This window comes from Natrix helvetica, assembly GCF_964273705.1.
Source record: "Natrix helvetica genome assembly, chromosome: W".
NCBI lineage: Eukaryota > Metazoa > Chordata > Lepidosauria > Squamata > Natricidae > Natrix > Natrix helvetica.
Window position 1 is genome coordinate 76,529,137 of NC_138555.1, and position 101,675 is coordinate 76,630,811.

Here is a 101,675-nt window from a genome sequence, read left to right on the forward strand (position 1 = left end):
GACACAAAGAGAACGTCCAACTCTGTTTTATTCACAAGAAGCAGTGTCAAGTAATACAGGAGAGAATCACCCGTTCCTTAGCCTGACAGCTATTTAAGGGAAAGCTGTCAGGCCGAGGAACCAATCAAGAGATCAGATCAGCCCGCCTTCAGCCATGCCGCGCCTGATTGGCTAAGGCGCAGCATGGCTGTTGCTGGCTGACAACAGGGGGAATTCCCCGGTCGTAAGTCGGGGAGGAAAGAATACAATAGAGCAAGGTACCACCTATACTGTACCTGTGCATTTCGTTTTTAATCCTGCGAGAATTTTACAGTACAATAATCTTGCACGCAGGATGCCCTCTTCAAAGTGATATTGTTGATGCGACTGATTGATTGATTGATTGAGGAAAGCATCAACTATGCAGAACCAACCTTGCCCATTTTTCAATGTCAAAGATTAGCCTTCAAGTAACCAGCATGTATTCCCATCGCCCAGCACAGCTGGTTAATTCATAAACGAATGGGGATGAGCTGCAGTTTCTGTTGCCATGGAAACCCCCTTTCTAAGAAGGAAGCAGTTGGTACCCGCCAAGCTATTGCAGGAAGTATTGAGACACATGAGGAAAAAGCAGATTATATATATATGTAGGGTAGTCGTGGCCGAGTGGTTAAGGCGATGGACTAGAAATCCATTGGGGTCTCCCCGCGCAGGTTCGAATCCTGCCGACTACGAAAGAGAGTGCAAATTACTTTATCTGGGGTTTTTTCCCCCCTCCATTGGGTTAATTCAATTTTTAAATCTTGTTTGGAAAAAAAAAGGAAAAGCATAGGAGAGGATCACCCTTCCGCTTAGAAGGTTGTTTTTGAATGTTTCAGCCACGCCTCCCCCCCCCCAAACTGAACCTAGATTAAATTGACCCCCATGCAAAATATAAGGGACCCAAATCTTTACGCTTTTCCCCCCTCGTAGTCGGCAGGATTTGAACCTGTGCGGGGAGACCCCAATGGATTTCTAGTCCATCGCCTTAACCACTCGGCCACGACCACCAGGTGCTTGCTTCTTATTTAGTCTATGTCAATCAATAGACTAAATGTATTTATTCTGCAGTCCACCCGCCCCCCGCCCCCCAGCCCCCCCAACTCTGGCCAATATTTTTCTGTGCCAAGCTCAGAGCAACTGAAGTCACCATTTCTGTGCAGCTTTTAAAATTGGAATCTTTGGTGGTCTCTGGGCTTGCTTGTTTTCCTGCAGACGTTTCATTACCCATGATAGTAACATCATCAGTGCTGGTAGGAGACTTAAAGTTAATAAAATAGCAAATTGATAATAGAATCGAATAGAAAGAATATATTTTTATTCTTGATGAATGTATTTTTATTCTCCTTATGTACACTGAGAGCCTCTGCAACAAAGACAAATTCCTTGTATGCCCAATCACACTTGGCCAATAAAGAATTCTATTCTATTCCATTCCATTCCATTCCATATTCTATTCTATTCTATTCTATTCTATTCTATTCTATTCTAGGTTCCATTGGCCAAAAAAAACATATTTTTGGAGATTCATTTGAGGTGGTTCTATAAACATCGCTTTCTGAGATACATTATTTGCTTAGTTGCCTCTGCTGTCCGTTGGAGACTTTCTCCAATGCGTTTATGTGACATTTCCAAGCAACGTTTTTTAACAGATTTACAGAGAGTTGGAAGGGACCTTGTAGGTCATCTAGTCCAACCCTCCCTCCCAGCAGAATATATTGGCCAAGTGTGATCGGGACACACAAGGCATTTGTCTTTGGTTCATATGCTCTCAGTCTACGTAAAAAGAAAAGATACACTCATCACGAATCATAAGGTACAACGCTTAATGATAGTCATGTTCTTTCTGCGCCAACTCAGGAAGCTCAAACTGCCCAAGGAGCTGCTGATTCAGTTCTACAGAGGAATGATTGATTCTCTATAACTGCCTTTTTGGTTCCGCAATCCAACAGGACAAACACAGACTTCAGAGGAGAATCAGAACTGCAGAAAAAACAATTACTGCCAACCTGCCTTCCACTGAGGATCTGTACGCTGCACGAGTCAAAAAGAGGGCTGTGAAAATATCTACAGACCCTTTGCATCCTGGACATCAATTGTTTCAACTTCTACCCTCAAAACGACCCTGTGGAGCCCTGCACACCAAGACAATTAGACACAAGAACAGTTTTCCCCCAAATGTCATCACTCTGCTAAACAAATAATTCCCTCACCACTGTCCAACTATTCACTAAGGCTACATTACTATTAGTCTTCTCATCGTTCCTATCACCCATCTCCTCCCACTTATGACTGCAGGACTGTAACTTTGTTGCTTATATCCTTACAAATTATATTGATATTGTTTCCTGATTTGTACCCTAGGACTACCATTAAGTGCTCTACCTTATGATTCCTGACGAATGTATCTTGTCTTTTTACTTACAGAGAGCATCTGCACCAAAGGCAAATTCCTTGTGTTTCCAATCACACTTGGCCAATAAAGGAGTCTAGTCTATGCGTAGGGTACAAATAAGCAACCCCCATCATACTAGGAAACAATATCAATCTAAATCGTAAGGATGCAAGCAACAACATTATAGGCCTGCAGTCGTAAGTGGGAGGAGATGGGTGATAGGAACGATGAGAAGATCAGTAGTAATAGCAATGCAGCCTTAGTAAATAGTTTGACAGTGTTGAGGGAATTATTTGCACAGCTACAGTATAGGTGGTACCTTGCTCAACAGTAATAACTGTGAAAGGGATCTTGGAGTCCTAGTGGACAACCATTTAAATATGAGCCAGCAATGTGCAGCAGCTGCCAAAAAAGCCAACACAGTTCTAGGCTGCATCAACAGAGGGATAGAATCAAGATCACCTGAAGTGTTAATACCACTTTGTAATGCCTTGGTAAGGCCACACTTGGAATACTGCATTCAGTTCTGGTCGCCACAATGTAGAAAAGATGTGGAGACTCTAGAAAGAGTGCAGAGAAGAACAACAAAGATGATTAGGTGACTGGAGACTAAAACATATGAAGAACGGTTGCCGGAACTGGATATGTCTATTTTAATAGAAAGAAGGACTAGGGGAGACATGATAGCATTGTTCCAATATCTCAGGGGTTGCCACAAAGAAGAGGGAGTCAAACTATTCTCCAAGGCACCTGAGGGTAGAACAAGAAGCAATGGGTGGAAACTAATCATGGAGAGAAGCAACTTAGAACTGAGGAGAAACTTCCTGACAGTGAGAACAATTAATCAGTGGAACAGAAGTTGCCTCCAGAAGTTGTGAATGCCCCAACACTGGAAGTCTTTAAGAACATGTTGGAGAGCCATTTGTCTGAAACGGTACAGGGTTTCCTGCCTAGGCAGGGGGTTGGACTAGAAGACCTCCAAGGTCCCTCCCAACTCTGCTATTGTATTGTATTGTATTTCTTTAGCAGAGTGATGTAGAGACCCCACTGCACCACTACGCGTTATAGCCAACGAAACACAACGGGTGCGTCTGCAGGATCTCGTCATCATCCGACTAAGACTAAAAGGAGCGCGCGTTTGTGCGCAAGCCAGGATCGCTTTTGCACGCGCCCTTTCTTTCCCTCGCCCCCCTTTTTTTTCAAGGCTTAAAAAGAGGAGGAAGCGAGGCAGCCAATGGGAGATGAGGGCGGGGCCCTGGACACCTCCCACCCACCCGCCCACTCCTCTCTCCTCTTGCCCGGGAAGTTCCCCTCCCAGGAAAGGGGTCAGTGCGCGCCGCAACCTCGCCAAGTGTCCCGTGATCGTAGCGATCGCGCGCGGGGATTCAGAGAGAGAGTGAGAGACGATCCAAGCCAAGCCCCGGGCAGGTAAGCCTTGCAGCCCTGAGACTGGCGGGGGAAAAGCGGTGGGTGGGCTTTTCTCACGACCCTCTTCTGCCTCCCAAGTTGGGATCGTGGGGAAAGTCGCGCACTTTCTTGGAAGGAAGCGGGCCGGGGTCTTCCTTCCCCCCCTTTTTGGGGAGGGTGGGCAAACTTTCCTTTGGGCTCTGCAGAAGAAGAAGCACGTGCATCCGTGGGAGGCGTCCTGGACGCGTGGGATTACAACTCCCATCACTCTGGGCCGGCTGAAGGGGAAGATATTTGGGGAGGGGGGCGTACGGTTTTGCTGGGGGCGCCGGTTCAAGCAGGAAATGTTTTAGGTGTTTATTTTTTTTTAAAAAGAAATATGGAGAGATTGGATGGTGAGAAAGATTTGGCTGAAGTTTTAGGTTTCTGTTTGATTTGAGATAATTTTGGATTTATTGTCATTTTTTTACTGAGAGCACACCGCCTTAAAAGCAGAACTCTGTGGCCTGCTCTCAAGAGAAAGTGTATAGCGAACATAGGTGAACAAAGTTGGAAGGGACCTTGTAGGTCATCTAGTCCAACCCCCCTGCCCAAGCAGGGGACTGTACCATCCCCAAGAAATGACAGTCCAATCTTGAAAGCCTCCAGTGCTGAAGCTCCCACAACTTCTGAAGCTGTTCCAAGGGTTGATTGCGCTCAGTGTCAGAAAAATTCTCCTTTTTGCACCCCTTCCTGGATCGGGATGCTCTGTGCACAGTCACTCATGCCCTCGTCCTTTCTCACCTGGACTACTGCAATGTTCTCTACACGGGGCTGCCCTTGAAGAGCACCCGGAGGCTTCAGTTGGTCCAGAATGCGGCCACGCGGGTTATCATGGGGGTACCTAGGTGCTCCCATATTACACCCCTTTTTGGCGGCCTGCACTGATTGCCGGTTGTTTTCCGGGTGCGATTGAAGGTATTAATTATGACCTTTAAAGCGCTCCATGGCTTAGGCCCAGGGTACCTGCGAGACCACCTACTGCCACCAGTAGCCTCCCACCGTCCAGTACGATCCCACAGAGTTGGCCTCCTCAGGGTGCCGTCGGCCAGACAGTGTCGGCTGGTGACCCCCAGGGGGAGAGCCTTCTCTGTGGGAGCACCTTCCCTCTGGAATGAGCTGCCCCCGGAGCTTCGCATAATCCCCGACCTCCAGTCCTTCCAACGCACCCTAAAAAGTTGGCTTTTCCAGCAAGCCGGCCTGGCCTGTTAATTTTAACTCATTTTTAAATGGATTGTCTTTTAAATTTGGTTTGTTTTTTTGGATATGTATTTAATTGTTTTTTAACTTTTGGGATGTCTGTTTTTTTAATGTTGTACGCCGCCCTGAGTCCTTTTGGAGAAGGGCGGCATATAAATACAAACAAACAAACAAACAAACAAACTTCTTTCTAGGTTGAATCTTTCCTTGTCCAGTTTCCGTCCATTGTTTCTTGTTTGGCCTTCAGGTTCCTTGGAAAATAGTTGACCCCCTCCTCTCTGTGGCAGCCCCTCAAATATTAGAAGACTGCTTTCATGTCTCCCCTGGACCTTCTCTTCACTATGGTAGCCATGCCCAGTTCCTGCAACCGTTCTTGTCCACCCAAATACATACATAACACACATATACACATGTTACATGCATACATAAATATATACATGCCTTCAGTGTGTAGTCATGCTGGCCATATGACCCCGGAATTGTCATCAGACAGCACTGGCTCTTCGGTTTACAAACGGAGATGAGCACCACCCCCTAGAGTCGGGAACGACTAGCACGTATGTGCAAGGGGGATTTTTACCTTTACCATACATATATATGCATTTGAATAGAATAGGATAGAATTCCCTTCTTTACTTTTACACCTCCAACCGAATAGAATTAGAATTTAGAATAGAATAAAATAAATTAGAATAGGAAATAAAATAGAATAAAATAGAGAATAAGAATAGAATAGGAGATAGAATAGAATAGAGAATTAGAATAGAGTAGAATAGAATAGAGAATTAGAATAGAGTAGAATAGAATAGAATAGGAAATAGAATAGAATAGGAAATAGAATAGAATAGGAAATAGAATAGAATAGAATAGAATAGAATTCTTTATTGGCCAAGTGTGATTCGACACCCAAGGAATTTGTCCTGGATGCATTGTTCATTGTATATAAAGCTACAAGGGGTAAAATCATGATCATAGTCATCATAAAAATACATTCATCATAATGGGACACTGTTTAGACTTCCTGCCTGGGGCGCCCCTAACTTGATTTTTTGAATTTTGACTCTTAGTGTGTAAATTTGCACCTTAGTAGCATTTAATCTGTTTTTGTTGGTTGTTTTATACATTAGAGAGGCGGTTACGGTGAAGGACATCAAGCTAGTAACTGGGCGACGGTGAGTTCTAGTCTTGCCTTCAGTTGGGTGACCTTGGGCCGGTCACTTTCTCTCAGGCCTAGGAAGGAGGCAATGACGAACCACTTTTGAAAGAAAAAAACCCCTTGCCAAGTGCAAGATGGACCCTTGCCCTGCGATACGCAATTGTTGTCATTTTTGTGCAATTGGTAGGCTAAGTAATGAAGGCTGTTGCTCTGCGGCTTTGAGTGAAGCAAGAATTGCGAGCAGTTTGTAGGCCAACGACCTCTTTGGCTCGTGTCCGTTGGGTATTTGCTCCGAGGACTTTGAGATCAGTCAGCGGCTCTCTGGAGTAAGACCTACGTCTGCTAGTACCACACAGCAGTTGCTAGATGTACTTAGGTGACTTCTGAAATAAAATGCAGTATCTGCTCCCTTATCGCTCCAGTCTTTTCCATGTATTGACGACTAGGCCTAGAAAATTCTTTAAAAAATTAAAAATTGCATCCTCGACTTATGACCACAGTTGGGAGTTCTTTTCTTTAATCAAAGTAGTCAATTTTGCCATTTCAGGCAACTCCATCAACTTCTGCAGCCATTCGTCCATAGCAGGAATCGAAGTGTCCTTCCATTTATTTTGTGCATATGCTAGCCTTGTTCAGTCAACGTATATAATAACAAAGTTCCAAATTTTTTCTCCAGTTCTTTTTCCAGCAGGCCCAAAAGGGAAAAAAAAATCTGGTTTCTTTTTTATCTCCACTTTCAAATTATTTTTTTTTGCTTTATCACATGTCTAGCATAAATGATAAAAAGTCCCTTCTTTACTTTTATGCTTCCAAAAGAATAGAACAGAACAGAACAGAATTCTTTATTAGCCAAGTGTGATTCGATGCACAAGGAATTTGTCTTCAGTGCATAAGCTCTCAGTACATTAAAAAATACATTTGCCAAGAATCATAAGATACAACACTTAGCGATAGTCATAGGATACTAAATAAGCAATCAAATCATATTAGGAAACTAAATAAAGCAATATAAACCACAAAGATACAAGCAACAAGGTTATAGTCATAAGTAGGAGGAGATAAGTAAGATGGATAAGAAGCATAATAGTAATGCAGTCTTAATAAATAGTTTGACACCGTTGTGGGAATTAATTGTTTAGCAGAGTGATGGCATTCGGGAAAAAACTATTCTTGTGTCTAGTTGTTTTGGTGTGCAGTGCCCTATATAGCGTCGTTTTGAGGGTAGGAGTTGAAACAACTTATGTCCAGGATATGAGGGGTCTGTAGATATTTTCACAGCCCTCTTTTGACTCGTGCAGTATACAGGCCTTCAATGGTAGCAATTTTTTTCTGCAGTTCTAATTATCCCTTGTCGTCTTGCTTGGTTGCAGAGCAAAACCAGACATTCATCTGACATACTTTTATACATTCATCTATAAATGTATATTCCTTTATACATATATTGTACGTTCATAACATTTATTTGACCTACCTTTATACCTCTTGGATAATTTATCTGGTGTTTAATGCCAGATGATATTAAAAATTCTATTTTGTATGTATATTGTTACGTTTCCTCATTGCCTTACCTATTCTGTTCCCTCAGGACAGCTATGGTGGTTCTACATTATTACCAACGGCCCAGCGAGGCCGACAGGGGCCTCAACAACCTTCTACTGTCTGCCCAAACTATCTTAGGCAATGGCGCCCAAGCGGTCCAGAAGGAACTGTGCTTCAACGTTAACTGGACGGGTATGAGAATTGAATCAACTTTGAGCTAGATCCATGTTGCTCAGCCTTGCCAGCTTGAGGATGTATGGCAGGGATGTCAAATTTGATTTCATGGAGGGCTGCCTAAGGGTTGTGTTTGATCTTGGGGGGATGGAGTGGATGTGGCCAGCTCGACGTCACTTGTTGAGATTCAGTTTTCGGCCACGATGACCTCCTCCAGCCATCTTCCAGCGAAAATTGAGCTCTTGGGAGCCATGCTTAGTGGGCCCACTCCGTTTTCGGCCACAAAAGCCTCCTGCAGCCCACTGCCAGTGAAAACAGAGCCCAGGGAGGCTGCGTGCAGCCTGCCCAAACTCCATTTTCGGCTGCAACAGCTTCCTGCAGCCCTCTGCCAGCGAAAATGGAGCTCCTGGGAGCCACGCTTAGTAGTGCTCCATTTTCCCTGGCAGAGGGCTGCAGGAGGGTGTTGCGGCTGAAAACAGAGCCTGGGCGGCAGGAGGCCGTAGTTTTCGCTGCCAGAGGAACCCCTGGCCAGTCCTTCACTGTTCCAGGGTGGCTCTGCGGGCCACATCTAAGCACCAGATACGGCCCACAGGCCTTGAGTTTGATAACCCTGATGTATGGACTTCGACTCCCAGAATTCCCCAACCAGCACGGCTGGCTAAGGAATTCTGGGGATTGAAGTCCACCTATCTCCAACCTGCCGAAGCGTAGATTCTGATGGGTGGTTTGGAATGAAGAACCGAGGGAAGCATGCCGGCATGGTGGTTTTCTTCCTATTTAAGGGATAACGGTTTGGTTCAGAGCTTGTCCATCCCTCTCTTACAAATAAAATGGCTTGCTGGGTTGTAGCCCTGTTGGATTATGGCAAGGGTGTCAAACTCAATTTCATTGAGGGCCGCATCAGGGCTGTGGTTGACCTTGGGGGGGGGGCTGTGTGTGTGTGTGTGTGGCTGACCGGGTGAGTGTGGCTGACTGGGTGGGTATGGCCAGCTTGACGCTACTCCCCAAACTGCTGGCATGTTTCCTCTTCGCACTGGGTAGACCAGGCCGAAGCCACGCTGGCCAGATCTGATCACATCACGGGTTTGAGTTTCACACCCCTGGATTTTGGGGAAAGTGGCTACTTTTTTTTCCATCCCTGTGTCGTCACCAGGAAAGGCTCTCCCAAGCGCCCGGGAGATGGAGATGTTGCAGTGGGTTTTTGGCTGTCCGTTCGAAGAAGGCGACATCGCACCCACATCGTTCCTCAGTCCACGCCCGTCTGAACTGCTGGTAGAGATCGGTCCACGGTAAGTCTTCTGCCGAAGGCAAAGCTGCACGAAAGGAAGGAAGGATATTATCTTATTTTTCGGATTATAAGATGCACCAGAGTATAAGACGCACCGTGATTTTGAAGAGGTAAATTTAAAAAAAAAGTTTTTGTATTCTGCAGGCCTCCCAAACCATCTGCACACCTCATTTTTTGCAAAAGAAAAGGGGGGCATGAAAAGCTTTGGGAGGCTCCTGGGGTCTGGGCTGGGGAGGGCAAAAACGAGCAAAAAATGGGTCATTCTTTGCAAAAGAAAAGGGCATGCAAAGCTTTGGGAGGCTTGTAGAGTGCTCCTGGGTGTTGGAGGGTGCAAAAACGGCCCCCTTTTTTTGCTTGTTTTTGCCCTCCCCAGCCCTCAGGAGCACTTTGCAAGCCTCCCAAACCCTCTGCACGTCCCTTTTTGCAAAGGGGGCGGGGTTTCGGTAGGCCAAAAATGCTGTATTGAGTGTATAAGACGCACCCAGATTTTCACCCTCTTTTTTGAGCGAAAAAGGTGCATCTAATACTCTGAAAAATACTGTACTTATTTCCAATGACGTAAATTCCCTTTTTCAGGCGTCCCGAGGCTTGCTTTTTTTCAGTTCATTCCGCTAGTTAACAATAATAACAAGTGGAAGGCAAAAAAGATAGACAGGCACATTGCCTAAAGCCATTGTTTGTTTAATTGCTGCTTGTTCAAGGAAGTCACAATTAGATGGCTTCGTTCATTATACTAAACCAGGGATGGCGATCCTATGGCACGCGTGTCACAGGTGGCACGCGGAGCCATTTGTCAGGGCGCGCGAGGCACTGCCCTGTCAGCAGGCCAGCGCGCATGCGCCCGCTGGCCAGCTGAGCTCACCTTTTTTAAAAGCCATTTTTCGCCCTCCCCAGGCTCCAGGGGCTTTATAGGAGCCTGGGGAGGGTGAAAAGAGCCTCCCCCACCCCCCCCTGAGGTCTGGAGGCTTCACGAGCTTCCGTGAGGCCTCCGGAGCGCAAAAAACTGGCCCTATGGGCAAACCGGAAGTTCGGGAACAGACCTCCGGTTTGCTCAGAGGGTGGTTTTGAGCATTCGGAAGGCTTCAGGGAAGCCTCCTGATGGTCTCTGAAGCCTTCGGAGCGCTTAAAACGACCCTCTGAGCAAACCGGAAGTCCAGTTTGCTCGGAGGGTCGTTTTGAGCGCTCTGAAGGTGTCAGGGAAGCCTCCTGACAGTTCCTGAAGCCTCCGGGGGGGGCGGGGGAGGCTGTTTTCGCCCTCCCCATGCTCCTATAAAGCCTCTGGAGCCTGGGGAGGGCGAAAAAAAGCATGTAAAAATGGGGGGTGCACCTGTGGTGCGTGCATGTGCACTGGGGGCGTTGTGCATTGCATTATGGGTGTGGCACGCCCCACACGACCCCCCTGCGCTTCCCCCCTTATGGCACGCGAGCCAAAAAAGGTTCGCCATCGCTGTACTAAACAATCAATAGTTCTGGCCTGCCAGCAGCCAGCAGAGTTGGGCAGTGAGGAGGTTGGGGTGGAACATGGGCCAGTCCTGGAGGGTGGGGAAGGCAGAGGGGGCCAAGGCCATCTGGCAGTTCTCAGCTGCCTTTGGAGCTAGCCGGCAGTGAGGCAGAGGAACAGCTGGAGCCTGTTCCCATTCTGTGCATGGGCAGAGCTGCCAGAAGAAAAGAACAGCTCAGAAATCAGGGAAGACTTGGGAGTAAAGCCACAGGTGGACGGTGAATGGTCCCTCCCATAGGAAATAAAAGAGGAGCGAAAGGGGAGTGGGCTTTTGCAGGAAACAATTAGTTTGTTCGTCCATTCGTTTCAGGAGTGTGAAGATCTGTCCGTGAATCTCAGAGACTCTGTGCCAAGGCTTTCCTTTCCGTGAATGAGAGGAATTCACATTCGTTTAATAAAAGGGGTTTTGTCAGGACCAGGATTCTGCTTCATGCTTTTTGGGGAAGCCTAAATCAGAACAATAAGAGTTGTGCAAACTAGAGCCGTTGTGGCTGTGTTTGCATAACCGAACAAACTACAATGTGTGAATGCCAATGTGTGAGTAACCACGTTCAGACATGATAAGAGCAGGACTTGCAATGAACTTCATTTACTGCTCTGCCTTCATTTGCTCCTTTGTAATTTAACTCTCTTTTGCTGTGATGTGCGATTTGGGCAAGCTGTGTTCCTCAGGGAAGCACCAAGGAAAGAGTATTCTGTACAGGTGAAACTCGAAAAATTAGAATATCGTGCAAAAGTTCATTTTTTTCAGTAATGCAACTTAAAAGGGGAAACTAATATATGAGATAAGACTCATTACATGCAAAGCAAGATAGTTCAAGCTGTGATTTGTCATCATTGTGATGATTATGGCTTACAGCTCATGAAAACCCCAAATCCACCATCTCAAGAAAATTAGAATATTACATGCAATCAATAAAACAAGGATTGTGCATAGAACAATATCGGACCTCTGAAAAGTATAAGTGCTTGGTTTGAGCCCCTTTTGCAGCAATTACTGCCTCAATGCGGCGTGGCATGGAAGCTATCAGCCTGTGGCACTTAAATAATAATAATAATAATAATAATAATAATAATAATAACAACAACAACAACAACAACAACAACAACAACAACAACTTTTATTTCTAGACCGCACCCTTTCCTAGGCAGGACTCGGGGCGGTGTACAGTCATGTTAAAACCATATACAAATACATAGACATGAACATAGACATAGACATAGACGTGGACGCAGACGGAGGAGGTAAAAAATATACTGTACAATTCTTAGTTAAAATACAAATATTAAAATACCCTTAAAAATTCCCCAATAAAATGTTTGCCAGGAGGTGGAAGATGGAACTGTCAATCAGCTAAGCCAGCTAGTCGGAACAGGTGAGTCTTGAGCTTCTGTCGGAAGGAGCGGAGGTCATTGGTAATTCTAATATCGGGAGGGAGGTCATTCCAGAGGGTTGGGCCCATCACAGAGAAGGCTCTACTCCTAGGCGTCACCCGCTGGCACTGCTTGGCGGATGGCACCTGGAGGAGTCCCTCCCTGTGAGAGCGGATAGGTCGTAGGGATGTATGAGGTGAGATGCGGTCCCGCAGGTAACTAGGTCCCATGCCATGGAGCGCTTTGAAGATAGTAACCAACACCTTTTCACTAAAATGAACTTTTGCACGATATTCTAATTTTTCGAGTTTCACCTGTATGCTCGCCAGCTTGAGGGACTTGTAAAGTAATCCAGCTGGAATAAAAATCTAATAAACGAATAAAATAAGTAATTATAAATCGTGTGCCTAGAGTTGATCGGTTTGTTTTAAATCAGTTCTGACGGGGGAGATGTACTGTGACTTTCTAGACTTTTGTCATCTATGGTTGCTGCTTCAGCGTTGTTGTTCAATCGTTCAGTTGTGTCCAACTCTTTGTGATCCCATGGCCCAGACCATGCCATGTTCTCCACTGCCTTCCAGAGTTTGGCCAAATTCATGTTTATTGTGTCAATGACATATCTAACCATCTGTGAGTCACAGTGGCGCAGTGGTTAGAGTGCAGTACTGCAGGCTAGTTCTGCTGACTGTCAGCTGCAGGCAATTTGGCAGTTCAAATCTCACCAGGCTCAAGGTGGACTCAGCCTTCCATCCTTCCGAGGTGGGTAAAATGAGGACCCAGATTGTTGGGGGCAATTGGCTGACTCTGTAAACTGCTTAGAGAGGGCTGTAAAAGCACTATAAAGCGGTATATAAGTCTAAGTGCTACTGCTATTTCATCCTCTGCCATCACCGTCTCCCTTTTCCTTCCATCTTTCCCCAAAATCAGGGTCTTTTCTAATGAATCTTCTCTCTTCTGATTAGGTGGCCAAAGTATCTGAGCTTCGGTATCTGTCCTTCCAAAGAACAGTCAGGGTTGATGTCCTTTAGGATCGACTGAGTTGGATCTCCTTCCATTAGGCATTCTTAAAGGACATATGGCAAGAGTGGATCCAAGCCTCAAATCTATTTGGATTTAATTTCAAAACAACAACAACAACAACAACAACTACTACTACTACTACTACTACTACTACTACTACTTCTTCTTCTTCTTCTTCTTCTTCTTCTTCTTCTTCTTCTTCTTCTTCTTCTTCTTCTTCTTCTTCTTCTTCTTCTTCTTCTTCTTCTCCTCCTCCTCCTCCTCCTCCTCCTCCTCCTGCTTCTTTTCTTCTTCTTCTTCTTCTTCTTCTTCTTCTTCTTCTTCTTCTTCTTCTTCTTCTTCTTCTTCTTCTTCTTCTCCTTCTCCTTCTCCTTCTCCTTCTCCTTCTTCTCCTCCTCCTGCTCCTGCTTCTTCTTTTCTTCTTCTTCTTCTCCTTCTCCTTCTCCTTCTCCTTCTCCTTCTCCTCCTCCTCCTCCTGCTTCTTCTTTTCTTCTTCTCCTTCTCCTCCTCCTCCTCCTCCTCCTGCTCCTGCTTCTTTTCTTCTTCTCCTTCTTCTCCTCCTCCTCCTCCTCCTCCTCCTCCTCCTCCTCCTCCTCCTCCTCTTCTTCTTCCTCCTCTTCCTCTGCTACTGCACTGATGATGTTACCTAGTTGGGTGATGAAATGTTTGCAAGAAAACCAACAAGCTCAGAAAGCACCAAGAAGCAAACAGTCTTCCTCCTCCATCATCCTATTTATCTTCACCTTCTTCATGCTTGCAGGTTGAATTTTTCTACAGCCTATTCCACCAATGCTGTCTCCGTGTGCAAGGCCGCTGGGTTGGAAACCATTGACCGAGTTGAGTGTTCCCGACGCTACCTTTTCAAAGTATGTGCATATTTTTCTATTTTCTTCTTGTCCCCCCCCCCCCCCCCCCCGTTTCCCACACGCACATCTAAGAGTTATTTTATGCAGAGGGAACTGTTCTGCACCTTTCTCCTGCGGGGATGAAAATTCTTGAAGGATAGCTGAATAAATCTTTCGTACGCTGCCTCGACATAGGACCACAATTGAGTCCAAAATTTACGCACCGTATTTTTGGGAGTATAAGATGCACCAAGGTTTTGAAGAGGCAAATTTAAAAAAAAAAGTTTGTGCACTCTGCAAACCTCCCAAAAACGGCCCGTTGTTCATGAAAACGGGCCTGTAATTTTTTTTCAAAAAAGCATGAACAGTCCTTAGGAGGCTTGTAGAGTGCTCCTGGGGGGTGGGGGTGGGGCAAAAAGAAGCAAAAAATGGCTTGTTTTTTGTCAAAAAAAAAAAGGGCAGCCCAATTTTTGCTCATTTCTGCCCTCCCCAGCCCCCAGGAGCACTCCGAAAGCCTCCTAAAAGCTATGCATGGCCATTTTGGTGAAGGGAACGGGGTTTCGGGAGGCCAAAAACGCTGTATTGAGTGTATAAGACGCACCCAGATTTTCAGCCTCTTTTTTGAGGGAAAAAGGTCCGTCTTATACTCCGAAAAATTCAGTAGCTAAGCAAGACAATTGGAACGATTAGAAGTCAGGAAGAAAAGAAAGGAAAAGTCCTTTCATAAAAGGTGATATGATTAAAAGCCAAAATAGGTGATAGAAATAAGAGAAGGGGGAATATCAACGTATACATTTTTATATAATAAAATGAAAGCAATAATAAGAGAAAACGTGAAATAACTGAACAACGATAGATTGCAACCTAAGACCAATGTGCATCATTTACTAGAAAAATATAAGTTGATGGACTATAATAATTATGAATAGCTTCGTTAGTTTTGTTTGCGTCAGAATGCATGATGCCCAGATGTCACACTGTTCACGCATCAATTCGATACATTTACAAACAATTAAAAAAACCTTGGAAACAGCAAGATGCTTGTTAAGTGAATTTTGCTCCGTTGCACGCCTTTTTTTTGCCACCGTTGTTAAGTGAATCACTGCAGGTGTTAAGTGAGTCACACGGCTGTTAAGCGAACCTTGGCTTCCCCGTTTGACTTTGCCAAGGGGGAATCCTAAATAGATGCCAGTTGCTAAGCATCCAAAGTTTGATCGTGTGACCGCAGGGATGCTGCAATAGTTTCTAAGTGTGAAAAATGCTCACAGTTAATTTTTTTTTTTTATAATGCCGTTGTAACTGCAGACTGTCACTGAACAAAAGGTTTCCAAGCCAAAGATGACCTGCAGTTACTTTTTTTGACTCTGGATCAACTTCCATAACACTTCCAGCAAAGGGAGGGGTGGAAACTCTACAATTCTTTGTTGGAATTATATTCACCAAGAATGACAAATCCTGAGAATTATAGATTTTGTTTTAAGAACTAGATGGGCAGTTTCCAAAATGTCTGGAAATCGAATTCATCGTCACAGATTTGCTATGCCGGGGGTTGGCAACCTGCAGCTCTGGAGCCGCAAGTGGGTCTTTCATCCCTTTACTGGGGCTCTCTCTTGCCGGTCGGCTCCACAATTGATAGGGCTATCGGTTAGGACAGTGATGGCGAACCTTTTTGGGCTCCCGTGTCAAAAGAGGGAGGGGGGAAACGCAGGCGGGTCGTATGCAGGTGTGCCACACCCATAATACTATGCGTGCGACCCAGCGCCGCCCCCCTCGCTTTTGGCGCAGTTTTTTCGCCCTCCCTGGGCTCCGGAGGCTTTCTAGAAGCCTGGGGAGGGCAAAAACAGCCCCGGAGGCACTCCTGAAGCCTCTGGAGCAGTGTTTCTCAACCTTGGCGACTTTTAAGTCCTGTGGACTTCAACTCCCAGAATTCCCCAGGACTTAAAGTCGCCAAGGTTGAGAAACACTGCTCTGGAGGGCGAAAAACGGTGCTGCAAGGAACCCGGACGTTTGGGAATGTTGACTTCTGGTTTGTCCGTAGGGCTGTTTTTCAGCCTCGGGAGCCTTCAGGAGGCTTCCCTGAAGAGTCCAGAGGATGAAAAACAGCTGTACGGACAAACCGGAAGTCCATTCTCAAACTTCTGGTTTGCCCGTAGGGCCGGCTTTTCGTCTTCCGGAGGCTTTAAGGAAGACTCCAGAGGGCAAAAAATAGCCTCAAAAGAAGGCTGAAGTCAGCTGGCCAGCACACGCATGCACGCTGGAGCTGACTGGGCAACGCCTCGCGTGCCCTAACAAATGGCTCCGCGTGCCACCTGTGGCATGCGTGCCATAGGTTCGCCATCATGGGGAGAAAGGATGCGCCCTAGGAGGAGACTATGATGGGGGAACTGGGCTTCTGGTTGGTTCCAGAATTGAACAGGGGGCTTCCGGTTAGAACCTTTGTGGGTCTTTGAGTGTTTAAGGTTGCCGACCCCTGTGCTACATCAATTTCTCTCCCAAAGATACTTTTTCAGGAGGCAATTGAACGTTCTCATTTTTTTCTATGAAGACGCTTCGCTTCTCATCCAAGAAGCTTCTTCAGCTCCGACTGGATGGTGGGGAATGGAAGGATTTATCCTCCTTGCAGACAGCTGGTCATTTGCATCCTTTTAGAGAGTCACTGAGGCCACTTGGAGTCCCAGAGTTGCTTTTTCAAGAGGCAACTGGACTTTGGTTTTTTTTCTCGGAAGACGTTTCGCTTCTCACCCAAGAAGCTTCTTCAACTCTGACTGGATGGTGGGGAAGGGAAGGCTTGATACTCCTTACAGACAATTGGTCATTTGCATCCTTTTAGAGAGTCACTGAGGCCACTTGGAGTCCCAGAGTTGCTTTTTCAAGAGGCAACTGGACTTTCCTGTTTTTCTTTGAAGATGTTTCGCTTCTCCTCCAAGAAGCTTCTTCAGCTCTGTCTGGATGGTGGGGAACGGAAGGATTTATACTCCTTGCAGACAGCTGGTCATTTGCATCCTTTTAGAGAGTCACTGAGGCCCCTTGGAGGTTTATCTGCATCCTCTGGGTCACTCTGAGTAGTGCTGGCGGTTCCTGTAGTCTGCCATTGTTTCTGGAAATCTGTTCGTACTCCCACACCTTTGAAGCGTGTTGCGCAGCTAAAACAAGCATCCCGTCAGAGCTGAAGAAGCTTCTGGGAGGAGAAGCAACACTCCTGGAAGGAAAAAAAAAGAAAGAAGCACCTTTGGGACAACCATGGGCTGGATGACTGAGAATCACCATAGACTTTCAGCCCTGCACTTTGGGATAGATTCCCTTCGAATGGCGTTGGGAGTAAGAACAGATTTCCAGGAAAAAAATGGCAGCCTACAGAAACCATTTGCACTACTCAGGTGAGCCTAAGGTTACAGATAATCTCCAGATGACCTAAACGACACTCTAAAACAGGGATGGCTCACCTTTTTGCCCTCCTGTGCTGAAAATGTATATGTACGTGCGATAGCGATTGTGTGTGCCACACCTATAATGCAATGTTCCCGCCCTGCTCATGCACGTAAACCCCGTGTGCATGCGCAATCCCGCCCCCCCATGTCCCATTTTGAGCTTAGCAGGCCTCCCTAAAGCCTCCTGGGATGAAAAATGGGGCGGGGCAGGGCACACCTTCCCCACAACCTGCTTTGGGCCTAGCTGGCTTCCCTGAAGCCTCCTGGGATGAAAAACGGGGCGCCAGGGGGGCGTTCCCCCTACTCACCCCACCCTGTGCATGCACACGCGTCTTCCAAATGTGTGGTATAGACCCGAAAATCAGCTGGCCAGCAGGAGGCGTGTGTGCATGCACGGTGGAGCTGGGCAGCGGCTCGCGTGCCCACAGAGAGGGCTCTGCGTGCCATAGGTTCGCCATCACGGCTCTAAAAGGATGCTAATGACCAGCTGTCTACAAGGAATATAAATCCTTCCATTCCCCCACCATCCAGTCAGAGCTGAAGAAGCTTCTTAGAGGAGAAGCGAAACATCTTCAAAGAAAAAACGAGAAAGTCCAGTTGCCTCCTGAAAAAGCAACTTTGGGACTCCAAGCACCCTTGCCACAACCATGATTGAAAATCTCCATGGACCAGTTACTATTTCAGAGGGTGCTCTTGAATCTTTGATATCCCAAATGTTCCTTATCGGGTACCTAAAACCCCTCTTGATTTTCGAATCCTAAGGTTGATTTTGTTTTTCAGTGTGACCAACTGCCTACCTCATCCCAGGAGACCCAACTAGTAGCTTCACTCTACGACCGGATGACGGAACAGACCTATCCCGAACCCATCAAGAGTTTTGCGGTAGCAACTCGCCCCGAAGCAGTGTTCCACGTTGATATTCTCGGCGAAGGAAGAGCGGCTCTCGTGAAGGCCAACAACCAGCTTGGTATGAGCTGGGGAGGGTAAAGAGAATGGGGGAATATTTAACGAGGAGACAGCATGCTGAGTTTGTAGTAGCTTGTTGTCCAGTTTTGGTCACCACAATGTAGAAAAGATGTGGAGACTCTAGAAAGAGTGCAGAGAAGAGCAACAAAGATGATTAGGGGACTGGAGACTAAAACATATGAAGAACGGTTGCAGGAACTGGGTATGTCTAGTTTAAGAGAAAGAAGGAGTAGGGGAGACATGATAGCAGTGTTCCAATATCTCAGGGGTTGCCACAAAGAAGAGGGAGTCAAGCTATTCTCCAAAGCCCCCGAAGGCAGGACAAGAAGCAACAGATGGAAACGAATCAAGGAGAGAAGCAACATAGAAGTTAGGAGACATTTGTGGCTGGGGAATTTTGCCAGTTGAAGTCCACGAGTCTTAACGTTGCCAAGTTTGGAGACTCCTGCAAAAGGATACCGTCGTCATCCCTTCAAACGAAAAGCGATTCCTTCTCACGTCCTCTTCCATTTGCTTATTCCTTGGTTTTAATGTAGGAAGCGATGGGGTAGAAATGAAGCAACACCGGTGTGTCCCCCTCTGTGTTTCTCTGTTTCCCCAGGTCTGGCTTTTGATTCCTGGGACCTCGATTTCTATACCGCTCTCTTCCAAAAATTGGGCAGAAACCCCACCAGCGTAGAATGCTTTGACCTTGCTCAATCCAACAGGTACTGCTTTTACTAGTTACTTGGCTTAAAGTTGTGATGGTGAACCTATGGCCATATTTGCTGGCATGCCAGCCATTAGCCAGCTGATTTTCGGCCTTCCAGAGGACCAGGCGATGCTCCGGTGGACTAAAAACGGCCCTATGAGCAAACCGGAAGTGACTTCTGGTTTGCCCGTACGGCTGTTTTTTTGTGCTCCGGAGGCTTCCGGGAAGCTTCTGAAGCCTCTGGGAGGCGGGGGAGGCTGTTTTTGCACTGCCCCGGCTCCTATAAAGCCTCTGGAGCCTGGGGAGGGTGAACAAAGCATGTAAAAAATGGGGGGGAGCGCCTCACATGCGCGCATGCACGCTGGGTGTGTGTGTCGTGTATTGCATTATGGGTGCGGCATGCCCGCGCACGACCCCCCTGCGCTCCTCCCGCTTATGGCACGCGAGCCAAAAAAGGTTCGCCATCACTGGGATAGGGTGTAAGGCAAGGCAAGGCAAGGCAAGGCAAGGCAAGGCAAGACAGGAGAATAAGATGAGCTGATAGGATATGATAAGGTGAGATAAGATGGGAAGATAAAAAAATCTTTGTTGTTACTTTTTTCGGTGAACGCACCGGCACGCATTAAAAAATGAAATTCTGATGCTTTCTCGCAAAGAATATTTGTGTGTGAATCAGTTGGGATTCCCTTCCCTACCGGATTGCAAATGTGAGTGCGTGCATGCGCGTGCCACCTTCTGTGCGTGCATGCGCGCATGCGCAGAAGGTCGCACATTACCTTGAGGTGGGTTGGCGGAGCTACCCACAGCCACTGCTACCGGTTCGTGCCATAGATTCGCCACCACTGATCTAGTGGTCATAATGCAGTACTATAGGCTACTTCGGCTGCCTGCCGGCTGCCTGCCATTTGGCAGTTCGAATCCCACCAGGCTCAAGGTTGTGACTCAGCCTTCCATCCTTCCCAGGTGGGTAAAAATGAGGAACCAGATTATTTGGGGGCAATAGGCTGACTCTGTAAATTGCTTAGAGAGGGCTGTAAAAGCACTCTGAAGCGGTATAGAAGTCTAAGTGCTATTGCTACACACACACACAAACACTAATCCCAGACCATTTAGAATACACAGCAGGGAAAAAAAGAGTCTTGAGAATTAGCAAAGTTGATACTATATGGCAGTGATGGCGAACCTTTTTTGGCTCGCGTGCCACAAGTGGGGGGAGCGCAGAGGGGTCGAGTGCGGGTGTGCCGCACCCATAATGCAATGCGCGACTTCCTCAGTGCGCATGCGTGCACAACGCACGAAACCCCCCCCCCCCCCATTTTTACATGTTTTTTTCGCCCTCCCCAGGCTCCAGAGGCTTTATAGGAGCCTGGGGAGGGCGAAAAGAGCCTCCCCCGACCCCCCGGAGGCCCTCCGGAGGCTTCAGGGACTGTCCGGAGGCTTCCCTGAAGCCTTTGGAGCGCTTAAAACCACCCTCCGAGCAACCCGGGAGTCACTTCCGGTTTGCTCGGAGGGTGGTTTTAAGCGTTCCGAAGGCTTCAGGGACGGTCCCTGAAGCCTCCGGGGGGGAGGGGGAGGCTCTTTTCGTCCTCCCCAGGCTCCTATAAAGCCTCTGGAGCCTGGGGAAGGCGAAAAATAGCTTTTAAAAAGGTGAACTCAGCTGACAGGGCAGCACCTCGCGTGCCCTGACAAATGGCTCGTGCCATAGGTTCGCCATCACGGCTATATGATATAAAGCTATTACCGGATGCCTGCTTTCTTTTCTTCTTTGTTTTGGTGGGATCCTATTGGGGCTTAGTCAGAGAGAAGTCTTACCTTTTCTTTCTTTCTTTCTTTCTTTCTTCCTTTCTTTCTTTCTCTCTCTTTCTTTCTCTCTTTCTCTCTCTCTTTCTCTTTCTTTCTTTCTTTCTCTTTTTTTCTTTCTTTTTCTTTCTCTTTCTCTCTTTCTTTCTTTCTCTTTCTTTCTTTCTTTCTCATTCTTTCTTTCTCTCACTCTCTTTCTCTTTCTTTTATTTTCTTTCTCTTTCTTTCTTTCTCTTTCTTTCTTTCTCTCTCTTTCTTTCTTTCTCTCTCTCTCTCACTTTCTCTCTTTCTGTCTCTTTCTTTCTTTCTCTCGTCTTCCTTCCTTCCTTCCTTCCTTCCTTCCTTCCTTCCTTCCTTCTTCTACATGGTTTTTCTCTGCAGTGAACACAGCCGGCATTGGTTCTTCAGAGGGCGCCTCCTAGTGGACGGGAAAGAAAGGGAGGAATCGCTCTTCGAGTCCATCATGAAAACTCAAGAACGCAGTAATCCCAACAACGTCATCAAATTCTGCGACAACAGCAGGTGGGGGTATTCCCCATTCTCTCTCTGTGTGTGTCTCTCCCCGACCCCTCCCCCTGAAAAATGGAATTGCTAGATTGGCAAGACAGACAGTCCTTGACTTATGACCATTCATTTAATGACCATTTGGAGTTACTGGAAAAAGTGACTTATGACCATCCCAGCATCCTTATGGTCAACATTCGGGTGCTTGGCCCAGGCAGGGATTTACAACAGCTGGGGTGTCCCCGGGAGTGATGTGAACACCAATTGCAACCTTTTCCGGGGATTTCTAACCAGCAAAGCCAATGGGGAAAGCCAGATTCGCTTAATAGTAGCGTGATTCACTTAACGACCGCTGCAGAAAAAAACAGGTTGCAAAAATCAGGTGCAATTCACTTAACATTGCTTAGCGGCATTGCTTAGTGACAGATGTTCCCCTTCCCAATCGCGCTCGTAAGTCAAGGATTAGTTATAGCTGTAGTGGCCCGCCAGCAGATTCGGACAGTGAGGAGGTTAGGGAAGAACATGGGCCAGTCCTGGAGTCTGGGGAAGGCTCTGATGAGGGCTCTGCGTCGGAGGCAGAGAGTGGGCCACAGCTGTATGCCAGTTATGTCAGAGTTTTGGAAGCATGACTAGTATTATGTGATCAACCCAGGCGCAATAACACATCACACAGAGCCTTACAACAATTAACAGTGGTTTATCTACAAATATATACAGGCAGACATTTATCTCCTGTATACAAATATATACAGGAGATAAATTCCCTTACCATTCATTACAGACACAAGGAGAGAACTGAATACACGCTGAGAGAAACACCCTCTTAATTGCCACCTATATATAGACTCCTCTTAAAACAGTAAATGACTTGTGTGGACCCCACCAGAGTCTTAAAGAGGCAATACCATAGCTGCAATGAATCAGCCTCATTGCATCAGCCTTGCTGATTACAGTTTACAATCTATCATCAGCTGGCAGCTATTACCGTATTTTTCAGAGCATAAGACGCACCGGAGTATAAGACGGTTTTGAAGAGTATAAGAGGTTTTGAAGAGGCAATTTTTTTAAAAAAGATTTTTACTCTGCAATCCTCTCAAAAACGGTCTGTTTTTCGCAAAAACGGGTCCGTTCCCCCCCCCCAACGTAATAAATAGCCCTTAGGAGGCTTGTAGAGTGTTCCGGGGGTGGGGGAGGGCAAAAACGAGCAAAAAACGGCCTGTTTTTTGCAAAAACGGCCTGTTTTTTGCAAAAACGGGCCCATTTTTTGTCAAAAAAGGGCATTAGGAAGCTTTTAGAGTGCTCCTGGGGGCGGGGGGGAGGCAAAATTGAGCACAAAACAGACCTTTTTTTGCTCATTTCTGCCCTCCCTAGCCCCCGGGAGCTCTCTGAAAGCCTCCTACAAGCTATGCAAGGCCATTTTGGTGAAGGGGACGGGGTTTTGGGTGGCAAAAAATGCTGTATTCAGTGTATAAGACGCACCCAGATTTTCAGCCTTTTTTTTTTTTTGAGGGAAAAAGTTGTGTCTTATACTCTGAAAAATATGGTAAATCCTCAGTACCTTGACAAGTTATCAGCTGCCTGCAGAGGCAGACATCAGTAAGGGAGACAAACAGCTAGAGCCTGTTCCCAGTATGCGCATGTACAGAGTTGTCAGACAAGAAGGGAACAGCTAAAGAACAGGGGTCGACTTGGGAGTAAGGCCACAATGGCCCCTCCCAGAGGAAATAAAAGAGGAGCGAAAGGGGAGTGGAATTTGCAGGAGACAATGAGTTCGCTTCATTGGTTCGTGACTCTCGGAGACTCCTTGCAAAGTTTTGCAGATATCGGCCTGGCAGCTCTCCAAGCCAGAGAAGGTCTGTGACTGTAAGACTTTGCTGGATGTGAAGGAGCAGAATTCATTGAAAATTAATAAAAGGTTTTTGTTTTTTTTGTCGGGACAAGGGGTTTACTTCCTGCTCTTGGGAAGTCTCCGTCAGAGCAATAGCAGCCACGGAGAAAGAGAAGTGGAATCCGTTCCACTCAGCTGGATTTTCTCAGATGTTTTGGGAGACCACAGATCCCAGGATTCCCAATTGGCACAGCTGAAGAGCAAGGAATTCTGGGTACTGTAGTTCCAATGGACCAGGATGAGATAGACTTCCATTTTTGATGCATTCCTAAAGCTTTTGTGTCGTTCCCCCTTCCAGTGCCATCCAAGGCAGAGAAGTCCTCTCTCTCTGGCCCAGCGACCCATCGAAGGCCAGCTCCTTTGAGAAGCGGACTTCCACCCGGCATGTCATCTTCACCGCGGAAACCCACAACTTTCCCACGGGTGAGTTAATTAGCCGAAGAGGGACCCATGGCCGAGAGCTTGCAGGGGTGGGCACCCATTTCCTGGTGGGCCTCAGAGGCTCCTGGACCGACCGAATGAAGTGGTAGCGATTTGCCAGTCTCTGGTTGTTTGGGGACGACAGTTGCCATCGCCCGCAGCTTTCATCATCCTCAGACAGATTGACAGTGGGAGCTGCAATCAACGTTGACACCAGCATCCATGGGCCTATCTATTTCAGGATACGGCTGAGAATCAGCCTACGAAATAGACACAAAAGCCTTCTAGTCTATCATTAGTTAGACATCAGGTTAACATCACTCTGCAGCAACCTTCCTGCCAGCATGGAAACATGGAAATCTCTCTCCTCCTCCTCCTCCTCCTCCTCCTCCTCCTCCTCCTCCTCCTCCTCCTCCTCCTCCTCCTCCTCTTCCTCTTCCCCTCTCTCTTCCTCCCTTTCTCTCTCTCCCCCCCTTCTTTCTCTCTCTCCCTCCTTCTCTTCCTTTCTCTCTCTTCCTCCCTCTCTCCCCTCTTTTCCTTCCTCTACCTCTCTCTCTCTCTCTTCCTCCTCTCTTTCTCCCTTTCTCTCTCTCTCTCTCCCTCTCTTCCTTCCTCTACCTCTCTCTCTCTTCCTCCTCCTCTCTCTCTCTCCCTTTCTCTCTCTCTCATGCACCCTTTCTCTCTCTCCCTGCTTCTCTTCCTTTATCTCTCTCCCTCTCTCTTCCTCCTCCTCCTCTCTCTCTTCCCTCTCTCTCTCTCTCACCCCTACACTTCCTTTCTCTCTCTCCCTCCCTCCCTCTCCCTTCCTCCTCTCTCTTTCTTCCTCCTCTCTCTTTCTTCCTCTCCCCCCTCTCTCTTCCTCCTTCTCTCTCTCTCCCTCTTTCTCTCTCTCTCACCCCTACACTTCCTTTCTCTCTCTCCCTCCCTCCCTCTCCCTTCCTCCTCTCTCTTTCTTCCTCCTCTCTCTTTCTTCCTCTCCCCCCTCTCTCTTCCTCCTTCTCTCTCTCTCCCTCTTTCTCTCTCTTTCTCCCTTTCTCTCTCTCTCCCCCTCCCTTTCTCTCCCTGCTTCTCTTCCTTTATCTCTCTCCCTCTCTTCCTCCTCCTCTCATTCTTTCCTTTCTCTCTCTTCCCTTTCTCTCCCTCCTTCTCTTCCTTTCCCTCTCTCTCTCCCTCCCTCCCTTCCTCCCCCTCCCTTTCTCTTCCTCCCTTTCTCTTCCTCCTCCTGTCTCTCTTTCTTCCTCTCCCCCTCTTTCTTCCTCCTCTCTCTCTTTCCCCCTTTCTCTCCCTCTCTCTCAGTTCCTTCCTTTCTATCTCTCCCCCCACTCTTTCTCCCTTTCTCTCTCCCTCCCTCCCTTTCTCTCTCTCCCCCTCTTCCCCCTCTCTCACTTCCTCCCTTTCTGTCTCTCTTCCCTCTCTCTTTCTCCCTTCCTCACCATCTCTGTCCCTTCCTCCTTTTCTCTCCCTCTGCTCCACTCTCTTTCTCCTTTCTCTCTCTCTGTCTCTCTTCCTCCCTTTATCTCTCTCTCCCTTTTTCCCTCTCTCTTCTTCCCTTTCTCTCGCTCTACCTCTCTGTCTCTCTTCCACCCGTTCTCTCCCTCTGCCTCCTCTCTCTTCCTCCCTTTCTCTCTCTCTCTCTTCCTCCCCCCCTCTCTGCCTTTGCCTCTCTCTCTGTCTCTCCAAATGGAGGTTTCAGAAAATAAATCCAACCTCCGATATATATATATACAAAGTATGTGCTTTGCCCCTGAATCTCCTACCTAAAACCTAGGAAGAATTGGGTACGTTTAGGTTAATCAAGAGAAGGACTAGGAGTGACCTTATAGCAGTCTTCCGCTACAGTATCTAAGGGGCTGCCACAAAGAAGAGGGAGTCAAGCTGTTCTCCAAAGCACCAGAAATAAGAAACAATGGATGAAAACTAATCAAGGAGGGAAGCAACCTAAAATTAAGGAGAATTTTTCTGGACAGTAAGAACAATTTGCTAGTGGAACAGCTTGCCTTCTGAGGCTGTGGGGGTTTTTAAGAAGAAATTGGATAACCATTTGTCTGAATTGGTATGGGTCTTCCTGCTTGAGGAGAGGGTTGGACTAGAAGGCCTCCCAGGTCCCTTCCGACTCTTTTTATTCACATGGTCACTGATTATTATGCAGCTTAGCCGGGGCCTTCTTTGCTGATAACCATGGTTGGTTGAAGAGAGGAACCAAGGGTGACTAGGAGGCAGAAAAATGTAAAGTAGGTTTTAAAAGTTGCATTCCTGACTTTTGCCCCACTGGGGCAAATGATCTGTAAATCATTTCCAACTTCAGTGCAAGCCGCAGATACATGCCTGGGAGGGAGCGGAATCTGAAGCTGTATAAGCTCTTGTGACTTACGACTAAAATATTATTACCTGAGGCAAGCGAGAGTTTTAAAAATGTATTTATTGCTAAATACTTATATGCTGCCCATCTCGCCTAGAACTTCATCAGCATTCGCAGATCGTGTTACCCCATGCAATCACTTGATTTAGGCTTTCGTAATCCTCCACGTACAACCGGCCGCTTACGACCAGGGGGGTGTCGTTCTTCGTATCTTTTAGCCTCCAATCCCCTAATCATCCTGGTTGCTCTCCTCTGCTCTTTTTCGAGAGCAGGGATGGCTAACCATTTGGCCCTTGCGTGCCGAAATTGTGTGCGCGCATGCCCTTACGCGCAATGCTGCCCACCCCTGCGCATTTGCGTGAGGGGGGGGGGGTTGCCCTTCCCAGGCTCCGGAGGCTTTCCTTCAGGGGGGAGCGAAAACGGCCTCCCCTTAGCTCTGGAGGCTGGAAACAAGCCCGTTTCCGGACTTCCAAAACTTTCCAGAGAACCATTTTTTGCCCTCCCCAGGCTCCGGAGTCTTTCCTTGAGGGGAGTGAAAATGGCCTCCCCCTAGCTCTGGAGGGTGGAAACAGGCCCGTTTCCAGACTTCCAGAACTTTCCAGAGAACTATTTTTTGCCCTCCCCATGCTTCGGAAGCTTTCCTTGAGGGGGGTGAAAACGGCCTCCCCCTAGCTCTGGAGGCTGGAAACAGGCCCGTTTCGGGACTTCCAGAACTTTCCAGAGAACCATTTTTGCCCTTCCCAGGCTCCGGAGGCTTTCCTTGAGGGTGGCGAAAACGGCCTCCCCTTAGCTCTGGAGGCTGGAAACAGGCCGGTTTCCAGACTTCCAGTACTCCTGGGAGAACCATTTTTTGCACTCCTCAGGCTCCGGAGACTTTCCTCAAGCCTTGGGGGGGGGGGCGTAAAAATGGCTTCCCTGGTTCCAGAGGCCCTCCGGTGGCCGGAAACAGGCCCGTTTCTAGACTTCTAGAACTTCCAGAAGTCCCATTTTTTGCCCTCCCCAAGCTCCGGAGTCTTTCCTCGCGCCTTCAGGAGGGCGGAAATGGCCTCCCCTGGGTTGCGGAGGCTCTCCCTGAAGCCTCCTGACACAAAAAAGGGAGCGCAGGGGGAACACAGCTCCCCCCCCCCGCGCTCTCTCCCAGGCATGTGCGTGCATCTCCCGCGTATGCGGGGAAAAACAGCTGGCTGGCGGGAGGCGCATGTGAAGAGCTGAGAGGGCTTGCGTGCCATAGGCTTCACCATCCCGGTTCTAGAGTCTCAACATCTTTTTTATAGTGTGGTGACCAAAACTGGATGCCGTACTTTGGATGCGGAATTGGCCCACTGGGTATTTGGATCTGGGCCGCGGGGCCACCATGGAAACAGTAAAGGGATGCCTCGGCCAGCAGAAATGGAGGTTGAGGATGTCTATAGTAGCCCAAGCGCCTCAGCGCTCTGCCAGCAAAAACGGGCTCCCGGGCTCCTTTTTCGCTGGCAGAGTGTTGCAAGAAGCCATTACAGCCGAAAATGGAGCTTGGGGGACTGTTTTCGCTGGCACCGCTCTCGGGCCACTACAGACGCCCCTGACACGAGTGACGTCGAGCTGCCCTCGCAGGTGGTGACATTCAAAAATTTTCCCTACTGGTTCTGTGGGCATGGCGTGACGGTCATGTGACCGGGTGGGCGTGGCTGCACAAATGACTCACACAATGTAAAAGCAGCTGCACACAAAATGACCCCTGCAACAAGCAGGAACCTCACAATCAGGCAGAGGTGATTGTCACACAGCTGATTTTTTACACCTTTTTTTAGTATTTTTTACTACCGGTTGGGGGGAACTGGCCCAAATCGGTAGTATTTCACCCCTGGTCCACCTCCAGCCTGGCCCCCTCAATGTCAAACACAACCATTTGCAATGGCAGTGCACGCATGCGTACTTACCGCCTGTGATGGTCTGCGCCACCTCCGTGACGCTCCAGCTGCTCGGCGGAGTTTCGCGCAGGTGCCCTACGCTCTGTGTGTGGAAGCACCAAAGAGCTCAAATATCGGTAAGGAGTGCAGGCGGGCAGGTGGGCCCTCCGGAGCACCGTACCGGAACGGTACCCGGTGCTCCTGGCAGTCACCACTGAACACAACCCTGATGCGGCCCTCAATGAAGTTGAGTTTGACACCCTCCCCTGGCTTAGCTACTCGACCATTCATTCAAGTAGATAATCAAGCATTGTTGTCTAATCGTTGCAATTTCTCGCCCCTTCTAGGAGTTGCCCCATTCAGCGGTGCCACCACTGGGACAGGCGGGAGAATCCGGGACGTGCAATGCACAGGTCGCGGGGCTCACGTAATCGCTGGAACTGCCGGATACAGCTTTGGCAATTTGCACATTCCAGGTTAGCGTTCCAAAGGTGGTTCCACCCCCACCCACCCACCCCGCCCCCAAGGAAATAAACTTGCTTTGTTTATCGTTGGAGATATTTCGCTTCTCATCCGAGAAGCTTCTTCTGTTCTGATTGAATGGCGGGGAATGGCAGGCTTGAGATGCCTCGCAGTCATCTGGTCGTTAGCCCTCTCTCTGAGAGCTGTCGAGGCCACTTGGAGGTCACTTAAGGACTCCCAGAAAGAGTGCTAACGACCAGGTTACTGCAGAGAATTAAAAAAAAAAGATGCAAAATGATTATTTGGATTAATGTTCAGAATCTCCGAGGAACCATATTACTTCGCATTCTTCTTTATAGGATACTCGTTGCCTTGGGAAGATACGTCTTTCGTATACCCTGATAATTTTGCTCGACCTGTGGAAGTGGCCATTGGTGCCAGCGATGGCGCATCGGACTACGGCAACAAATTTGGAGAACCTGTGCTGGCAGGTGAGCTTGCTGGTGGTATGCTCTTGAGATCCAGTCGGTGGTGTGCTTGAAGTTCTGATTTGTTTCGTGAAAAGACGCTGACTCCAGAAGCATGGGAAGGGGCTTAGGAACTATAAAACAATTGTTATCAACTTTAGCAGCTTGAAGATATATGGACTTTAATTCTCAGAATTCCCCAGCCAGCCATGCTGGCTGAAGAATTCTGGGAGTTGAAGTCCACATATCTTGAAACCACCAAGGTTGGGCTGACTAGGGAATGACACATCTTGAGGTACCAAGCTGGGGGTTGCTGGGATTTCTGGGAGTTGAAGGCCACCCATCTTCAAGCCGCCAAGGTTGAGCTGGCTGAGGATTTCTGGGAATTGAAATCCAGGCATCTTCAAGCCACCAACACGGAAGTGGAGGAATATGCAAGATTCCGTGGGGAACGGCCATTGTTTCAATTCAACTGTCTTCCTTGGCCCAGGGTTCGCACGGTCTTTTGGGATGCGCTTGGGGGACGGCGAGCGGCACGAATGGATCAAGCCCATCATGTTCAGTGGAGGCATCGGAGCCATTGAAGACATACACGTCCGCAAGGAAACTCCCATGCCCGGTAAGGATTCTTTGGGATTGTAGCGTCATTTCGTGACCGTTCAAACCGTCACACTTTCAGAGTTACGACATTCTCACTCACAGTGAGAACGGCACTGAAAAAAAGGTGACATGATTGTTTTTCACACAAGACCATTTCAGCATCCTCATGGTCATTTGATCAACATTCAAACCTTTGACAACCGATTCCTATTTATGACGGTTGGGGTATCCCAAGGTCACGGGATCAATTTTTGCAAATTTCTGACCAGTATAGTCAACCGTGTAGCCGGAGTCGCTTAACAGCGGTGTTACTAGCTTAACAGCCGCAGGAGTTCATTTAGCAACGGTGGCAAGGAATGGGGCAAAGCTCACTTGACAGATGTCTCACTTAGCGACGTCAACATTGGGCTCAGTTGTAACGCTACCTGTATTCCAGCCAACGGCAGCCAAAAACTGAATTCACTCTCCGTGTCCGAAATTTCACTGTGTGGTTTTTGTCTCTTCCCCCCCCCCCCCGCCAGGGATGGATGTGGTGAAGGTGGGAGGTCCCGTCTACCGAATTGGGGTCGGAGGAGGAGCTGCGTCTTCCATTCAGGTAAACTGAGGAACTTTTCTTCTTGTGATGACTTGGGGGCAAGGCACAGAGATAACACGGGCAGCTGACGGTTCAACCTGCCCCTTTATGGCTCCAAATTTCCCCAAATGCTCCCACATTTCTGGCAAGTCCCAGAACCAGACACACACACACACACAAACACGCCAGAGGTGGTATTCAGCCCGCTGAGATCATGCGATGTCTCACTTAATGACCGAAGGGGAATGGATACCCTAAGCCCGCTGCGGTCACATCGTGAACTCGCTAAACGACGGCAGGGATTCCCCGCTGAAGGGGAAGTGACTTTATAAGCACTGAATGATTATGGGGATTCGCTTAACGACTGAAGGGGACGTGATTTCAAGGGGGGGTCACATGATATCTGGCTTCATAGCTGCAGTGGTTAACTTAACCTCTGAAGGGGAAGTGATGTTATAAGCCTATTGAGATCACATGACCTCTCAATAACCATGGTGATTGGCTTAATGCAGGGGTGTCCAAACTTGAGAACTTTAAGACTTGTGGATTTCAACTCCTAGAATTCCCCAGCCAGCATGGCTGGCTGGGGAATTCTAGGAGTTGAAGTCCACAAGTCTTAAAGTTCCCAAGTTTGGACACCCCTGGCTTAATGGCTAAAGGGAAAGCGATGTCATAAGCCTTGCATATGTTGCACGTCTCGCTTATTGACTGCAGTGATTGGCTCAACATCTGAAGGGGAAGCCCCCTCCTCAGCCTGATGTGGTCCTGTGATGTCTTAGCAACCTTGATCATTTGTTTAACAACCAAAGAGGAAGTGGTGTCATTAAGCCTGTTGCAGTCACACGATTTCCCGCTTAGTGACTGCAGCCCTTAGCAAGAGAATTGCTAGGCCAGACTGTCATCGCTAAGTGAGGACTAAATGTTTAATGGAGATTCTCAGTCATCCCTGGTCACGGTTGTCCCAAAGGTGCTTTTTTTCCCAAGAGGCAACTGAACTTTCTGTTTTTTCTTTGAAGCTGTTTTGCTTCTCATCCGAGAAGCTTCTTCAACTCTATTGGGGTAATGATTTAATAGCTGAACAGCTGCTGTAATACTGAAATGATGCAAGGATGAGGATTAAGTCAGTAGGGTTATTTGACTGTTACCACTTTAAGAGGCTGTATTATAAGAGAGGCCCTGTGAGGGCGTGTCTCTGCTCTGTGTGTGCTTCCGTGCTGTAATTTGCTGACTGCTGTTTGAGGTCTGACTAAAGAACCTATGTGTATCAGAGGTGGGTTCCTCCCGGTACGCCAAGTAGAGGTAGTGAAAATCTGGCGTACAGGATAGGACCGGATTCATCAGAAGCTTTTTTTAAAAAAAGTTTTTTTTCCCCTGCCGGTTCAGGTAAGGGGAAAAAAGTTTTAAAAAGTAAGAGAGGGAGAGGGAGAGGGAGGGAGGGAGGGATCAAGGGAGAAAGAAAAAGAAAAAACAAAACGAGGAAACTCACTTTTCAGCCGGGAGATTCAGCAAAGGAGAAAAACAAATGCTGTTGCTTTAAATCGGAACTGAGCATGCCTGGCTGTGGAATTCTGGGAGTTGAAGTCCACAAGTCTTAAAGCTGCAAACTTTGGAGTCCTGCTTTAAATTGAAAAGCTGCTGGGAAGGAAGTTTGCAAAGTTCATTCAGCAGTTATTTGCAGAGGTTGCTTCCCACAGAAGGAAGGGAGAAAGAAAGAAGGAAGGAAAGAAAGAAAGAATACCAGCACAGCAATTTGGGGCTAGAAGGCTACTCAGAGGTCATCTAGTCCAACCCCCTGCTGCAGCAGGAAAAACCTTACATTGTCTGGATTATTTTCGTGAGGAAAATTGCCAGAAAGGAGAAGGAGTTTACTGGGACAAGGCTGCCATGCAGAGGAAGGCAGAGATAGTCCTTGACTTATGACTACAATTGAGCCCAGAATTTTGGTTGCTAAGCAAGAGCATTGTTAAGTGAGCTTCACCACATTTTACCCAATCCATGACATATCCTGGTGGGTGACATCAAGTTGGCCACCCCCACCCAGTCACATGACCGCCAAGCCATGCCCACAGAATAGGTAGTAAAAAAGTTTTGAAACCCACCCTTGGTGTGTTATGTATATAGTCTTTGTAGAAAAAAAACCCACTATTTAAATACAAAGCTCTACTTACTGTATTTGCTCCTGCGTTGTCTCACATAGTCAGACTGTGCGCACTGCCAAGCTCTGACTGGCTAGTATAAATCTTTCCATTCCCCACCATCCTGTCGGAGCTGAAGAAGCTTCTTGGATAAAAAGAAGAGAAAGCAAAGAAAACCCAGATAGTTCGGTAGCCTCTTGAATAAAACACCTTGTGGAAAAGTGAGGACGACCTCTACTCTCCCCGTTGCGGCCCGGGCTCCCACCTGTCAACCTCTCCTCTGCCCATTTAGGTGCAAGGCGACAATGCCAGTGAGCTCGATTTTGGAGCCGTGCAACGCGGTGACGCCGAAATGGAACAGAAAATGAACCGAGTGCTTCGGGGCTGCGTCGAAAGCGGAGAGAAAAACCCCATCTGCAGTTTGCATGACCAGGGTGCTGGAGGCAATGGTGAGCATGGGAGGGAAGAGGATTTTGCGGTGTTCCAGCTATTGCGAGCCGTGGGTTCACTTAATGAATGTAGCACTTGCTTTACGACTGCCGCCAAAAATATCATGTCTTAGGCTTGATTATGGACATAACTCGAGGACTACCTGTAAGGACCAAACCGCAGAAGTATTTACTTACTTACTGATTTAGAAATTTATTTATTTAAAATTTTATTTATTTAGAAATGTATTTATTTAGAAATTTATTTATTTGTTCAGAAGTGTATTTATTTAGAAATGTGTTTATTTAAAAACCTATTTATTGATTTGGAAATGTATTGATTTAGAAATGTGTTTATGTATTCATTTAGAAATGTATTTATTTAGAAATGTGTTTATTTAAAAATCTATTTATTAATTTAAAAATCTATTTATTAATTTAAAAATCTATTTATTAATTTAAACATCTATTTGTTGATTTAGAAATTTATTTATTTATTTAGAAATTTATTTAGAAATTTAGGAATTTATTTATTTATTTAGAAATTTATTTATTTAGGAATTTATTTAGAAATTTAGGAATTTATTTATTTAGGAATTTATTTACGGTATTTATTTAGAAATTTGTTTATTTCAAAAATTTATCTATTTGTTCAGAAATGTATTTATTTAGAAATTTGTTTATTTAAAAATCTATTGATTTAAAAATTTATTTGTTGATTTAGAAATGTATATATTCAGAAACTTGTTTACGGGATTTATATAGAAAGTTGTTTATTTAGACATTTATTTATTTAGAAATTTATTTATTTAGGAATTTATTTACGGTATTTATTTAGAAATTTGTTTATTTAAAAAAATTATTTATTTGTTCAGAAATGTATTTATTTAGAAATTTGTTTATTTAAAAATCTATTTATTGATTTAGAAATGTTACTTATTTAGTTAGAAATGTATTTATTCAGAAATTTATTTACGGTATTTATTTAGAAATGTATTTATTTAGAAATGTATTTAGTTAGAAATTTGTTTAGTTAGAAATTTGTTTAGTTAGAAATTTGTTTATTTAAAAATTTATTTCTTGATTTAGAAATGTATTTATTGATTTTGAAATTATTTACGGTATTTATTTAGAAATTTGTTTATTTAGAAACATTTATTTGTTCAGAAATGTATTTATTTAGAAATTTGTTTATTTAAAAAACTATTTATTTTTTTAGAAATTTGTTTATTTAAAAATCTATTTATTGATTTAGAAATGTTATTTATTTATTTAGAAATGTTATTTATTTATTTAGAAATGTATTTATTCAGAAATTTATTTACGGTATTTATTTAGAAATGTATTTATTTAGAAATTTGTTTATTTAGAAATTTGTTTAGTTAGAAATTTGTTTAGTTAGAAATTTGTTTATTTAAAAATCTATTTCTTGATTTAGAAATGTATTTATTGATTTAGAAATTTATTTACGGTATTTATTTAGAAATTTGTTTATTTAGAAAAAATATTTATTTGTTCAGAAATGTATTTATTTAGAAATTTGTTTATTTAAATATCTATTTATTGATTTAGAAATGTATTTATTTAGAAATGTATTTGTTCAGAAATGTATCTATTTATTTAGACGTGTTTATTTAAAAATCTATTTATTTGTTTATTTAAGAAATTTATTTGCCGCCCATCTCCCGTCCAATGACTCTGGGTAGCTAATAACATAAAAAGCATTAGAATCCTCAAAGTATAACAGTTATTAAACTAAGCAGCAGTGTTAATTAATGCAAATAGTAACGGTAGTTTTGCATGCTGCCTGTGTCCCGCGGACGAGACTTTGCTTGTTTGCGCGGCCCAGTTTCAGGCATGCCGCAACCTGGTGCCCGTCCACCGACTGGGGATTGGGGACCCCTGTTCTAAATAACTTTCTCTCTCTTTTTTAAAGGGAATGTCTTGAAGGAGTTGAGCGAGCCAGCAGGAGCTACTATTTATGCGAGCCGTTTCCAGGTGTGTCTTTGCTTAAGCCTTGCAATGGTTGAACTACCCCAGGGGTCAGCAACCCACGGCTCTGAGCCGCATGTGGCTCTTTCATACCTCTGCTGCGGCTCCCTGTCACCAAAACATGCATCACAACTGCCAATGTGAAACACTCCCCGGCATACGATTTATTGAGCTTTTTGACCCGGAAAAGAAACAGAAACTTTGACTCAGTCGCGGTTGTAAGTAGAAGGCTACCTGCATTTAACCAACAGAGCATCGGTGCTGTTCATGGCGCCTTCTTTCTCTCTGTAGATTCTGCGGAGTTTAGGCTGGTTGCGCTCTCTCTCTCTCTCTCTCTCCCTCTCTCTCTCTCTCTCTCTCTCTCTCAATCTCTTGTTCGTTCGTTTCCTAGCTGGGAGACCCCACGTTGAGTGTTTTGGAAATCTGGGGGGCCGAGTATCAAGAATCGAATGCGCTCCTGCTTCAGCCACGCCAAGCTGATTTTCTTCGACGCCTGGCTACCCGTGAGAGATGCGCCGTTGACTTCGTTGGCAAAATCACGCGCGAGGGGAAGGTAAGAGAGAAATTGGGCGCTGGCGGTAGAGGAACATCAATCTATTGGGTTGGGCGCAAATGAAGAAAATCCTTCTGCAGGAAACGAGAGAGTAGACCAGAAGATAGTGTTGCCACTGTCAATATTTGGGTGGCACCTCTCTGATAGGATCTTTCTAAGCCTCATGCCCACGTTAGTTCGACTCCAGTTGGGACCAGAACTTTTTATTGATAAGTGAGGTGGCAGTTAAAGGAGTCACGTTTGATTTTAGGAACTTCTTGTCACGGTTGTTAAGTGGATCACGTGGTTGTTAAACAGATCAGGCTTCCCCATTGACTTTGTTAAAAGCTGGCTGGGATGGTGGCAAAAGGCGATCATGTGACCTCGGAGTATTACAACCATTTTAAATACTTTTCTTAGTTTAGTTTAGTTTAGTTTATTGCTTTACTTTACTTTTACTTCATTATATTATTTTATTATATATTTTATTTTATATTTTAGTTTAGTTTATGATTTATTTTATTTTATAGTTTATTATTTTAGTTTAGTTTAGTTTATTGCTTTACTTTACTTTTGTTTTATTATTTTATTTTATTATTTTATTATATATTTTATATTATATTTTATACTTTAGTTTATGATTTATTTTAGTTTAGTTTATTATTTTATTTTATTATATTTTAGTTTAGTTTAATTTATTGCTTTACTTTACTTACTTTATTATTTTATTTTATGATTTTATTATACATTTTATTTTATGATTTTATTATATATTTTATTTTATGATTTTATTATATATTTTATTTTATATTTTAATATTTTAGTTTAGTTTATAATTTATTTTATTTTATCCTTTATTATATATTTTATTTTATGATTTATACTTTATGATTTACTTTATTTTATGATTTTATTTTATTATATTTTAGTTTAGTTTAATTTATTGCTTTACTTTACTTTTACTTTATTATTTTATTTTATGATTTTATTATATATTTTATTTTATATTTTAGTTTAGTTTATAATTTATTTTATTTTGTCGTTTATTATATATTTTATTTTATAATTTATACTTTATGATTTACTTTATTTTATAATTTATAATTTGATTTTATTATAGTTTAGTTTAGTTTAATTTATTGCTTTACTTTACTTTTACTTTATTATTTTATTGTATACTTTATTTTTTAGTTTAGTTTAGTTTATGATTCATTTTATTTTATCGTTTATTATATATTTTATTTTATGTTTTAGTTTAGTTTATGATTTATTTTATTTTATCGTTTATTATTTTACTATTTTAGTTTATATTTATTTTATGTTATGATTTTATTTAATTTTATATTTAATTTCATTTAATTTCATTTCCTATAGCCACCCATTTCATCAAATGATTCTGGGTGGCTCATAGTTCAAGAACATGCACAGGTAGTCCTGGAATTCTGAAAATACAGAATTGACCAGATGGTGAGGTAAAAATCAAAGTGAATACGAAGGAATAAAAGGGCAGAAAGCAAAAAGCTGAAATAATTTGAGAGAAAGTCCTTTGGACGGTTCAGTTCACCATTATGCATGTAGTAGGCTGGTTCTTGGCCTAGATCAGGCCTCTCCAAACTTGGCAACTTGTGGACTTTAACTCCTAGAATTCCCCAGCCAGCTGGCTGGGGAATTCTGGGAGTTGAAGTCCATAAGACTTAAAGCTGCCAAGCGTGGAGACCTCTGGCTTAGCTTATAGTGGGATCCCAGCTATGATAAATCCTACACCAGTGATGGCGAACCTTTTTTGGCTCGGGTGCTACAACTGGGGGGAGCGCAGGGGGGTCGTGTGCAGGCATGCCACACCCATAATGCAATGCGCAACCCCACAGTGCGCATGCGCGCACAACAGGCACGACCCCCCCATTTTTACATGCTTTTTTCACCCTCCCCAGGCTCCAGAGGCTTTATAGGAGCCTGGGGGAGGGCGAAAAGAGCCTCCCCCCCCCCCAGGCCCTCCGGAGGCTTCAGGGACCGTCCGGAGGCTTCCCTGAAGCCTTCGGAACGCTTAAAAACACCCTCCGAGCAAACCGGAAGTGACTTCGGAGAGCTCAAAACGACCCTCTGAGCAAACCAGAAGTCAATTCCGGTTTGCTCGGAGGGTCGTTTTAAATGCTCCGAAGGAGTCAGGGAAGCCTCCGGACGGTCCCTGAAGCCTCCAGAGGGCCTCTGGGGGGCGGGGGAGGCTCTTTTCGCCCTCCCCAGGCTCCTATAAAGCCTCTGGAGCCTGGTGGGGGCGAAAAAATGGCTTTTAAAAATGGTGATCTCAGCTGGCCAGCGCGCGCATGTGCGCTGGCCAGCTGACAGGGCAGCGCCTCGCGTGCCCTGACAAATGGCTCCGTGTGCCACCTGTGGCACGCGTGCCATAGGTTCGCCATCACTGTCCTACACTATATTCAGGGTCCAAAGAGAATCAAACCACAGATGGATTGTTCAATAAATCCTAGAGTTGGCCTAGTGCTGTGAATGCAAACCTATGGCATGTGCCCAAAATGGCACACGAAGCTATGTCACATTCTTGCCTGCATGCACGATGATCGATTGTCCTTCGCTCGTACGGCAGTGCCGAAAACCAGTGTGCACAAGCTGATTGTTGTGTGTGCATGCATGCTAGAACTCGGAAGTTTGGCTTTTCCGGAGCGCGATCCTTTCACGTGGGCAGCGGTGGAAAAAACCGGCCTGCGCATGCACGCCGGCCAGCTGATCGTCGGGCACGCAAGGGCGCTAGAACCCAGAAGTTTGGCTTTTCCAGAGTGCGGCCGCAACTAGCGCCCTCGCACACGTGCAAACCTTTTCGGCACTTGATGCTGAAATTGTTCACCATTACTGGCTTAGTGTGTGAATCTGCTTTGAAGTTGCCTCTTCTTCTTCTTCTTCTTGACAGATTGTGTTGGTAGATGACACAAAGTCCCCGGCTAGTACAACAGAGGTCTTCGAAAGTGTTACAGGAGAATGGGACACCCCTGTGAATTTAAAGCTGGAATGGGTACTTGGCAAGATGCCACGCAAGGTACGGAAGGGCACAAATGAGTCTCCCAGCACAGAAACCAACATAAAACCGACTAACATTCAACCAGGGATGCTGAAGACAGATTAGCTCAATCCACTTTGAGGGATGTGACCAAGGTTCAGAGTGCCTTAAATTTTGTAGAGGATTCATACAGTAAATAGTAACAGAGTTGGAAGAGACCTTGGAGGTCATCTAGTCCAACCCCCCTGCTCATGCAGGAGACCTGTACTAGGGATTCAAACCGCCGAAATGCTGACTTTTCTGATCGCCCTCGACTTACGTAGGACCTCAGTTGAGCTCCAAATTTCTGTAGCTAAGCGAGACAGTTTTTATTTCAATTTCAATTTCAATTTATTTGTGCTTCTAGACCGCCCCCTCTCCCAGAAGGGACTCGGGGCGGTGTACAGTCCCTAGAGAATATCACAAAAATACAATAAAAAATTAAATATGTACAGTTTGGAGGAGGTTAAAACGCAATTAAAAGAACTGTACAAAGCTAAATAAATATAATTTTTTTAAAATCCCTAAAACAGACACAACAGATTAAAAAACCCTAAGATAACCAGATAATAATACATTTGCCAGGAGGGACAGTTGTAATTATGCCAGGCCTGCTAATCGGAACAGGTGAGTCTTCAATTTTTGCCGGAAGGAGCGGAGGTCAGAAGTGGTTCTAATGTCGGGGGGGAGGTCATTCCAGAGGGTTGGGCCCATCACAGAGAAGGCCCTACTCCTTGGTGTCGCCCGTTGGCATTGCCTAGTGGACGGCACCAGGAGAAGTCCCTCCCTGTGTGAGCGAATTGGCCGCAGGGATGTATGTGGGAGGATGCGATCCCGCAAGTAACTAGGTCTTTAAGTGAGCTTTGCCCCGTTTTAAGACCTTTCTTGCCACTGTTGTTAAGTGAATCTCTGCAGTTGTTAAGTAACACAGCTGCTAAGTGAATCTGGCTTCCCCATTGATTTTGCTTGCCAGAAAGTCGCAAAAGGTGGCACGGGACGCCGTGACCGTCATAAACTATGAATCGGTTGCCAATTTTAATTACATGACCGTGGGGAACGCTGCAGTGGTCGTAAGTGTGAAAAATGGTCGTATGCCACTTTTTCCCCTTGCCGTTGTAACTTCAAATGGGCCCCAAGCAAATAGTATGGAACACAGGACCGGAATTGAGCTCAAAAATTTCTGTGGTAAGCCATACCGTGGCAAAGTGAGTTTTTGCCATTTGCCATTTTGCGACCTTTCTCGCCACTGTGGTTAAGTGAATCTCGGCAGTTGTTAAGGGAGTAACACGGTTGTTAAGTGAATCTGGCTTCCCCATTGATTTTGCTCGTTAAAAAGTCAAAAAAAAAAGATGATCGCATGACCCAAGGACGATGCATCCGTCATAAATATGAATCGGCTGCCAAGCGGCTGGCATTCCACTGAGGACCTGTATGCTGCAGGAGTCGAAAAGAGGGCCATGGGGATGCTGCAACGGTCATAAGTGTGAAAAATGGCCGTAAATCACTCTTTTTACTGCTATTGTAACTTTATATGATCACCAAGGAAATTGTATGGCATATAGGTAGTTGAACATTACCTGTATGTCATAATAAATACCAGATTGTATACCCCAGGGGTGTCCAAACTTGAGAACTTTAAGACTTGTGGACTTCAACTCCCAGAATTCCCCAGCCAGTATGGCTGGCTGGGGAATTCTGGGAGTTGAAGTCCACAAGTCTTAAAGTTCCCAAGTTTGGACACCCCTGGTATACCCACTCTGCTTGGACAAGCCAACTATCTATTTGTCTAGGACAGGGGTCGGCAACCTTAAATACTCAAAGAGCCACAAAGGTCCTAACCGGAAGCTCCCCGTTCAGTTCTAGAGCCAACCGGAAGTCCAGTTCCCCCACCATAGAGTCAATGTTCCCTCTAATTTTTTTTTGATGTGAGCAGAAAAGTATAGTGTTTGAGCGGCACATTTTCATGCCTGAGCACCCGAATTTTTTTCACAGATGTCACCTAAGACAACAACGAAATCAGTATGATTTGAAACTCAAAGTTATGTTTCTTCAAGGTACCCGCTTAATTCAAAGTGTTATATAATATCAGTATCACTTAACAACGCTCCTGCTTAGCAACCAAAATGTTGGCTCAGAAACTCTGGCATTTGAAGCACGCAACTCTTAAAGCTGTCAAGTTACAAGACCCTTGCACCCCTAACCCTTTAGGGAAAAAAACCCCCAGGGGTCTTCAAACCTTACAGCTTTAAGATTTGTGGACTTCAACTCCCAGAATTTCTCCTCCAGTCCTGTTGGCTCAGGAACTCTGGAATTTGAAGCATGGAAGTCTTAAAGCTGTCAAGTTACAAGACCCTTCCACCCCTAGAAAAAAAATGCAGAGCTCTTCAAACCTGACAGCTTTAACACTTGTGGACTTCAACTCCCAGAATTCCTCCTCCAGTCATGTTGCAGCGACGTCATCTGCGTGGATCTGCTCCATCTCTGCTTTCTTCATTGTGGGCAGGGCTGCTGCTGAAGTTGCCGACGAGTTGCCAGCAGAATAACTGCTGCTACCTCCTCCTCCTCCAACAGCACCACCAGATTTGCTCCTGAGCTCAGCGCTGGGTAACCCGTGCCCGCTCCTCCTCCTCCGTGCTTTTGAAGAACCATGAGGCTTTTTTTCCCCCTGCTCCCTCCCCGCCTTCCTACTGTCTCCCGCAGCCTCATGGCTCTTCAAAAGCACGGAGGAGGAGGAGGAGGGGGCAGGCAGGGGTAACCCAGCGCTGAGCTCAGGTGCTCCGAGCAGAGGGGAGGCGCCGCTGCCACGCGCGGAGATGCCGGCTGGAGCTTTGCCGGCTTCATCTCAGCCGCAGCGCCGGGCGGCAAATCCGGCAGTGCTGCCTGTTAGAGGAGGAGGAGGAGGTGGTGGCAGCAGTTCTTCCGGTGGCGGTGGGGGCTTTGGGGCTTCACAACTAGCCTCAGTCGCCCCGTGCTCCTCAAAGCAAGTCTGGGGAAGTCCTTTGCAGGCGGCCCGTTCTAGCTGCCTGCAAAGGACCTCCCCAGCTTCCAAAGCCTGTGGCAATAGAAATCACTGCGTGGCAGTTGAAAAATGCTGCGCAGTGTTTTCTTGCCACCTGCGCGCTAGCGCAGCCGCGCACCTTAGAGGGAACGTAGCATAGAGTCTCTTCCTAGCGCGGCATCCCTTTTCCTCTACCTGTCCTAACCGAAAGCCCTATCAATTGTGGAGCAGACCTGCCACAGGGAGCCGCAGCAGAGGGATGAGAGACCCACATGCGGCTCCAGAGCCTCAGGTTGCCGACCCCTGGCCTAGGAAGAAGGATTGTGGTTTGACTGATCCAATCCCAGGTCTTCTTTACTTACGTCCACTATTTGGATAAGAATTTTTTTGTCGCTAGGCAAGGCACTTTGGTGAATTCCACCTGATTGTTATTTTTTTGGGCCATGGTTGTTAAATGAACCACTGCAGGTCTTACATAAATCCCATGGAGTTTTCTTCTTCCCTTTCCTTCCTTGCCCTGGTTTCCCATTACTTTTTTTAAATTTCCCTTTGTATTTTATACTAGCCGATAACCCACTGTTGCCCGGGTATTTTATTTATAAGGGGGGGGGGGAAATGCCCAGACCGAACATAATTTCTAACGTTGGATTTTCCCCTTTACCAGAGGGAGCCCCCTTGTGGAGTACTGTGAAGCCGTTACCATGGCAACTCTGCTGCACTGTACAGTAGAAGCCATTTTAGAGCAGTACAGTAAAAGCCATTTTAAGGCACAACAGGCTGCATCTTAACAGAACACACAACCCGAAGGGTTTTAAGGCCGTCTTACCCCCATAGTTTTTTTCTCCGGAGGGTAAGTCAGCTGTGTACCACGTTTGGTTGAAATTGCTCGAGGCGTTCCAGTGTTAGGCTAAACTTAAAAGAAAAAAAAAAGAACAGAGAGGAATATTCCAGTGATGTTAATAAGATTATGCATCCCGTGTTTTTCTTCTCGCCGCCTAGGAATTTGTTTTGAACCATGTAAAGCGAGTCCTTCGCCCTCTAGATCTTCCTAAGGCCCTGAGCGTGGTGGATGCCCTTCAACTCGTCCTGAAGCTCCCATCAGTGGCTAGTAAACGTTACCTAACAAATAAGGTCAGTTTCGGGATCACGTCGGCCTTTCTTGGGTTGCTATCAGTGGTGAAATTCAAACATTTTCCTTACCGGTTCTGTGGGCGTGGCTTAGTGGTCATGTGACCGGGTGGGCGTGGCTGCACAACTGACACACACACACACACACACACACACACAGTGTAAAAGCAGCTGGATTTTACACAAAATGTCCCCCCTGCGACCAGCAGGAACCTTGCAGGGTGGCAGCGAGCTCAAAAATGAACGATCACACTTGACACAAAAAGAACACAAAAGCTGCACAACTGACTCACACACGACGTAAAAGTTTAAAAAAAAAGTTCCCACGATCGCGTGACACAGCTGATCGTCGCACAGCTGATCGTTGGAACTTTTTTTTTTTTTACTTTTTAAAGCATTTTTTTTTTTTACTACCGGTTCGGGCGAACGGTAGCGTTTTTTACTACCCGAACCAGTAGCATTTCACCCCCCCCCCCCCCAGTTGGGATGACTCTATAGACCCATCGGTGTAGTGTTTAAGAGCTCTGCCATTTTTTGAGATGTGTTTCCAACTTCCCAAGGTAGCCTATATATCAGTGATGGCGAACCTATGGCATGCGTGCCACAGGTGGCATGCGGAGCCATTTGTCAGGGCACACGAGGCGCATGCGCGCGCTGGCCAGCTGAGTTCACCCTTTTTTAAAGCCATTTTTTTGCCCTCCCCAGGCTCCAGAGGCTTTATAGGAGCCTGGGGAGGGCGAAAAGAGCCCCCCCACCCCCCCACCCCCGAGGCCCTCCGGAGGCTTCATGAGTTTCCCTGAAGCCTCCGGAGCGCAAAAAACCAGCCCTACGGGCAAACCAGAAGTTCGGGAACGGACTTCCGGTTTGCTCGGAGGTTCGGAGGTTCGTTTTGACTGCTCCGGAGGCTTCAGGGAAGCGTCCTGAAGGTCCCTGAAGCCTTCCGAGCGCTCAAAACGACCTTCTGAGCAAACCGGAAGTCCGGTTTGGAGGCCTTCCGGGGGGGGAGAGGCTGTTTTCACCCTCCCCAGGCTCCTATAAAGCCTCTGGAGCCTGGGGAGGGCGAAAAAAGCATGCAAAAAATGGGGGGGGGTCGCACCTGTAGTGTGCACATGCACACTGGTGGGTGTTGCGCATTGCATTATGGGTGCGGCACGCCGGCACACCCACCCTGAGCTTCCCCCACTTATGGCACACGAGCCAAAAAAGGTTCGCCATCGCTGCTATATAGCCTTGGGATTTCCTTGTGGTCTCCACTCCACAGACTTCCACCTCTATATCTGCTTAAGGTTTTTTTTTTTTGAACCAACCAGGAACTTGCTATGACATCTAGATGCAGAAAAGATTTATATATCAATTTGTTTTCCTACTGATTTGTTCCCATTTTTCTTTCTTTCTTTTTTGTTTCCGGTTTTCCTTGCATAGGTTGATCGTTCGGTGACGGGGCTGGTGGCCCAGCAACAGTGCGTCGGTCCCCTCCACACACCCCTGGCGGATGTGGCCGTGGTGGCCCTTTCCCCCTTTGAAACAGTGGGAGGAGCCACTGCTCTTGGGGAACAGCCAATCAAAGGGCTGATAAACCCTGCAGCCGGAGCCCGATTGGCCGTGGGAGAAGCCCTCACCAATCTGGTCTTTGCTCGGGTCACCGATCTGAAGGTAAGCCCCACCTTCTTCTGTCTTGGCAAATCTGTGCCTCCCTCCCCCCTCTCGTGTTCTACTTTGTCAGGAACTCAGGGAGGGACCGAGGGAGGAAGTGACATCACACACAGCATGACATCATCTTAACACAACATACAATGATGTCATTGTGACTTGTTCCAGAGGTCTGCAGCTCCGCTAAGGTCAAATGGCTTAAGATAGCCAGGGGAAAAAAAACAACTTAAATTGAAAGAACTCGAAAACCCAGAACCAATCAATTTAGAATAAGAGAGTTGGAAGGGACCTTGGAGGTCTTCTAGTCCGACCCCCTGCTTAGGCAGGAAACCCTACATCACTTCAGACAAATGGGTATCCAACATCCAATTTCTTTATTGGGATCCACCAAAATTTCACAGCAGAATAGGAAAGCTTTTTCTGTTCTCCAGAAATCTTCCTCAAGATTAGAAGACCCAGCTAAATACTTCAGCGCTGATATGTGCATTGGGCAGGCATGTCCAAAGTGCGGCCCGGGGGCCAAATGCGGCCCTTTTTCAAATTGCAAGCGGCCCGCAGCCTCTTCTCCCCACCGAGTTATTTGTTTAGTCTTTCATAAAATACCGTAATTTTCGGAGTATAAAGATGCATCTTTTTCCCCTCAAAAAAGAGGCTAAAAATCTGGGTGCATCTTATACACTGAATACAGCATTTTTTGCCTCCCAAAACTCTGCCCCCTTCACCAAAATGGCTGTGCATAGCCTTTAGGAGGTTTTCAGAGTGCTCCTGAGGGCTGTGGAGGGCATAAATGAGCAAAAAACGGCCCGTTTTTTGCTCAACTTCCCCCCCCACCAGCCCTCAGGAGCACTCTAGAAGCCTCTTAAGGGCTATTCATGCCCTTTAAGAAAAAGGCCAGTTTTCACGAAAAATGGGCCGTTTTGGGGAGAGTGCAAAAACTTTTTTTTTAATTTGCCTCTTCAAAATCTTGGTGTGTCTTATATTCCGAAAAATACGGTAGTTAATTCGCATTTAATGTTAAGGGTTCAAAGAATGTCAGGCTGAATGATCGGCCCCACACATTTTCACCTCACCAAATCTGGCCCTCCTTGCAAAAAGTTTGGACACCCCTGGCATTGGGGATTAAAAATGAAGACCGAAACAATTAGTTTATGTTGGATGCTCCAGTTATGAGGAAAAATAACCGAGATTTCTGGAACAAAAGAAAAAGACTCCCTGTCCGGCAGCCAGCCCACCATAGAGAGCACTCCTAGAGCGGCCGATGCTGAAAGACTCGGCCCCGAGTTTTGAAGTTGTGCGGAGCGGAGCGGGGCGGCGGTGGCGGCGGCGGCGGGCAGCAGCAGCCAGCGGCGGTGGCCTGGGAGAGCCTGGCAAGGGCTTGGTGAAGCTGCGAGCGGAACAGGCGCTCGCGCAACCCCCTTCTCCAGCCGGGCAGAGCTCCATGCACTGACCTAGGGGGTATCCCGAATGTGCAAAGCCGCAGGAGCTGGGGAGCGGGCAGAGCGCCACATGGCTTGGCACCTTAGGGATTACCTCCTAGGTCAGTGAATGGCGCTCTTCCCGGCTGGAGAGGGGATTTGCCGGGCGGGAGCTCGTGAGCATGGTTAGCTCATGGCTGCTTTGCCCCTGAGGCTGTGCCCGGCACTTCGGGAGCCAGTTCACAAGGGAGCAGCCGCCCGGCAGCCCCAAAACAATAAGCCCTCCCTGATAATAAACCCAAGGGCATATTTCGTGGGGCAAAAGAAAATAAGCCCCTGGCGTATTTTCGGGGAAACACGGTAGAATTAAGTTTTCCCAGTTTGCAATAAGGAGGAAACACTCTGATAAAAGACAGGCAGGCTCGTTTACCATAACACGGAGGGGTGAAACATACCTTACATCCACAAAAGATAGCTAATATTCAGAAGTGGCTTATTATAACCTATTTCGATAAAAGGAATTTTTATCCGTTCTGGTTTAGTTTAGTGGAGCAAAGTATGCTCCGATTAAGGTGTACGACAGCATCTCCTGGCTGGTGAGTCAAATCAAATAAGTAAAATAAATCAAACAAATATATTTTCATTTGTTTTGTATTTTCTCTTTTTTTTTCCTGAATGCCACGTTCTTTGCAGCTGTTCCCTTGGTTTGCAAATTTTCTTTTCCTTTGTGAGCCTTGGTTTAATCTCTGCAACGGAGTCACTGGTAGAACTAAGCATTTGCTTGGCTCCATGCAGAATATGAAGTACAAATATATTTTCGCTTGTTCAGTATTTTCTCTTCTCTTTTGTCTACATGCTGTGTTTCTCCTGTCTGTCCTCTTCGTTTGCAAATGCTCCTTTCCTTTGTGAGCCTCGGGTTAATCTCTGCGTCGGATCAAATCCATTGAGAAATGAGAGAAGGAGGGTCAGATAAACAGAGTTGGAAGAAACCTTCTAGGTCACCTAGTCCAACCCTCCCCCCCATCCAAGCAGGAGACCCTACACCATTTCTGACCCATGGCAGTCCAGTCTCTTCTTGAAAGCCTCCAGGGATGAAGCTCCCACAACTTCTGAAGGCAACTTCTGTTCCATCGGTTGTCCCCACTGTCAGAAAATTTCTCCTTATTTCTAGGTTGTTCAGTTTCCATCCATTATTCCTTGTCTGGTCTTCAGGTGCTTTGGAAAATAGCTTGACCCCTTCCTGTTTGTGGCACTCACTCAAATATTGAAACACTGCTATCGTGTCTCCCTTAGTCCTTCTCTTCACTAGGCTAGCCATGCCCAGTTCCTGTAACCATTCTTCATATGTTTTAATCTCCGGTCCCCTAATCATCCTGGTTGCTCTACTCTGCCCTTTTACTAGACTCTCAACATCTTTTTTATAGTGTGGTGATCAAAACTGGATGCAGTATTCTAGGTGCGGTCTTACTAAGATGTTATAGAGACATCGAAGGAACCAGGCCTCGGGTTACTCTCTGCACCAAAGTCATCGTTGCAACTAAGCAATTTGCTTGCCTCCGTGCAGGATGTGAAATGCAGCGGCAACTGGATGTGGGCAGCCAAGCTTCCGGGAGAAGGGGCAGCTCTGGCAGAAGCCTGCAGCGCCATGTGCTCCGTCATGGGAGAGCTGGGCGTGGCGGTGGATGGCGGGAAGGACTCGCTCAGCATGGCAGCCCGGGTTGGCACAGAAACGGTCAAGGCGCCTGGTGAGGCTTGGGACATTGTATGTTAAGACTGGGCCCCCAAAAGTGGGTTGTTTGCTGCGATCCCACAGCTCTCCATCTCGGGGGTTTTAGGTTGTGGAGTTTTTGACATCACGTGGTTTTCTTTATTTTCATGATTTGTATTCTTCATTGCGCCAGGAACCCTGGTCATCTCAGCTTATGCTGTCTGTCCTGATATCACAGCCACCGTCACCCCTGACCTCAAATGCCCCGATGGGAAAGGTAAGGAGAAGAATATTCCGGAATGGGTGGAAAATGGGGAGCACAGAGGCCGAAAACGGGGCGTGTGGAAGCTGAAAACGGGATGCGGAGGCCGAAAATGGGGCACATGGAGGCGGCAATATACAATGGCAATCCCTGCAGCCTGAAACAGCTGATGGTGGGGAGGCCGATCCAACTGCCAATCAGCTGCTTTTGCTAATCAGGCTGTGCTGAAACTGAAACGGGCTGTTTGCTGCAAGGAGGCAAATTGCTGGGAGGCAGAGGCAAAAAATGTTTCTTGTTTTCCTCTCCAAAAGCTAGGTGCATCTTATACTTCAGAGTGTCTTATACTTCGAAAACTATAGTACATACTGTTTATAGAGCAGTGTTTTTCAACCTCTGCAACTTTAAGGCGTGGGGACTTCAACTCCCAGAATTCTTCAAACAACCTGGCTGGCTGGGACATTTTGGGAGTTGAAGTCCACACAATTTAACCTGGCTGAGGTTGAGTAACACGGGGATAAGGAGAAGATAAGGAGGGATAAGGCAGATGTTTTATTTTTATCTATCCATCTATTTATTTATTTATTTGACTTGTACGAAACACATCTTGCTAGAGGTGGTTCTGGACAGCTTCACAAATTTTCCTGATTCACCAATGTTTTCTTCTCACCCTGGCGGTTTTTCAGGAGCCTTGCTTCATGTGGCTGTGAGCCCTGACAAGCATCGACTTGGGGGTAGCGCACTGGCCCAGTGCTTCTCTCAACTGGGAGATACTTCCCCGGATCTGGATGACCCCAGCACCCTAGTTTCCTGTTTCCGAGTTACTCAGGATCTGTTACGAGGTCAGCCTCCTTCTCTTCTCACTCTAAACTTCTGTTTTTGTAACATGCTGCTGGACAAAGAGGTCTCCGCCTTTGGGGAGGGCGGGCGCATGAGGTTGGTTTTCATAAAGACTTGTGCCAACGTTGGAACCTGAATCGGCAGAGGAAGATGAGCTGGAACTGGAGCAGACGGAGATCAAGGGAGTGGCTTCGTTGGCTTGGGAGGAAAATTTAGAGGAGCAGGCCCAGTCAGGCCAGGGCCTTTCAGTCTTGGGATGACTTGTAGGCAGGGAGGAAAGTAGGGGCAGGATAACCAAGAGAGGCTAAGCGTTGAACATGAGAGACAGAGCTCAGGCAATGAGCAAGGATCACCGCCTCCTGATCCGAGAGCACGGAGAGTGGAGAGAAGGCAAAAACAACGCAGACTGACCTGACTACTTGGGAAGAGAACGCCCTGGCCTTCTTCACAAGACACACCTGGGGACTGAGCTTTAAGGAGATGCTGTGGGGAAGGGCATTTGCAGCCAGAGGTTGCTTGAGGTGTGTGTGTGTGTGTGTGTGTGTGTGTGTGTGTGAGAGAGAGAGAGAGAGAGAGAGAGAGAGAGAGAGAGAGAGAGAGAGAGAGAGAGAGAGAGAGATAGATCACTTTGCTCTGGAACATGTCAGAAATGGGAGAATTTGAAACAATAAAGGGGTGATTTGAACTGCCAGCTGCCCGTGTTATCTCTGTGCCATGTCCCAGGTCATCACAAAGGCATTTCCTTGGGTTTTCCGCATTCTGTGCAACAGAAAAGCTAGCCTATGATAAGCTGGGTGAAAGGGATAAATCTACATATATCTGCATGCTTGGGGTACTTGATTTCTGTCTTGATTAGGGACCAAAGGAACGAGGAGGAAGGTGTATGGCATTTGGCCTTTCAGTTCTTCCATTGGTCGAGAAACATCGTTCTTAAAAATGAAAATAAAGCAGGCAGCTCCAACAATGGTGGATATGGCTGCCCCGATAATGGGGACTATGGGATAACCACATCCTGGATCATGTTTTTGCCCTATAACGGAATAACAGCGTTGGAAGGGACCTTGGAGGTCTTCTAGTCCAACTCCCAGCTCCAGCAGGAAGCCTTATACCAGTGGTCGGCAACCTTAATAAGAGCCACAAAGGTCCTAACCGGAAGCGCCCCCCCCCCATTCAATTCTGGAGCCAACCAGAAGTCCAGTTCCCCCACCATAGAGTCTCCTCCTAGCGTGGCGTTCTTTTTCCTCTGCTGATCAGCAGTCCAGTTCCCCCACCATAGAGTTTCCTCCTAGCACAGCATCCTTTTTCCTCTCACTGTCCTAACTGAAAGCCCTATCAACTGTGGAGCTGACCGGTGACTGGGAGCTGCAGCAGAGGGATGAAAGAGCCACCTGTGGCTCCAGAGCCACAGGTTGCAACCCTTGCCCTATACCAGGGGTCGGCAATCTTAAACACTCAAAAGAGCCGCAAAAGTCCTAAATGGAAGCCCTCCAGTTCAATTCTGGGGCTGACCGGAAGTCCAGTTTCCCCCATCATAGAGTCTCCTCCTAGCGTGGCGTTCTTTTTCCTCTGCTGATCAGCAGTCCAGTTCCCTCACCATAGAGTCTCCTCCTAGCGTGGCGTTCTTTTTCCTCTGCTGATCAGCAGTCCAGTTCCCCCATCATAGAGTCTCCTCCTAGCACAGCATCCTTTTTCCTCTGCTGATCAGCAGTCCAGTTCCCCCACCATAGAGTCTCCTCCTAGCGTGGCGTTCTTTTTCCTCTGCTGATCAGCAGTCCAGTTCCCCCACCATAGAGTTTCCTCCTAGCACAGCATCCTTTTTCCTCTCACTGTCCTAACTGAAAGCCCTATCAACTGTGGAGCTGACCGGTGACTGGGAGCTGCAGCAGAGGGATGAAAGAGCCACCTGCGGCTCCAGAGCCACAGGTTGCAACCCTTGCCCTATACCAGGGGTCGGCAATCTTAAACACTCAAAAGAGCCGCAAAAGTCCTAAATGGAAGCCCTCCAGTTCAATTCTGGGGCCGACCGGAAGTCCAGTTTCCCCCATCATAGAGTCTCCTCCTAGCGTGGCGTTCTTTTTCCTCTGCTGATCAGCAGTCCAGTTCCCCCACCATAGAGTATCCTCCTAGCGTGGCGTTCTTTTTCCTCTGCTGATCAGCAGTCCAGTTCCCCCCCCCCCCCCCGAGTCTCTTCCTAGCATGGCATCCTTTTTCCTCTGCCTGTCCTAGCCAAAAGCCCTATCATTATGGCATTGACTGACCACAGGGAGCTGCAGCAGAGGAATGAAAGAGCCACTTGCGGCTCCAGAGCCACAGGTTGCAACCCTTGCTCTTATACCACATCAGACAAACACTTGTCCAATCTCTTAAAAACCTCCCGTGCTGCAACTTTTAGAGGCAAGTTGTTTCACTGACTAATTGTTCTAACTGTCAGGAAATTTCTCCTTAGTTCTAGGTTGCTTCCCTCTTTCATTAGTTTCCATCCGTTGCTTCTTACAGTACAATACAATACAATAGTAGAGTTGGAAGGGACCTTGGAGGTCTTCTGTCCAACCCCCTGCCTAGGCAGGAAACCCTATACCGTTTCAGACAAATAGCTATCCAACATCTTCTTAAAGACTTCCAGTGTTGGGGCATTCACAACTTCTGGAGGCAAGCTGTTCCACTGATTAATTGTTCTAATTGTCAGGAAATTTCTCCTCAGTTCTAAGTTGCTTCTCTCCTTGATTAGTTTCCACCCATTGCTTCTTGTCCTACCCTCAGGTGCCTTGGAGAATAGTTTGACTCCCTCTTCTTTGTGGCAACCCCTGAGATATTGGAAGACTGCTATCCTGTCTCCCCTAGTCCTTCTTTTCATTAAACCAGAAGTACCCAATTCCTGCAACCGTTCTTCATATGTTTCAGCCTCCAGTCCCCTAATCGTCTTTGTTGCTCTTCTCTGCACTCTTTCTAGAGTCTCCACATCTTTTCTACATCGTGGTGACCAAAACTGTATGCAGTATTCCAAGTGTGGCCTTACCAAGGCATTATAAAGTGGTATTAACACTTCACGTGATCTTGATTGTATCCCTCTGTTGATGCAGCCTAGAACTGTGTTGGCTTTTTTGGCAGCTGCTGCACACGGCTGGCTCATATTTAAATGGTTGTCCACTAGGACTCCAAGATCCCTTTCACAGTTACTACTACTGAGCAAGGTATCACCTATACTGTACCTGTGCATTCCATTTTTGTTGCCTAAATGTAGAACCTTACTCTTTTCACCATTGAATTTCATTTTGTTAGATAGTGCCCAATGTTCAAGTTTGTCAAGATCCTTCTGTATCTTAAGCCTATCTTCTGGAGTGTTGGCTATTCCTGCCAGCTTGGTGTCATTCTTGTCCGGCCTTCAGGTGCTTTGGACAATAGTTTGGCTCCTTCTTCTTGGTGGCAGCCCCTCAAATATTCGAACACTGTTATCATGTCTCCCCGAATTTCATTTTGATTTCCATCTTTCATCGAATTGTATTCCACTGTAATCAAAACATGTCCCATAAAAAAGACGTCGGATGTTCTTTTCTCCCGCAGATTCTCTTCTTTCTTCTGGCCATGATGTGAGCGATGGGGGACTTCTGACTTGTTTGCTGGAGATGGCCATTGCTGGGAATTGCGGTGCCCACATTGAGCTCGGGGCACCGGGGATCCAGGGTGAGTAAACTGGGGAGACAGTTAACGGCAGTGGGCATATGTGGACCGAGAGAGTTTGTGGAAGGGGAAAAAGAATATTCTGACCGAGGCGTCCCAAGAGCCTGAAGCAAACTCCTGGTCCCGACAAAATACCCCTTTTATTAATTGACTCTGAATTCTGCTCATTCACATCCAGCAAAGTCATTCAAGGGAGGATTTACAGTCACAGACCTTCTCTGGCTTGGAGAGCTGCCAGGCCGATATCTGCAAAACTTGGCAAGGAGTCTCGGAGAGTCACGAACCAATGAAGCGAACTCATTGTCTCCTGCAAACTCCACTCCCCTTTCGCTCCTCTTTTATTTCCTCTGGGAAGGGCCATTCATCGTCCACCTGTGGCCTTACTCCCAAGTGGACCCTTGTTCTCCAGCTGTTCCCTTCGTCTGGCAACTCTGCACAGTGGGAACAGGCTCCAGCTGTTCTTCTGCCCCACTGATGTCAGACTCTGAAGGCTGCTGATAACTGGCATACGGCTCTGGCCCCCTCTCTGCCTCCGACACAGAGCCCTCATCAGAGCCTTCCCCAGACTCCAGGACTGGCCCATGTTCCTCCCCAACTTCCTCATTGTCTAAATCTGTTGCCAGCTCTGCTGCTTGCTGGCGGGCCACAGGAGAGGGTCAGACTTATTGAGTGCCTCATATTAAAGAACAGCAGTCAAAATAAATGAAGGGAGCCCTGACTTACGACCAGTGGGAAAAAATTGTTGTTAAGCAATGTGGTCATTAAGTCAGGCATCACCTGACTACATTTGTTTTTAATAGCAATAGCTGTAGCAATAGCAGTTAGACTTCTATCATCATCAATCATCTCCTTTTAATGACCCCATAATCTCTGGGGGGTGGAGTCTGGACAACTGAATGGATCTGTGGCCAGATGTCTTTCCTGTTGCCAATGCAGAGTTTTGTTCGGCAGATATATTCTCATTATGTCCAGAGAGAAATATCTGCCTTTACCTAGGATCAAACTCACGTGGTTGTTAAGTGAATCTGGCTTCTTCACTGACTTTGCTTGTCAGAAAGTTGCAAAAGGAGACCAAAGGACTCTGGGACACTGCAGCCTTCACAAAATTCCCTTTCCCTCCCTCCCTCCCTCCCTTCCTTCCTTCCTTCCTTCCTTCCTTCCTTCCTCCTTCCTTCCCCTTCCTTCTTTCTTTCTTTCCCTATCTTCCTTCCTTCTTTCTTTCGCTTCTTTCTTTCTTTCTTTCCTTCCCTTCCTCTTTCTTTCCTTCCTTCTTTCTTTCCCTCCCTCCTTCCTTCTTTCTTTCTTTCTTTCTTTCCCTTCCTCTTTCTTTCTTTCTTTCTTTCCTTTCTTTCTCTTTTTTTCTTTCTTTCTTCTCTTCTTCCTTCTTTCATTCTTTCCCTTCCTCTTTCTTTCCGTCCTTCTTTCACTTTTTATTTCTCTCTCTCTCTCTCATTCTTCCTTTCTCTTTCTTTCATCCATCCATCCATCCGTCCGTCCGTCCTTTATCCGTCTGTCTATTATCTCTCTCGCTCATCTGTCTTCTCTATCCATTGCCAAATGTTTGAATTTGGATGACATGGAGAAGCTGCGACCCTCGTGGGAAAAACGATGCATCACACGTCGTGTGATAAAAATTCCAACATCTGGCAAGTCGCTCCGAGTTGTGACGGTGGCAGTATGCCAGGCTCGCCTGATCGACCTTTTGCGACCTTCTGATTTGTTGCGGTCACTAAAATGAACTGTAGTAAGTCGAGGACTACCTATGGGCCTTCTTGAAATGGATTCCCGGGGGGTGGGGGGCAGAGAATGAGAGAGAGGAGGGCGAGGAAATATTTCTCATGATATTGTGGTTTTTCTTCTCTTTCTTAGCTTTGGAGGTTCTTTTCGCGGAAGAACTTGGATTGGTGCTGGAAGTGCCCCGCGCGGCGGCAGCTGATGTCTGCGGACGGTACCGGGAAGCTGGGGTGCGCTGTGTCCCCGTTGGATATTCCGGTCCTCGGGGTCCAAACGCCATGGTAAATGCAGAGAGGACCAGGTAGAAAAAAAGAATGGGAACCAGGGAGTTCAACAACTAAAGGCCACCAACAGAGAGGGACTAGAGCAGCGGTCACCAACTGGGGGTCCGTGGACCACTGGTGGTTCGTGAGAAAATTTTGGGGGTCCGCAGAAAAATTATTTGCATTTTTTATATTGCACTAAATCAGGGATCCTCAAACTACATGACCATGTGGCGAGGGGGCGTTCCACCAGGTCCGCCTGGTGTGCGAATTGCGCCCCCTATTGGACCGGGACGCCCTACGCACACACGAAGACTACAGCTAGTTCAGAATGCGGCTGCGCGGGCTATCATGGGGAGTACCAGGTACTCCCACATAACACCTCTCCTGCGCGAGCTGCACTGGCTACCTGTGGTTTTTCGGGTGCGTTTCAAGGTGTTGATTACCATCTTTAAAGCGCTCCATGGCACAGGACCTAGTTACCTGCGGGACCGCATCTTACCTCATACATCCCTGCGACCAATTCGCTCCCACAGGGAGGGACTCCTCTAGGTGCCGTCCACTAAACAATGCCAACGGGCGGCGCCCAGGAGTAGAGCCTTCTCTGTGATGGGCCCAACCCTCTGGAACGACCTCCCCCCCGATATCAGAACCACTACCGACCTCCGCTCCTTCCGACAGAAACTCAAGACCCACCTGTTCCAATTAGCTGGCCTAGCCCATTTATAGTCCCATTTTTACCTCCTGGCAAACATTTTATTCTGGGTAGCTTTTTAGGGGTAGTTTTTAATGTATCTCTAATTTTAATTTTAATTATTATTGTACAGTTTATATGTTACCTCCTCCATATATATCTATATTTATCTATATTTATCTATATCTGTATGTATTTATATTGTGTTTTAATATGACTGTACACCGCCCCGAGTCCCTTCTGGGAGAGGGCGCGGTTTATAAATTAAATAAAAGTTAAAAGTTAAAGTTACATGTCCTGGGTTGGATACGTGCAATGAACGCTTGTGTTGCTGCAGAGAGTCTCCCCTTTGGGGTCTTTTCGTGCGGGTCGGAGGGGGGCAGAAATTCCGACTTGGAGTCTGCTTCGGCCTCCTGGTGGGGGGCTTTGGGCGAAGGCTGGAGGGAAGCGCCACTGGTGGCAAAGAGCCAGAAGGCCTTGTTCCAGTGGGACTGCATCATGGCCTGGAACTGGCTGACCATCTCAGCCCGCTGAGCCTCCAGGCGCCGGTCGCTGGCCTTGCACTCCCGCACGTCTTCCCTCTGCTTGGACAGCCTATGTTCCAGACCTGGAGGCTGTTGGCTCTCCATCTGAGGTCTCCTTGGTGTCTATTTTCAGGTCCAGGTCACGGTGAATGGTCAGCAGGTGCTATGGGAGAAAGTCTCCACCTTGAGGAATTGGTGGGAGGCCACCAGTTTCCAGCTGGAAAGACTGCAAGCCAATCCCGATTGTGTGGCTCAAGAAGAGATGGGCTTGGCCAAGAGGACGGAACCCAACTTCACCTTGACCTTCAACCCTCAGGAGGAACTTCCTCTTCTTCAGGAAATGGGTAGGAAATGGAGGGGATCTCCAGGAGAAGTTGGGAAGGAAGGCCGTTCTGAACTTAGCTCCCTCGACATCTTGGTTTCACACCAAGAAATAGAAACGGATATATAGATAATCCTCGATTTACCACCACAGTTGAGCCGAGCCCCAAATTTTCTGTTGCTAAGTGAGACATTTGTTAAGTGAATTTTGCTACTAAATAATAATTCTGCAGTTTCACCCTATTGGTTGTTTTTTTTTTAAAAAAAGGAAATAAGGAATATAACCGATGCATTAAGCTTGGATTAATGTTACTATTGTCCAGGTAGTCCTCGATTTACAACTGCAATTGAACCCAACACTTCTGTCGCTAAGCGAGACACGTGATCAAAATTCAGATGCCTGGCAAATGACTCATATTTATGACGGTCGCATTGTCCCCGGGTCATGGGATCATCTTTGGAGACCTCCTGACAAGCAAAGACAATGGGGAAGCTGGGTTCACTTAATGACGGTGCGACTAACCGAACAATTGCGGTAATTCGCTGAACAACTGGGGCAAGGAAGTTTGTAACATGGAGCAAAACTCACTTAACAAATGTCTTGCTTAGCGACCGAGGTTTGGGGCTCAGTTGTGGTTGTAAGTCGAGGACTACCTGGGCAATAGCAATATTAATCCGATGTACCAGTTATATTCCTCATTTCCCTTTTAAAAATAGGGGGGGGGGGAAGCAGAATGTTGCATTATTATTTAGTAGCATACTGATGGATTTAGGGGAGTGGTGCGGGTGGCCTAGAGATGGAACTCTCGCGACATATCAGGAGGCTGTGAGTTCGACACTAGGTAGAGGCAGATATTTCTTTCTCTGGGCACAATGAGAATATATCAGCTGAACAAAACTCCGCCCTGGCAACATGAAAGGCATCCGGCCAGTAAACACTCTGCTAGCTCCGTTCAGTTGCCCAGACTTCACCCCACAAGGGATTACGGGGTCGTTAAAAGATGATAATGATGGATTTTGGAGTCGGAGGTCTGAAATTCCAGGAACATGAAACGAGGAGCTTCGGAACTTTGGAGGGATTGCGAATTGCTTGTCCCTGCTTTACAGGTAGTCCTCGACGTACGGCCACAGTTCAGCCCAACACTTCTGTTGCTGAGCAGGACGGTTATCAAGCAAGTTTCTCACCACAGTCCTTAAGTGAATCACAGCCGTTGTTTAGTTGGCAACACGGTTGTTCCGTGAATCCAGCTTCCCCCGTTGACTTCGCTTCTCAGGAGGTTGCAAAAGGGGATCAGGGGACCAAGGGAACTCTGCAACCGTCCTAAGTACATGCCAGTTGCCAAGCTTTTGGATTTTGATCACGTGACCACAGGGATGTTACAACGGTCATAAAATAGCAATAGACCAGGGGTGGGTTTCAATTTTTTTTAGAACCCATTCTGCAGGTGTGGCCCGTTTTGTGGGAGTGGCTTGGCGGTCATGTGACCGGGTGGGAGTGGCTTGGCGGTCATGTGACCCGGAACCCTCCCCCCCCCCCAGAACCAGGTTGCCCAACACCCTAAAAAGTACTGTGCAGGGCTCCGGCGGCTGCAAAGCGCGGCACGAGGGGCAGAAATCCCCGAACCCAGCGGGGCAACACAGCTCCAGCACTAGTAGCGCGGCTTCTTGCAGCAGCACGCTGCCCTGATCAACCTGCCTTATGGCACCCTCTGCAGCCCACTCTGCGTGGAGTCGAGTTGGCGTCAGGCAGCCCTCGCTAGGGTTTTCCCCTTCCTCCACCCAGCTATCCGCTTCTTTCTTTGCTTAGGTTCCCCTCTGGGTTTGGGGGCTTCTGCCCCTCATGCTGCGCTTTGCAAGCATGGTGCGGACAGGCAGGGAGAGGGAGAGAGAAAGGGAGAGAGAGAGAGAGACCGGGAGAGAGAGAGAGAGACCGAGGGAGAGAGAGGGGAGAGAGGGGGAGGGAGAGAAAGGCGGGAGAGAGAGAGAGAGAGAGACCAAGGGAGAGAGACTGGGAGAGAGAGAGAGAGAGACCAAGGGAGAGAGAGGGAGGGAGAGAGAGGGGGGGAGAGAGAGAGAGCAGAAGGGAGAGAGGGAGAGGGAGGGAGAGAGAGAGAGAGACCGGGAGAGAGAGAGAGAGAGAGACCGAGGGAGAGAGAGGGGAGAGAGGAGAGAGCGGGAGGGAGAGAGAGGGAGGGAGAGAGGAGAGGGAGAGAGAGAGGAGAGAGAGAGGGAGGGAAAGAGGGGAGAGAGAGAGAGAGAGCGCCGGGCAGGAGAGAGACTGGGAGAGAGAGAGAGAGACCAAGGGAGAGAGAGGGAGAGGGAGAGGGAGGGAGAGAGAAAGGGAGAGAGAGAGAGCCCGGGAGAGAGAGAGAGAGACCGAGGGAGAGAGAGGGGAGAGAGGGAGAGAGAGAGAGAGGAGAGAGCGGGAGGGAGAGAGAGGGGAGAGAGAGAGAGAGCGCCGGGTGGGTGGGGAGCGAGCGGGTGGGGGCAGGCCAGGGGAGGGAGCGTTCTAGTACGGGGCCTCCAGAACAATGGGTACTGGAAGGCACGCTAAATTTCATCATCCGGTGCAGCCGTACTGGTTCGTACCGGTTGAAACCCACCCCTGCAATAGCCTTATATACCGCTTCACAGAGCTTTACGGCCCCTTCTAAGCGGTTTACAGTCAGCATATTGCCCGCCAACAATCTGGCTCCTCATTAAGTATGAAAAACGGTCAGGTCACTTTTTTCACTGCCATTGTAACTTAAAACCAGGGGTAGGATTCAGCCGGTTCGGACCGGTTCAGACAAACCGGCAGCTCTGACGATCAGCTGAGAGTGAACCAGTTTGCTCCAACGATCAGGTTGGCCCGCCCGCCTGCCCTTGTGCTGTGCTTAACTATATCCTCCCACTCAGCTGTTTAGCGTGGCAGCGTGGTTCAGCTGTGTTACTTCCAAAGAAGTAACATGGAAGGTAAGTTTTGGTAAAAATGCTCCTGCGATTGTAGCGCGCGTCAGGCGCGGGCCAGCGCAAAGCGTGCGCGAAACACGCGATCGCTAAATGAATGGTGGTAAGCCAAGGACTACCTGTAATCATTCGAAGGGGAAAAAAAAAAGAGAAGAACTTGGCAGGGGTGAAATTAGGTTGCCGAAGAACGCTTCTTTTATTTACTTCCTACCGCCAGCCTTGCCTGCTCCCCGTGTGGCTGTCCTTCGCGAAGAAGGGAGCAATGGAGATCGTGAAATGGTGGCCGCGTTTCTTATGGCTGGATTCCAGGTGAGTTTGTCCGAACGGATGTTGCACAAATCCTGAGGGATTGAGAGATGATTGGGAGGGGGGGGGAGAACTTGTCCTTTGAAAAACATCCGTTGGGTTTTCTTCTGGGATACCTTTCCTACCCCGTAAATGCCACTCAAAAGGATCTAGGACAGGCGTGTCAAACTCAATTTCATTGAGGGCCACACCACGGTTGTGTTTGATCTTAGGCGGGGGGCATGTCTAAGGTGGGAATGACCAGCTCAACATCACTCATCAAGGTTCTGTTTTCAGCCGAGACAGCCTCCTGCAATCCTCTGTTAGCAAAAATGCATGCAGCCTTCCCGAGTACCGCTTTCGCTGGCAGAGGGATGCTGGAGACCATCGCGGCCAAAAACGGAACCTGGATAGGCCGTGTCTGGCCTCCCCGAGCTTCATTTTTGCTGGCAGAGGGCTGCAGGAGGCCGTCGCAGCCGAAAACATAGCCCGAGAGAGCCACCTGCAGCTCTCCTGAACTCTGTTTTCGCCGGCAGAGGCATTGTGGGCCAGTCCTTTGCTGTTTCCAGGGAGGCCTGCTGACCAGATCTAAGCACCCCGAAGGCCAGATCTGACCCATGGGCCTTGAGTTTGACACCCCTGATCTGGGAGGTCCTTGGTGCTTTCTGAATTTAAGGATTGGAGATGTTTAAACTCAGAGAGCACCAGGGACCTCACAGTTTAACCCCGTGCTACACATATTCTCTTCTGTCAGTACCAATTGGATTGAAATGATCTACCCATCCTAGAAGGGCCTCAAGAGCTGTAGATCTCCATGTCTATGGAGATTCTCAGTCATCCAGGTCATGGTTGTCCCAAAGGTGTTTTTCCCCCCAACAGGCAACTGGACTTCATTTGTCCTTGAAGACGTTTCGCTTCTCATCCAAGAAGCTCCTGTTCTGACCTAGGCTTCCTGATACTGTTAAAAAGCACACACTTAGTCCCCCAAACCCTCTTTTTATTTCAAAGGCTGTGAATTATGTTCATTCACAGCCCATAATGAGTCCCAAATAGTTGCAAAGAGTCCTGCAGTAGGCTGCCAAAGTTCTTCGGGATAAGGCACCCACTTTTATATTCCTTGAAACGCTGACAAAGACTTAATTGGCAGTTAGCTTGGTAAGACCACATAGAGCAAAGAGTCAAAACGGAGCTTCAGAAGGTAAACTGACCAGCATGAACCAAGTTGCTTCCTGCAAGGGCTCACGTGCCTTTGCTCCTCCTTTATGTCCGATGGGAGGAGCCAATCACCTCCTAGCCTTACTCCCAAGTTCGTCGCTTCTGTCTTAACTGTTTTTGCCTCCTGGCAGCTCTGTGCATGCGCGCACTGGGAACGAGGGGAGCCTGTTCCTCTGTCTCGCTGAGGTCCTACTCCGGAGGCAGCACATAACTCCCAGATGGCCTCCTCTCTGTCTCTGACACAGAGCCCTCCTCCTAGCCTTCCCCAGACTCCAGGACTGGCCCATGTTCCTCCCCTACTTCCTAGCTGTCTCACTCTGCTGCCAGCTCTGCAGGCTGGTGGCACACCACAAAAGCTTCTTCGGTTCACGTCACTTCTTCCGTTCAGAACTGAAGAAGCTTCCTGGATGAGAAGCGAAACCTCTTCAAGGGAAAAACAAAGCCCGGTTGCCTTTTGATAAAAGGCACATTTGGAATTGGCATCTCCAGTTTTGCCAAGAGCTGCAGATCTCGGAAGGCAAATTGTTATCTAATATCCTTCTCACTGACTTTCTGGGGCCTCCCTTAAGAGCCTCCCATGTGTTATATTCTCTTGTTTTGGGGGATTGTCATTTGCAGGTCTGGGATCTGACCATGCAGGATCTGTGCTCGGGCACGATGACCTTAGACTCCTTCCGTGGCTTGGTGTTTGTTGGAGGCTTCAGTTACGCTGATGTCCTTGGCTCGGCTAAAGGTGAGTCCTGTCTCCCCTCTAACCAGGAACTGGGAGGATCATCAGCTTGGTTGCATTAGGGAACCACTGGGATAAATATTGCGAATGAAAAGTCTGTAGGGATTCTCCGTCCTCCAGGTCATAGTTGTCCCAAAGGGGCTTTTTCAGGAGGCAACTGGACTTCCTTGCTTCTTTCTTTTGAAGACGTTTTGCTTCTCATCCAAGTAGCTTCTTCGGTTCTGACAGGATGGTGGGGAACAATGGAAGGATGTACCGTGTTTTTCGGAGTATAAGACGCTCCGAAGTATAAGACTAGAAGTGGTATATTTTATTTGTTCTGGTCTGTGACTGTAATAAATGGAATTGATCCCCGGAATCACTTGATTTATTTAAATTTTATTTGTTTGTTACATTTATAGGCTTCCCATCTCGCAGCAGTCTAACCCTAACCCTCGCTTGCAGATTTATTTAAAAATAGCTTATTCGTCTCTGTTCAGCAAGTTGGAAGAGAAAGAGGGATAAGCTATTTTTTTAAAAAAAAACCTAATAAACATTAACATGAATGATAGAGTCCTGGTGTATTTACATCAATTCTGTTATTGTGAAGAGCCCTAATACATATCTCAGGTTTCCAAACGTTTCCTTACCAAGTTACCGTATTTTTCAGAGTATAAGACGCTCCGAAGTATAAGACGCAGCTAGATTTCGGGGAGGAAAACAAGGGAAAAATATCTGCCTTTGCCTCCCAGCAATTTGCCTCCTTGCAACAAACAGTACAGACAATATACCCTGTTTGTAGTGTTATATTCCAGACTAAACTTGTACAGATGGCTGTTAAAATTGATGTGCTTTCTGGGAGTATAGTTATTCTCTGCTATTTAAAAGAATAGCACTTTTTAAAACAACAGCACTGGACCTCTTCAGATCAAGCATTTATTTTAAAAAGCTTCTTCATTTTGTTAAGTTTTCTAGAATAATAATAAAGCAGTCTTTAAAAAATAAGTCTAATAATTTGAACATTCTATAGGCATTTAGAGTTGTTGACTTACCTCCTTGCAGCAAACAGCCTGATTAGCACAAGAAAAAAAATCTGCCTCCCAGCAATTTGCCAGTGGAGCAAACAGCAAGTTTCACTTTCAATTTCTCCCGATCATCAGCTGTTACAGGCTGCATGGATTGCTATAGCTTATTGAAGCCTCCGCAAGCTCCCCTTTGCTGCAAAGAGGTAAATTGCTGGGAGGCAGAAGCCAAAGGATTGGGGCCGGTGGATGGGTGGCGCTACATTTGTTGTATAAGATGCACCCAAATTTTCACCCTCTTGAGGGGGGGGAAAGGTGCTTCTTATACTCCGAAAAATACGGCATATTTGGTCATTTGCATCCTTTTTAGAGGTCACTGAAGCACTTGGAGGTTTATCTTTGTCCTCGGGGTCTTGTGTTACCTGAGTAATACAAATGGTTCCTGCGGTCTGCAATTTTTTCCTCCGACATTTGTTCATATTTCCACGCCGCTCGAAGGGCGTTCACCCCAAATTGGATAGCTGCTGTTTGAATGATGTGGGAGTATGAATGGATTTCCAGAGGAAAAAAATTGCAGATTAGGGGAATCATTTGCACTACTCTGGTGACCCCCGAGGACAGGCACAAAGCTCCAAGTGGCCTCAACGACTCTCTAAAAGGATGCAAATGGTATTCTAACCCAGCTCCCCAAACAACAAACCTTCTGAAGTTAACTCAAAGATTTTTTTAATTCGAAGCGCCAGTAGCCCCCGGCAAAAAGTTTCTCTCCCAATGCAGGCTAAGCAGTCTGTCTGGCAGATGAATAGTTGTCTGTCGCATCTATTCATCTCCTCCTCCTGTCTTTTATCCCCAGAGCTAAGGGGGGGCTTTGCTGGCAGCTCTTCCTTCCCAAGGATCGGCCCATAGATTTCCACCGCTCTCCTCTCCTCTGCCTTCTGCGCCTCCGCGCATCAGGCACTGGACCCAGCTGTTCCTTCTCTTCCTCATCAGCCACCTCCACACCTGGGGGGCTGTTGACTCTCCATCTGAGGGCTGACGGATGGCCCAGGCTCCGCCTCTGTCTCTCTGCCAGCTCCACTCCCTCTTTCCCCCCAGAGCTCTTAGGTTGCCTTGATGCTGACCCTCTCTCCCACGCTTCCTCCTCCTCCGATTCGGCTATGGAGGGGGGTGGGCTGGCAGCTGATAGGCTGCAACATCTGGAGTACACGTATTGGAGAATGCTATTGCAGAACTTTGGGGGTGACATCCTCTTGGTATTCGATTTCGACCCCACTCTCTTTTAAGTTTTGACTTCACCGTTTCTTTTTGAAATTTTTTTTTTGAATTGTTTTAAACAAACAAAAACACCAAAAAAGAATCATCCTTCTTTCCAGCTGGTCGAAAGCGTGTCGAATGGTTACAAACCGTTTTCGTGCGTTTCTATCGTAATTGTTACATATACGTATCTTCCAAGATGTAATGTTACAGGAGGTTGGTTGAGATTGCCAATGAATGCCAGTGGGGGGGGTTGAGTTTTTGAATGCAGATGCTATCAGATAAAAGCACGTTTCAATCATTATAGTTAAATGAGAATGGCAGGGTACGGATAGTAAAAATGCACGAAGATTTTAGATGTAAAAGGTATTTTATTCATTGGGATGACTTCACTGTTTCCGATTGCAGGCTGGGCGGCTTCGGTGACCTTTAACCCCAGGGCACGGGCGCAGTTCCAAGCTTTCCACCAGCGCAAAGACACATTCAGCTTGGGCGTGTGCAACGGTTGCCAGCTGATGGCACTGCTCGGTTGGGTAGGAGCCGAGAACTCTGAGGCCAAAGAATTTGGTAAGACTGATCACCTCTCCCGACATTCCCCTTATTCCAAGCCTCTCGATGTCAGAAATAACCGTGGGAAAGGTTCCCTTTAACCCCTGACCTTGTCTTCCCTAGATGGGTCCCTTCAACCAGGGCTGCTGCTGAGCCCCAACATCTCTGGCCGGTTTGAGTCGCGTTTCGTGAATTTGGGGATCGAGGAAAGTCCGGCCTTGATGCTGCGAGGCATGGCGGGATCTACCCTGGGCATCTGGGTGGCCCACGGAGAAGGTAATCGAAATGGCGTTTCAATACAGGACACAAGGAACGGGCGTCTCTGTTTAATTATTTTTTTTTGTAGGTATTTTTTTCATTGGAAACGCCAATGGCAATTTGTGGGTGCATTCTCATGTGCGAACATTGAATTAAAAGAAAAAAAAATATTTGAAAGATCTAAATCAGGGGTGTCAAACTCAAAACCCGCAAGCCGGATCCAGCTCGCGGGTTGCTTAGATCTGGCTCACGGAGCTGGCTGCGGTGCCTCTGCTAGCGAAAACGGAGCTCCATTTTTGCTGGCAGAGGGCTGCGGGATGCCATCCAGGCTGAAAACAGGGCATAGAGGGGAGCTATAGACTTTGACACCCCTGATCTAAATCATAAGAGAAGAAATTCTTTTCAAATTCCATGATTCCCCTTCTACCTGTGACTTTACTCCAAGTCGACCCTGATTTCTGAGTTCTTTTCTACTGGCAGCTCTGGGCATGCGCACACTGGGAACAGGCTCCAGCTGTTCCTCTGCTTCACTGCTGTCTGGCTCTGTAGGCACCTGAACACTGCCAGACGGCCATGGCCCTGCCTCCGACGCAGAGCCCTCGCCCAAGCTTTCCCCGGCCTCCAGGACTGGCCCATGCTCCTCCCCAACATCCCCACTGTCCAACTCTGCTGCCAGCTATGCTGGCGGGCCACCAAGCCGTGTTGTTACTTTTGCTCTTTCTTGGATGGCATCTGAGCCAGCAGATTCAAGAAGATTAAACTGGTCGTAAGCCGAGGTAGTCCTCGACTTACTGCCATAATTGGGACCAGAATTTAAATTGCTAAGCGAGGCAAGTTCAGTGAGTGATGTCTAATTTTATGACTTTTTTGCAGCGGTGGTTAAGAACAACCTGTGAGGTTATCAGCTAGTCTAGCGATAGCGAACATATTTTGGCTCGCGTGCCATAAGTGGGGGGAGCGCAGGGGGGTTGTGTGCGGGCGTGCCGCACCCATAATGCAATGCGTGACCCCCCCACAGTGTGCGTGCGCGCACTCCAGGCATGACCCCCCATTTTTTGCATGCTTTTTTCGCCCTCCCCAGGCTCCAGAGGCTTTATAGGAGCCTGGGGAGGGCGAAAACAGCCTCTGCCGCCACTCCGGAAGCCCTCCAGAGGCTTCAGGGACCTTCAGGACACTTCCTTGAGCCTCCGGAGCAGTCAAAATGAACTTCTGAGCAAACCGGAAGTCACTTCCGGTTTGCTCGGAGGGTCGTTTTGAGCACTCCGAAGGCTTCAGGGACCTTCAGGACGCTTCCCTGAAGCCTCCGGAGCAATCAAAACGAACCTCCGAGCAAACCGGAAGTCCGTTCCCGAACTTCCGGTTTTCCCGTAGGGCTGGTGTTTTGCGCTCCGGAGGCTTCAGGAAAGCTTATTAAGCCTCCAGAGGGCCTCCGGGCGGTGAGGGAGGCTCTTTTTGCCCTCCCCAGGCTCCTGTAAAGCCTCTGGAGCCTGGGGAGGGTGAAAAATGGCTTTTAAAAAGGGTGAACCTACGCGTGCGCTGGCCAGCTGAGACAAATGGCTCCATGTGCCACCTGTAGCACGCATGCCATAGGTTGTCCATCACTGAGCTAGTATGTTTTATAAACATATATAACACCAAATGTTTCTAATCAACAAAACCAAGATCAAAGTTTCATTTTTTTTTCTTCCCAAGCACAAATTCCAGAAGGGATATCCAAATAAGAACATATTTTCCCCTTCTTACATAAAGCAATCGAACTTAAACCATTCCTGCCTGATCTCCCTGGTTGTGGAACTAATGTGTATTTCTATTTTCCCCTAGTAATCTTTGTGAGCTCTCACCATTTTTATTTACAAAATTGACGGTTTATAACTTTCAAATTCTTTGGCCTTACTGGTTCTGTTTTTACAACAAAGCTTTCTCTCCCCCCCCCCCCCTTCCTGGTCCCCAAATAGGTCGGATGCGATTCCGCTCGTCCGAAATCCTAGCTCGGGTACGCTCGTCCCGACTGGCTCCGCTTCGCTACGTGGACGACCAAGGGCTGCCCACGGAGGAGTACCCGCTAAACCCGAATGGGTCCCCTCTCGGCATTGCTGGCGTTTGCTCTCCTGACGGGCGTCACCTCGCCATGATGCCTCACCCGGAGCGATGCGTCCTACCCTGGCAGTGGCCTTGGATGCCAACCTCCTGGCGTCAGACGGTCAAAGTCTCGCCCTGGCTGCGTATGTTCCAGAATGCCTGCGAGTGGTGCGTGCACTATCCACAGGGGCAACCTTGACCCCATTTCACCCTGACGGGTTCTTAGCTTGACTGCAATCCGTTCCCAATTCTGAGCCACCCGTTGCAAAGCCGCCTTAGATATTCTCCAAGGCCTGGTCAGAAACCCGAAAGCTCTCTTTTCTGGCTGGTCTCCTTTCCCAAGATCACCCTAAACCAAGTTACTGAACTTACAAGCATCCAGAAATCATCGCTATGGAGTGAACAGAGATGAACCTATAGTCGACGTGATGCCAACAAAATTGTTATCTGCTGCTTTCCCAAGGTCACCCTAAACCCAGTTATGGAATTTACAAGTACCCAATAATCATAGATATGGACCGACCACAGATTTACCAAGTCGACACGATGCAAAATGAAATTGCTATGTGCTGCTTTCCCACAGTCGCCTTAAACCAGGTTACTGAACTTACAAGCATCCAGAAATCAAAGATAAGGACTGAACCGGGGGGGAAGGGGGAGATATTCGACCGGTTCGGACTGGTTCGGGCAAACCGGTAGGTTGACGATCAACTGGGAGGGAAGCGGTTCGCCCTGATGACAGATGGGTCCACGCACCCGCGCTGTTTTCCTACTTTTATCTTCTCAGCTGCGTTACTCCTCCGGAGGAACCAGGAAGCGAAGATTTCTTCGAACTGCACGCCCGCGATCGCGCAATCCCTGAACCGGTTGTTAAACCGAGAGGATCCCACCACTGGACTGAACACAGATTAATCAGGTTGACTCGGTGCAAAACGAAACGGCGAGGTGCTCCTTTCTCAAGGTCGCCCTAAACCAGGTTACGGAACTTAAGAAGCCTCCAGAAATCGTAGTTACGGACCAAACACAGACTAACCAGGTTGACACGATGCAAAAGGAAATTGCTTATGTGCTGCTGCTCTGCGTGGGACCAAGGCGTTTTCCAAAGTGCCAATAAATGCCAATTAATTCTTTAAAAAACGTCTTTTCTGTACGGCTTGTGTTTGGAGTCAGCAGTGGAGAGGTTGCCAAATACGAAAGGCAGGAACAACACCAACAACAATCACACAATATCCATATCTTGCCAGCAGTTTAGACATTAATGGCTGCAAGTTGCGTTATTTTGAGGGGACAGTACATTTACACTGTTATACAAGCTGTATGCTCACTACTTTACATTGTATCCAAGTGTCATTTCTTCAGCGTTGTCACATGAAAAGGTATCCTTAAATATCCACAACACGTGAGGGGGTGGATTACTTCTGTGATATACCGTAAGTCAGCGATGGCGAACCTTTTGGCTCGCGTGCCATAAATGGGGGGAGCGAAGGGGGGTAGTGTGTAGGCGTGCACGCACTACAGGTGCTCCCCCCCCCCATTTTTTTCATGCTTTTTTTGCCCTCCCCAGGCTCCAGAGGCTTTATAGGAGCCTGGGGAGGGCGAAAACAGCCTACCCCCGCCCCGCCGGAGGCTTGAGGGACCTTCAGGACGCTTCCCTGACGCCTTTGGAGCGCTCAAAACGAACCTCCGAGCAAACCGGAAGTCACTTGTGGTTTGTTTGAAGGGTCGTTTTGAGCGCTTCGAAGGCTTGAGGGACCTTTAGGACACTTCCCTGAAGCCTCCGGAGCAGTCAAAACGACCCTCCGAGCAAACCGGAAGTCCGTTCCCGAACTTCCAGTTTGCCCGTAGGGCTGGTTTTTTGTGCTCCGGAGGCTTCAGGGAAGCTCGTGAAGCCTCCGGAGGGCCTTCGGGGGGGCGGGGGAGGCTCTTTTCGCCCTCCCCAGGCTCCAGAGGCTTTATAAGTAAATGGCTTTCGCCCTCCCCAGGCTCCAGAGGGCGAAAAATGGCTTTAAAAAGGGGTGAACTGACAGGTGCCCTGACAAATGGCTCCACGTGCCACCTGTGGCACACGTGCCATAGGTTCACCATCACTGCTGTAAGTCCTCGATTTATGACCACAATCGAGCCCATCGCTGCTGTTACTAAGTGAGATATCTGTTAAGCGCATTTTGCCCCATTTTATGACCTTGCCTGTTAAGTGAATCACTGTAACGGTTGTTAGTAACGTAGTTGTTAAGTGCCTCTGGATTCCCCATTGACTTTGCTTTCTCAGAAGGTCGCAAACTGTGACACCTGACCCCGGGACACTGCAACCGTCATAAATATGAACCAGTTGCCCCGCATGTGAATTTTGATCACGTGACCGTATGCTGCAATGGTTGCATGTGGGAAAAATGTTCATAAGTCTTTTTTTTTTCAGGGCCGTTATAACTTTCAACCGTCACTAAATGAACTGTTGTAAGTTGAGGACTACCTGTATTACAGCCTTTGGATCAGCCCGGTTGAGAGCAATGTTAGGTAGTGTGCTCATTTTAAAAAAAATAAGATCCTTAGTTATTTATTTAATTTATTGGCCTCCCATCTTACCACGGTAATTCTGAGACACTTACAATATTACAAAAAATATAAATTTGTAAAAATAAAAATGCTCCAAAATTGCAAAAATAATTAAACCAGATATAATGGTTGGAAATAACAGGAAGCAACCCAGCCACCCCCCAATCTTACCAACTGAAGAAAATGTCTTATCCTAATTTGTTAGTGAATTCATTCAATCAATTGTGGAAATAATGTATGAACCAATCTGGATTGGTTACCGGGACGAGATATTTTAGTCTTCCAAGCTTTCGAACTCGTGCTGGAGGGCATTTCTAGCATTGTATCCGCTGCTGTGTGTGCAGAGGAAGCTAACCACCAGATTGCAAGAACCCACGCAAGCGGTCAGATGAGGAGAGACGAACTCATTGGTAGTCTCATGCCGCAATGAACAAGGACACACATTCACATTCAATTTTGCCGCTACTAAGATTGTCGGACGTACAGGTACAAAAACAGCCAGGGAAGCCTGGGAAACAGGCTCCTCCCTGATCAGTCAACAGTAGTGCTGATTTAACACCTGCCTATCAAGTACTTAGAAGGCGAGGGCTGGACAGCCGAAGCAAACTCCAGGTAGCAGTGGTAGGTTTCAAAAATTTTCACCACTGGTTTGATGGCCGCGGCTAGGTGGGGTGGGGGGATGTGACTGAATGGGCATGGCCAACTTGATATCACTGATACACACTCAATTACATGACCCCCACCAAGCCACGCCCACTGAACCAGTGGCGATAAGTTTTGGGACTTTTTGAATATATATATATATTTTAATATTCTGGCCCCAGATCCAGGTCTGGATACCATGGGGTGGCGGTGGTTGTCTCGGCTTTCCCTCCATTGCCCTTCCTGCCCAAAAGCCGTGGCCAGCAGGCCGCGGAAACAGGGTCACCTTCTTTCCCAGGGACCTGAGCGAGCTCTCAGTGAAGCTGCCCCCAAGGTCCAGTGGGAAGCCTTTCTCCAGCACACTCATTTCGTGGGCGAGGCCCAGCTGAGCTCTCCAGCAGGAGCGGAGTGCTGCAGCTGCAACCTTGAGGAAGGCCCATCAGTGGCGAGAAGGAGTGCTTCTCCCACGGCCTTTGCAGCAGCCACCGGGCGAGCCGCTCCCCGCCTCCCCAGGCCAGGTCCGCAGCTCGCGCCAGACTGAGATCACAGCCGCCACCTGCTCCCAGTGATGGAGCATTAGGATCCATTTTTAACCAACCAATCGGGGCTTAGTTTGGAAACAACTAAGGGCGTGGCCAGCCAGTGGTCACTACCGGTCCTGCGACCCAGGCTGGCACGCCACCACCTGTTCGGCCAAACCAGTCTGAACCGGTAGGAGCCTACTTCTGACAGGTAGTTCTCAAGATAGGAATGTAATGGAGGCTGCCCATTCCATTCGTAACCCAAAGATTTGTGGGAGCGAATCTTGTACCTTGAATGGGATCACTCCCTCCTTTCGCTCACACCTTCGCTAATTGAATGCAAGGCTCGTTAAGTGCACAGGAGGTATTTCAGGGTAGGGAAGGCCACGGGGGGGGGGGGGGATGGTGGAACAGACCACCTGACTTAAGATCACCCAAGCCCTCCCTGATGCACTGAAATACCCCATCCTCCCCAAAATTGATCCCTTCAACCTGCCGCAACGGGTCACCTACCTTGTGAAGATCTAGCAAGCGGTGTCCTTTCCAGCCTCTCAGCTGTGCGTGTCCCTCTGCAGTGCCGTTCGGGCCTCCGCAGGCTTTGCTCGGCAGGTTGCAGGCCAAAATAGAACCTCCAGGGGCCAGATCTGACCCTCCGAAGCTCCGTTTGGCCCTGCCCCGGCTCGTTGCAGTCCAAAATGGAGCTTCCAGGGACTGGATCCATTCCAGTCCGAAAGCTTGGAAGACGAAACCTCTGGTCCTGGTGACCAACCCAGATTCCATCCTGCAACATTACCGCCAGGACATGTATATATATCTGCCTTCATTTGTGGAAATAGTGGCCGTTGTGCCAGCTGCTGCACATCAGCTCCACATTAAGCAATTCATGCAAGTAGATGTCAATGGATTACATTTCAGCGGGAAACACAAAATCACAATTTAATCATTTAGCTTATGAAATGATTGCAATTTAATAATCAGATCCGTTAGGAGTTTAGGGTCCGGGACGGCTACTCCCCTTGTCCAAAATCTCATATAAATTAAAGGAGGTTCTGTTAGTATAATGGTGTGTGGTGGGATCCCTCAAATATAAGACACGGTTCTAATTTCGTACTGAACGCTCTTGATTTTCTAGCCAATCTGTGAAATGGGCAACGTGATTTCACATTTGACCATAAAGATTGTCAAAAGAGTCATTTTTTTTCCAGGGGTAAGTAAGTTGTCACAGTGAGACGTGTGTCAGTCAAAAGAAACAAAAGAATCCTCAAGTCACGGATTTGAAAACCATACAACATATAATCATAGGGCTGGAAGGGACCTTGGAGGTCTTCTAGTCCAACCCCATGCTCAAGGCAGGAGGCCTTATATCATCCCTATCAAAAGGTTTGTCGAGTCTGTTTTTTAAAACCTTCAGCGATGGGACACCCACAACTCCAAGAGGCAAGCTGTTCCATTGATTACAGGTAGTCCTTGACTTACGACCGCAACGGAGCCCAACATTTCCGTTGTTAAGTGAGACATTTTGTTAAGTGAGACATTTTGCAATCATTTTATGATCTTTCTTGCTACCGTTGCTAAGTGAATCACCACAGTGGGTACGTTAGTAATCCAGTTGTTAAGGGAATCTGGCTTCCCCTTTGACGTTTGCTTGTCAGAAGGTCGCAAAAGAGGATCACATGACCCCCCGGTCATAAATAATGAGCCCATTGCCAAGCATCTGAATTTTGATCATGTGATCATGGGGAAACTGTGTAAAACAATCCGAAGTCCCTTTTTTCATTGCCGTAACTTCGAACGGTCAGTAAACGAACTGTCGTAAGTCGAGGACTTCTGGTCAGTGTTCTTACAATGAACTCATACATTCTGGAGAGAGAGAGATGTTCCCCCCCCCCCCCGAAGATAAGCTCCAGCATGAGTCCAAAAGCTTGGAAGGGTAAACCTCTGGTCCCGCTGACCGACACGGATTGTATCCTGTAGGAATTTCAGGCATCATTTTGGTCGTAAGTCGAGAACTACCCCTCCTGCAGGAACGCCATGCTCAATTTTGGTTGTAAAGTCGAGGACCACACATACTCGGTTCGTGCTGACTGGAAAATTCTGAGAGTTGAAATCCACCCCTCTTCAAAGTTGCGGAATATTCTCCGAAAGTTGTATTTCTGGAATCTGTGTGTGAACTGGCCTACTTCGCAGGGTTAATGTACTCTGGGTGTTTGGAAAAACCCCAAACAAACCCAAATCAGTTGTACACCAGATGAACATTCATTCATGAAAACTAGTTGTGATTTCCACATTTTTTCCAAATCGAAGGTTGTGATATTTATTTTTCTGAGAGAAACCTTCACAGCTGGCCGGTTAGCTCAGTTGGTTAGAGCGTGGTGCTAATAACGCCAAGGTCGCGGGTTCGATCCCCGTACGGGCCACACACACCTTTTCTTCATTCACAAGAAAATGCAACCAGAGGACGGAACTATATAAAAAAAATGCTTTAGATGCTTTCCCACGTGTTTTTTTTTTAAACATTGATGACAAAGCTGCCTTCTTGAGTTGTAGAAGACCCGGGAACTCTTTCAGAACCCCCCCCCTAAAGCAAGGCGACCCCTAAAATGCTACGATTGAAAACAGCAAAGTTAGTTTTCTTCTTTAGGGTGGGCGCGCAATTTGCACGCGTTTCTTTGCACGGCTTTAAGCCAAACATCTCCTTTTTCTAGGGAATTTCCACGAGTTACCCTTGCCATTTTCTTGTCGGGAAACGGGGTCGCGAGAACGCAAGCCAAAGGCATCCCTAAGCGCAACATCCCCATATATTCTGCAAATTAAAAAATCAAATAGATATATTTTTAACTTTGCAAACGAATTGGGACGATTGCCAAAAAAAAAGGCTTTTCAAAATTTATGTGTCAGACGCGAGGGGGAAAAAAAAAAACACGAGCCACTGATCGTTTTCCACTCGAGTTTGTTCCCAGTGGGAAATAGCCAGAAACGGATTCCTGAATTCCGTTTCAAGCAAAAGGGACGCAAAATTTGGTTCCACTGGGGCTTGAACCCAGGACCTTCTGCGTGTAAAGCAGACGTGATAACCACTACACTATGGAACCGGCGGCGGGAAAATTGAGCACGGATCTTGTATATATGAAGAACAGGGATCGTAGTATCGCATAGATCATTTAAGCAGATGAAAATGGGATTTTAAAAAATATTAGCATGTGCAGACATGAACAGGCTAACGCTTACAATTAAGGAAAAGAAAGAAACGGAATATTTTTGATTGGGGATTTTTTTAAAATTTTATTTTACTTTATCAATGGTTAGCTGATAAAAACAGGAGTTAGAAAGAGGGAAATATAAGGAAAGGATCAATGATATAAAGGAGGTGTGTTGAAATGGGTAAGGAAACATTATCAACATCATCTTCTTCTTCTTCCTTATTATTATTACCATCATCAATTTTTATTCATTAAACGTGAAACCCAGTCAACTGGACTTCATGTTTAATGAATAAAAATATTATTGTTTTGATTATTATTATTATTATTATTATTATTATTATTATTATTATTATTATTATTATTATTATTATTATTATTATTATTATTATTATTATTATTATAAACTTTTATTCATTAAACGTGAATCTCAGTCAACTGGACTTCATGTTTAATGAATAACAATATTATTGTTATTATTATTATAAACTTTTATTCATTAAACCTGAATCTGTCAACTGAACTTCATGTTTAATGAATAAAAATATTATTGTTATTGATTATTATTATAAACTTTATTCATTAAACGTGAATCTGTCAACTGAACTTCATGTTTAATGAATAAAAATATTATTGTTATTGATTGCTATTAGAGGAGGTCCTCACGCTCCGAATCTGATCGAACACAGGTAAGAGCCTATTTACGGACCTACCTTGTGGCATTGAGAGCGGCCAAACGTAGATATTGTGCCGCTCTTATTGCGTCCGCTGATAACCGCCCTGCCGCCCTGTTTAGGGTGACCCGCTCCCTCTTATCGCAGAGGACGCGGGGGGCGCCCTTGCAGGGCAGAGCAGAGGAGTTTGGGGAATATCTGCAGGACAAAGTCGCTCAGATCCGGAGCGGATGGGCCCCCTTCAGTGGACCGGACGGGCCGTCAACAGTGAGTCTTATGAGACCATTCTGGGAGGAGTTTGATTCTGTTGCCCCCGAGGATTTGGACAGATTGCGTGGACGGCTGCGACCCACCACATGTTTAATGGACCCGTGTCCCTCCTGGCTGGTACTGGCAACTTGGGAGGTGACTCGAGGCTGGCTTCTGGGCCTGGTGAACGCCTCATTGGGTGAGGGATCCTTACCAACTGCCTTGAAGGAGGCGGTGGTGAGGCCCTTACTTAAGAGGCCTTCACTCGACCCAATGGAGCTAGCTAATTATCGTCCAGTCTCCAACCTTCCCTTTTTAGCGAAGGTTGTTGAGAATGTGGTGGCGCAGCAATTTCCACGACATCTTGACGAATCCGATTATCTAGACCCACGCCAGTCCGGCTTCCGACCCGGGCACAGCACGGAGACAGCCTTGGTCGCGTTGGTCGATGATCTCTGGAGGGCCAGAGATAGAGGTTGTTCCTCTATCCTGGTCCTATTAGACCTCTCAGCGGCTTTTGATACCATTGACCATGGTATCCTATTGCGCCGGCTGGAGGGGATGGGAGTCGGAGGTACCGTTTTGCGGTGGTTCGGCTCCTACCTCTCCGACCGGACGCAATGTGTGTTGACAGGGGGGCAGAGGTCGACCCTGAGGCCACTCACTTGTGGGGTGCCACAGGGGTCGGTCCTCTCGCCTCTCCTGTTCAACGCATATGTGAAGCCACTGGGTGAGATCATCCGTGGTTTTGGGGTTGAGTATCATCTGTACGCTGATGATACCCAGCTGTACATTTCAACCCCAAACCACCCCAACGAGGCTGTCGAAGTGATGTCCCGGTGTTTGGAAGCCGTCGGGGTCTGGATGGGGGACAACAGACTCAAACTCAACCCCTCCAAGACTGAGTGGCTGTGGCTACTGGCACCTCGGTTCAGCCAGCTGATTCCATCGCTGGCCATAGGGGGCGAACAATTGCCCCCTGTGGAACGGGCGCGCAATTTGGGCGTCCTCCTTGATGCCCCGCTGTCAATGGATGACCATGTGGCAGCCGTGGCAAGGGGGGCGTTCCACCAGGTTCGCCTGGTGCGCCAATTGCGCCCCCTACTGGACCGGGATGCCCTGCGCACGGTCACTCATACACTGGTGACGTCCCGCCTGGACTACTGCAACGCTCTCTACATGGGGCTGCCCTTGGGACGCGCCCGAAGACTGCAGTTAGTCCAGAACGCAGCCGCGCAGGCTGTGATGGGGAGTACTAGGTACTCCCACGTAACACCTCTCCTGCGCGAGCTGCACTGGCTGCCTGTGGTTTTTCGGGTGCGTTTCAAGGTTTTTGATTACCATCTTTAAAGCGCTCCATGGCACAGGACCTAGTTACTTGCGGGATAGCATCCTCCCACACACATCCCTGCGGCCAATTCGCTCTCACAGGGAGGGGCTTCTCCTGGTGCCGTCCACTAGGCAATGCCAGCGGGCGACACCAAGGAGTAGGCCTTCTCTGTGATGGGCCCAACCCTCTGGAATGACCTCCCCCCCCGACATTAGAACCACCACTGACTTCCGCTCCTTCCGACAAAAATTGAAGACTCACCTGTTCCAACTGGCAGGCCTGGCATAATTATAACTGTTACCTCCTGGTAGACATATTATTAACTGGTTATTTTAGGGGAATTGCTTTTAATTTAATTTGTGTGATATTTCTAGGGGGTTTTAAAATTATATTTATATATACTGTTTAACTGTACAGTTCTTTTAACTCTCTTTTTAACCTCCTCCATATTTAACTTTACCTATTTATTATATTGTGATGTATTCTTTACATGGACTGTACACCGCCCCGAGTCCCTTTTGGGAGAGGGGGCGGTCTAGAAGCGCAGTAAATAAATAAATAAAATAAACTTTTATTCATTAAACATGAATCTCAGTCAACTGAACTTCATGTTTAATGAATACAAATATTATTATTGATTATTATTATAAACTTTTATTCATTAAACGTGAATCTCCATCAACTGGACTTCATGTTTAATGAATAACAATATTATTGTTATTATTATTATAAACTTTTATTCGTTAAACATGAATATGTCAACTGAACTTCATGTTTAATGAATAACAATATTATTGTTATTGATTATTATTATAAACTTTTATTCATTAAACGTGAATCTCAGTCAACTGGACTTCATGTTTAATGAATAAAATATTATTGTTATTGATTATTATTATAAACTTTTATTCATTAAACATGAATCTCAGTCAACTGATCTTCATGTTTAATGAATACAAATATTATTGTTATTGTTTATTATAAACTTTTATTCATTAAACGTGAATCTGTCAACTGAACTTCATGTTTAATGAATAAAAATATTATTGCAATTGATTATTATTATAAACTTTTATTCATGAAACATGAAACACAGTAAACTGAACTTCATGTTTAATGAATAAAAATATCATCATCATCACTATTATTATAGAATTAATACTAATGTAAAGAACACTTTGGGAAAATGTTGATTACTATCTCCTCAAACTATTTTTACCCAGACAACACAGTTTAATTGAAGTTTAATTGAATTTTTATATGTTATAAAAAAAAAATTGATGGGAGAGGGGGAAAGAATCGCATAGATAAATCAAGTTTTTCTCCAATAAGTAGGGAGATAAGTGGCAGGAAGGAAACGACCATATAAAGGGTTTTCTGTTTGAGGAGACACAAAAAAAGAAAATAATTATTGAATTCTTTGGTTTGGTTTTGCAAACAGTGGCATCTCCCGAAGGCATTTAAGAGAAGCGCTTGGCAAAGATTCGCACATCAAAAAGAAATATACGGAAGCATGAAACCGTCGGAGACGAGGTGGCCGAGTGGTTAAGGCGATGGACTGCTAATCCATTGTGCTCTGCACGCGTGGGTTCGAATCCCACCTTCGTCGACTAATTTTATTTATTTTATTTCTTGATTTCGTTGCCTTTAGCCTCCCGATTCGCCTATTTAATAATAAAAAAAAAAACCCGAGCCTTTCTCCCACTCCAAACTGGATTCCACCTATCCCCGTACCGGAAAAAAAAGGATTTTTGTGTTCCCACGCCCAACTCGCATCAAGATTTGATTCTCTCTTCCCGCGCCTTCCTCTGAGGCTTAAACAGACCGGCTTTGCAAACCAACCATACCCTTTTTGCCAACAGCGAATCCAGCTAACAAGCATCTCAAGCTTTTAACCTGTCGTGTAAATACCGCCCCAGCTTCTTTTGCGGGTTTCTTAGATGGACTCCCGGTGCAGATTCTATCAGTGGGAATGTATTATTAGAGATTAAAGGGTTTAAAAAAAACCTCCAACCCTAGGATGATCAATTGTTTGCAATAAGTAGCAAATATAATTGAGGATCAATGTAACTCAATGATCGATCAGTCTCTCTCTCCCTCCTTCCCCCCCTCTCCCTCCCCCCCTCTCTCTCTCTGCCATCTCCCTCTATCTATCTATCTATCTATCTATCTATCTATCTATCTATCTATCTATCTATCTTCTATCTATCTATCTATCTATCTATCTATCTATCTATCATCTATCTATCTATCTATCTATCTATCTATCTATCTATCTATCTATCTATCTACCTACCTACCTACCTACCTACCTACCTACCTACCTACCTACCTATCTATCTATCTATCTATCTATCTATCTATCTATCTATCTATCATCTATCTATCATCTATGGCAAATACCACCACGCATCACGAAATCTCCAGAACTGTAAAGCTTACAAACTTGAAATTTGGCACGTATGTTCCTCTTGGTTTCTAGGTGCTTGCTAAAAAAGGAGTTTTCGAAATGACCATCAGATCATTAGTATTTCTTATACTACAAGCTCTGATGCTAAGGAGCTCTACTCCCCCTCCCCACTTGAAAAGAACTCTGTTCCAACTACCTGTTGTCTTTCCTCGCTTATGACTATAACCATGTTGCTTGTATCTTTCCATTTATACTGTTTTTATTTGTTTCCTGGTATAATTTGATAGCTTATTAGTAACCTAGACTATCACTAAGTGTTGTATCTTATGATTCTTGATGAATGTATTTTATTTTTCTTTATGTACACTGAGAGCATATTCACCAAAGACAAATTCCTCGTGTGTCCAATCACACTTGGCCAATAAAGAATTCTATTCTATTCTATTCTCTGGTGCTAAGGAGTTAGACATTCTACTCCCTCTCCTCAGCTGAAAAGAACTCTGTTCCAACTGCCAGTTGCCTCACATCCCTTTACATCAGTTCAAAATGGCAGACGTTCCACTCCTTCACTCAGGAGCGATCTGGGGCTCCTTACAGAACGGCAGCATGTGGTTCTGGGGCAGCTGACCAAATGGTTGAATGAATGGATGGATCTTTATAGGTTTCTGTGACTTTGAAGCTTGAACTGTTTACTGGCAGTTGTGCAATGAAGGGGCTTGTGTCTTTGCCTAACTGGTGGTGGGTAATTCTTATTGTGGCTAATGGCTATGTCCCGTGTTAGATTTTTTTGGGGGGAGTGAGGGGCTGCTTGCTCTAATCCCATCACTCTTGTTTTTGTTAGCTATTAAAATTGTTGTAAAGGGGTTTCAAAATTGAATGGACTTTTGCCAGTGATATTTGCTTTGCTTATGAATGTAGCCATCTAGATAGCTGGCTTCCTTTTTCAATAAGCTCTTTATCTCCTTACGTGCTGTGGGCTATTAAGAAAGACTTGGGGGCTGCTTTCTGCCTCTAAGAACACGTTTCTCCATTTCTCCTTTGGGGAAATATAATCTTACTATTTTCTATTAAAAATATGTAATATAATATAATTTAAAGATTTCATATAATATAATTTAAAGATTTAATAGTTAAATCTTTTTATATTCCACCAAAATATTTTATTCTTTAGGGGCGGGGGGGGGGGCTTCCCACCAAAAGAGATGAACAACAAGAGGCACAGAGGACGTTACCAAAAGCTCTTCACTGAATGTCCTTAACAGGGAACTTTTTAAGTACATAATTCAGAATAACAGGGTTGGGAGGGACTTTAGAGGTCTTCTAGTCCAACTCCCTGCCCAAGCAGAAGACCCATCACCAATCTGGAATAAATGTCCAGTTCTTTCTTGTAAACCTCAAGTGATGAACTTCTGGTGGCAAGCTGTTCCACTGATTGGTTTTTCTTCCCCATGGGCACTGAAGAAAATCGGCGCCGTTCCCGGGGGAGAGCCAACGAGGAGGAAATGGCACGGCCGGTGAGATTGATCCTTTGCAACGTTTAGGTTCGAAAAACTTGGTTAAAAAAGGGGGAAAAATACCATTTCCAGTGTGTCGCATCGGTTCCTTTATAGGTTCTCAGGAGAAGCGATGACATTCAAGAAGCAGAGTGGCGCAGCGGAAGCGTGCTGGGCCCATAACCCAGAGGTCGATGGATCGAAACCATCCTCTGCTAATTTCCTTTTTCTTTTCTTTTCTCTACTTTTCTCTTTTCATTTCTCTTCTTTCTTTTCTTCTCTACTCTTCTCTTTCCTACTTTTCTCTTTTCATTTCTCTTCTTTCTTTTCTTTCTTTTTTCTTCTCTAACTCTTTTCTCTTTCTTTTTTCTTCTCTTTTCTCCCCCCCCCTCTTTTCTTTCTTTTCTCTCCTCTCCTTTTTTCTTTTCTCTTCTTTTCCTTCCCTTATTCTAGATTCCAGGACAGACATAGCAATTGCTATGCTAAGGGCAACCCATTTTTTTGGGGGGGTGGGTGGGTTGGTAAAGAGATCGCAAGCGGAAAAAAGAGTGAGTGGCTCATGCTCGGACCGCAGAGAGAACACGACCTTACAGGGTGTTGTTGTTTTTTTAAGCGTTCTTCTTTGGCTAAGATTTCCCACCAACGTCGCAGAAAGGTTGAAAAACAAGGAATGGAATCAGCCGAAGTGAATTTGCGAGAGGAAGAATTTGCAAGTAACACTTCACGGTTGCCGAGCGTGAGTCAGGATGGCCGAGCGGTCTAAGGCGCTGCGTTCAGGTCGCAGTCTCCTCTGGAGGCGTGGGTTCGAATCCCACTTCTGACAGAATCCACCTTTTTCAAGAATAGAATTCTAATGCTTGCTTTTATGTTATGTTTTAATATTTTATATTACAATATAATAGTATTTATATCGATTTTATACGTTTGTTGGGCTCTCTCATGTTGCAACTTCTCCTCAGGCGAATAAAGCAAAGCGTCAAAAAGCACTATTTTTCCTGCAAGTAGTTTCTTTTTGGGTGAGAAAACTTCTTTTTCTCACCAAAAAGAAAATACTTGCAGGAAAAATTGTACTTTTCAATATATATTTTTTTTATTGCAATCAATACATTCACATCCATGTTATTATGGAAGGAAGCAAAGGGTTAACGCATGCTTTTATGAAGAAGGAAAAGATCTAAGGACAATTTTCAGCAAATTCAAAACAAGTAAGCCGGATCTCAAAAGTAATTTTTTTCCAAGAGGCCACTGGATTTTTCTTTGACGAGAAACTTCTTCAGCTCGGACAGGATTAGTGGGGAATGGAAGGATTTATCAGCTGTCTGCAAGGAATCCATCCATTCCTCACTATCCTGTCAGAGTTGAAGAAGCTTCTTGGAGGAGAAGCGAAATGTCTTCAAAAGGGGAAAAAAAACAAGAAAATCCAGTTGCCTCCTGAAAAAGCACCTTTGGGACACCTTTGGATGACTGAGAAGCTCTACAGACTTTTATCCAAAAAGCTTCTTCAGCTCCGACTTCAAAAAACCAACCAACCTCTTGGGGGAAAAAAGCACTTTTGATGCCATTCTATAAAGCCTTTGAAAGACCACGCCTAGAATGCTTGTATCCCGCTTTGGTCACCATCTATAAAAAAAAAAAAAGATGTTGAGACTCCAGAAAAAGTGCAGAGAAGAGCAAACAAGCTGATTAGGGGACAGGAGGCTAAAACCTATCAAGAACGGTTGCAGGAACTAGGCATGGCTACCATAGTGAAGAGAAGGACCAAGGTAGATGTGATAGCAGGGTTTCAATATTTGAGGTCAAGCTATTTTCCAAGGCACTCAAATGCCAGACAATGAATGATGGATGGAAACCTATCGAGAAGAGATTCAACTTGAAAATAAAGATAAATTTCTGACAGGGAGAACAATCAATCGATGGAACAGAAGTTGCCTTTGGAAGTTGTGGGAGTTTCATCCTTGGAGGCTTTCAAGAAGAGATTGGACTGCCATTTGTCAGAAATGGTGTATGGTACCTTTTTGGTATCCGGTGCCCAAAGGGCAAGCCCACGCAAATGGGCACACACAACTCCAAAATACAATGCTGGCGCCTCTCTGCGCATGTGTCCCACCAGTGGTGGGTTGCAGGTGGTAGGCCCCGGTACGGGGGTACCGGAGCCTGCCTGGAGCACCGGGTATGGCTCCAGAGGGCCCACCCATTCGCCCGCGCTCCTTACCAGTCTTTAAAGTCTTTGGCACTTTGGCTCACGGCTCGTACAACACCTGCGTAACGCTCTGCTGAGCTGCTGGAGCGTTGTGGAGGCGTTGCTGGATGGCAAGATGCATGTGGACGCCGGGATCCGGAGTCCACCACTGTGCCCTACCCACCCCTCACCATTTTTGGCTTCCAGGTTGGTGCAGGAGACTTTCCAGGCCTCCGGTCCTTCCGACGCGCCCTAAAAAGTTGGCTTTTCCAGCAAGCCGGCCTGGCCTGTTAATTTTAACTTATTTTAAATTTATTGTCTTTTAAATTCGGTTTGTTTTTTTGGATATGGATTTAATTTTTTTTTAACTTTTGGGATGTATGTTTTTTTATGTTGTACGCCGCCCTGAGTCCTTTTGGAGAAGGGCGGCATATAAATCCAAACAAACAAACAAACAAACTAACTAACCCCTCTGTGCCTTCCCTGTGCCCCGTTTTGGGCCTGGAAGGCCTCCTGCACCAACCTGGAAACCAAAACGGGGCATGGGTTTCCACATGAGGCCCCAAAATGCAATGTGAGCGACCTCTCATGCATACGCCCCTCCCCTCTAGGCATGCACACATGCGTATACCACATGTTAATCCCTCATGCATGCAAGCCACCTCCGTGCATGTGTGGTAGGGACCTGAAGACCAGCTGGCTGGCGGGAAGTGTGCATGCATGCACGGTGGAGCTGGCCTGGGGCAATGGCTGGCATTCCTGCAGAAAGGGCTCCGTGTGCCACCCTAGCTTCGCCCATTGTTGAAAGAAATGTCCTTCTGGGTTCGGCTCCAAGTGGGGGAAAAGACACTGGAGACATGGAGGCTGCTTGGAAAGATGGTTTTAATGGTGGACAGGACCACATGGCTTGAGTCCTGAACAGAAAAGGTGATCACATGCTTCAATGTTGGGGAGAAGAGAAGGAAGGACTGAGATGCTGAAAGCCCCTGGTTTTATGCCCTCTCTGGCCTTTGATCTTCAGCTTGTCTTTGGTTGTCAGACTCCCATGGAGCCATGCAGGGGCAACTCTCTAGGCTGCGTTTTGAATCCAGGTTTGGTTGAGTTCTCAGATGCCATGTGGCGAGTTGGGTAAAGGGCCAATATTATCATGCCTTAATCCCATCCCCCTAGAGCTGAAGGGGAGAACTCTTTATTATGTAAAGGGACTGGCTTGGCCTTCTTAATGGCCCATTGACAAAGTGGGTGGAGGCAGGAAGCTACAGGGAGCTATTCTCAATTTAAAACATGTTTCTTCCTTTTCACATCCAGGGAAATATAATATTCTGCCTTTTCAATATTTCCTAGGATATTTCATTTTTCTGGGAGAGGGCCGGGTGATAACTTTCCACACCATCATGGGTGTAGGGTCTCCTGCTTGGGCAGGGGTGGGAGTTGGACTGGATGACCTAAAAGGTCCCGTCCAACTGTTAATCTGTAAATCATGATCTGGCTGGATGACTGAGAATCTCCATAGGCAATAAGGGGTGGAAAAGCTAAAAGGATAAAAGCTTGCCACATTGACATGTTGGCTACGTCCATTAATGGTCTATTTGTTCATAAAGACTTCGTTTGTTAAAAGGCAGGTGGGTGGGGGGGGGGGATCCCTAGATTTTAGACATTTGGGGGGCTAGAATTCCTAGCCCCCAAAATCCCTAGATTTTTGTGCCTGTATCACAAAAGAAATGATACAACTATACAGGGAAGAGAATGAAGGATTGAAGATTCTGTAAAATGGACTGGAAATAGAAAATAGACTTCAGAACAGAACTTGCTACAAGAATCTTTGGAATAGAATAGAATTCTTTATTGGCCAAGTGTGATTGGACACACAAGTAATTTGTCTTTGGTGAATATGCTCTCGGTGTACATAAAGAAAAATAAAATACATTCATCAATAAAAAAATACTTGATAGCCAAGGTTACTAATAAGCTATCAAATTGTACTAGGAAACAATAAAAACATAAATTGAAAGACACAGCAACATTTCATAAGTGGAAAGAGATAAATACTGAGAGAAAACATTCTTAGTAAATTGGGTGTTTGGGGAATTAGTTAAGCAGATGGCATTTGCGGGGGTGGGATTGTCCTCGTGTCTAGTTGTTCTGGTGTGTAGTGGCCAATAGCGTCGTTTTAACGACGCAGTGTACACCTCAATGGAAGGCAGGTAGGCAGTAATGTTTTCTTCTGCAGTTCTAGCTATCCGTTGAAGTCTACGTTTGTCTCGTTTGGTTGCAGAACCAAACCAGACATTAGATTGAGATTTAAGATCTCAATCCAATGTTCCTACCGGTTGCTCCGCGTGAGGGATATAGCGGATCCCAGCTCCTTTTTAGGAAGAGGTGGTGGCTCTTAAAAGAGCCTTTGGGGGGTGTCGGTGGGTCTCCGCTGCGCGTCTTTACGCCCTCTCCCCGCGGATGCGTCGGGCCAGCTGGATGTCCTTGGGCATGATGGTGACGCGCTTGGCGTGGATGGCGCAGAGGTTGGTGTCCTCAAAGAGCCCGACGAGGTAAGCCTCGCTGGCTTCCTGCAGGGCCATGACGGCCGAGCTCTGGAAGCGCAGGTCGGTCTTGAAGTCCTGCGCGATCTCGCGCACCAGGCGCTGGAAGGGCAGCTTGCGGATGAGCAGCTCGGTGGACTTCTGGTAGCGGCGGATCTCGCGCAGGGCCACGGTGCCCGGGCGGTAGCGGTGAGGCTTCTTGACGCCGCCCGTAGCCGGTGCGCTCTTCCTTGCCGCCTTGGTGGCCAGCTGCTTGCGGGGCGCCTTCCCGCCGGTGGACTTACGAGCCGTTTGCTTGGTACGGGCCATCCTCTCACCAACACTGGAACCTCAGCCTTCCTTGAAATCCCGCGAAATGAAGTCGGGGCACCGTCCGTCGGCCTTTTTATAGCCCGCGCCATGAGCCTGATTGGCTGAAACGGTTGGATTCGAATGTCTAGTCTCGACGCTGATTGGATACCCATTAAAACAATGCCCTTCTCTCGCTCTGCCTTCCCCGCCGAGCCTCAGTTGCCGAGGCTTCGTTTCCACGCCCACAATAATCCGACTCTGAATTAATTACAAAATATCAACCTTTGACAATTGGTCCTTAGGCTTCCCCCTGAAACTGTTTCAAAGTACTGCGTGAAATCGTGAGATTAAAAATACCCAGCATTGGTGGATGGATTCATCATTTGGCCTAGGTGTTAACAACCAGGGGTACTGGAGTATTAATTTAGTATTAGTAAATGCGGCAAAAAGCCAATGCGTGCAAATCCTTAGCTTTCATTTGCTCTGTTTTCCTGCCTGGATTTGATAATGCCCGATTCTAATAGCTTTAAATAGCTTTGAGTGTTGTAGGACAGGATTGCAATGTTCTTACATGCATACAAGTCTCCTGGATTTTGGGGGGGAGGGCGTGGGGGGCGGCTCCGGTGCGCACGCGTTTTGAACAAGCAGAAATACGAATACATGTGTGGTTTTCTAACTTTAGTATGATCTTTGTTGGGAGCGGTACGTCTTAACTCTTACAATTAATGCCTGGGACGGAAACCGCCTTATTTCAAATCTCCAGAAGTCGGTTGCTTCGAAAGAAAAGCAGCTTGTTTCGGTGTAAAATAAGATCTCTATATATTCTATTTTACATAGATTCAAGCTGCTTTTATAGACAAAAGCCACTGTGTGTTTGTCTATACACAAATAACATTGTGCATGTATAAATATATAAAAAGCAGCTTGGATCTATATAAAATAGGATGTACTTTATTTTATATAGATAGATTCAAGCTGCTTTTATATATAAAACACATTGTGGATTTGTCTATACACAAATAACATTGTCCATGTATAAATATATAAAAAGCAGCTTGGATCTATATAAAATAGGATCTATTTTATTTTACATAGATAGATCTAAGCTGCTTTTGTGTGCGCGCGCGTGTGTAATGTTTATAACAATATAATAAAAACTCGCTTTATTGCTCAGTCACCGGTTGATCGCTGTGCTCTTGAAAGGAATTGCATTGCGTTCAGGAAACTGTCCACGAACAGTAGCTACTTTGAAAAGCCCGCCACGTAGGAGATTGGATGGCGTTGGTGACTTACTTAATCAGCCAAACAGGAAACGTTGCCGCTATGGGGCAGAGCTTCTTACGCATCGGATGCGTCTTTTATTTCATTGTCCTTGTTTTGTTTTGTTTTGAAAAAACGACTGTTTATAAGCGGAGCAATCCATCAATAACTGTACATGTTCTATCGTTTAATGTCTCCACGACGCACGGGCAATCCGAAGAGATTTTCTCGGTTTGCTATCCAAAATGAATTTTAGGTTTCAAAAATTGCCCGAGACTCGATGGGGATCAGGTGCTTTTGCAACAAGCCAATGGGACTTCCCTGAATTTTCTTTGAAAACGTTTCGCTTTTCATCCAAGAAGCTTCTGCAGTCGAAATTCTAAAGCTTCCTGGACGAGAAGCGAAATGCTTCCGAAGAGAAAAAAAAACCCCAAGTTAGTTCAGTTGCCTTTTGGAAGAAGCACCTTTGGGATAATTGAAAATCTCCAGACTGGATGGAATCTATCTATTCACTCCGATGGCTCAAACGTCTGCTTTTCATTGTAATTGTATCGTGAGAAAGATACAATTTTGTACATGTACCGTGCAACCTTCATGCTTTTGTGGAGGGATTTTTTTTAAAAAAAAGTATCTTAGGATACTGTTTCACTTAGCAAGTTGACACAAGCTCTTTCTATGAAAAGGTGGGTGGCTCTTAAAAGAGCCTTTGGGTGTCGTTCTTGGCGGCTAAAAGTGAGCCTGTAGGCAAGAGGGCGCGCTGTCTACTTCCCTTTGGCCTTGTGGCTCTCGGTCTTCTTGGGCAGCAGGACGGCCTGGATGTTGGGCAAGACGCCTCCCTGGGCGATGGTGACTTTGCCCAGGAGTTTGTTGAGCTCCTCGTCGTTACGGATGGCCAGCTGCAAGTGGCGCGGGATAATACGCGTCTTCTTGTTGTCCCGGGCCGCGTTGCCCGCCAGCTCCAAGATTTCGGCTGTCAGGTACTCCAGCACGGCGGCCAGGTAGACGGGCGCGCCGGCTCCGACTCTCTCCGCGTAGTTGCCCTTGCGAAGCAGACGATGCACGCGGCCCACGGGGAACTGCAGCCCGGCACGGGAAGAGCGAGTCTTGGCCTTAGCCCGAGCTTTCCCTCCTTGCTTGCCGCGTCCAGACATGTTAAACTTTAAGCGTTGCAGTAGCGATCAAAAGCTGAATTCGAGAGGAATGTTTTCCCGGCGGGCGCCTTGTCTCCTTTTATTCACTCGAAAATCTTGCAAATGCGAATTCCTATTGGTTCGTTTCTGCCGACGTTTGTCCGCGTCCAATGAAAAAACAACAACTGTTTCGACCGCCCAATTAGAGAAGAGGCGCTCTATGCAAGGCCAATGAAATTCGGCTTCTCGGGATTCGCTCATTAGCATAGTAAACGTGGGGAAGTGGGTGGCGCTCCGTTTCTGAGGCCAATGAAAAAGGAGGTTTGGAACACCTTTATTTGCATATAGGCTCTATAAATAAGAGCCAGTCAAGAGTTTCTTCTTCAAACTTTCGGGATCTTTTTCTTGATTCGTTTGATTTGTCTCGCAAAGTGATTTGATCATGCCTGAGCCAGCAAAGTCTGCTCCGGCGCCCAAGAAGGGCTCCAAGAAAGCCGTGACGAAGACGCAGAAGAAGGGGGACAAGAAGCGCAAGAAGAGCCGCAAGGAGAGCTACTCCATCTACGTCTACAAGGTCCTCAAGCAGGTCCACCCCGACACCGGCATCTCCTCCAAGGCCATGAGCATCATGAACTCCTTCGTCAACGACATCTTCGAGCGCATTGCTGGAGAGGCTTCCCGCCTGGCTCACTACAACAAGCGCTCCACCATCACCTCCCGAGAGATCCAGACGGCCGTCCGCCTCCTCCTGCCCGGGGAGCTGGCCAAGCACGCCGTCTCCGAGGGCACCAAGGCCGTCACCAAGTACACCAGCTCCAAATAAAGGCGCTTGCAACAAGCTTCCTTCACCCAGACCCAAAAGGCTCTTTTAAGAGCCATCTACTTCCTCAAAAAAAGAGCTGTTCAACTCTCCGATTGGAAAAGTCCACTTTGCAGGGACTTAAATTGGCCAAACTTTCCCCAATTTTGCCTCGGGAATGTGTCTTTGTTGGCACTTACTAAACGGCAGATGAGAAATTGTGATTGCAAAGGAAGTGGTCCTAGATTCCTTTATTTAAAATGTATCGCATCCCACATACATCCCTGCGGCCAATTCGCTCACACAGGGAGGGACTTCTCCAGGTGCCGTCCACTAGGCAATGCCAACGGGCGACACCAAGGAGTAGGGCCTTCTCTGTGATGGGCCCAACCCTCTGGAATGACCTCCCCCCCCCCGACATTAGAACCACTTCTGACCTCCGCTCCTTCCGGCAAAAATTGAAGACTCACCTGTTCTGATTAGCAGGCCTGGCATAATTACAACTGTCCCTCCTGGCAAATGTATTAACTGGTTATTTTAGGGGTATTGTTTTTAACTTATTGTGTGTGTTTTAGGGGTTCAAAATCCTATATTTATATATATTGCTTTGTACAGTTCTTTTAATTCCATTTTTAACCTCCTCCATTCCAACTGTACATATTCAATTTTTATTGTATTTTGATATATTTGGCATGGACTGTACACCGCCCCGAGTCCCTTTTTGGGAGAGGGGGCGGTCTAGAAGCATGAATAATAAAATAAATAAATAAAATAAATAAAAAATATTTAAAACCCCCTGGGGAAGAGAAATGCAAGTTATAAAATTGAAACTTAATATATAACATAATGTAATAATAGTTGGAAGGGACCTTGGAGGTCTTCTAGTCCAACCCCCTGCTCACTTCAGGCAAATGGTTATTCAATCTCTTAAAACAGGGGTGTCCAAACTTGGGAACTTTAAGACTTGTGGACTTCAACTCCCAGAATTCCCCAGCCAGCCATCTGGAAGTTGAAGTCCACAAGTCTTGGAAGTTCCCAAGTTTGGACACCCCTGTCTTAAAACTTCCAGTGTTGGAGCATTTACAATTTCTAGAGGCAAGCATTGTTCTGTCAGGAAATTTCTCCTTAGTTCTGAGTTGCTTCTCTCCTTTGTTAGTTTCCACCCATTGCTGCTTCTGCCCTCAGGTGCTTTAGAGAATAGCTTAGTTTACAGATTAACAGTTGGAAGGGACCTTACAGGTCATCTAGACCAACCCCCCACCCCACCCAAGCAAGAGATCCCACACCATTTCTGACAAATGGCAGTCCAATCTCTTGAAACTCTCCAGGGACAAAGCTCCCACAACTTCCGAAGGCAAGCTGGTCGATTGTTTTCACTGTCAGAAAGTTCCTCCTTGTTTCTAGGTTGAATCTCTCCTTGGCCACCAGTTTCCATCCATTATTCCTTGTCTGGCCTTCAGGTGCTTTGGAAAATAGCTTGACCTCCCACCCCTCTTCTTTGGGGCAGCCTGTCAAATATTGGAACATTGCTATCATGTCTCCCCTGGTCCTTCTTTTCATCAAATTAGACACACCCAGTTCCTGCAACCGTTCTTCCTATGTTTTAGCCTCCAGTCCCCTAATCACCTTTGTTGCTCTTCTCTGCACTCTTTCTAAAGTCTCCACATCTTTTTTTACATCATGGCAACTGAAACTAGATGCAGTATTCCAAGTGTGGCCTTACCAAGGCCTTATAAAATGCTATTAACACGTCACCTCATCTTGATTCTCATTGGGCACTATCTAATAAAATGAAATTCAATGGTGAAAAGAGTAAGGTTCTACATTTAGGCAACAAAAATGGAATGCACAGGTACAGTATAGGTGGTACCTTGCTCAGTAGTAGTAACTGTGAAAGGGATCTTGGAGTCCTAGTGGACAACCATTTAAATAGGAGCCAGCAGTGTGCAGCAGCTGCCAAAAAAGCCAACACAGTCCTAGGCTGCATCAACAGAGGGATAGAATCAAGATCACGTGAAGTGTTAATACCATTTTATAATGCCTTGGTAAGGCCACACTTGGAATACTGCATTCAGTTCTGGTCACCACGATGTAGAAAAGATGTGGAGACTCTAGAAAGAGTGCAGAGAAGAGCAACAAAGATGATTAGGGGACTGGAGACTAAAACATATGAAGAATGGTTGCAGGAACTGGGTATGTTTAGCTTAAGAGAAAGAAGGACTAGGGGAGACATGATAGCAGTGTTCCAATATCTCAGGGGTTGCCCCAAAGAAGAGGGAGTCAAATCATTCTCCAAGGCACCTGAGGGTAGAACAAGAAGCAATGGGTGGAAACTAATCAAGGAGAGAAGCAACTTAGAACTGAGGAGAAATTTCCTGACAGTTAGAACAATTAATCAGTGGAACAGCTTGCCTCCAGAAGTTGTGAATGCCCCAACACTGGAAGTCTTTAAGAAGATGTTGGATAGCCATTTGTCTGGAACGGTATAGGGTTTCCTGCCTAGGCAGGGGGTTGGACTAGAAGACCTCCAGGTCCCTTCCAACTCTACTATTGTATTGTATTGTATTGATTCCATCCCTCTGTTAATGCAGCCTAGAACTGTGTTGACTTTTTTGGCAGCTGCTGCTGGACCTTCCCAATCTTTTCTATAACCTGCACCCACTAGAACGCTTCTGATGTATTCTCGCACTCCTTGCAAAAGTAAATCATTTTATGCATAAGGTTATGCATACACAGTGTAACTTTGAAACTTCTAAACCCCCAGGTTTTTGCACCCCTCTGTTGGAGACCCCTGCCATAGTGTTTTGATAAGGTCTATGTTTAGAAGAGGCCCAGTTTCCTCCATGAAAATGTATACATATTATAAATGAATTTGCTGATAAATATATTTGTGGCTGCCTGATTGAAAAGGAAGGGAAGGATCCTGGTCTATCTTGTCCCACTAATGCTATTTGGATTTCTCCCTATGCTACTCCCTATGCTCCCTTCTGCAACCCAACAAGACAGACACAGGCTTCAGAGGAAAATCAGAACTGCAAAAAAAAAACCAATGACTGCCAACCTGCCTTCTGTTGGGGACCTCTATACTGCACAAGTCAAAAAGAGGGCTGTGAAAATATCTACAGACCCCTCGTATCCTGGACATCATTTCAACGCCTACCCTCAAAATGACGCCCTAGGGCACTGCACACCAGAACAACTAGACACAAGAAAAGTTGTTTCCCAAATTTCCTTGGGCATCCAATCTCACTTGGCCAATGAAGAAATCTATTCTGTTCTTCTCTTCTATTCTATTCTATTCTATTCTATTCTATTCTATTCTATTCTATTCTATTCTATTTCAAAATACCCACCCGACTCAAACTCAACCCCTCCAAGACGGAGTGGCTGTGGGTTCCGGCCCCCTGGTTCAACCAGTTGTTTCCATCTCTGGCCATCGGGGGCGTACAGCTAGCCCCCGTGGAGCGGGCGCGCAATTTGGGCGTCCTCCTGGATGCCCGACTGTCCATGGATGACCATGTGACAGCTGTGGCAAGGGGGGCGTTCCACCAGGTTCACCTGGTGCGCCAATTGCGCCCCCTATTGGACCGGGATGCCTTACGCACAGTCACTCATGCGCTGGTGACGTCTCGCCTGGACTACTGCAATGCTCTCTACATGGGGCTTCCCTTGAGATGCACTCGGAGACTGCAGTTGGTCCAGAATGCGGCCGCGCGGGTGATTATGGGGAGTACTAGGTACTCCCATGTAACACCTCTCCTGCGCGAGCTGCACTGGCTTCCTGTGGTCTATCGGGTGCGTTTCAAGGTTTTGATAACGATCTTTAAAGCGCTCCATGGCACAGGACCTAGTTACCTGTGGGATCGCGTCCTGCCCCATACATCCCTACGACCAATTCGCTCGCACAGAGAGGGACTTCTCCAGGTGCCGTCCACCAAACAGTGTCGGGGGGCGGCACCTAGGAGCAGAGCCTTCTCTGTGGCGGGCCCAGCCCTGTGGAATGACCTCCCCCCTGATATCAGGATTACCTCTGATCTCCACTCCTTCCGTGTAAAGCTCAAGACCCACCTCTTCCAATTAGCTGGCCTGGCTCAACCATAGTTTTATCCTATTGCTCCTGACGGGTTTTTAAATTTTGTAATTTTAACTGAGGGTGTTTTAAATAGCTATTTTAATTGTATTTTTATATATATTTTATGAGTGTTACCTCCTCCAGGTACATGTATGTGTATGTGTTTATTTGTATATGTATTGTATATATATGTATATTGTATGTGTTTTATTGTACGCCGCCCCGAGTCCTTTTGGAGAGGGTGCGGCTAACAAATTAAATTTCATTCATTCATTCATTCATTCATTCATTCATTCATTCATTCATTCATTCATTCATCCTAAGATATGAATGCAAGAAAAGAATACAGAAAAAGCTCGACCTCAACACTGAAAGTTCTGGAAAATCTCTTTCAAAATGGTTATTGAATACAAAGATAAAGCAGAGGCTAAGAAAAAAATGTTTTAAAACCTAAATACTAGAGAGGAAGGGGAGGAAGAAAAATATAAATTGGAAGGGAAAAAATGATTTCTTTTTAAATAAACTCAGTTTGGTCTGTGAATAAGGCACCAGGCATGAGAGAAATGAGGAGACAAAAATTCTAGTCCTTGATTTAGGCATGAAAGCTAGCTGGGTACCTTTAGGCCAGTCAGTCTCTCTCTCTCTCTCTCTCTCTCTCTCTCTCTCTCTCTCTCTCTCTCTCTCTCTCTCTCTCTCTCTCTCTCTCTCTCTCTCTCTCTCTCTCTCTCTCTCTCTCTCCCTCCCTCCCTCCCTCCCTCCCTCCCTCCCTCCCTCCCTCTCTCTCCTCTCTCTCTCTCTCTCTCTCTCTCTCTCTCTCTCTCTCTCTCTCTCCCTCCCTCCCCGCCCTCCCCCCTCTCTCTCTCAGCTTGGCCCACCTCACAGGGTTATTGCATGAAAAATAGGGGGAATAAGGAGTATGAATTATTTGGGAAAGGAATAAAAGTGGAATTAAAAAATATATTTGCATGTGTATGTATAGCTTAGGAAAGGTATACACAGTTGAGCTTGTCGATCTGAAAGGTCGGCAGTTTGGCAGTTCGAATCCCTAGCGCCACATAATGGAATGAGCGCCTGCTACTTGTCTCAGCGCCTGTCAAAAGCACGTAAAAATGCAAGTAGAAAAATAGGAACCACCTTCTTCAACCCATATTTCTATTCGCCAATAATACATGTTTTATCATTCAAGCTTCATTAACAAAAGTCCACTTAAGAAAGTTCTTTTAAATCTCCAATGGGATAGCAGTGTTAGCTTTTAGGAAGTTTCAAAAGTATGAGACTATAGCTCAGGGGTGTCCAAACTTGAGAACTTTAAGACTTGTGGACTTCAATTCCCAGAATTCCCCAGCCAGCTGGCTGGGGAATTCTGGGAGTTGAAGTCCACAAGTCTTAAAGTTCTCAAGTTTGGACAACTGCTATAGCTAGTCCTGAGCCCAACATTTCTGTTGCTAGCGGTTACGTGAATCAGTGCAGCTGTTAAATGAATTATGGTCATTAAGTGGATCTGGCTTCCCGCCAAGAGTTTGCTTGTCAGAAGGACACCGAAGGTGCTGACATGACCCTGGGACATTGCAACCATCATAAGTATGAGTAAGTTGCCAAGCGTCCGGATGTCGATTGCATAACCATGGGGATATTGCAACAAGTTGTGTAAAAAAATGGCCATCTGTCACTTTTTTTCAGTGCCACTGTAATTTCCAACCGTCACTAAGCGAAATCTTGTAAGTGGAGGACTACCTGTATTTGGGGAACTCCTTCGAAAGTTGCATTTGTATGCATTCGCTGTACCTCCTCGTGTCCTTGAAAAAAAGGCTACTTCAGAATGCCATAGCGACGCTGGGTTTTCTTAAAAATAAACTTTTTTTCAAGGGCAACTGGACTTTTTGTTTTTTCATCCATCTGTATTGAGCAGAAGAAGCTTCCTGGATGTGAAGTGAAACGTCTTCGAAGAAAAAAAACACACACCAAGAAAGAAAGACCCCAGATGTTGCAGCTTCATTAAAAGGAAGAACAAAACAACTGGTTTTTATTAAACTTCAGCTATGTGCTTTAATCATTAGGAATTGTTCCAGGAGGAACACGTAGAGCAATCAATAAACTTGGTAAAATGGTGTATTTAAAATGCTTTGCTAGTGAGGCAGCTTGGAAAAATGCCATTTTTTGCTGTCCTAAAAATAATGCAAAAGAAGGAACTGTTGCGATGTCCTTTTAGGAAACAAGGAAAGGGGGGGAAAAACAGGAATTGCGTTGGCCGGGAATCGAACCCGGGTCAACTGCTTGGAAGGCAGCTATGCTCACCACTATACCACCAACGCTTACATGTTTAGCATTTTCCCCCAAAGCTAACAATTCCTACAGGAATTGCGTTTCTGGCTCTCCACAAGGTGGCGCCATTGGCTAAACTTGTGGATTCTCTTAGCTCCTCCAATAATTTATCCTTCCTAGATCATTAACCTGTCTTCAAAGAATGCCTCTCCTTTTTCATGCAATTAAATATAAATCACATATTTTCCAGCCCTCCATAAGAGAAAGGAAAGCCCCAAATCCAGATTCCTAAATAACTAGCCAAGCCAAGCGTTTATACCACCTTGAAACGTGTATTAGAAATCAGGATGGAATGAGTAGGTATCTCCCAGGAGTAACTTCCCAGTGAGAAAAGAAAAAGATCCCTGCTCCAGGTGAGGTTCGAACTCACAACCTCGGCATTGCTTAGAGGCAAAGTACTGCTGTATAAGTACCGCGCGCTAACCAATTGCGCCACTGGAGCAACCGTATTAATTGTTTTTTTCTCCTCAAGCTTAGCAACTTTAAGGTGCGTGAATTTCAATGGCCGGTTGTACCGGCTGGGGCATTCTGGGACTTGAAGTCCACACATCTTAAAATGGCTAAGATTGAGAAACTGGCCTCAGCCGCTCCTCTGATACAAGCGAATGCAACAAGTTAACTCTTAATGTGAAATGACATATATGTATATATGTAAGTGTGTGTATATATGTGTGTATATGTATATATATATATATATATATATATATATATATATATATATATATATATATATATATATATATATATATATATATATATATATATATATATATATATATATATATATATATATATATATATATATATATATATTTATATATGTGTGTTGTATTTGTGCTGATAAATAAATAAAGGGAGACTAGTATAGATCTATTTCAAGCTATTTAGCTCTCATCAGCTAGCCATACCCTTACTGGGATTTGAACCTGGGCTTGAAAATAGCTTGAAATAGATCTATACTAGTCTCCCTTTATTTATTTATCAGCACAAATACAACACAAATATAAAAAGGCAACATTAAAAATAAAAATATGGTTTTCTGCCTGAATGGTTTTCTATAATGAGCCGAATGACAGAAAGAGGGAGTAGTGAGCTTCCTCCCATATTTGGGGATACCAGGGGTTTTAACACAAATACATTTATATATATATAAATGTATACACTATTAAAAAAGCCTTGTCAGCTATCTAAAACAAATACAACCCCCCCCCCCAAGCACATCCTAGATCTGACCAACCACTGCCTAACCAACACATACTTCAGCCACAATGGACAAAGATACAAACAGATAGAAGGAGCACCCATGGGATCACCCCTCTCACCCGTCATCGCAAACTTATACATGGAACATTTTGAAACCAACGCCTTAGAGAAATCTGAACACAAACCCAAACTCTGGCTTAGCTATGTAGATGACACTTTTGTGATTTGTCCACACGGGAAAGAAAAACTGGACAACTTTCTCACACATCTCAACAGCCTACACCCCAAAATACAATTTACTATGGAAATAGAAGCTAACAACCAACTTCCCTTTCTGGACGTCCCAATCTACAAAAAACCCAATGGCTCCCTAGGACACACCATCTACCAGAAAAAAACACACACCAACCGCTACTTAAACGCACAATCCCATTACCACCCTGCACAGATCAACTCCGTAGCCAAGACCCTCATCTCCAAAGGCCTAGCTGACAATGACCACCTGAAAACTGAATTACACACTCTCACAAATGTATTAATCGCCAACGGATTCAAAAAAAAACAACCCACACAATTACCAACCTAATCCAAAAGGAGACATCCCCCCAAGAACTGAGACACAGAAAAGGACAACGGCATTGCCCTCCTCCCGTACATCAAAGGCACCACAGATAAAATCAGCAAAATTCTCCACAAACATAATATCAAGACAGCCTTCGGCACTGACCAAAAAATAGCCAACATCTTAAGAAACCCCAAAGACAAGATCCAGCTAGAAAACCAAGGAGTCTACGAAATACCATGCAAAATCTTCCCAGCCACATACATTGGACAAACTAATAGGAGAATAAATGCACGCATCGCAGAAAACAAGAACGCAGTCAGAAAAGAAGAAAAAACTTCCTCCCTTTTTCAGCACCTTAAAGCAACAGGACATGAAATTGATTTTGAAGGAACCAAATTACTCTCCAAAACAGAACACTTCAACAAGAGAATAATCATGGAAGCTATCGAAATAGAGAAACACCCCTACAACATGAATAAACGTGATGATACCTCCTGCCTACCAGACATCTGGAAACCAGCCCTAGTCAATAAACGAGCCCCAGCCACAAAAACCGACACAGGATCGTTCCGGTTCCGGCGGCTGACGGCGACAGGCAACTCGTTTGCTTGCTCCGGCTCCCCGGTGGGCTTCCCCACTCCTTGGGGGGCACTCCTCTTCGGGGCGTCCTGCCGGAGGGGCGGCCTGGCGGGGGATCCCTGCATTGGCGGTGGCTGGTGGGGGACCCCCGCTTCGCTCTAGGCACCTGGGAGCAGTATCGGAGGGCGCGTAAAGTGTCTTCGCAACAGGCTGATCGGAGAATGAAAAAGCAGAAGGAAGCAGCGGCGCTGTGGCGAGGCATTTACTCCCCTTCATTCCCTTTGTTGATTTGAAGAACCTTTCAGCATTCTAAAAAACTTTTACTCTCGGCTAACTTTGGAGGCGCGGCTGGAGGGAGGGGGATTTCCCCCCCCCTCGGACAGGCGGCTTGAAACAATTTTGCTCTCAGCTCCAAGGGAAGGAGGAGGGGGGAGAGCCAACCAATGATGCCACACCCTTGCTTAAAGTGACTTTCATTGAACTTAACCCCATAATCTTCTGATGATCTGAGGACTTTGGGAACTTTGAAAATTTTATTATGCCTCTGAGCCCGAAGCTGGCAGGGCAAGATGGCACACTTCCGTTGTCTTTATGAACTGTGAAACCTGACTCCACCTTTGAAAACTCAGGCTTCCGGTCTTTGTCTCCTTGTTACCTAGGAGAATCTCTTGTGGATTGTTATTCTTTGAACTCTCTGGTGGGAAAAATTTTACTCTATTGCCAGACTGACTAGAGAAATTCTCTCCTGCTTGGATCTTCTGCCTCCTGGACTCATCTGGATGCTCTGCATCTCCAGCTGTCCATTCTCTATACTGACTGAACTCTTTATTCTATAAACTATGTCTCCTAAAAGACCACCCCCTGGAAAACCTGGCTTTGCCACCTCTGCCCCGACATCAGCAACATCCAGTCCTGCTACACAATCAAAGATTACAGACCTGATGCAACCTAAAAGTACAGAGATGGATTTGCAACAAATGCTTCAACAACTCATACAGGGCCAAGAGGAAATTAAGAAACAATTAAAGGAAATGAAAGAAGAAATTAAAGAGAATCAAGTCCAAATTTATAAGAACTCACAGAGACTGGACATTGTGGAGGGTGGGGTGGCGGAGGTGAGGGGGGGGGGTAGAAGCGGTGCAGAAGGGAAACAAAGAACTTGATACCCAACAAATGAAAATAGAATTTGAGAGAATGTCCTTTTATCTTAGATTTCAAAACGTGATAGAAGCAGATGAGGAAAACATAAGGGACATCATGACAAACATTTTGGCTGAATATATACACAAAGAAAAACAACAGATGGAATGGGAGATAGACCTGGTTTATAGAGTGAATTCAGCCTATGCCAGAACACACAATGTACCCAGGGAGGTACATATTAAATTTCTTAGAAAAAGCACAAGAGACGAAATTCTGGGTGTACAAAGGGGGCAGGCCCTGACATACCATGATAGGGAAATAACTATCTTGAAGCAGATCCCCAAGAAAATTAAGGAAAAAAGGAAAAATTATTCGCAATTGGCGAATAAATTATACCAGAAGGGGGTGTGGTTTAGATGGTTGATGCCTGAAGGTATGTTGATATTCTGGGAGGAGACAAGAATTAGAATTAACACACCCATAGAGGCACAGGCCTTTATGGAAAAAAACAAAATACACCTAGAAAAAACAGAAGATCTTACAACGGATATGCAAGACACGGGAGGGGCCGGAGCTCTGCCAGCGGGGGGAGAAGGGGCAATACCAAGAAAGCTCAGATCACAAAAATGAATAAGAAAATCTCATTGATATAAACTGACCGAAAGTAGTAATGGAATTAATATGTGGATTATATATTGCAATGTATTAAACTGATTGAAAGTACCAATAGAATTAATATGCTGATTATATATGACTATGCATTAATGTTTTATACTCAGATGTATACTATGAGTTTGGAGGGAGGGGGCGCATACCACACTTTGCAACTGCCAAAATTTGTACACCTTTCCATTACCTTTTCCCTTGTAAATTTTAAAAAAACCAATAAAACTTTGTTTAAAAAACAAAACAAAACCCGACACAGGATCCAGAACAACACAGGACACCATCACCAATCACTCTCACCAAACATCAATTCCATCAACCAATCAAGATGTGACAACACAGCCAACCAATCCGTTTAAAGCAACAAAGCCAACATTCCATACCCACCCACCTATATTTATAGAAAAACAGCAGCTTCAATCATGCTTTGCTCACACAAACACGAAGCCAAAGGCACCAGCCTGAAGATGACGAGTGTGACCTCGTAGAAACGTCACCAAGATACTGTCAATCCTACATGGGAAAAGACCTGAATATGCCAAGACCTGCATATATATATAGACAGACAGACATAGATCGATAGATTGATAAATATGATAGAGATATTAGATAGAGATAGATAGGTAGATAGATAGATAGATAGATAGATAGATAGATAGATAGATAGATAGATATACAGATATACAGATACAGATATTAGATAGATAGATAGATAGATAGATAGATAGATAGATAGATAGATAGATAGACAGACAGACAGACAGACAGACAGACAGACAGACAGATATGATATAGATATAGATATAGATATAGATATAGATATAGATATAGATATAGATATAACAGATACAGATATTAGATAGGTAGGTAGGTAGATAGATAGACAGACAGATATAGATAGATAGATAGATAGATAGATAGATAGATAGATAGATAGATAGATATAACAGATACAGATATTAGATAGGTAGATAGGTAGGTAGATAGACAGATAGACAGACAGACAGATATAGATAGATGATAGATAGATAGATAGATAGATAGATAGATAGATATAGATATAGATATAGATATAGATATAGATATAGATATAGATACAGATACAGATACAGATATTGGATAGATGGATAGATAGATAGATAGATAGATAGATAGATAGATAGATAGATAGATACAGATATTAGATAGATGGATAGATAGATAGATAGATATGATATAGATATAGATATAACAGATACAGATATTAGATAGGTAGATAGGTAGGTATATAGACAGATAGATAGAGAGACAGACATAGATAGATAGATAGATAGATAGATAGATAGATAGATAGATAGATATAGAGATAGAGATAGAGATAGAGATAGAGATAGAGATATAGATATAGATATAGATATAGAGATATAGAGATATAGAGATATATAGATATAGAGATATAGAGATATAGAGATATAGAGATATAGATATATAGTCAATTTGCTTCCTGAAAATGCACTTTTGGGACAATCGTGACTTGGATATCTGAGAATCTCTACAGATTTGGAAGGGGCCTTGGAGGTCTTCTAGTCCAACTCAGGGAGAAAACTCTATATATCATATCAGATAAAAGACTGTCCAACATCTTCTTAAAAACTTCCAGTTTTTAACAACTTCTGGAGGCAAGATGTTCCACTGATTAATTATTCTAACGGACTGGAAATTTCTCTTTAGTTCTAGTCCCAAAATTGCTTCTTCAGAGCTGGATGAGAGGTGAAAGGTCTTCAAAGAAAAAACAGAAAGTGATGTGGGAACTGAAGAACAAAGATGAATCAGAATATTATAAGATATGGGATAATTTTTTATCGATGGCTGGAACAAGAAAGGAAAGACCCAAAACAAGCAATGGCTAAGATTTATAGAATGGCGATTAGAATTATGTATGAAATCATAACAGTGAAAATATATATAAGACAAGAATAAAGCAATGTGGATGGAAATACGATATTCTTATATTTGTAAATACTGAATAGACCAATTGTAAATAAGCATGGTAGTTATAATATTTAGCTTTACATTCTAGTATATATGACAAAGACATTGCCCGAACACTGTGCCCAATGTTTTAATGTGTGTTTAATAAAAAAAAAAACTTTTTATTCAAAATAAAACAAAATCAGAAAGTCCAGTTGCCTCTTGAAGAAAAATCTTTAGTTCTAGGTTGCTTCTCTCCTTGATTAGTTTCCATTCGTTGCGGCTTCTGCTGCCTTCAGATGCTTTGGAGAATAGGTTGACTCCCTCTTTATTGCAGCCTCTTCAATATTGGGGCTTATCTTACAAGATCTATAGAGATTTCCTTCATGCTCAGGAATTACCCTAAAAACATGTTAGGAATCTGTCTCAATTAACTAATTTCCCCCTTTTTTTATACCCTGGATCTGTTTTTCCCCTAGGCCTGTCCCTTGTGGAACAATATCATTCTTGTAGGTATTAAGTTGTTGTTGTAAGTTGCAAAGTCGTGTCCGATCCATCGCGACCCCAAGGACATTCCTCCAGGCCTTCCTGTCCTCTACCATCCTCTGGAGTCCATTGAAGCACACACCGACTGCTTCGGTGACTCCATCCAGCCACCTCATTCTCTGTCGTCCTCTTCTTCTTTTGCCCTCCATCATTCCCAGCATGAGTCTCTTCTCCAGGGAGTCCTTCCTTCCCATTAGGTGGCCAAAGTATTTGAGTTTCCTCTTCAGGATCTGGCCTTCTAAAGAGCAGTCAGGGTTGATCTCTTCTAGGACTGACCGGTTTTATTGCCTTGTAGTCCAAGGGACTCGCAGGAGTCTTCTCCAGCACCAGAGTTCAAAGGCCTCAATTCTTTGGCGCTCAGCCTTTCTTATGGTCAAACCTTCACAGCCTCCATTGCAACTGGGAAAACCATAGCCTTGACTATACACACTTTTGTTGTGCGTATAGATATTATAACTTAATATCTAGATATTAAGTTACTGGTAAGTTATTGCTTTGTTTTGTATTTCCTCATTGGGCACCATTATTACATTAGGGTCCAGGAAATGTTGTAAGATCTGCTTGGGCGGGGGTTAGACTAGATAACCTACAGAGCCCCTTCTAACTCTGTTAATCCATTAAGAATATTAGGTTCCAAAATGCATTGTCTGTTGATGAAAGAATCGGATCTTTAATTGCTAATGCTTCTTGTTTAATTTGTGAATTCAGTCTCTAGACCAGTGTTACTCAACCTCTGCACCTTGAAGATCAGTGGATTTCAACTCCCAGAATTCTCCCACCAGCTAGCCTGGCAGGGGGATTCTGGGAGTTGAAGTCCACCCACCTTCAGCTGCCAAGGTTGAGAAACACTGCTCTAGACTTACTAATATTACCAAATTCCTTGGTGGCTTAAAATGGACGGAAATCTTTATTTTATTTTATTTTAAAAAAGAAAAGGATGTGTCAGAAGTGGGATTCGAACCCACGCCTCCAGAGGAGACTGCGACCTGAACGCAGCGCCTTAGACCGCTCGGCCATCCTGACTTCTCTAGGGAAAAAAAAGCTATCCCCCAACGTCTTTGGTAATACTCTATTTGTAACACGGTTTCTTTATACACCTCTGTGAGTCACAGCTACACCATAGATTAAGAAATATGAAGACAACATGCAAACACTAAGACACCTCAGGTAGTCGTGGCCGAGTGGTTAAGGCGATGGACTAGAAATCCATTGGGGTCTCCCCGCGCAGGTTCGAATCCTGCCGACTACGAGAGTTCTTTTATATCAAAACATAAACATCCTCTAGTCTAAATATCCTTCGTTTTTTTTCCTTCCACACGTTTAAACTCGTCTCTTTAAAAAAAAAATTGCCAGGTGATTATCTGAAAAAAGCCTCATTTGCAATCCCAGTTTCCAAAACCCCTCCCTTAATATATTATCGCAATTTATACTTAGAGATGATCCAATCGTGTTTATTATATTAATTTTACTAATCCCTCGCCCCTGATTTCACCCTCCAACGTGGGCACGCCTCATTTGATTTGAATTTAGGGTAGGGTGCTGTGTAAACAGTAACAGAGCCGGAAGGGGCTTTGGAGGTCATCTAGTCCAACCCCCTTGCTCACCGACCTTTCTGATCGACAAACTCAGTGCCTCAGCCACCTAAGTCAGGTGTGACTCTCCTCAATCGTGGCTTATGATACAAACTATGGC

At 46.0% G+C, this 101,675-nt stretch overlaps 3 protein-coding genes across 4 annotated transcripts; 1 reads left to right on the forward strand and 2 right to left on the reverse strand.

Moving 5' to 3' along the window:
- The first annotated feature begins 3,702 nt into the window (after positions 1-3,702).
- PFAS (phosphoribosylformylglycinamidine synthase) lies at positions 3,703-87,016 on the forward strand. 2 transcript variants are annotated; one of them, XM_081969332.1, is made up of 30 exons: positions 3,703-3,841; positions 7,801-7,946; positions 9,082-9,217; positions 13,872-13,977; positions 18,165-18,351; positions 18,952-19,057; positions 21,223-21,363; positions 23,532-23,656; positions 28,249-28,377; positions 28,723-28,854; positions 29,321-29,449; positions 29,952-30,025; positions 32,432-32,588; positions 34,504-34,565; positions 34,951-35,112; positions 38,012-38,137; positions 42,135-42,266; positions 43,686-43,916; positions 46,893-47,073; positions 47,230-47,313; positions 47,982-48,137; positions 51,697-51,816; positions 53,683-53,828; positions 55,162-55,372; positions 58,516-58,607; positions 60,417-60,531; positions 63,192-63,350; positions 63,456-63,608; positions 65,546-65,756; positions 86,571-87,016. In XM_081969332.1, exons 2-30 carry the CDS (start codon positions 7,808-7,810, stop codon positions 86,959-86,961), a joined length of 4,293 nt encoding a protein of 1,430 aa, XP_081825458.1. In that variant the 5' UTR covers positions 3,703-3,841; positions 7,801-7,807; the 3' UTR covers positions 86,962-87,016. The 2 variants fall into 2 exon arrangements, with proteins under 2 accessions (XP_081825458.1, XP_081825457.1); XM_081969331.1 differs by lacking the exon at positions 86,571-87,016 and adding an exon at positions 6,187-6,231 and having other exon boundaries at positions 3,714-3,841; positions 65,546-66,806.
- Positions 83,303-83,805, reverse strand: LOC309400540 (histone H3.2). The gene has a single exon (XM_081969110.1). The coding sequence runs from the start codon at positions 83,764-83,766 to the stop codon at positions 83,356-83,358; it is 411 nt and encodes a 136-aa protein (XP_081825236.1). The 5' UTR covers positions 83,767-83,805; the 3' UTR covers positions 83,303-83,355.
- LOC309400734 (histone H2A type 2-C-like) lies at positions 85,696-86,199 on the reverse strand. The gene has a single exon (XM_081969373.1). It carries the CDS (start codon positions 86,157-86,159, stop codon positions 85,770-85,772), a length of 390 nt encoding a protein of 129 aa, XP_081825499.1. The 5' UTR covers positions 86,160-86,199; the 3' UTR covers positions 85,696-85,769.
- Positions 87,017-101,675: the final 14,659 nt, after the last annotated feature.

Excerpts from the sequence above, each read along its gene's own strand:
- PFAS (XM_081969332.1), top strand. The coding sequence starts at position 7,808 with ATGGTGGTTCTACATTATTACCAACGGCCCAGCGAGGCCGACAGGGGC. Across the intron at positions 18,352-18,951 it reads GAAGGCCAACAACCAGCTTG|GTCTGGCTTTTGATTCCTGG; the intron begins GTATGAGCTGGG and ends CTGTTTCCCCAG. Across the intron at positions 38,138-42,134 it reads TTGGCAAGATGCCACGCAAG|GAATTTGTTTTGAACCATGT; the intron begins GTACGGAAGGGC and ends CTCGCCGCCTAG.
- LOC309400734 (XM_081969373.1), bottom strand. The coding sequence starts at position 86,159 with ATGTCTGGACGCGGCAAGCAAGGAGGGAAAGCTCGGGCTAAGGCCAAG.
- LOC309400540 (XM_081969110.1), bottom strand. The coding sequence starts at position 83,766 with ATGGCCCGTACCAAGCAAACGGCTCGTAAGTCCACCGGCGGGAAGGCG.